At 46.9% G+C, this 144,179-nt stretch overlaps 4 protein-coding genes across 6 annotated transcripts; 3 read left to right on the forward strand and 1 right to left on the reverse strand.

Annotated features, from left to right (window-relative positions):
• Nucleotides 1-30,735: 30,735 nt before the first annotated feature.
• On the forward strand, nucleotides 30,736-55,450 carry CD8A (CD8 subunit alpha). 2 transcript variants are annotated; one of them, XR_014454300.1, is made up of 7 exons: nucleotides 30,736-30,824; nucleotides 31,960-32,307; nucleotides 40,245-40,340; nucleotides 42,066-42,191; nucleotides 48,903-48,943; nucleotides 53,158-53,191; nucleotides 55,214-55,450. XR_014454300.1 is itself a non-coding variant. In XM_083155922.1 (6 exons), exons 1-6 carry the CDS (start codon nucleotides 30,779-30,781, stop codon nucleotides 55,263-55,265), a joined length of 702 nt encoding a protein of 233 aa, XP_083012048.1. In that variant the 5' UTR covers nucleotides 30,736-30,778; the 3' UTR covers nucleotides 55,266-55,450. The 2 variants fall into 2 exon arrangements, 1 of the variants encoding a protein (XP_083012048.1); XM_083155922.1 differs by lacking the exon at nucleotides 48,903-48,943.
• Nucleotides 55,451-69,838: 14,388 nt separating this feature from the next.
• RMND5A (required for meiotic nuclear division 5 homolog A) lies at nucleotides 69,839-91,914 on the reverse strand. Of its 2 annotated transcripts, none has more exons than XM_083145458.1 (9): nucleotides 91,269-91,914; nucleotides 77,932-78,074; nucleotides 76,460-76,594; nucleotides 75,111-75,211; nucleotides 73,437-73,603; nucleotides 73,074-73,239; nucleotides 72,109-72,211; nucleotides 71,573-71,727; nucleotides 69,839-70,677 (listed from the first exon to the last, which is right to left on the reverse strand). In XM_083145458.1, the coding sequence occupies exons 1-9, from the start codon at nucleotides 91,408-91,410 to the stop codon at nucleotides 70,614-70,616; spliced, it is 1,176 nt and encodes a 391-aa protein (XP_083001584.1). In that variant the 5' UTR covers nucleotides 91,411-91,914; the 3' UTR covers nucleotides 69,839-70,613. The 2 variants fall into 2 exon arrangements, with proteins under 2 accessions (XP_083001584.1, XP_083001535.1); XM_083145409.1 differs by having other exon boundaries at nucleotides 77,932-78,077; nucleotides 91,269-91,911.
• A 5,564-nt stretch (nucleotides 91,915-97,478) lies between these two features.
• On the forward strand, nucleotides 97,479-108,376 carry RNF103 (ring finger protein 103). The gene is made up of 5 exons (XM_083145548.1): nucleotides 97,479-97,705; nucleotides 101,695-101,954; nucleotides 103,780-103,919; nucleotides 105,694-105,809; nucleotides 106,706-108,376. The coding sequence occupies exons 1-5, from the start codon at nucleotides 97,701-97,703 to the stop codon at nucleotides 108,264-108,266; spliced, it is 2,082 nt and encodes a 693-aa protein (XP_083001674.1). The 5' UTR covers nucleotides 97,479-97,700; the 3' UTR covers nucleotides 108,267-108,376.
• Nucleotides 108,377-118,506: 10,130 nt separating this feature from the next.
• CHMP3 (charged multivesicular body protein 3) lies at nucleotides 118,507-140,556 on the forward strand. Its single transcript, XM_083145628.1, has 6 exons — nucleotides 118,507-118,661; nucleotides 121,346-121,406; nucleotides 126,660-126,839; nucleotides 135,689-135,810; nucleotides 137,288-137,402; nucleotides 138,791-140,556. The coding sequence occupies exons 1-6, from the start codon at nucleotides 118,617-118,619 to the stop codon at nucleotides 138,934-138,936; spliced, it is 669 nt and encodes a 222-aa protein (XP_083001754.1). The 5' UTR covers nucleotides 118,507-118,616; the 3' UTR covers nucleotides 138,937-140,556.
• The last annotated feature ends 3,623 nt before the right edge of the window (nucleotides 140,557-144,179 follow it).

A 144,179-nucleotide genomic window follows, 5' to 3' on the forward strand; every position in this document is an offset into this window, starting at 1 on the left:
ACCCCCCCTACCATGATTCGCCGCAACCCCCGCCCCCGTAACCCCCCTCCCGCGATTTGCGGCAACCCACCCCGCGACCCCCCTCCCGCGATTCTCTGCAATCCCTCCCGTGATTCGCAGCATCCACCCCCCCACAACCCCCCCTCCTGCAATTCGCGGCACCCCCCGCGACCCCCCCTCCTGCAATTCGTGGCACCCTCCGCGACCCCCCCTCCCGCGATTCGCGGACACCTAGGTTGCAATACAGGGCATCTTTCATACAATTCTAACCATATTTCTCATATACAAACGTTCACAAATTAAGGGGGCGCAGCCCCTTACGACGGTGTGAAGAGCGCCCGTAGGGCGCGATGAATCACCTAGTACTGTATATATATATTGCTCTGCAATGCCTACATATACAGTTAAATGAATGATAATATTGATGATGATTTTATATTACAAAACACAAATATTATTGTAGATAGATAGCTGGAAAATTGACAAATATCAGATAGATAGATAGATAGATAGATAGATAGATAGATAGATAGATAGATAGATAGATAGATAGATAGATAGATAGATAGATAGATAGCAAAAATAAATTGACTGATTGCTTATTGATTTGAGACAGACATGACTTACATATGAGCTAGATAATTAGATAGAGATAAATAGATAGATAGATAGATAGATAGATAGATAGATAGATAGATAGATAGATAGATAGATAGATAGATAGATATTATATTGATAGATATGAAATAGAGAAATTGATTGACTGATTTGAGCTACATGAGTTACATATGGGCTAACTAACACAATCGATAGATAGATAGATAGATAGATAGATAGATAGATAGATAGATAGATAGATAGATAGATAGATAGATAGATAGATAGATAGATAGATAGATAGATAGAGTCATTAATTACTGCATAAAGCTACAATTTGAATTATCCTACAAAGTAAGTAATATACAGAATTAGTCATTAATAATATTAGCAGTGTGACATTATACAGCAGCATCAATATGTAAAACATTGACATGACTTGTAAAGAATAATTAGAAATAACAGGACACAACTTAAGTTTTAATTAAGTAAAAAAAATAATTAAATAATCACTTTCAGACACAAATACAGGATTTGCACCATTTCTACCAATTATTTACACAGTGCTAACATATTCCACAGTGCTCTGAGATCAGGTTTAAATAACCTTCATATTCCGCAGTGCTTTGCGATCAAGTCTGAATAACCCCCATATTCCACAGTGTTTGCGATCAGGTCTGAATTACCCCCATTTTCCGCAGTGCTTTGCAATAGGGAACACTCAGCAGTGCTCAGAATCGTATAATCTATAGAAACACAGGCATATGGTACTTGACGGCAAGGGCAACACTGCAGATTACATACATTAATGATCCATTTTAAATTGGGGCAACTTCCAGCAAAAGAAAAAGTTTTCTAGAACTTTTCAATCCCACGCAAAAACCTAAACAGACTGAAGCCATAACCAGCCACGTCTCTGCCATTCAGCTGCGCACCTGCCACCTGCGGGGGGATTGATGTGGGGACGGCTGTGTATGTAGGGTGTCAGCGTGCTGCATCAGTGGTCTGAGAGTTAGGGGGGCTGCAGCTGGCAGCTGTTACATGAAGACTTTTAGGAAGGTGTAAAGAGGTTAACTCTTCATTAGCACGTTGTTTAGACTGCTGAGAGAAACCTACAACAATGTAATAATATGTGTATATGTGTATATATACAGATCTGTTCATGTTCCCCATTGTTAGTGCATTTAATTCAACTTGTGTAAATTTGCTTTACTAGGTGTTTTATAGCTGACACACTCGGTGGAGCAGTACAAGATTTATAATTCTGAGCAATAGCGCTAACCAGATGGAGGAGACTTTGGTGCAGTTGGTCAGCTAAATAAATGTTGCAACAATTCTAATGATATGAAGTGAGCAGAGTTCCATCCCATGTGCTGATACAGATAAGATAGATAGATAGATAGATAGATAGATACAGTGGCGTAAGTTCATCCAAGCTGCCCGGAGGCAAGATAAGTATTGGTGCCCCCCCCCCCCCCAAATAGCTCATTCAGTAAGGTGTCTGTCTCCAGTAAGATCATGGGATCTAATACAGGGTGTGATACTTGCAAACATGATGTTAGAAGGAGGAGTCAGCCACATTAGCAATATCAACTGCTTTCAATTAACTGATTCAAACTTGATGGGGAGGAGAGGTGCCCCCTTGGTAACAGGAGCCCGGCAGCAGATGACTCCATTGCCTCCTAGAGTTCTGCCTCTGGATAGATAGATAGATAGATAGATAGATAGATAGATAGATAGATAGATAGATAGATAGATAGATAGATAGATAGATAGCAACATAGATTGACTGATTGCTTATTGATTTGAGATAGACATGATTACTTACATATGAGCTAACTAGATAGATGTGATATTGATAGATATGAAGATCGATTGATTGACTGATTGATTGATTGACTGATTTTTTGATTTGGTCAGATACTTTGCAATCTATGGCCTCTAGGGTTGGTATACAAAGTTAATATTGGGATATATGGACACTGGGGTGGGGGTGGGATGGATAAGGTATAAGATTGTGGTCTTCTATTATTTATAATACATGCCAGAGTGGGGTACACCTACTAATTTGGGAGGGTTCTTTTTATTAAATTTGTGTTAAATACATGGTTTTGACCTAATTATGTAATATAAATACCTGACAATAGCTAATACATAAAACATTTCATTTAAGTAGCAAAAGTTATCTGGTGTAATATACAGTATACTGCAGACAGCCGAGACGCACGCTCTGTCAAATGCGATGGATTATTAACACTTTACTAACAATTCCCGAGGCCCTCTCTCTCTAAAAACATATAATCAGTGTCACTATAAAATTAGAATATTACTAATTTACAAATAACACAAAACTCTCACAAAAGCACAGACAATAAAGAAATGAAAATAACGATTAAAGAGTTTAAAAAAAAAAATTTTTTTACCGTATTTGCCGGCGTATAAGACGACCCCCAAAATTTCCACTCAAAATATAGTTTGAGTGGAGTTTTTATATACTCGCCGTATAAGACTACCCCCTCTTCCGCACACCTTCCACACACCAAATAAAATGTAAAAGAACATCAGATTTGATTTCAACATGTTAATTTATATTATACCGGTATTAGTATTAGTGCCTTTACAGTACCTGTCATTGTCACCATTGTACGGTCGCAATGCCTGCGGCCTTCCCCTGCATCTCCCTGTGACCGGCACTAGTGCGCAAGTGCGCATGTGCGAGCCCTGCATAGACAAGGGGTGGGCCGGAGCGCCGCTGCTTCCCGCCGAGCAGAATGGGCCAGTCACGCCGAAAAGGCTGGCACCCATGTCTCTCTGCTGATGCTCGCCGCAGCCATGCTGATGACCAGCCACGGCCGCGCTGGATACCGTGCGATACTGGATGGTATGTAGAATGAGGTGGGTGGGCATCGGGAGGCCACTATGGGCAGCTATGTCTATCCCAACTGAAGTGCACCCGGCGTATAAGACGACCTTCCCACTTGGAGGCATGTTTTTCCAGGGGAAAAAAGTAGTCTTATACGCCAGCAAATACAGTTATTATGTTTTAGGAAAGTTTAAATGTCTTAAAATACTGAAAATATTTTTTTATTCATCTTAATTAGGGGGGGTTGATGCAATATTGGCAGAACTCGCAATATTTTTTGTAAGAAATATAAATTTGAAAGCTTGTTATGTTAGGGTTAGATGTTAATAATGTGTTAATAGAGATTTAGAAACACAGAGGAGCGGTAGCATTAAAACCTGAGTTATTTTGTTTCTAAATCTCTCTGCACGTGTTACATTTGCAGCCCCCCCTTTCCACCCTCCACCCCCCTGGTAGTGCACATGGTTTTGTCCATTTGAGAAGGAATTTTCCTTTTGTGAGTGAACCAGAATAATCCCCTCAGTGTATAGATCCGAACAATGGAAGTAGCAAAATATAAAGGAAAATCATGTGTTTGTCGATGAAAGGATATTTTAAAGCAGACTCAAACATAACAAATATAGACACTCAATGGCGCCCTCTAGTGGCTACAGACAAATAATATATACCGTATATATTTTTTGACTGCAATGTTTTATAGCTTACTGAAGCACAAATTAACCAGCAGGTGGCATCACATCTGATGGGATGCTGGGGAGAACTTGTTGCTATCTGTATGTGTTCTACGAAAGCGAGTTTGGTACCCATTAAAAAAAAGAAAGTGTTCCCCTATTTAGGATGTTCTCGTCATAGTCTACATCAAAACTCAATAAAACATAAGATATTCTGCACAGAAATAATTAGCTACCTGAAGGAGACGCTACAAAAACAATAACAGCCAAATGGTAAATAACATATGATCAAGGTCCTGTAATAGATCATAAAAACTACAGCTACACTTGTTCGCAATTTGAAGTACAGGATGTACAGGATCTGCTTACACTAGATCAGGGGTGTCCAAACTTTTTGCGACGAGGGCCAGATTTGGTGATGTGTAAATGTATGGGGGCCGACCATTCAGCCTGACATTCTTTGAATCATTAATCACATCAGAATGGTCCCCCAATCTGCCCCCATTAGCTCTATGTCCCCCAGCCTGCCCCTCCTTCACTGTTTGTTCCCCACTCTGCACCCATTCACTCTGTCCCCCAGCCTGCCCTCCTTCTCTAAATGTCCATCAGTGCCTCCATTCATTGTATGTCCCCAAGCCTGACCCTCCACTGTATGACTCCCATTCACTGTGACCCCCATTCACTATGTACCCCACTCTGCCGCCATTCACTGTATGTCCCCCAGTCTGCCCCTGCTCCCCCTTCTCTGAATGGCCATCACTGCCTCCATTCACTGTATGTCCCCCAGCCTGACCCTCCTTCACTGTTTGTCCCCCACTCTGCCCCCTCCATTCTCTGTATGTTTCCCAGCCCCTTGGGTGAGCCAGAAGAAGGAAAGGCAAAGCAGGCACTGCAAGGACAGGAGATGCTCTCCCCCGCTGCTGCCCTCTTACACTCTGCATGTTACGGGAGCAAGCTTCCCCCTTGCTGCCCCCCTCCCCACACACTGCTGTCACTGTGATTGTGGAGTAGGGTGATATACGATTGCTGCAGCAGGGGTAGAATGCCAAACACATCTCACTGTGGCAGCCGGCACCTCCTCACTGCAGCAGACAGCAAGGTAAAGGCGCGCTCGCCGGGGCCCCACCTTTAATGTCCTGTGCTATGCTTACCACATCTGCCTGCTTCCAGCTGGAGGCTGCGGGCCGCTTGAAATGACAGCACGGGCCGCATTTGGCCGCCAGGCCTGACTTTGGACATGCCTGCACTAGATCAAATTAAATATCATTCAAGGTTTCATAGTGAGTACATTGTCCTAGGTCATTGGTTCTCCAACTCGATCCCTTGAATGAATGGGCAAGTCTCCTGCAGCCAGGGGAAATGAGCTCAATCTGAGCTCACCTGGCAGGTGATGATGCATTATCATAACAGCACCCCCCAACAACCCCCCCCCCCATCCCCCTCACACACACACGCAAACACACACCCACTGTGCAATTCTAGTATCATTGGCTATGCACAGTGGGGGCGTGGCCACAATTATGCAATCACATGGCCACACCCCCTGCAAGACCACTTTTGCGGAGCCACACGCCGGCACCACCCCTACTATTAAGCCATGCCCCCATTCCACCTCCCACTGTCCTGCCATGGCTGCCCTCTTGGGAAGCTAGAAAGCCAACATCTATGGTTCAATAGAACAAATTACCAATGGTATGGAATTCGGGTGTTTGGAATTATCTCATTCTCTAGAAGCAGTTGCTAGGGGGAAGGAGATAGTCAAGCCCTTCTATAGGAGAAATACAATAATATGTGAAATTTACATAAGATGTTTATTTACATAAGAACAATGTAAATCAATCAATACTAAAAACAATATTTACATTGTTATGGCTGTTTTGGAATATATGGCGTGCAACCATTTAAATGTGGCCAGGTCTTTAAATGGATGATTGTAATGGTCCTTTTTGCATAAAGTTTCACCTGAAATGTGTAAATTGGAGATGATCTCACCACTGGAGGAATGCTGGTTTCCTGTAATCCACCGTCCAATGTCCTCACGATTGCACGGTGGTTTTTAGTGGCATGGTAAGAGAAAGACCGCTGGAGAAAGATCTGTGGACTGGATGCTGTGGCCCAATTGTCCTCTCTATGATGTGGTTGGAATCGGCAGATTTGGAAGTCCAAAGGTGGAATGTAGCATCAATAGGAAATAAGGACTGGCTGGTTGCTTTCCTGCACCAACGCGTTTCGCTGTCTGTATCCCAGCTTTTTCAAGGACCTTGAAAAAAGCTGGGCTGAAGACAGCGAAACACATCGGTGATCTTTTATTTTTAAAAAGTAATCATTTATAGGGAATGGCATTAACAACTGAGGTCAGCTGGGATTCCACACCTACGTAAACTCGCATAGACATTGCTATGGGAATATGGCTATTTTATGCCATGCTCAGGTGTCGAGGTGCCAGGCTTCCTTCAGGCAGATGTCGTTGTCATCAGGGCTTGATTAAGGGCCTAATGGGTCTGGAGTTGACCATGTTCAAGGGCCCAATATGAAAAGTGATGGAGGTGAGGCTAGAGCAATGTAGGCATGTGGAACCCATACACTATTCGCCCCAGTGTCTCCCTAAATATATAAAAGTACAGTAATTGTATAAATGTGTAAAGTAGGAATGCCATTGTAATACCTATGATTTATGGCCAATCATGTGGCCAGCTGGTGCCTGCCTGCTGATCGCCATGCTGTCATGGTGACGGGCCTTTTTGTATGTGGAGGCCTGGAGCTGCAGCTCTGTCCACCCCATTGTTATTCTGACTCTGAATGTCTTCAGCAATCCATCCAGTCACGTTTATTTCCAGTGCATATTACTGTACATGCCTTCAACAAATATTATAAATGCATGCAAACAGTTAAACACACACACACACACACACACACACACACATATATATATATATATATATATATATATATATATACACAGTTAAACATGTATATATATATATATATATATATATATATATATATATATATATATATATAGTCTCACTGTAAACTCAGAAGGAAGTTGTGAAAATAGGATTTTGGGTACCTACCGGTAAATCCTTTTCTCGTAGTCCATATGGGATACTGGGTTATACTATGGGGATAGAGATCCTCCGCAGGAGAGACAGGCACATTAAAGCTTTCAGTGTGGGTGCACTGGCTCCTCCCCTCTATCTCCCTCCACTAGTCAGTTAATGAAAAACTGTGCCGAAGGAGAGCTATGTGAGGAGGTATGTGAACAATAACGTGGTGAGATTCTCACAGCACACCCAAACCAAAATAATAAACATAAAATAACAAAAGAGGTGAATCATAACAACTTCTGAGTTCACCACAGTCCTTGAAGAAGGTCAATATATGACAACAAGGCAACAAGCCCTAACCGTGTTAGTAACAGTGTCGTTACAGCAGAAATCCGCACAGAGGCGGGCTCCCAGTATCCCATATGGACTACGAGAAAAGGATTTACCGGTAGGTACCCAAAATCCTATTTTCTCTACCGTCCAATGGGATACTGGGTTATACTATGGGGAGGTCCTAAAGCTACCAGAACGGGCGGGAACGTGCGGAGTTTGCTGTAGAACCGCTTGTCCGAACTGGGAATCCTCCCTGGCCAGAGTGTCAAATCTGTAAAACTTGACAAAGGTGTTACTCCCTGACCAAGTTGCGGCCCTGCACAGCTGCAGAGCCGAAACCCCTCGGGCAGCCGCCCAAGAAGTCCCAACATATCTGGTGGAATGGGCCTTCAACGCTGCAGGAAGGGACAACCCAGCCGATGCATAGGACTGTTGTATCGTGCATCGAATCCACCGGGCTATGGTCCTTGTAGATGCAGGAGAGCCCTTCTTTTGCGCATCATACAATACAAACAAACTATCCGACTTCCGGATTCTAGCCGTACGTTTAACATACGCCTTGAGGGTATGTACCACATCTAAAGAGAGAGGGATATCAGGATGTACCGCGCTGGAAGGAACCACAATAGGTTGGTTCAGGTGGAATGCGGACACAACCTTTGGCAGAAACTGCAGCCTGGTCCTGAGTTCTGCCCGATCCTCGTGGAATACCAGGTAAGGGCTTTTACAAGACAATGCCCCAAGCTCAGACACCCGCCTGGCTGAGGCTAAGGCCAGCAGGACAACAGTCTTCCAAGTAAGATGTTTCAACTCTGATTGTTCCAAAGGAACGAACCAAGAGGACTTAAGGAAGGTGAGGACCACATCCAAGTCCCAAGGCGTGGTGGGTGGTACAAAGGGAGGCTGAATCCTCAGCACCCCTTGCAGGAAGGTGTGGACCTCCGGCAACAGCGCCAGTTTCTTCTGAAAAAATACTGACAGAGCTGAGATCTGTACCTTCAAGGACCCCAACCGGAGGCCCAAGTCTGAACCGGCTTGAAGGAATCTTAACAGATTGGTAAGACGAAATACAGCTGGTGGCAAAGCATTTTTCTCACACCAGGCTATGTACTTCTTCCATATCACATGGTAGTGAGAAGCCGTGACTGGTTTCCTGGCACGCGTCATGGTTGTAATTACAGAGAGATGTAGTCCCTTGAGGCCTAATATCTGGCGCTCAACCTCCAGGCCGTTAAACGCAGCCGCAGTAAGTCCTGAAAGACAAACGGACCCTGGAGGAGAAGATCTTTTCTTAGAGGAAGACGCCACGGGTCTTCTACCTGCATGGCCTGAATGTCCCTGTACCAGGCCCTTCGAGGCCAGTCTGGAGCCACTAGAATGGCTTCTACTCTCTGGTGTTGAATCCTCTTTAGCACCCGTGCCAGCAACGGGAGCGGTGGGAACAGGTACACCAGCTGAAAATCCCACGTCCAAGTCAGGGCATCTACTGCTGTTGCCCCTGGATCCCTGGTCCGGGCACAGTACCTGTCCAGCTTTTGGTTCAACCGTGAGGCCATAAGGTCGATCTGAGGGAGCCTCCAAAGATCTACCAGGTCCTGGAACACCTGAGGGTGAAATCCCCACTCCCCGGGGTGGAGATCATGACGACTGAGGAAATCCGCCTCCCAGTTGTCAACTCCTAGTATAAAGATGGCCGACAGGGCTTTTACATGGCATTCCGCCCAGGAGAATATCCTGGTGGTTTCCCTCATACAGGGCATGCTCCTTGTCCCTCCTTGGCGGTTGATGTAGGCAACCATAGTTGCATTGTCCGACTGGACTTGTACCGCCCTGCAGCATAGGCTCCGCCTGTAATAGGGCATGGTGAACAGCCCTCAGTTCGAGGTTGTTTATATGCAGCATGGATTCCATCGGAGACCAACGGCCTTGCAGGCGGACTCCCTGTATCACGGCTCCCCAGCCTCTGAGACTGGCATCTGTGGTAATCAGAAGCCAGTCCTGTATCTGGAAGCAGTGACCCGCCAATAGATTTGGCGAATCTAGCCACCACTGCAGGGAAAGTTTGGTCTGCGCAGACAGGCAAATCCTCCTGTGCATTTGCCGGGGGGATCCTGACCATTTCGTGAGGATATCCAGTTGAAAAGTCCTGGAGTGGAACCTGGCATACTGGATGGCTTCGAATGAAGCAGCCATCTTGCCCAAGAGCCTCAGGCAGAGGTGCACCGAGACCCAAGGGTTTGATAGGACCTCTCTTACCAATTCCTGTAAAGCTGAAGCCTTTTCGGCCGGCAGGAACACCTTCTGCTCCATCGTGTCCAGAGTCATACCCAGGAACACCATTCTCCGGCTCGGGAGCAACGAGGATTTTGGTATGTTTAAAATCCACCCGTGGTCTCTCAACACCTGCGTATTCAGATTTAACGCGCTTCTCAGGGCCTCCTCTGATCCTGCCTTGATCAGCAGATCGTCCAGGTAGGGTATGACATTCACCGGCTGGAGCCTGAGAAGGACCATCATTTCTGCCATGAGCTTGGTAAAGACGCGCGGGGCAGTTGACAGCCCGAAGGGTAGCGCCTGAAACTGGTAATGGCTGTTTCCCACCGCAAATCTTAGAAAGACTTGATGGGGAGGCCAAATTGGGACGTGTAAATAGGTGTCCTTGACGTCTACAGAGGCCAGAAATTCCCCTTTTTCCAGGGAGGCAATCACTGACCTGAGCGACTCCATTTTGAATTTGAACACCTGCAGAAAGGGGTTCAGCGACTTCAGATTCAAAATGGGCCTTACTGAACCGTCCGGTTTGGGGACAAGGAACAGGTTTGAATAGTAACCTTGGCCTTGCTCCTGTATTGGTACAGGTAGGATCACTTTGGACAGGAGGAGCTTGTGAATTGCTCCCTGAAGGAGCAACTGATCCTCCACTGAGGCTGGGAGGGCTGACTTGAAGTAGCGTCGAGGAGGGGGCCTGGCAAACTCCAGCCTGTAACCTAGCGAAATAAGACTCCTGGCCCAGGAATCTAGGCACGAGGCGTCCCACACCTTGCTGAAGTGTAACAGCCTGGCCCCCACCTCGAGACAGTCTCGTGGTGGGTGCACCCCGTCATGCTGCCGGCTTGGAAGCGGCAGGGGCGGTGGAACGGTCCTGATGACCTGAGGGGTTTGGCTTTCTGAATTTCCCTCTAGTGCCTCTGCTAGCATTAGAGGCGCCTCTGGCCTTAGGGCGGAACTTGGACCCACGAAAGGACTGCTGGGAGGGACCAGTGAACGGGCGTTTTGCCGGAGTGGGTGCTGATGGGAGGAACGTGGATTTCCCTGCAGTAGCCTTAGAAATCCAGTCTACCAAAGAGCCTCTCCCCTGTGAAAGGTATGCTTTCCACACTCTTCTTGGAATCCACATCAGCCACCCACTGGCGCAACCAAAGAGCCCGCCTAGCCGACACGGCCATTGCAGAATTCCGCGCGTTTATAGCGCCCAATTCCTTCAGTGCCTCACAAAGCACCCGTGTCGTGTCCTGAATGTGACGCAGGTTTTCACCTATCTGAGCCACGGACATGTCCCCCAACAAACCCTCTTGGATCTGCGTGGACCAAGTATAAATGGCCTTAGCCATCCAGCAACTGGCCAATACCGGGCGTTGTGAAGCCCCACTGGCCGTGAACATAGACTTCAAGTCTCCTATCTGCACCATCCTTGAGGGTAGACACCCCAGGAACTGGTAACAGCACCTTCTTTGAAAGGCGGGAAACAGAGGAATCCACCGCTGGCGGTTCCTCCCACTTCTTCCTACCAACAGGATCAAAGGGATACGCATTTGTAAACCTCTTTGAAAGCTGGAACCTCTTTTCAGGGTTCTGCCAAGCACCTTTTAAAACACTTTCTAATTCACCCTGTTCTGGGAAATACATCGGCTGTTTTCTCTGGGTCATGAAAAAGGAATCTCCCTCAGAGGGTTCCTCCATAGGAAGCTCTAACACTTCCCTAATGGCCTTAATTAAAGCCTCAGAACCATGAACTAAAGACTGCTCCTGAACAGTATCCTGTTCATTTGCCCCCTCTCCCACTTCAAGGATGTCATCATCATCATCAGAGTCAGGGGCCACTGCAGTAGCAGGCTGCTTTGGAGGCTGAGCAGGGGGAGGGGTGAGAATATCAACCCCGGCAGACAACATGGCTAATTCCCTTTGCACCCTCTGCGTCTGCTGTGTATTTGCAGAGAGCTGGGAAGCAACAGAGTCCATCAGCGTCTTTATGCTGCTGGCCCAGGCAGGCTCTTGACTATCAGCCTGTGACCCATCCACAAGTTGTGGGGGCACCCCACTGACCTGAGTGGTTACACCACTGGGCTGTGGCAGCATACACGGCTCACAGGTAACCTGGAATAAACTTTGTGCTGCACACCATGCATGTTAACTTTTTCACCATGATGAAGCAACAGGACACCCCCAGCAGCGCACACACGCACACACAACACCCACACCTATGTACTGTAACTCTACACAGTATAAGTGTAATGCACCTCTGTATTAGAGACTATGGTGTGTGTACAAGTGGTTAACTAGCCAGTGGGGTAGACTCAGAGCAATATGAGGAGACCAGTACACCCTAAACCTTAACTCACGGATTTGAGTGAGCTGGTAACTCACAAAACACACAGTGATATGTCATACACAGTGTAAATAACACAGCTAAGCAACGCTGCTGCGCTGTTATAACTTGCTGTCTCTGCCGCTGCTGCAAAGGATCAAATCCACCACGCTGCTGAGGAGCTGTAATGGCGACCTCTGGATGCGTGAAGAAGCAGGAAGCAGAGACAGGGTGCGCCCAGCAGAGCCTGGTCCCGCTCTGAGCGAAGCCCCGCCCCCTTTACACGGAGCTGGCGCTTCCAGTATATTTAAACTGGCATAAGAAGCGCTTTTCACATAAAAATGCTTAAAAAACGCCCTGGGCATCCCTGGTGGTCCAGCGGCATCACCCTATGCCAGTGTGATGAGGGGGGGTCGCGCGGTCCCTGCGAGAGGGCCGCCGCTACTGCCGCCGCCATCTTGCCGCACGGAACGGTTTGGGGTGTCCCCTTGTGGGACCCCCAACCTTTACTCACCACAGACGTCTTCGGACCAGTCAGGGGGTGTGCGGCAGCTGGGGGGCCTGCTCGCTACAGCGCAATGCTGTGCGGTGACAGGCCCCACTCAGGACAGATTATCCTGCAGCAGGGTCAGCTCTGCACCTTAAGAGGTCGGGACTGACCCTACCCCTGACACCCTCGAAGTAGGACAGCTGCCTGGTCAAAGCAGCGCCCCAAAATAATAAACTAAATAAAATTTTAAGAAAAAGTCTGGAGCATCCAGAAAGCACTGCCTCTCCTTAGGCACATTTTTCTAAACTGACTAGTGGAGGGAGATAGAGGGGATGAGCCAGTGCACCCACACTGAAAGCTTTAATGTGCCTGTCTCTCCTGCGGAGGATCTCTATCCCCATAGTATAACCCAGTATCCCATTGGACGGTAGAGAAATAGTCATTGTAAAACAGCATTCATAATCATCATTATCAAGAGCAAACATAAACAGCAAACACACAACAATACCACACACACACACGTACCTCCCAACATTGCTGGCCAGTGAATCAGGACCCTTGGCCAAAAAACGGGGTGGAGCCTTGGAGAACATTCACAGCGTTTAATACCTCATTGATTACATGTTGCCCTGTTGCAGAGCAGTGGTGAGCAGTGGTGTGAGCACCCCCAACTGCCCCCCACCACGGGGCAGCAGGCAATCCTGGGGAAACAGTTGGGAGGTATCCAAACAGTCATGCAAAGATGGATAGATAGGTAAATAGAAATATATATTAGATGCTCTTGTAGGTGCTGGGTGGCATGTGAGTACTGGGGATCTGCTAGACCCCTTTTGGGAAATGCAGATACTTGTCTGCCTCCCGCTGCGCCTGCCCCCATTGAAAATGCCCCTCCCAAAATGGCCACCGCCTCACAGGGTACAGTTATTAGGGTGCTAGAGATATTTTGGGATGGACATATTTTATGGCAGCAGGTGCCACAGACTCATGGCGATGGCAGCGGCTGGAGGGTGGAATCCAACTAGCAGGACATGTGGCGCGGCGGCACCTTACAAAGACCAGGGGAGGCACCAGAATTATAGCCGTGCCACTGGATGGATGGATAAATAGAGAGATAGATGGATATATTTAATGATTTTCAAAAAATGCATGTTGTTTACTTGGTACTAGGCTATCATAATGAAACTTGGCCTCTAGTCACCACAACTTCCTTCCTAGGTACTGAAGATATGTATTAAAAATCCAGAAAGTTTACAGATTATTTTCCAGATAGTCTCATGAAATAGTGTCGTTTTGTGGCTCGTTAATTATCAGAAAGAGCAGTTTGGTTGCTCTAACTTAGGTCATCACCGCAACTGTAATTTTTCAAAATAAAAAGCTATACTGATCAATATGGAACGTTTGGGAATATAAAGCATACTTGCCTACCCTCCCAGAATGGCCAGGAGGCTCCTAACAATCTGGCCCCCCTCCTGCCCCCCCCCCCCCCCTGTAAAGGTGGGCAAGCCTCTTGCAGTTGCCACCGTGAAACTACACAAGTACCGATTTTTCCTCTGTGGGGGCGCATGCGAGCGGATATGTAAGCATGCATGTCTACTTGCAGCGTAGTGAGGGGATACGGGAGGCGGGGGGAGTGTGTGTTTGCCAGGGCGGCGGTAACCTGCACGCTGGGCAGGCAGTATATGCAGCCTAACAAGCAGGTCTGAATTGGCCCATAAGTGGGCGTGAATAAAAAAAGATCCAAAACACAAAAAGTCCCTGGTGCACATCTCTACTAATAAGTTACTATGAGGATCATCTCCGCTTTATCTTTTTCTTTTACGTACTGTAGCTAGGAAAACTTGATGCAGAACTCACCAGAATTTGCATTGTTTATAGTAATTTGGTTCCAGTTGCAGGAGGCCATTTTCATCATTTTAACAGGGTTGCGTTTTATCATACTTACCTACTTTCTATATCTCTTCTGCAGGTGAAGCCCAAAGAGAAGACTGTAAACTTCGGGGAGGGGGTCATGGACTTAGCTTGACATCATCAAGCTGTCTACCCCAGTCAAATACTGCGATTCGAGGGTCTATGAGGAGTGGGTGAGGGTAGAAGTACGCAGTGAGTCCCGCGAGGGGATGCGGTACGCGTCCTCCCGACCTTTTCATACCCCCACTATCCACATCGCCGTGGAGTTGACTGTATAAAGTGTGGCGAGCGCAGCGAGCCACCGAGCCCGAAATGTGGCTAGTGCAGTGAGCCCCATGAGGGGACGTGGAACACATGTGAAGTAATCCGCGTCCCCTCGCGGGGGCACGCTGCGCTTGCCACGCTTCGGGCTCGGTGGCTCGCTGCGCTTGCCACACTTTATGAAATCAACTCCACGCCGACGTGGATAGTGGGGTATGAAAAGGTCGGGAGGACGCGTATCGCGTCCCCTCATGCTTCAGGCTGACGTGGATAGTGGGGGTATCAAATGGAGGCATTTGCCAGTATGTAACATGGAGCACTGGCAAATGCCTCCTTTATTGTGCATGAGACGCACTTGCGTTCGCATCCTCTCTTTGTACAGGAGAGGCACGCGCTACCGAACCCACAACCCTTTCGGCAGGGTTGCTGTACCTTGCCGCAATAGCTACTCAGACACAGGAGCATCTCAGACAGATGGCGCGCTTCTCTGTCGGATCATGTGAGCACCAGCGCTGTGTGAGAGGCGCTCACTAGGATTGCCAGGGACGCCTGGAGTTCCTAGCAACAGTATGGTAGTTACTTGTGTAGTTTCACGGTGGAAGCCTAAGCTACGCTGATAACTACACAAATAAGGCAGCCGTTGGGCTACGCTAATAACTAAAGGCCCATACACACTTGACGATTTTCAGCTGAAAATCGCTCAAAACAGCAGTTTTGAGCGATTTTCGGCCGAAAATCGCCCAGTGTGTATACCCCGGAGATTGCCGACTAGCGATGATGCGCGCTCCCGCATCATCGCTAGGAAAGTGGTTCATCTGCTGGTTTTACCAGCAGATGTGGCGATGATGGATGGTTTTTCATCCATCATCGCCATGTGTGTACGCCTGCCGGGCTGAAAGATTAACCACTTTCAGCCCTGCGGACCGCCCCGCCCCGCCGCCCCGCCCCCCGCCCCCGCCTGTCATAATACTCACCCTGTCCAAGTGCTGCTGCGCCGGCTCCATGCATCCTGCTCCGAGTCCCTGCCTGTCTGCTTGTCCCGCCCTCCTGCTCACCACGGAGCACTTCTCCCTCACCCGGCAATACTCTCTGCTGGCCCCGCCCCCCCTGCTATGCTTAACACAGAGCACTGAGAGCAGGGGGCACTGCTGGCCACCAATGTTTTATGTTTAAAGCAGTAATATATACATTGCTGGCATATGCCAGCAATGTATATATTGCTAGCACCACTGGGCACCAATGTTACATTTTTAAGGCAGTAATATATACATTGCTGGCATATGCCAGCAATGTATATATTGCTAGCACCACTGGGCACCAATGTTACATTTTTAAGGCAGTAATATATACATTGCTGGCATATGCCAGCAATGTATATATTGCTGGCACCACTTGCCACCAATGTAATGTTACTTATAAGCCAGTAATATATACATTGCTGGCACAGGCCAGCAATGTATATATTATTGGCACCACTGGGCACCAGTGATTATTAATTTGCTTGCTGCCCACAAATAATTATGAATTAGACAGTAATATATACATTGCTGGCACATGCCAGCAATGTATATTTTAGTGGCATCACTGCCCACCAATGTTACTTACAAGCCAGTAATATATACATTGTTGACACAGGCCAGCAATGTATATATTATGGGCACCACTGCCCACCAGGGTTAAAGTGAGCAGGAACTGGGCGGAAGTGCGTTCCATCAGTTTCAGGTGGAATGGTTCCGCCCAGTGGCGTAACTATGCCTCCGCAGCCCCCGCCGTGGCGGGGAGGCGCAGAGTAACTATGGGTGCCGGGGGGGGGGGGGGGGCTGCGGGGCTTTAGTTACCTGCTGCGCTGCTGTCTACTCTGCCCGGCCGCATCTGCGGTCACTGTCCCGTCACTCGCTCCCAGTGCCGGCTCCTGCTGATAATAAAAACTGACACTTAGAAAATAGCTGCCCCCAAATTGCAGACAGTTTTGGCAGCCATTTTTCTAAGAGTCACTTTTCATTATCAGCAGGAGCCGGTGCCGGGAGAGACTGGACGGGACAGTGACCGCAGATGCAGCCGGGCACTCTGTCAGGTATGGGCAGGGGAGGGGAGGGGGGCGCCGAAAAAAGTGCGGTGGGGGGGGCGCAAATTATATAGTTACGCCACTGGTTCCGCCTCCGTCCGCATCGCTGGGGAAGGTGAATGGATTTCTCCCTACGTGCACGGTGGCAAATTAAATGGTAGTTGTGCACATCGGCGGGATTTTGCCCAGTCGGAGCAGAGTCAGGTAGCGTTTACCTGTTTGCTGGGCTCCGAATATACACAGACCAGCAATCAGTTCTGAATCAGGCCCCTAGAACAGAAATGCACTGAATAAAATGGCCCCTGCTCCCACCCTTGGAATACAAACACCGCCCATTATGTAAATAGCCTTTTATATGAAAGATTTTCAGCAAAGTCTTTCGCCTCCTGAAAATCTCTTGCTCTTTGGGGAAAATAGCTCAGTGTATACGCACTACTTTGGTGACAAATATATCTTTCAGAGATTTTGGCAAAGTCTTTTGAAAAGACTGTAGAAGACAGCTTGTCTGGCTGAAAGCAGCATAAACTCACCAGGCAATGGCCCTTATTCTGGTTGGTGCGGCCAGAGCCGCACACGGGGCTCCGGCCGCACAAACCAATCCCCGCCCACCCTACGGATCGCCACGGCCGTCCGTACACGGACGGCTGGCGATCCGCATAAAAATGGTGGAGGCGTACGCCTCCACCATGGTGGGAGCTGCCCCCTGCATTCGATGGTCGTCGACCATCGAAGGCAGGTCCGCACGCCCCGGCAGCTCCCGCAAGCTGAGACCACACGGACAATCGTCCGTGTGGTAGCTTGTATGGGGGCTGAAAGCTGACATCCGGCGACGTCAGCTTTCCGCCCCCATGAGTTGCGTCATGCCCTCATTACCATGCGTACGCCCCGCGTTTGCATGGGAACGCCCATGAAACGCGGGGCGTATACATAGGGAAATGAGGGCATGAAGCCCCTCACTCCCCTATACGCCCCCTTTGCGGCGTACTAACGTTATGTGCGGCGAATTCGCCTGCACATGCGCAGATTGACCTCTGCGCATGTGCAGACGGAAAACATCGGCGGTACGGCCGCACGCGGGCCGTACCGCTCGAAACAGAGTAAGGGCCTATGGCAGGAATCCTTAGCTTGCACACTGGAGTCGGGCTGGGGGGCTTGGCTTGCTTGATTGGCAGGTGGCTGATTTGCATGTAGATCATTGATAGGCTGGATTGAAGTCAGAGGCGTGGATTGATGGATAGATGATCCTGCTTCCAGAAAATTCTGCCTCTTTCTTCTGGAATCGTTGGATTGTTAAGAGCTAAGACTTTCAAAGAAATGTTAAAGCATTTAGCTTTTATCTATTCTCTTCTTGTTTTCTACTACTCCATTCTTATTTCTAAGTCTTTTTCTCTATTCCTTCTATCCTCTTCTTATCTCCTCATTTTCATTTTATTTTGTGTTGTGATGTATGTCTGCTGTTAGGCCCAAACGGTCAGGAGGGGCTCCCGCTAGATATGGGGCGCATGCTGAGGTGATTACTTCAAATGTTAGCCAGCCACTGACTAACTTCCTGTCTGCCGGCACACAGCACACACTGAGGGACAGAGACTCTGCTACTCCCTGAGTGTGCTGTGAGCCGTGCACTGTCTCCCTGTGCCTGCAATTCCACACTACTCATGAGCCCAGCCACTGACTAACTTCCTGTCTGCCGGCACACAGCACACACTGAGGGACAGCGACTCTGCAAGTCCCTGAGTGTGCTGTGAGCCGTGCACTGTCTCTCTGGGCCTTGTTTTGGTTCATTCTTTCTGGCGGGGTCCTTCTTGGATGGGCGGGGCCGTTTGCGCTGCGGGTGGGGCGGATGTGGCATGTGCGGAGAGAATTAGATTTTGGTGGGGTTTTACTTCAAAGTGAGATCTATATTGCAGTGTAAAAATAAAGAAGTCAGTATTTTCCCTGCACAGAAACAAAATTACTCGCCCGGGTCTGGTTCTCTCTGCGCGTGTTGCATCTGCCCCCCCTGCAGTGCACGTGGTTTTGCCCATCTGGGAAGGATTTTGTCGGGGGGAATGGGCCAAAATGAGGCCCTCTGTGCCTGCAATTCCACACTACTCATGAGCCCAGCCACTGACTAACTTCCTGTCTGCTGGCACACAGCACACAGGCCCTTATTCTAATCGGCACGGTACGGCCCGCGTGCGGCCGTACCGCCGATGTTTTGCCACTGCACATGCGCAGAGGCCATTCTGCGCATGTGCAGCCCCCTTCGCCGCAGACGGATTTCGTCCGCCGCAAAGGGGGCGTATAGGGGCGTGAGGGGCTTCATCCCCTCATTTCCCTATGTGTACGCCCCGCGTTTCATGGGCGTTCCCATGCAAACGCGGGGCGTATGCATGGTAATGAGGGCATGACGCCCTCATTACCATGACATGGGGGCGGAAAGCTGACGTCGCCGGATGTCAGCTTTCAGCCCCCATACAAGCTACCACACGGACGATTGTCCGTGTGGTCTCAGCTTGCGGGGCTGCCGCGGCGTGCGGCCCTGCCTTCGATGGTCGACGACCATCGAAGGCAGGGGGCAGCTCCCACCATGGTGGAGGCGTACGCCTCCACCATTTTGATGCGGATCGCCAGCCGTCCGTGTACGGACGGCAGTGGCGATCCGTCGGGTGGGCGGCCCTTGGTTTGTGCGGTCGGAGCCCCGTGTGCGGCTCTGACCGCACCAACCAGAATAAGGGCCACACTGAGGGACAGAGACTCTGCAAGTCCCTGAGTGTGCTGTGAGCCGTGCACTGTCTCCCTGTGCCTGCAATTCCATATGAGTCGTGACTCCAGAGCCGAGTCACTGTCTCAACACACTTTACTGAGCTGAGCCGTGCGGCTCAACTCATTCCAATGAATCGTCTTGCCCATGACTACCCGGCAAACAAATCATTTGGGGGGGTGCAGTGCCAATGAGCACTGGGGGCAATGCTGCGGCGGCTAATGTTAGAATAGGCCGCCGCAGGTAAACAGCTATTATAATAAGTGGTGCTGCAGGCGATGATCAGCCTGCGGCACCATCTTGTGTCAGGAAGGGTGCTTCAGGCTATAGTCAGCCAGTGACACCAGGCTGGTAAAAGATGTGCTGCTGGCAATAGTTAGCCTGCAGCGCCACTGGTGACACAGCAGATAGAATTACTGGGCCTTAATAGTTAATACAATGAGGTGGAGTGGCCAATCAAATGGTACTCCACTGGGGATTCGAAGTCCAGTGACAATAGCATAACAGGTGATATTTCACCCAGTGGTGGGCAACAGACCCAGCTTCATGTGTCGCGCAGTGGTCAGGTGATGGGTGCAGCACCAATATTGCGCAGCACGGAACAGCAAGATATCACACATAAAGCCAATTAGGCCTTTTATGCGTTGCATGGGTCCTGTCATTGGTAACGCAGAAAGCAGGCGCAGAGATTGGAGAAGGTTGGCTAGGGATGGGGCCCATTCGAATGTTTTGGCTACGGCTCGGGCCGGAGTTCGGACGGGCAGATCCTACGCTGAGGCAGTACGGGGGAATAGCCAAAATGAAAATTTTGTCACTTTGGATTCGTCGGCTTTTATTATTATTAGTATTATAATTTTATTTATAAGGCGCCACAAGGTTTCGCAGCGCCGTACAAAGGAACAATCACTTCACATGAACAATCGCGGGTCTTATAATAATGCAAAAAGCAGGCCCAGGGACAGTAGGAGATTGCTAGGGTCGGGGCCCAGTCTAATGTTGTGGTCACACCCCGGGCCAGGGTTTGGGCTGGTTGATCATACGCAGACGCAGTAAGGGGTAACGGTAATTTAGTTACCATTGATTTGTCAGCATTGACGTGGGTATGCGCTGCAGTGGTGTCAGCTGTGGCCCCCCTGGTAATCACTGCTCCAGGTGGGTTCAGTATCACCAACCACGGTGGCTACATTATCCAAATTATAGCCTGAGTCATTGCGCCGGCATTAAATGGGACAGATCCAGGTCATCCTGTGCATTCAGTAGAAGCGGCATCACATAGTATTCCAATTTGCCTGTGCATGTTACTAACCCTTTACCGTCAGGTCGGGGATCGTCGCAGAGCAATACGGAAAGAGCACCTGTAAGCCGTCAAGGAGGTGAAGGAGCCATTGGGGGCAACACTGGTTCGAGTTCGGGTGAGTCTTCTAACGATCCCGATTGGGCCGGTGATAGTGCTGATAGGTCAAATAATGACGGATCAGGGGGTTCGACGTCGTCAGCTTCAGGGAAACAGGCTAAGTCCTCCAAATTCAGGAAAAGAAGGGGCAGGTGTAGGGATTATGATTCCTCACTGGCGTCCACTTCATCGGAAGATATGTCATTTTCCGATGGGGGCGTGCGCCATTCAAAGCAGAAGGAGCAGTACGGCTGGTGTAATGGTTAGCATTACTGCCTCACAGAGCTGAGGTCATGGGTTCTATCCCCACCATGGCTCTAACCGTTCGGAGTTTGTATATTCTTCCCGTAAAGTGGCGTGAACTTATCGGTCACATAATTCGGGCTCCTCTAATGTATCGGTGGAATCCGATACAGATTTCGCAAACACCGACGTGAAGCGGGATTTGGGGCCTAGGGCTCGGGATAGGATTTGAAAAAGCCGTTATGTGGATATTTTGCTTTAACAAGCAAAGATAGGCAGGCTCTATTTGCGACTAGGAAGAAGGGCTCCTCCAATGAGGTGGCCTTTCGTACCTTCAACAACTGGATAAGGGGCATGCTTATTTTGCGGCCTGTTATCTGGAGAGCCATCCTGATGAATACGTGAATCTGGCGAGATACCAGTTTCTGATTCATAAACTATACACCACGTACATGGTTTCTGGCTGGCGTACCTATGACCAGGAGTTTAGAAGGAATCAACAGGGCTGAGAGGTGTTTGATTTCGGTAAAAAAAAAAAAAAAAGACGTAGAACTTTACGTCGAAGTTACTGAATCAGCTACACCCTTCTAGGCTTCCGTAGGGAAAGGTTGGTTCCGGCAGTACGGTAATAGGCCTAATAATAACAATAATAGGGGAGTTAATGGCAAGCCTGGCCATGGAAAATGTTTCGCGTTTAACAATGGCCAATGTAATCTGGGAAACCGGTGTCGTTTTCGGCACCTGTGCTTCAGAGGCGGGGGATCGCATGCAATCAAGGATTGCACGAAACCACCAACTGGGGGCGGGGGTGGGGCTCAGTCCACGGTAAAGCAAAGCCACGGTCCAGCGGCATCTGTCGTTGGATAGAGCCCCAACCACAATATTGTTGGTCAGGATGTTGCCATGGCTGGAACGTTACCCGGATAGAGAGACAGCAGATTTTCTGCAGTCTGGGTTTGCTGTAGGTTTTCAATTGCCTGTTTCTGGCCCTATTAACAAGGGGTCTAGGGGTAATTTACGTTCTGCCATGGGGCATCCTGTTGCAATAAAACAAAAGGTAGAGGCCAAAGTAGGTTGGGTCGCATGGCGGGCCCGATCGCCACACTGCCAGTGGAGGGACTGATTTTGTCCCCGTTGAGGTGGTACCTGAAAGTTCAGGGGAAGTTTAGGCTGATTCAACAACTCTCATGTCCTAGAGGGACGTCAGTTCATGATGCCATCGCTGTTGAGTTATGCACAGTTAATTACCTATTATTTGAAGACGCTCTGATGATTTTTCGGAGTTTAAGGAATAGTACCCTCATGTGCAGGATGGTTGTTGAATCAACTTTTAGGCTGCTGCCATTTAATAAGGCTGCCTTCACATGCATGGGATTTAAATTGGAGGGGGTTTTTATATAGTTAAATGTTTTCCCATGGGTTGCTCTATATCTTGTGCAAATTTTGAGCTTTCAGCACTTTCTCGCAATGGGGTTTGCGGGAAGTGACGACTTTCGTTTGGTAGGTCCTTCAGATTCTGAATTATGCTTACGGTTGTTAGAATCTGCTATTAAATTGTTTGGGGATTTCGGAGTTCCTGTAGCAGAGTAAAGAAAAACCGAAGGCCCTACTACGTGCCTGGTTTATCTAGGGATCGAAATTCATTCCGAGGCCGGTGTATGGAGACTCCCGTTGGATAAGGTGCATCGTCTACATGGCAAAATACTTTATGCAATGGCGCCGGCCAAGTTAACGTTTAGACAGGCCCAATCTTTATTGCATGTAGAGTGATACCCATGGGTAATAATCTATTGTCTTAAACTTCAGAGAGCAGCTGCGGGCTTACGTAGGCCGTATAATTTCCTTCGCATGTCTTCAGAAATAAAGAGAGTTTTGAAGGTGTAGGAAATGTTTCTGGCCAATTTTATTGGTATCTGCATATGGCAAGCACCAGCTGTTGCAAATGCCGCGTTGAAATTATACACGGATGCCGCGGGTTCCACGGGTGATGGAGCATTCTATGGTGAGCGTCAGTGCGCGGATGCCTGCCGGAGCAGTGGGTCCAAGGCGGTTTAATTAAAGAAGATGCTGTTGTTGGAGAGATTTCCAATAGGGGTAGCCGTGGAATTTCGGGCCGGAGAATTGAGTAACAGGGAGATTGTCTTTTGGTGCGACAACCGAGGAGTGGTGCACGCTATTAGTCGCCAAAAGGCAACATCCTTGCCGGTTTTGCTCATTTTAGCTCGGATAGTGATGCTAAGCTTGGCAAACAACATTACATTGTGAGCCAAGCACGCCGGGGAGCTTAATGAGGTAGCAGGTACACTGTCTCTTTTTGAATGAAAGGTTTTAGGCAGTTGTGCCTTTCACCCAGGAGTATGGTGAGCAGTGTCCATCTTTTTTATGGCAGGTGGCACTGTAGGGGAGAAGAGTTGGCCCTGCAGTCCTTAGCACCGGGGACATTCAGGGTGTATCTGGCCTCATGGGAGCGCTGGAATGAATTTGTCCTTGAACACGGGGGCGAAGGTGAGAGCACTGAAAAGCTTATTATTGCCTTGATTGGAACCTGTACTGGGAGGGAAAATCCCGAAGTTTGGTCGGGTGCTACTTGACTGGTATTTTCATTCTTTTCGCGTCTTGGGGGACAGGAGACATTCCAAAGTCTTTTGTCCTTCCTGGGATGCTGAAAGGGTGGGCCCGAACTCGTCCGGTTTTTCCGGACAGGAGATGGCCAATTGACGCCGGTCTATTGCGTCAAATCTGGCGTTCACCATGGGAATCCATGGGGCGTTTGGAGTGGGAGAACTGGCGTCCCCAACCAGGACGGCAGCATCTCCCATGATATTCTGTCACGTTGAATTGCGCCACGAAGGTATATGGTGCAGGATCCAGCGCTCCAAGACTGACATAATGAAAGCCCGTGCCTGGTTAATGCACATGGAGGGGTCGCCCCTTACCAAATTTCAGTTTGGTCGGTCTTCAGGCGCTGTATTTTGCATCTGGGTCTTTCTCTGGCCGACTTCGGGACACTCATTCCGTATCGGCGCCGCCTCGGCTGCTGCTGCGGCGGGTTGGTCCCAGGTCGACATACGAACACTTGGGAGATGGCGGTCTGGTGCGTTTAGGCGTTACATCGGGCCGACATCCTCCAGTGAGCCCATTTGAGGAGTAGCCGCTCGCTTTAAACGCGCTTTAGCGTTTGGGGGGCCTTGAGGAATTTTTGTGTTATCACCAGTCTTAAATTTGGCTTTTGCCAGCTGGTGAAAGATTTGTGTTTTTGCCTCAAGTCAAATCGGGCGACCCACCCCCTCTCCCCTCCCAAATTTGTTCATTATAAGTTTAGAATAGAATTTCAATAATTTAATGGGTTCAAAATTAGGTTCAAAATAGGTCACCCGAATCACCTTCCTATTAGTCATCTTCAATTTAATATAGAATGCTAAAATCACCATTAAGGGAATTCCCGGGAAAGTTTCCCCATTTTTATTTATTATACACTCTTACCTGGGGGGCAACGACCTCACGCATAATTCCAGTCTCAATATTCTTTTGGGATTAGGAATTTAATGCTGGATTGGCGTTCCGTAGATTCTTTTGGTCGAAGATTATCCCTAGGAGGATCTGGAGAGATGCTTTAGTCCAGGGGCCATTGAGCTTGTTCGGAGACGGATTAACTCCGTGGTCGGCAGGGCAATCATTGCGGAAGGTGGGATGGTCATCTGGCATGAGGCCATTTCCTTAAGGGACGAGACCCTGTATAGGTCTGATGGACTGCATCTCTCCTTGATGGGAATGGATTTGTTTCTTCAAGGATATGATGGACGTCCTGAGAAGTTTAGATGGTTAGCGTGAGAGGAGTTTTGAAGTGTGGTGGTGGCGGGTCAGTTTGTAGACAAACTGATATGGCGGAAAGAACGGTAGTTTAAATTCTAGCGGTATTTACATTTAGCTGGTGGTTGGTGTCGAGATGTGGGCATCACCGATCCAGGTGGGCCCACATCTGGTCCTTAACAATCATTTACTTCGGATAGGCAAAATTTTTGCGGACAGTTTGTGTGTCAGGGCAGGTGGCCCAATTTTTCTGGCTCGGGCAGAGTGGTGAGCTCTGCCTTAGTGATATATGCGAGGTCAGGGGCAGAGGCAGAAGGTCAACCCCTGGCCTTAAGGGCAGATGGCCCTTTGGGAAAAGTCTGCATATAAAGTTGTCTGTTGCCAAGGACGCTGGCAGTTGGCCGGTCCTAGGAAAAAGGGCAGGAGGCCCTTGGATCCGGAGTTTATTATTTTCATTACTTTTTTATTTTACCAGCTGATGTGTTTTATTGCCATGCCGTTCTTTGCCCGCCACCTTAGTTAGAGCAGGGACGTAAATTTCAGTTAGTTTCAAATAGGCCGCCCCTGCTCAAAATAAATAAGCCGTCCCCTTTAAGCCCAATTCAGTTGTACGCGTCATTATTTCATAGATAAGTGGTGTAAGTGTGGATGAATGCCTATGACTGTGTGGAGTTTATGAAAATCTTCAAGTGTGTATGGGCCTTTAGTTCCAAATGTAGCGTAAGCTGCCGCCGTGAAACTACACAAGTACCGAAAAATCTTTTGATGGTTACTCCCCATAGAATGATTTTTCCTCTGTTCGCTATAAAAATTGAGCCTGAACGTACTTATTATTTGAACAGAGATTGGCCAATTGGGGGCAGGTGGCTGACGTCATCCACCTGCCCTGAGCAGACAGGGGCATGCCTGCGTATGCTCGGGTCTTCCAAGAATTTCTATGGGCACGCTCACCGGTTTTGTGTACAGGCCCATGAAATGCTGTGTGCTACCCCCAAAACACCCACTGCCTGTCAATCAGGCAGCGAGCACCCCGACAAACGAAAAATTTGCCAAAGGCGCTCACTGCTCACATATGCATTATCGCATATGCACATGTGCAGACCCTCACCATCGGGGACGGAATTGGACCGGTGCGAACATCTGAGGGACCCTCAGATTTTAGGGTGTAAGACCCAAGGACTCTCAGCACAAGGACACCCTTCCTAATGAAACGGGCAGGACAGGAAGTGCGATAACACGATTCACAAAGATTTCCATGACCTTGCCCACGCAGCTCCTTAACTGACCAGGGATTCCCGGCATTGGGGTGCAAGGAGGTGGGGCCTGGTGTCAAGAAGAGCCCAGCCCCACATCACGATCAGCTGCATCTACCCAATGGGAACTCTCCAGAGGGTAAACGTGTCTGAGTTGGTGAGTTTAACTTAATAGGCACATGTATTTTGTATGTGCATAGGCGCCCTGACCCACGTCATATCAATATTCTAGAGATGTGCACCGGACGCTTTTTATGTTTTGTGTTTTGGTTTTGGATCTGGATTGGTTTTCCAAAAACACCCGTTTGTGTTTTGGTTTTGGATATGTATTTTTTTTATTAAATCATAACATAAAATCACAGAACTGGGGGGGAGTTGTTAATATGCTATTATTAACCTCAATAACATTCATTTCCACTCACTCCGTCTATTCTGAACACCTCACACCTCACAATATTGTTTTTAGGCCAAAAGGTTGCACAGAGGTAGATGGACGACTATGCTAAGTGACACAAGTGGGCGGCACACACACGTGGCCCATCTAGGAGTGGCACTGCAGCGGTAGACAGGATGCCATCTGACTAAATCGCATAGACATTAAGTACGGATTGCTCCGTGTATGCCCCATAGCTATGTCAATGTGCGGCCCTGTGTGTTTTACCATCTCCGGCTCAGATCTTGTCTATATGTAGTCAAGATCTAGCCAAATGTGTGCTGAGCGATCTGACTAGCCTAGATCCCTCAGAACACCAAGTCGCTATGTGTGTATGATCTTTTACAAGCTGATGGGCACTTTCTCTCTCCATAATTTGATCAATCTCATCCATAAACAGATATATACACCTCCTTACTGTCCAAATCTTGGTAGCCCAGGCCCAATTTTCCAGCCCAGTATCTCCCTGTGGGGGTGGGAGTTGGGAGGCCCTCTCTCGCGCATTGCTCTACATAGCATGGACACACCTTCCATTCATGGGTCCAGCAGGTCCCAAAGCATTGGAAACATTATATTGGAAACATTATTATAACATGAAGGCAACCCTACTTCAGCTGTGGGTCCCATAGCAACTGCCCCCCCCCCCCCCCCATGTACGCAACTGCATTCACAATTCACATCACAGCTCATTCGCAACTGTACAAGTATATACATAGGGTTTCCATATGGTCACACAGACTGCTACACTACCACCGTGTTTCTCTACATGCATGATCGTAGCCAACGCCAAATCCACGCCCTAAAAACGCCTGCGACATGTCTGCATTTTAGTTGCCACTCCCCTTTTCCACCCTCAGCACATGTGTAGTATATTCACTGTACATGCACAGTCTGCAATTAGGCCCTTAGTTCCTATGATCTCTTGTCTCCAATGCTTTTGCATCAGTCAGGTGTTGGAGTCAGGGGAAGCAGCAAATAAAGGTTTTACATCCACGTGGCTGGTACGTGCTTTTGTTCCTAGTAACGCTACTGAAGATGTGGTCTAGCTAGACTCGCTGCAAGACTTCACTCCGTCACTGATCCTGCACACGCCGTGTTAACAACCTTCTGCAGGGTGGATGTTATTTGTGGTTACACTCGGAGTTAAACATATGAAATGTAGACCACATACTGTGCTGGGTTACCAGAGACCCCTAACACAACGTGCCCTACTGCGCCTTCAGAGAGACAGTGCATAATATGTGACATCTGGCAGAGACAGCTGCCATAGACACACTCCAACTGGGAGTTCGGTCACTGGTTTTACATAATTCTTTATTTTTATTTGAAATAAAATATAGGCATTTAAAATGGTGGAAAATCGGCAGCTTAATGACCCCAAGCACTGCAACCTGGCACAGAATGCTCTATGCACAATCCTACCACCAGGGGCGCTTTATGAGAGGAGGGCTCCTATGTGTGTAGCCTCCACCGGCCGCGCGCTCTCCTCTCTGCTGTGCAGCACTGTAGATTCTGAGCAGTAGAGAAGCACAGATCAAATGTGCATGTGCGGATCTCTTGGGAGAAGGTGAGGCGGCCATTTTCTTGTAGATTTCTGCAGTTCTGCAGCAGTCATCGCCAGAGGGGTGAGTATTCAAAAAATCCACTGGCTCCCGCTTATCTTAATCTTCCAGTCAGAGCTGTGTGCAATTCAGCCCCGAATTATGTTCAGTAAAAAATGACAATTACAACTATGTGCAAAGTGGTAACCTGGACCTCTGGTTAGGCACCACCAACAGATGCATAAGGTATCCAGGCAGAAGGTAGACAGTAACCATGTCAACATAAAGACAGCACCTCAATGTTCACAATGTCGACATCGGAACTGTCACCATCTTAATAACAGACTGTGGGGCAGATTTATTAAGCTTGGAGAAGAGATAAACTGGAGATGAAGCGGAGAAAAGGTAAAAGGAGATAAAGCACCAGCCAATCAACTCCCAACTGTCGTTTTCAAACACAGCTGATTGGCTGGTGCTTTATCTCCTTTTACCTTTTCTCCGCTTTATCTCCAGTTTATCTCTTCTCCAAGCTTAATAAATCTGCCCCCATGGGAGTATTCAATTAGATGCCACATTTTTCAACAGCTGAAAAAATGTTGCTTTTCAGCGTTTTGTAGGTCGAATTTACACATGAATTACTGCAGTAAATGCCACGTTACTGTAGATCCAATTTGGGAGCATTTTTAACCACTTTCGGGTCTGTTTTCACTCCTGACGATTCACCCCCAAAAAAGGTGAAAAGGCCTGGTCGAAAATGTGCTATAAAAAATGCGAAAACATCCACAATTGAATACTCGGCAAAATGCACTACTTTCTCACATGGGATGTTGCTCTGGGCAACCAATCAGAATCTACTTGTTATTTATTTAGAATCTTCTAGAGGTTAATAAATAGTATCTGATTGGTTGCCCATAGCAACCATGTGAAATAGGGAGGGAGTGGTGTAGTAGAAGAGTAAACTGTGGTAGAGAGAGAGAGAATAGGTGGGAAATCATGTCTACATGGATGACATGTCGATATGAGGAACTGTTGACACGTGGGGAAGATGTAGGCAGCAGTGAAGTAAAAAGTGCACTATGACAACAATCAGCTTCTGTACTCTCTTCACCCTCCGGGATGCATGCACCCCTCAGTCCACCCTCCTCACTACCTCTTTGCCTATCACCTGTGCACCTGTGTCCTCTTGTCTCCCATCACCCACTCTGATCCTACCTGTATACCCACTTGTTGGTGGGTTCTGACTAACACCCCCTTTCCAGCCCTAACCCACCATGAATTATCAATATTTGCATTTCAAATCCATAGTGCCAATGCCATCCACCATATGCTTCACTTCCCACAATGCACTCTGTCCTGCTTTAGGTTGTATTGCTCTGTAAATAGTTGTCATGTGTTATCCAGGGTTGCCTACCCTCCCATAATGGCCGGGAGGGTCCCGGAAATCGGGTCCCCCTCCCGGCCCCCCGGAAAGGGTGGCAATCCTCCCGCATATCCCCCCCAGCTCCCGCGATGTGTCCCTCAGCGGGGGGGTCCACGGGTAAAATGCTGCGATCGCGGCATTTTAGCCCCGCCCCCCCGCCGTGCAACGTCTGAAATAGCGGCATGCACGGCGGGGGGCGGGGCTAAAATGACGCAACACTGTAGACACACCCCCCAACAGGGAAGCATCTGTGTGGGCACGCCCCCGAATCTCCTCTTCTTCACTCCGGGATATGGCCCCGTCCCCCTGCCTAACAGAGCTGGCTGCCCTCTCCCGAAGAGGGCAGCTCAAAAGTCAGCAGGTATGGTGTTATCTGAGCTATAACTCTATTGCTATTTCCTGCACGGTGCGGCGGCCATCTTGTTGCACCATATAAATAAATGATAATAATACTTGGAGGCAGTGCTATTTTTCAGCAGGAACCAGCAGGAACTCAGTTCCTGAACCTCTAATTAAATATGACCTCATCAGGAACTGAAAAATGTACTTTCCATAAGATAAGTTTTATATTAAAGTCACCTGTGAGTGCCTTTGTTTCTAAGTACAATATATACATCTATCTCTCTATTATATATATTTTTATTTTATTTAATTGATCCGCCCCCAGACCTGGAGTTCCTGGACCTATTTTTCCAGAAAACTAGTACTGCTTATAGGTCTGTACTATGTTATACTGGGAGGTTGCATACATGTAAGGTCAGATTAATTTGATGTGACTTCAGGTTCAAGTGGATGGTCCTGACCAATATTGGACTTGGCCAGTGCCTTGTGGGCAAAGTAACAGGGAAATGATTGGACTTGAACATTGCTCTGGGGTGGGTGGCAGCTGGTCAGTGCACTCAGCGGTTTCAGTATCACTAAAAAATAAAATAAAATGACTTTTGTTCTGCACACGGCGAATTATTACATACATTTATGTTATGTATTATGATACACAACTGTATCTCCTGTGGTGACCCTGACATCACTTCCTCCCTGGTGGGCACATCTCATGTGTGAGAATCACTTACTGTATTACACCACAGAGCTGGGACCACAGCAGTGTAACGGTTGTGTTACATTATGACACCGCTCGCCTCTCTTCTAACGCTCCTCTGCCTCTTCTCATGTAAGTTATATCTTATCACATATATTATATAGTTCCCCAATGCTGGGCACATTCTATAAATGTATAAATCCTATCCCCGATAAATATCATCGCTGCTTGTTAAGTTACACTTATTTAATTTTTTTGGGTTTAGGTTTTAAGAAACTATTGTACATTTTTTTATTTTTCCTGTGTTACAATCTCTGTCGCTTTCGCTGTTGTTTTTGTATCTAGATGCGGTAATAAAAATACATTAGGTTCAAAATTGAAACATGAGAGTTCTGTTGAAAATTTTGATGTTGCCCTTAGCAACCAGATTTGAACTATTATATTGTAAAAGGTGCTATGGACATTCAATCTCCAATAGACCACCCATATTAGTAAACTGACCCCATAGCTTTCATCTCCGCTATATAAATCTGCCACTTAGCAGCAAGAGAAGACAAACACAGTAGATCAATAGCAGCTGACGTCCCAGCAAGTGAATACAATATTGCACTTGAATCAAGAACCAAGTTTAATGCCCCTTACACACCATGCACCATGCACCATGCCCAAAGCTTTGTGAGTGAAGCGAGTGATGTGAGGGGATGTGGTGCATTAGAAACTGTGTCCATGTCGACTGTGTCGACATTCGGGTCAAAAAAGCCAGTGAAAACTGCAGTGTCAACCTTTTGACTGTCGACCTAGACACTGTCGACCTAATGATTGTGTCGACCTATTGACCTGTCGACCTAAACCCATGTCGACCTAGACCCATGGCGATCTAGAACCATGTCGACCTAACGCTGTCGACCTAATGACTGTCAACCAACGATCCCAACCCGTGTGGACACCCCTTGAGATTCACAAAGTATATGGTAGATCTGTCTTTGCAAGTTAGGGATGGGGACATTGGCTAAGAGGGTATGCTGGGACTTGCAGTTCCACAATAACTGATGAGACACAGTCCACTTTAACATTTGTTCCATAGTACTATATATATGGTCCAGATAACACATTTGCAATATAAAAGTTTACTTGTAGGAGGACAATATAGATTGAGACAGGCAACACACAATTACAAATGGTGTGCATGTGACACATAAAATAGATGTAAGGACACGTGTTTGCATGGGTTGATAGCATTTACCCCGATCTCTCAACTCCATTTCAGGTTCTCATCAGCTGAAGCTTAAAGGCCCAGTGTTGAAGACCGGGTTTTCCGGACCAGTGAAGTTGGAATGCGAACCTGATAGAGGAGATCTCATGGACTTTGGGGTGTTCTGGTTCTTTCAAAGGAAAGGCACAAAGAATCCAGAATCAATTGTGTTTCTCAGTAACACAAAGAAACCCGTATACAGTAATGATCAGCATAAAGGCTTCTTGGCAGAAAAAACATCATCTTCATACACGCTAACCATTACATCATTTGGCCAGACGTTCCAAGCAACTTACTACTGTATGATAAATAAAAACTCAGTACTTTACATAAGCCCAGGGTTCCTACTTGCCTATCCTGAAGGTAAGGTGCAACACGATTAAGTCTCAATGGTTTTACTTATCTCTTTAATAGGAAGTATAAGGAGTGGAAGGGGAAATAAGTTGGGTTTAGGCTACAGAGGGAAGATGTATCAAAGTTTGGAGAGAGATAAAGTTGAGAGCAAAAGCACCAACCTATCAGCTCCTCTCATTTTTGAAACACAGCCTGTAACATATATATATATATATATATATATATATATATATACACTCTCTCTCTCCCGGCACTCTGTTGCCCCTTACTTGGGGTGTCTTGCCCTGGTGCCCTCCGTGGTGGACTCTCCACTGCTATACCCTCCTTGTTGGCGGCGGCACTCAGGGACTCAAACCGTAGTTGCTTCAGTGAAACATGATTCACTGAAGCAACTCTGGTTTGAGTCCCTGAGTGCCGCCGCCAACAAGGAGGGTATATATATACACCTTTATGAGGAGAAGAACCACCACTGACCACTCACCGGACCAAATTACTCCTTTGTGTGCTACAAGATGTCATAGCAGAAAGTGAAAGCAATTTTTGCAGGGACACTGATCTGTTTCAAACTTGCTGTATAAGGAGAGAGGGAGCTGTGAAGACAGAGATTGGAGATAGGAGCTGATAGGGACTGGGGGTGCGATGGAGAGTTTGTGGCCTAAAAACTGTCACAGCTCAAAGTGAAAGTACATTGCAGAAGACGTCATTTTGACAGGCTTTTAACTAGTTGATTATGAGCATCATGAACCTTCCAAACCCTCAGTATATTCCAACTAGAAATGCCAATCCCGGGCCATTTTTCAATCCCGGAATTGGGCATTGAAAAATGCCCAATCCCGGGATTCCCGGGATTCCAAGATTGGCTTCTCTAATAATAAAAAATAAATGCTCCCCCATTACCTTTATGGCAGGGTGCGGGCGGGAGCAGCCAGGATCAATGCTGGCAGGCGGCTGGGCGCTGGGTAGCTGGGAGCCCGGTGCCTGGAATCTGGGAGCCGGATCGCCAACAGGGGAGCTGGAGGCATGCATTGCGGCTGTGGGTGGGCAGAGCAGCTGTGCGACTGTTCGGCCTGCGCAGGGTGACCTCTGACCGTCATGCTGCGCAGTGCTGTGGGCCGAGCATTAAGACCAGCCGGGCAGCGTCTGTGCGAGTGTTCAGATGCTGCCCGGCATTAGGCTGCGCATGCTAATCCTGAAATCCCGCGATTGTAAAATCCAATCCCGGGATTGAAATACCTGCATTTTTGGGGCCAAATCCCGGGATCCGGCCGATCCCGGGATTGGCCACCCTAATTCCAACATGTTTAATTTTTTTTACTTATCTATACCCAAATCCTTGGCTCAGGGGCACCATGGCGTGTGATACAGGTGACAGGATTATATAGAGATGGGTGGTGAATATGAATACACCAATATCTCATTGTCTGATGAACAGAGGCACAGCTACATAAATCACTCATTCATGTACGCATGTCAGATAGCTTGCTATATAAAGGACAGCTACACCAAAATGACATTATTTATTGCATTATACAAAAGAGGTGCTGATAATAGCCAGGGGCGGGCTGGGCCGGGGGGGCAGGGTGCCATGTGCCCCCCGGGCCGTTCAATCGATTTGTGTGCGGGCCACCTTGCTCATTAATAGCAGTACGTTCTGTGTATCAGTTCTCATGTAGTTTTCATATGTTAAACCTACGTACCCCATGCGCAGTTGCTTATTTGCCCAAGATACATCGGTTTGTCCTTCAGTGGACCCTAAAATAGTGGTCTATTCATCTAGAATATTCTAACCTGTGAAATATTCTGCCTTGTACCGGTGGTACCTTGGAAAAAGAATTTCAGGGGGATGGTGAGAGCGACACTTATGAGCGCGGTGTTACAGCAGCCGCGTCCTGCTCTGCCCATACCAGAGATACTTGTTCACGAAAAGATGTTGACGCATTTCAGGGCTTGGTCACATCTGAATGCTTATATCTCTAATTTCTCTTTGTCTGAGTTTATAACAGCTATATAATGGGGTTAAGGCGCAATAAGGGAGATTGCTAAAACTCTGCAGGGAGTCAGGGAGATTGCTGCTATTTCCCGAGTCTCCTGACATTTAGGGAGAGGAGGCAAGTACTGCATGAACAGTGCAAACTCCACGGTTGGGTTATGCCAGTCATTTGCAATAATAATGATCACATATGTTAGTGCATATGCGATTATTATTATCTATGCTGTAGATGGTGATGTGTGGCGGAGAGGGGCTGCAGATGTTACCTCATCTTGCCCTTAAGGTGCCGATTTTGGCCAATTTTGGCAGGCCGTGAAATTGGCCCAAATCACCTCAGTTTGATGTCCCCCTCTGGTCTGATGATCGGACCCGAGTGGGTGGTCCGACCACCCGACCTGGGACCTCCTTACCCCGCGGCTGGAGCTTGTAGCAGCATTTTGTCGGGTGGCAGGATGCGACTGCTGAATATTTTGAAATGACTGGCCGGACGTTGATTGGCTGAGAGTCCGGTCATTTCAAAATATTCAGCAGCTGCATCCCACCGCTACAAGCTCCAGCCTCCCAGCCAACGCTCGGACGAACCTCGCTGCCCGCCACTACAAGCTGTCCACCCCCTGCCACCACCACCAGCTGGCCAGACCCCATTGTCCACCCCCCGCCACCGCAGCAGCTCCCCGGGAGTACATGTAATAAATCACATGCGATTTATTGCATGTAAAAAATGGCACATCAAGTGCCAGATCGCATGTGAGCCTCCCTGGGAGCTGCTGTGGGGCTCTGGGCAAACTGGTCCAACTTGTCCTTAGGACAAATCGGCCCAGTGTATGGGGGCCTTTAGTCTACAATTATCCAGAATGACAAAATACAGAAAATTCCGAAATACAGATATTTTTTTTAGCGGGAGATAATGAAACCTTTGATTTCTTATGGTTCAATGTACACAGACTTTGTTTAATGCGCACAGTTATTAAACATATTGTGTGGGTGCCGGCGCATTCTCAGGTTGTCTCCTATATACCCACCATAATGCTTGGGACCAGAAGTATTTGGATTTCGGGTTTTGCCGTAGTTTGGAATATGTGCTGAACATAATAATATTAATATATCTTGGTGATGGGACCTGCGTCTAAACATGAAATGCATTATTGCCTGATATATACACCCTGCATACAGAGCCTGAAGGGTATACTAAATAATATTTGTAATAATTATGTGAGTGAAACCCATCTACATTAACCCTTTGACTGCCAGCGCTGCCGTTAAAAATGGCAGCGCCGGTCACAGCGACTGTTCTTTTTTTTGGGTGCGATATTTAACTAACCTCCAATCAATTGACTCGGCTGTATTTGTATTTATGAAAGAACAGTCGCTGCGGGCGACGCTGCCATTTTTTAGCGGATATTTTGAGGATAGCTCACAGCAACATTGGCACTCAAAGGGTTAAGAGATCAGTAAAACGAAGGCAGCATGTTTTTGCATTCTGGGTATGGAAGACTCAACCCGTCTGACCGCCTCCATCTATAATCAGGGCTAAAATCACTAAGCACAGCAATCGTGGAGTTTAAAACGTTTGCGTTCTCGCTAGGGTGGCCAATCCCGGGATTTGGCCCCCGAAACACCGGGATTTCAATCCCGGGATTGGAAACGGGATTTCGGGACTAGACTGCGCATGCGCAGTCTAATGCCGGGTAGCGTCTGAGCATCGCTCAGACACTGCCCGGCTTCCCATGTACGCGGCACTGCAGCCCTGCGCAGCGTGACGAGGTCATAGGTCACGCTGCGCAGGCCACACAGGCGCACAGACAGCCTTAACCGGCTTTACCTACATTGTCCTGGCCGCATCCTGCACGGCTCTCGGAAACCCCGCCCACCCACCTCCCGGAGAACTCGCTTACCCACCTCCCGGAGAACTCGCTTACCCATCCTGCCCGGCTCCCGATGACCCCGCCCACCCACCTAGCTCCCGGCAACGTCACCATGACCAGCCACCCATCAGACTCCTGGCCGCATCTGCCCTGCCCTGTGACTGTGAGTAAACATGCGGGCATTTTTTTTTTTTAGGGAAGCCAATCCCGGGATCCCGGGAATCCCGGGATTGAGCATTTTTCAATCCCGAATCCCGGGATTGAAAAAATGCCCCGGGATTGGCTTCCCTAGTTCTCGCTTGAAATAAAAGAAAGACATTTCGGTAACATCTAGAAATTAATTTGGCATAAAAAAAACCCACGGTGCTAATATGAGTTATCTGGAACTAGTTAACAGACCGTCAAAAATGACAGAATAATATAACAGTAATGTAAAGGATAGCGGATATACACGGCCAAGCGGAGCAACACTCGAATTGCTCCACTGTGGCGCAAAACACTTGAATTTAATCTTTATTACAGGTCACATGACTACTCTATGGTGGTGGGTCTTGGGAACCTGCTATGCAACCCCGTAATCTTAGAAGGGCCGCACAGTGGCCCTTATTCTGGTTCACTCGCAAAGGCAAATTTCTTCTCAAATGGACAAAACCATACGCACTGCAGGTGGGGCAGATGTTACTTGTGCAGAGAGAATTAGATTTGGGTGGGGTTTTACTTCAAAGTGAGATCTATATTGCAGTGTAAAAATAAAACAGTCATTATTTACCCTGCACAGAAACAAAATACCTCACCCAAATCTAATGCTCTCTGCACATGCTACAGCTGCCCCCCCCCCCCCCCCCCCCCCCTGCACAGCACATGGATTTGTCCATTTGAGAAGGAATTTGCCTTTGCGAGTGAATAGGAAAAAGGGCCAGCATGTCGATGCTACGCTTGCTGTGTCCGTTTGCCCACAAACCCCTTATTGTGGGTAAATCGTGCTTGATAGATAACTTACTGTAAGTGGATCAGTCACAGCTTGGCATGACATACTTTCTTCACAACAATTGCAAAGGTGTTAAACCTCACACAAAGTAGGACAGGTTCTATTTTCAGAAATGTACATTGTAGCTTTCATTTTAGGGAAAACACTATGGCCCTTATTCAGATCTGATCGCAGTACAAATTTGTTCTCAAAATGGGCAAAACCATGGCCCTTATTCTAGTTTACTCGGACGGATGCGTATTTTCGGATGCCACCGAGTGTTCTTGGCCCCGCCTACCGTATGGATCGCTCACACCGTCGGAATGCGGTAAGACGCTGAGCGAACGGACCGCGAGTGGATGTTTCATGTGAACACCTCTCCCATCTTTGGGAACCTCCCCCATCCTCCGATGGTCACCGACCATCGAATGATGGACCGATCGGTCAGATAGCTCTGAGTGCTCCAGACCACTCAGACATTTCTCCGTGTGAAAGCAGGGATATGGGTGGGCAGCTGGCATCCGGCTATGTCAGCTGTCCGCCCCCACACGTGCGTCACGGCCGGATTACCATGCGTATGCCCAGCGTTTTCATGGGAACACCCATGAAACGTGGGGCGTACACATATGGTAATGAGCCCAAACAGCCCTTTAGGCCCCTCTCCATCCCCTGCTCGAATGGGTCCGTACAATCCTTTTCTGTATGGAACTGACACCATATTCGGACGTGCGCAGAATTCGCACATGCTCAGAAACGCCTCTGTACATGCGCAAACACAATACATCGGCCGTCCGACCGAACACACAGCCATCCGACTCATTCAGAATAAGGGCCTATGTGCACTGCAGGTGGGGCAGATGTAACATGTGCAGAGAGAGTTAGATTTGTGCGAGGTATTTTGTTTCTGTGCAGGGAAAATACTGACTGCTTTATTTTTACACTGCGATTTAGATTTCAGTTTCAACACAACCCACCCAAATTTAACTCTCTCTGCACGTTACATCTGCCCCACCTGCAGTGCACATGGTTTTGCCCATTTTGAGAACAAATTTGTACTGCGATCAGATCTGAATAAGGGCCTATGGCTGACTTATTTCAGATTTCATTTATGTAATGAACAGCATTCCAAAGTACTAAATATTCTGCAATATAGAATTTCCAGCAGACCGAGGTAGTGGATCCTTTGCTTTCTGATAGTTCAATGTACAAAAACTTTATTTAATGCACAAAATTACTACAAATATTACATGGCATGACCTTGAGGTTGTGTGTGTGTGTGTGTGTGTGTGTGTGTGTGTGTGTGTGTGTGTGTTTTATTTAAGGTATATATGAAACATAAATGCATTCTGTGTTTAGACTTGGGGCCCATCCCCCAACATCATAGCCCACATGACGTATGTTAACACTGGGCAGCTGCACAGGGCCTCATGATTCACGGGGCCTTTGAAAAGGCAAACTGGGGAGTGGGTTCACCGCAATGCTTTGTATAATGATGTGGTTTGTCAGATAATTCCATACAATTTCCCTGTGATAACCTCCAAATCCTTTGATAGTGTAAAAGAAATTCCCTGAGATGCGTCTGTCCGTCTGTCTGAACGCGCTAATCTCGAAACTGCTGGATGGATTTTTGTGCAGTTTTCACCATTATGTGTAAGCTACTCAGCAAGATAAATATAACTGTGCACCTTACATATATAATACATGACAGGAACAGGCCACAGCACGCAAAGTAGTACTGTGCAACTTACATATATAATACATGACAGGAACAGGCCACAGCAAGATAAGTAGTACTGTGCAGCTTACATATATATAATATTTATTTATTTATTAACAGTTTCTTATATAGCGCAGCATATTCCGTTGCGCTTTACAATAGCAGACAGTGAAACAACAAAACAGGGTATTTACAGACAGTCAAAATGTAGGAGGGCCCTGCTCGCAAGCTTACAATCTATAGGGAAATAGGCATTGATACATAAGGATAGATACTGTATTCTTTATTGCATCGATTCCACCAGAACGCAAGGTTCTATGACTGGTTCTGGAATTTGATAAGCTTGCCTGAAGAGATGAGTCTTCAGGGAACGCTTATAGGTTTGGAGACTGGAGGAGAGTCTTATTGTGCTTGGGAGGGCATTCCACAGAGTGGGTGCAGCCCGAAGAAAGTCCTGCAGTCGGGAATGGGAGCGGGTAATGAGTGTGGATGAGAGACGCAGATCTTGGGAGGAGCGTAGAGGTCGTGTTGGATGATATTTTGAGATAAGAGAGGATATGTATGTTGGTGTAGTTTGGTTTATGGCTTTGTGTGTAAGTAAAATAATTTTGTATTGAATACGGTAGAATACAGGTAACCAATGAAGTGACTGACAGAGTAGCTTTGCAGATGATGAACGTCTGGCTAGGAAGATTAGCCTTGCAGCTGCATTCATAATGGACTGTAGTGGTGAGAGTCTGTATTGGGGAAGGCCAATAAGGAGACTATTGCAATAATCAATGCGTGAGATGATGAGAGCATGGATTAGAGTTTTTGCAGTGTCTTGTGTAAGGTAAGGGCGAATTTTAAATATGTTTTTTAGGTGCATGTGGCATGAATACATGACTGGGACAGGCCACAGCATGCGAAGTAGTACTGTGAATCTTACATATCTATTTCTGTTGCTAGTTTGAACTACTAGTAATACTCAAACACAATATGGAGAACCCTGCATGGAATGCTAAAGGACAAATTCCAGGGGAGAAACGCGTGGATTTCCATGAGTTGCGAAATGAGTCAAGGATTCAGTTAATCAGTTTAGCAAATGTCATATTTTCATAATCTTACAGAAAATCACTAAGGGTCAGATTTATTCATATTTGGAGTAAGATAGATTGGAGAGAGTCAAAGGACTAACCAATCAGCTTCTAGCTGCCATGTTACAGGCTGTGTTTAAAAATAACAGTTAGGAGCTGACTGGTTGGTACTTTCTCTCTCCAATGTTTGAAATCATCTGGGGGAGAAGTATGTAGCCCAGAACTTTCACTGCAAGTAAACAATGCAATTCTCCAACCTTTTGTGTTTATTTCAGTTTTGGTTTATACATTTATAATCACGTTAGTTGTGTGTTCTGTTCTTTTTTGCAAGTGACAATTCACAGACCAACTACAACAAAAGTGCCTGCAGCAAATATCACCACAAACAGCCCAGGAGACACTTGTGACTGCTCCTCAGGAAGACCAGGTATGTGCAGGAAGTCGAGTATCGCATACGGATTCAGTACGAAATCCCGGCAGTCAGAATCCCGGCCGTCGAAATACCGACACCGGAATCCCGACCGCCTAAATGCCGATAGGGGGGGCTCGCTGCACTCTCCACGCAGCGGGCCAGGTGCCTCGCTACGCTCAGCACGCTATCTTATTCTCCCTCTATGGGTGTCATGGACACCCATAGAGGGAGAAAGTGCCGGCATTGCAGCGGTCGGGATTCCGGTGTCGGTATTTCGACCGCCGGGATTCTGACCGCCGGGATTTTGACTCCATCCGTTGCAAACCAGTTAAGCGAGATCTGGCCAAACTCCATATGTACTACTATGTGGCTCATACACCCTAACTCACTGTACTAGGATTGTTGGTTGCTTGTAGATTTTTTATGGTGGTATAATCAGGGCCGATGTAAGTATACAGTTGTTGGATCAACACACCAAAGGTCGACATGCATCGTGTCGACCGCTAAAGGTCAAAGCAGCTTAGGTCGACATCCTTAAGGTTGGCATGGTTGGATGGTCGACACAAGAATTAGAGGTCGACAGTGTCTAGGTCGACAGTCGAAAGTCGACACTGGTTTTTCACTTTTTGTTTTAAGCCGACATGTGCCGACAGGCGGTTATTCATGCCCTAGAATTCACTAGGGCCTGGAGGGGGAATAGAATGGGGCCCGAAGCATGGCGAGCACAGATTCGGCGGTGTCCCCCCCTCAGATCCTGATGCCCTGGGCAGCTGCCTAATGGTAGAGCCGGCTCTGAGTATTACACTAACATAACGTGCCAGATATAGAGGGAACTCAAGATTTGCACTGTGACCGCAAGCATTAATATTCCCACAGCGCTGTATGAGATTTGGACAAGCCCATCTTGTGTAATGCAATTAAAAAGCCCACCTCCAGGGTACAAAGGGGTTAAATCTTATGTTATATAAACTGTGTGAAATATGGTTACTACATAGCAAGTTTTCCTTGTAAGATGATCTCACCTGAATAAAGGCACCCCCGAGGCCATCCCCGGCCAGGTTTGAAGCCCAGGGCTATCCCCAGCACCACTAAGTGGTGGGTGCCGGGTTGATAGTTTTTGTGTGTACAAATAAATAGCATTGGGTTCTGCGGTGGAATCATTTACCGATGGTCATTGTACTGACACCCGCTGACTGACAGTCAAAATATCAAAACAGTCAATATACCGGCATTCATTATACTGACATGTTTAACTGACCGACATGGTAAAAATACTGACATTTAACATGCCGGCAGGTCAACATGGCGACATGTGTTGCTATGGTTTTTTGGTGTCTATGTCTAAGTGTACCACATCCCCTCGCATTGCTCTCTGCACTCGTCATGCTTCAGTCACGGTGCCTCGTGTACTTGGAACGTATATTCCCACTCCAGACCCACTGGGATCTTAAAGTCTGTTTTTGGGCAAAACATGAAAACTCATGTTGAGATGTTGACCTGTCGGCATGTTGAATGTCAGTATTTTTACCATGTCGGTCAACATAACATGTCAGTATAACGAATGTCTGTATATTGACCACGTTGGTATTTTGACTGACGGTCAATGGGTGTCGGTATAATGACCGTTGGTCAAATGTCCGTCGGTAGATTGTAATGTGAAATAAATATAACAAGCCGCAGAGAAAAGCATGCAGGTGGTTAGTAATATACTATATGTCTAATTGTTGTTCTCTCTCTTAGACCAAGCGCAAAAGGAGAGGGATTTCTTTGGTTTCACTTGTGATCTGTACGTCTGGGGCCCTCTGTCAGGACTATGCGGCTTTCTTCTGGTCTGCCTGCTGGTCACTTCCATAATGCTCTGCTGCCGTAAGACATTACTTGTTATTTATATTGATCTATGATCCACCAGTGCAGGAGACATAGTGATTCCGCCGGTAGCAAGACCTTTGTCCAAGTACCCAATACACACACCTCCATAGTAATAGTCAATATTTGAATGTAGAGAAGGGGTGTTCAGCAAGGGCAGTTATTATCCTTAACCCATGGAAACTATGGAAGACACTATACCGCTAACCAAGCCGGATGGTATGTTCAGCATTTTGTAAATATATGACAGCCTAGACCGTAGATAGTAGGAATGTCCATCGTTGCTATTGCCATCGATGGCAATATTGCAACTGGTCATCGATAGTGCTAAACTATGCAATGGATGGCCATTAATATTTTTACCTATCGATGGTCATCCATTTTTGTTTGACTGATTGGCCTGTAGGCCAATCAAAACACAGGGGCGGGGCTTCGCGGGTGTCGGGGGCGGGGCTATGCTCTGTGTCCCGGCACATTGTAAAAGAAAAAAACAGCAAAAACATTGGTTTTGCTGTGCCATCGATGTAGGTAAACCATCTGGTTCTCACCCATCGATGGCAAAAGTATTTGACATCGGCCATAAACCATCGATGATTTAGAATCATTGATGGTCGATGGCCATCACTAGTAGATAGACATTTTGAAAACTTTATTTACATATCTTACCTACAGTATACATGCTGCGCAAATGTCTTTTGTTCATTGTATAGTTATTCAAGTGAGAGGATAACATTTAGGCCTTGTTATCAAGGAATATTTGCGGGATATCTCCTGAAAACACCAATTATACCGCAAATTTTAGTTATACCCTGGATGTATCTACAGGACACACCAGAGATATCTGCTGTGATCCCCCATTTTCAAGGGCGTAACTATCATAGGTGCAAGGGGTGCAGCTGCTATGGGGCCCAGAGCAGAAGGGGGCCCATCTTTACTGTCTAAGTAATATGTTTTACATACATTTATCACCATCAGTTGCTAAATAGGGGGCCCTTAAAAACTTTTGCTATGGGGCCTAGGAATATCTAGTTATGCCCCTGCCCATTTTCAATTGCAAAGTCATTCCCGAGAGAATTCTCTAGATGGCGTTAGCCATTGCAGCCTAGAAGCTATAGTCCTTACAAGGATCCTCCCCAGCACTTTCCTATTGCACATGCGTTGTAGAGGCCCCAGCTCCTGAAGATCGCGTTAGCAGTCAATCCACTTCTTACACCTTGATGGGAGGGGCTTCTGTCAGATCACCTCTACGTACGTGTATCTCCTATATATTTGGCTACATCTGTCACTCAAAGTGGGTGTCTGTGTCTATAACGCTCTGTTCCTGGACTTTCCTCTTAATGTGTGATTGCCTTCATCTGTGCTGAACACCTTTCTGAGAAATTAACCTGTTTAAAACAGGTGATGGCAATCATACATTAAGGGGAAGTCTAGAAACAGAGCATTGTGTCCCTCCTGGAGAGGGTCATGTTGGGAGGTATGTGACAGAGAACCAGCCCAGTGAGCCCACAGACAGTGCCAGACACCCACTGCCTTCCCATGTTGCCCAGCACTGCTACTCCACAGCCACCAGGTGAGCGCCCCCCTCCCGCGATTTGCGGCAAAACCTCCCCCCCCCCTCCCGCGATTTGCGGCAAAAATACCCGCTCCCCCGCGACCCCCCCTACCGCGATTCGCAGCAAAAACACCCCTGCGACCCCCCCTCCCGCGATTCGCTGCAAAAAGAACCCCCCCACGACCCCTCCCGCAATTCGCGGCATAACCACCACCCCGCGACCCCCCCTCCCGCGAATCGCTGTAAACCCTCCCCCCTGACCCCCCCCCCCCCCCGATTCGCGGAAAAAACACCCCCCCGCGACCTCCCTCCCGCGATTTGCGGCAAAAAGGACCCCCCCCGCGACCCCCCCTTGCACGATTGGCGGCACCCCCCCTGCGACCCCCCTCCCGCGATTCGCGGCACCCCCCCCCCCCCCCGCAATTCGCAGCAGCCCCAGGATTAAATGGCACATGCAAAACACTGACATGGCTATGGTCGACAATGAAAAAGGTTGACATGAGTTTTTGAAGATTTATTTTTAATTTTTTCATATTCATTGTCATGTGTCGACATGGACACCAATGAAGTGCCACACTTATGTCAACATTTACATGTGTTGACCTTTCTGTGTTGATTTTTTTCTTGTGGCGATTCGCGTCACACCCCCCGCAACCCCCCCTCCGGCGATTCCCGCGACACCCCCCCCCCTCCCGCAATTCGCGGCAACCCCCCACCGGAACCCCCATGAACCCCGCTCTCCCGCAACCCCCCCCCTCCCGCAAATCGCGGCACCCCCCGCGATTCGCGGCAGCCCCAGGATTAAATGGCACATGCAAAACACTGGCACGGCTATGGTCGACAATGAAAAAGGTTGACATGAGTTTTTGAAGATTTATTTCATTTTTTGAATGTTTTCATATTCATTGTCATGTGTCAACATGGACACCAATGAAGTGGCACAGTTATGTCAACATTTACATGTGTTGACCTTTCTGTGTTGAGTTTTTCTTGTGGCGATTCGCGTCACACCCCCCCCGCAAACCCCCCTCCCGCGATTCGCGGCACCCCCCGTGACCCCCCACCTCCCGCAATTCGCGGCAACCCCCCACCGGAACCCCTGTGAACCCCGCCCTCCCGCGATTCGTGGCACCCAACCCCGCGACCCCCCCCTCCCGCAATTCGCGGCACCCCCTGTGATTCGCGGCAGCTCCAGAATTAAATTGCACATGGAAAACACTGACATGGCTATGGTCGACAATGAAAAAGGTTGACATGAGTTTTTGCAGTTTTTTTTTTCATTTTTTGAATGTTTTCATATTCATTCTCATGTGTCGACATGGACACCAATGAAGTGCCACACTTATGTCAACATTTACATATGTTGACCTTTCTGTGTTGATTTTTTCTTGTGGCGATTCGCGTCACACCCCCCCACCCCCCCGCAACCCCCACTCCCGCGATTCACGGCACACACACACCCCCCCCCGCGATTCTCGGCACCCCACCCCGTGACCCCCCTCCCGTGATTCACGGCACATCCCCCGCGACCCCCCCTACCATGATTCGCCGCAACCCCCGCCCCCGTAACCCCCCTCCCGCGATTTGCGGCAACCCACCCCGCGACCCCCCTCCCGCGATTCTCTGCAATCCCTCCCCTCCCGCGATTCGCAGCATCCACCCCCCCACAACCCCCCCCCTCCTGCAATTCGCGGCACCCCCCCGCGACCCCCCCTCCTGCAATTCGCGGCACCCTCCGCGACCCCCCCCTCCCGCGATTCGCGGACACCTAAGTTGCAATACAGGGCATCTTTCATACAATTCTAACCATATTTCTCATATACAAACGTTCACAAATTAAGGGGGCGCAGCCCCTTACGACGGTGTGAAGAGCGCCCGTAGGGCGCGATGAATCACCTAGTTTATTAATACTTCTGTGAACTCTTTCAATTATTATCGCTGTGACAATTGGCAAAAATAATTATAATTATCTGGTCTAGAACCCAGTAAATTAATAATATGCTCCTTAGAGGGTTTGCATATTATTATTATTATTATTATTATTATTATTACACTGATAAATTCTATTTTTATTGGCACTCATATTAAAGAACGTCGGTGTACCTTTGTGTTGCCGATTCCAAATTTGAAATGGGTTTGCGTGATTCGTTTTTGAGACACAAGAAACAAGAATAACACAATAAACAATGCAAACACCTTAACCAGCAACTGTCACCTGATGTGTCCGATCACTTCTACACGGAGGGGGGAATATTCTAGAATAATCATGGAGTGAACGCTTAGAATATCTGCATATCTCTCCTAGAATATTCCTGTAGATTTCCATATGCACTATCCACTATTAAAAAAACTAATTTGAAAAAAAAAAAAAACTTTCATTTTTGAATTTGGCTACCACAATATTCCCTGAATTTTTTCAAATATCCTTGGCAACCAAACATATATTTTTATATTATTATTATAATTATTATTATTATTATTTAAAATTTACTAGTAAATATATAATATTGGTGGTAACAAAATTCTGTCCGATTAAATATTTTTTAATGTGATTTATATGCTTTAAAAGCAAGTTACTTTTTTTGAGCGCTATGCTTATACAGTATGTATAATTTAGGAACCAGGGTGGGGGATGTTACCAATATATTCATTATAACATATTTACATAATTATACTTTGAAATCAGTTGTCTGTTTTCACTGCTGCATTAATTATATTATTGTTATTGTATTATAATTGTCTTTAAAAATTAACAACATAGCGTGCACTTGAAGAATACAATTTTTTTGTTAACTTCTACAGCATTTCCTAGTATTTATTTATATATAATGTTCTCTTACTTAAAACAATTTAGGTTATACCCTAAATTTTCGAAGAAAAAGGGGTTTTCCATTCCGCACAGAGTGCTCTATTTTGTTCATCTCCATATGGGTTGTATCCTCATATTCTTTGTCTTTTTTTAATTTTTTTGTATTGTTACAAGATAGTGTGCTACCCTTCTCCTTTATAATAGTTCGCAATTAAGAGAGAAGAGAAAAAGTGGAGAAATTTTGGTGCACTCAGAAGATGACCATTGGAGACGTCCAACTGATATGACACAATTTCTTAAAACATAACTTTTATTTGCTTACTATAAAAAGAAGTGTACTAAAGTGTACACCTTCCTGAATAAGACATAATAAGAGTGTGCAAAAAAAGGGGGGATTAGAAAATGTGATTAAAAGATAAGGTGTGGAAACTTATAGCGGGTAGTTCACATGTATTTCTCTTGGAGATTATACCTCCTTTATATTGGATGGGATATTCTCCCAAATTGATGGTATTTCTTGGAGGTTTGTTTCTCCTTTTTGTCTTCAAGTTAATGAAGGATATTGCAGCTACTGGTGTCCCTTGTGTGTAACAGTTCTTTCCAGTGGCGTAAGTTCGTCCCAGTTGCCCGGAGACAAGATAAATATTGGTGCCCCCCCCCCCCCCAACACACACACCATCTTATATAAATATATGCATGCATGTATGTATGTTATGGATATTATGTTTAGAATAAAGAGTGTGACATCTATGGTCCTGCTGGGAGGAGGAGTCAGCCACAGAAGCCATATTAACGGCTTTCAATTAGCTAATTCAAACTGACAGGGGAGGAGAGGTGCCCCCTTGGGAGCAGGAGCCCGGTGGCAGTTGACTCGATTGCCTCCCAGAGTTCTGCCTCTGGTTCTTTCCAATACTATGTAACCTTCTCTTGCTCTTAGTATTTAATTCAATACATTAGTGTCAGAATTATTTATTTCTGGAACTTTGCCAGGTAATCATTCGTACACTGTCCCTCTGTATTGTTTAGAGGCTGTGTATAATACTTTACTGTTCAATAGATAATAAGTTACACCTTGGACTTGTGATTTTTATGGCTGCAATAGTTAACCCTTGTGGGGTAATATTTGGCTTGGAGCAATGTGGATTTATAATCTTTAATAGTGATTTAATCTATTTTTACATCATAGATTATATCCCATTCACTGTGCGTCTCATAGTGGAGTTTATAGAACAAGTGTTGTATGCTGCGGGCTCATAATTTTATACTGTAACATGAGTTTTTATTTGTACATATTTTGTTACAGTGCCATGTGTATTTTGTATTGTATATTTTGTATTGTTATCCTCAGTGTCAGCATTTAATTTTGCATTATGCTAATATTGGTGTCGCTCACCCCTAGTGGGGATGCGATTTGTTGGTCAGATATTTCTTGTGATCATACAATTGTCTCGCATTCGCCATAGTTCATAGTACTGGTGTGGCACTGGTTTTATTATATACAAATTGTAATAGGCACCTCTGTAACAAATTAACATGTATGTTCTAGTTCAGAATATAGTAAAATGTTTCATGTCTTGCTATATTTGTTATCACTACAGCTCCCGTGCGCTCGGCGTCTCCTGCCTCGTGCTGCTGGAGCGTATTTAATACTGACTCCACAGTCAGTTACAGTTTGTTCTTTATTTAAACGAGTCCCTGTTTCTAACACTGAAGCTCCAATGCACCCGGCGTTGCAGCCTCGTGCTGCTGGAGAGCGCTCAAGGCGTTCACAGGTTTGGGATATAGCTTTGCCACTATCTTTATCATTTGCCGCACATTGCTTCCTATCATTTGTTTATTTATAAATACATGCATACATTTTCTGACATTTGAAAGATTATATTTCTATATTGTTAAGGTTTCCAACACCAAGCTATGCGCATTTCACCGGCTATACTGGCTTTTTGCACACTCTTATTATGTCTTATTCAGGAAGGTGTACACTTTAGTACACTTCTTTTTATATTAAGCAAATAAAAGTTATGTTTTAAGAAATTGTGTCATATCAGTTGGACGTCTCCAATGGTCATCTTCCGAGTGCACCCAAATTTCTCCACTTTTTCTCTTCTCTCTTAATTGTATACCCTAAATTTGTATAAATTCTGTTACCTGATATTTTTTTCTCAGACCACCCCAGCAGATGTTACGCAAAATGGAGCATAGTGTGAAAAATGTAGAGATTTTATTACACTTAAAATAGGCATAACAAAAATAAATTATTTATTAAGTATAAACAATATATAAAGCTTGAATTTTTTTTGTAAGACGTATTAAGTTAACATTAATTTTAAGTGATTGTTTATTTTTTCAGAGAACCAATTCAAATTCTGATGAAACAGAATGAAACAAAAGGTACTAGTGTATTATCACGGCGCCCATCGCATCGCATCGCATGCCACTAATTAAGGTATGAGATGGCATGCGATGGGACCCGATTTGAGCCTTTCCCCGGGCGTGAGCATACGATTTTAATATCCCGTTGCATCGCATGCCATTATAATGGCATGCAATGCGACGCGATCATGCGCGATTTGGGCTTATTCCCATGTTAAATGCCCCCCCGACCCGATTTTTAATTGTATACCCACCCTGATGGGTAATGACTATGTTAAATGCCCCCCCCCCCATTGTTAACGCCACCCCACTTTCAATGCCAACCCGAAGCGTGGCGAGCCCGCAAGGGGCGGCGGTACGCATCCTCCGACCTTTTCATACCCCCACTATCCACGTCGGCAAGGAGTTGATTTTATATAGTGCGGCGAGCGCAGCGAGCCACCGAGCCCGAAGCGTGGCGAGCGGACGTGTAATATATTTGAAGTCATCCACGTCCCCTCACGGGGAACGCTGCGCTCGTCACGCTTCGGGCTCGGTGGCTCGCTGCGCTCGCCACACTATATAAAATCATCTCCACGCTGACGTGGATAGTGGGGGTATGAAAAGGTCGGAGGACGCGTACCGCCGCCCCTCGCGGGCTCGCTGCGCTCGCCACACTACAGGGTGGCGTTAACAATGGGGGGCCATTTAACATAGTCATTACCCATCAGGGTGGGTGTACAATTAAAAATCGGGTCTGGGGGGGCATTTAACATAGGAATCAGGCATCTGGGTGCCTGTACAATTAAAAATCGGGTCCAATCGCGTTGCATCGCATCGCATGCGATGCAAAGCAATTTTTTGGTTGTACAATGCCCTACGATGGAAAAGGGGGGCGCCGTGATAATACACAAGTACCAAAAAAAACCTTGCAACCAACAGATCAAAAACACTTTTTTTTTCAATTATAAATTGATCTATGTAGATCAGGGGTTCCCAAACATTTTTGAATCACAGAGCCCTAGATTATTAAAATTGTATTCATGGCATCCCCCAGGCCAATAGATTCTTGTTGAGAAATATTGAAAAAATTTGTCCACATATATTTTGATTGGAAGCCACAAACATAGAATTCATTGAATTGAATTAGTCCAGGACCACCAACACAGGGCAACCCTGGAATTGTCCAGAAGCACTACAGGGTGCTACAGAACACAGTTTGGGAACAACTGATGTAGATTGCTTTCGTTCCGGGAGTTTATAGCCCCTGATAGAGAGACAGCTACATTTCTAGTTTAGTATTCTGTCCTACACTGGGGGATGGAAAGATTATTGAACAGAGAACCTCTTGTTCCGCTGCCTGAAACTCCAGGTGTTATGTGCCCTTGGTGCTACCTAAACCAGGGGTGCCTGAACATGCACTGGTGATTGGCAGCACGGTGCACTAGTATGGCACTTAGCACTGGGCACTTCCACTTTCAGGTTGCATTTCACGTCACTTACCCCAACGTTTTAGCTAGGGCAGGGAAAATTTTTTACACCCCCCCCCCCCCCACCCAAACCTTCTGGCTGGGGTTTACTTATTTATTCCCACGTTTGTCATCACTATTTCATATTTTTTAATTGTTTTAGTAGTAGTACGTTTATTTGTAAGGCGCCACAAAGTGTCCGCAGCGCCGTACATAGCAAGTCCTGTTTTAGTCCTGTTTTTGGGCTGTAGGCATGACCCTTATGGGCTGCCCTGCTTGCCATGATTTCAGACTTTCTCCTCACGAGGAGAGCCAAGGTCCCGATCCCCGTGAGAACGCTTCGTCCAACTTTCCGAGCCATAAGGCGGAGGAAAGTCCACCAACCCTAACTCCTTTGTGGGTTGAGGGATGGTGTCTCTACAAGCTTCGGCAAGGAGGACCCATCGACCCTTTTTCCCCTAAGTAGGCCCTTTGGCTCTCAGGGGATAGGGGAGTAATGGCGCCCTTCTAATTTTGAAAAGGGTCCAAAGTCCTATGCCCCCAACACGTTTTGATTCACGCACCTCGGGCTTCACATTTGTGAGCAACATGTAAAAGCAGCCAGTATTTACCCTGCACAGAAAAAAATACAAATATTTTTGCTTCCCTCCATCGGACACACAAGCTGTTCACACTGGCTACGTCCCAGCACAGCTTTCTCTGCATTTGGCCATAGAAAGCTGAAGATAGCATCATTATTACAGGCAGCTGATCGCTGCTGCTGTAAGATATGGGGGAAGGTGGTAGTGGTGGCAGACCGGATCCCCGCCAAGACCCTCCATCAGACCCGGGCACGGGTAATTAGTACCCACCACCGGGGCCACTGTTGGCATGTAAGGAAATAATACACCATCTGAGTATACAAATACATTAAAATATAAGATCAAAGACTTCCGGGGTGCGCGAGATGCAAATTGTGTTACAGTCGCATATCTTAAATGTGGTGAATTATACATTAGTTCTTTATCTTGTGCAACATCTGCTGTTCACCGAGACCCCCCAGTCTACAGACATGAAAGAGAACATGTGAGATCCACAGCGTGATAAAATCTCCGGAAACAATAATGATCTTACAAGCCAGTAATGTAGCTTGGAAAGGGGCGAATTGAGCCGAGAGAAGAATCGTAGGCGATGAGAATAATGTGTTGATTTATTATTTCTTCTGCTGGAAATTATTGTTTGTTTTTAAATAAATGTTTTACACATTAAAAATATTTTAACGTAAAGACAGGGCACTAGTAAGAATGGAAGCTGCAGTATATGTTCTCGGAAAATATTTTGAAATAAGTTAGGAAAATAGTGATCAGACGTATCAACGTATAATTTGAGGGAAAAAGTGTTTTTGATTTGTTGATTGAAACATTAAAGGGGAATTTAATAATGGACAAAGGGTGTGATTATCTAAGGCTCTTTAAACGGAATCGGTACATCTGTCAGAATGAACTTAGGTCTACAGTCATTAGGTCGACCCCATTAGGTCGACTGGCTGGAAGGTCAACCTGATTTAAGGTCGACATGGGCCAAGGTCGACATGACTTAAGGTCGAATTTACATAAAGTTCGACATGAGGAAGGTCGACATGAGGAAGGTCGACATGGATTTTTAACTGTTTTTTATCCGAATGTCGACACAGTCGACATGGACACAGTTGGCAATGAGAATCGGACCCTCGCATCGCTCGCTTCGCTCGCGATGCATCGGGCACGGTGGCTCGCTTCGCTCGCCACAGCTTTAATAACCTCCTCCACGCCCTAGTGGATGGTAGGGCATGAAATACCGCCTGTCGGCACATGTCGGCTCAAAAAACAGTGAAAAACCCCATGTCGACCTTATGACCAGTCGACCTTCCTCATGTCGACCTTTATGCAAATTCGACCTTAAGTCATGTCGACCTTGGCCCATGTCGACCTTAAGTCAGGTCGACCTTCCTGCCAGTCGACCTAGTGGGGTCGACCTAATGACTGTAGACCTAAGTTCATTCTAATAGATGACCGCTTCCCCTTTAAACAGGGAAAATCGCTGCTGACCAAGTGCTGAAATGCTGCCCAGCCGAACGCCCGCTGCTGAATCCCCTTGGTACCATGCGAGGGGATGTGCTCGCTAGCAGGAGAAATCAATCGATGGTCACGACCATCGAATGATTTCTCCTGCCTTAGGAGGTCATTTGAAAACAGATTTTTATTTCCTTCAGTGTCCGCCAAAGAGGGGCGGGTGCTGACATCCTATGACATCAGCCTCCCTCCCCCAGCAGGCATTGGCCCGTCAGCAGTCCCATGGGTCCCCAACGCCCAGCAGTTTCATAAGACACCAATAAAATGCTGGGCGTACCCATGGGCGAGCCCCGTTTCCACCCCCGGTCCTCGCTCCCTGCAACGAACGGCCTGGTGGCTGTATAACTCGCCAAAGCCATTTGTTGCCAGGGACTGCCCATGTGCAAATACGCACTTACGCATGCGCATTGCCCCCAATATCGAAATGGAGTTGAATTCGGACCCTTGCGGGTGTTATTGAAGCAGGCCTGAAGTGGTTTACTTGCCCTTCACCTGTCTGGCACATGCCCGATTCGGCTAAAAGTGCTCACTACCCTATGGTTGCAGTCTCGTAATCTACTAGTACATAATGTTTGGAATGCAGGAGATGTGACATTATCAGCAATTAGCATTCTCCTCTGATGTCCTCAGTGAGGGATTATTACATTTCTATGAACATGAGCAGATCTGATTTTTTTAAATAAATATATTTTAGGAACAAGAAGAAGACGGTGTCGCTGTAAGCACAAGTGAGTACATATCCCATGTCGGAGGCACACGTCCACGCCGACACAATAACAGAGGATGGATATAGAATAATATAGGAAAACACCAAATTCCTAATGATTGATTCTGTTTTGTATATAACGAACAACAAATATATTGGCCGGTATTTAAAAGCATCGTTCCAGAACACATTAGTTACTCGGATTCAGTATGAAATCCCGGCGGTCGGGATCCCGGCGTTCAAAATCCCGATGCCGGAATCCCGACCGCCGAAATCCCGACAAGGGGGGGACGTGGATCGCCCCCCCTTGCGGGCTCACTGCGCTCGGCACGCTAATTTATTCTCCCTCCAGGGGTGTCGTGGACACCCACGGGGGGAGAAAGTGTCGGGATTTCGGCGGTCGGGATTCTGAACGCCGGGATCCCGACCGCCGGGATTTTAACTGCATCCCAGTTATTCAGCAGGTGAACCTGTAAGTACAGAGGATACTTTAAACAATTAGAAACAGCTAGTTACCAGCCCATCAAAATAACGGAACAACAAGTCGGTGACTTTGAGTGCCCAGAGCAACCCTGTAATAGTGCTCTAGAGCATTTTGTGAAACATTGTAGATCCCTATTCTACATTATGTCATATTGTAGGGCTGCCAGTACACATTATGTCACACAGTATCCCTAATTCACATTATGCCATACGGGAAACGGTCATCTATTAGACCACACTTAGGTCGACAGTCATTAGGTCGACCACGTTGGGTCGACATGGGCCAAGGTCGACAGGGTTATAGGTCGACATGGGTCAAGGTCGACATGTGTTTAGGTTGACATGGGCCAAGGTCGACGGTCATTAGGTTGACATGAGTTTTTCACTGTTTTTTGAGCCGACATGTGTGGACAGGCGGTATTTCATGCCCTACCATCTACTAGGGCGTGGTGGGAGAATAAAAAAGTGTGCCGAGCGCAGCGAGGCACCATGCCCGAAGCATTGCGAGTGAAGCGAGCGATGCGAGGGGCTACGGTTTACCTCCAACTGTGTCCATGTCGACTGTATCTACATTCGGGTCAAAAAACAGTGAAAAACTCATGTCGACCTAATGACTGTCGACCTAAACCCATGTCGACCTAAACACATGTCGACCTTGGCCCATGTCGACCTATAACCCTGTCGACCTTGGCCCATGTCGACTAAACATGGTCAACCTATTGACTGTCGACCTAAGTGTGGTCTAATAGATGATCCACACCCATGCCATACAGTGCCCCCAGTTCATACTGTGCCATGTTAGAGTGCCATACTGATCAAATTATGCCATGTTACAGCGGTCGTACCCCAAGAATTATTAAAATTGTGACCTCCTTCATAAATATGGAATTGCTTAGTCATTAGTAGCGCTGTTGGCAGAGGAAATGTCAACATCAGGATATCGACGATGCAATGTCGACACAGAAGCAATTTAACTTGAAGCATTTTCCCTGTGTCAGGATTGGAAGTTTAAACAAGATTGTAAAACATCATGTTTAAGGTTATTATACCGACATGGTTAAAATAGCATTACAATCCTGTCGGCATTGTGTCCTTGACATAAAACTGTTGACATTTTGATTGGCGCTAGCATTTCTGATGACAATATGTGTATATCCCTATAATTGTTGCCCATTATAATCAGCCCATTCCCCATTTCATATTTATTAATGCAGTTCTGGTTCTATAGACCTTTCATCTTTATTCTGCTTGGCTGTGGTACACCCTGGAGCATCAGGAGCGGGTTGGAGTTGGTACAAAATACATGGCCTCTCCTGGGGTCCCAGGGGTGGCAGATTACATGGGGTTGGTTTCCTACAGGCAAATATTCCCACACCCCTCATATGCTGCCGGGACTTGTGATTTCATCCGCCAGCCCTGGGTAGACTTGCTAAAGGTTTAACTGCTCCCATCCAACAAATTGTGTATGTAGGCAACGTGGTTACTCTCAACTGTGAGAGTCTAAAATCTGAGATGTTTTGGGATTTGCTGTTTATTCATTTAAGCTTTTCTTGTATTCTAGACCCTTGGAAGAGAACGGCGGTAAAGTAAACACTCCAAGAATACCTAGATAACGCAAACGGAGAGAGCGCTGATCTCTCCTGCCGGCACCTGCTTGTCCACTATGTGTCAGACCATGGCGAGCAGGGACTGAATAACTATGTATTATGTAATGGCTGTTCTTGCTGCCTCACCGAAATGTATTTAACGCAGTCCAAGTTGGCATAAAGGATGTATAGGGGGAAATTTACTAAAGGAAATTTGTAAAAAATAGGTGTATTTGTATCCAGAAATACACTTTTTTTTTACATTTACTATCCTGAAAATACGGCAATTCGTATTCGTATTGATAGCACATCAATACGAATACGAATTGCCGTATTTTCGGGATAGTAAATGTCAAAAATAAGTGTATTTCTGGATACAAATACACCAATTTTTTACAAATTTTCTTTAGTAAATTTCCCCCATAATATGCTTTGGAAAAGTAAACGGACTTGTTTTTCTCTGTTGGTTTGATACTTTGTTTGTGGTTAGGATCGTTATGTTTCAAAAATAAACCCGATTCCTCGCCCAAAAATGAATAAATAGTAGATATCAGACCACATATTATTAAGAGACTGGGGGGTGAATTTATGAAGCTTGGAGAAGTGTTATCTATCCCCATAAAGAACGTTATGAGCAAGGTGATAATGGTTCAGCCAATCAGCTCTTACCTGTCAATTTACATATTGTAGCTGATTGGCTGAACCATTATCACCTTACTCATAACGTTCTTTATGGGGATAGATAACACTTCTCCAAGCTTCATAAATTCACCCCTGAGGGCCTTGAAAAGTGATAAAATGGAGAGTGATAAACAGCCAGCCAATCAGCTCTGAACTGTAATTTTTCAAACCCAGCCTGTGACATGGCAGGTAGGAGCTGATTGGCTGGCTGTTGATCACTCTACATTTTATCACTTTTGAAGCTTAGAACATCTCGTACTCTATTATCTCAAAATACGTATTTTCCTTCATAAAAAGCTAGCAATGAATCAATATCATAATATTCATAATCAGATTTATGGACATAAATAAAAATAAATATCGCATCCCACTCATTGCACTACTCCTTTTGATGTTTTGCCACGCCGCCATTGCGAGGTTCTTTTCTCTCTCTCACTTATATAAAACTATCACTTTATTGTAATCTGACTTACCGCAAGTTTCTTATTGCTACTGTTTTGTTTCATGTTGGTCAATTTTATAAGATTCATTCAATAAATTGTGAAGAATCATCTACAATAATCAATATGCTACAGGAGTATATTAAATAGCGACTATTGTAAACGATCCTTCAAATTGGTTTGTTTCTGTTTTGTTTGGTCCGAGTCAACATAACGAGGACAATTTAACTTCCGGACGTTGACCACATCAGATCTGAACAATTTCTGGAACATTCCCATCCGGATCAAAGAGAGGTATCATAAGATTGCACTCTTTTATACATTTGCGCCTTGATGTTTGGGGTTTGTTTCAAATTTTGTGTTGGAATATGTTTGAAAATGTGGTTACATTTTAGAAAACAGACACAGTAATACCCCTTTCACACAGAAAATGAAATTCCCAGGTGGGAGCAGTTCCACCTGGGAATTTCATGAACTACACGGATCCTTGTTCTGTGTGAAGGGGTCAATCCGGATCTCAAACTCCGGGTCACCGACCCTGCAAATGACCCAGGTGGGAGACCCGAAGTTTAAGATCCGGATCGTCCCTTTTACATAGGCGAAAACCCTGTGTAAGAGAGCAAATCTCCGGGTCTAAATTTAAGACCCGGAGATTTGCTCCCCTGTATTAAGGGGGGCTGACAGCGGCAGCTGAATACCCCGGCGCTGTAATAAAAAAAGAAAGCCTAAACCCTTATTTTACACCCACAATAAGTCCACCACCCTCCTTGCTCCTATTCGTGGTGACTTAAGTTCTCCACAAAGTCACAGAACAGCCCCCTCCATTCTCACAATGGTAAGATACCATTGGCAGAGAACTAGGACAAACACTTTCCCAACACAAAGATCTTATTTGCAGAGTAAATTCAGCTAGAACTGGGTTTTACAAACTCTGGGCCAGATGTACTAAGCCAGTGGTTCCCTAATTGTGGGGCAGATTTATTAAGCTCAGCGAAGTGATAAACTGTCTGGTTTTTATCATCGGCCAACCTGTCATTTTTCAAACCAAGCCTGTAACTTCACAGGTAGGAGCTTATTGGCTGGTGAAAAAAACCAGACAGTTTATCACTTCACCAAGCTTAATAAATCTACCCCTGTGTGCCTAGGACACTGCATGGTGGTTGGTGGTTCAGGAGAAGTTCAAATTATTTATGGTCAATGTAACAGGCAAAACCAATGCTGGTAGCCACCAATCATACCATTTGTGGACAAACAAAAGCAAACAATGACCCTTACTATACAACAGATGCAAAGGATGACATAGAAACACAATTTACTTAATTGAATTTTTGTTTCTCAGTAAAACATGTTTGGCCTTAGAAGGTGCCTTTAAACAATTTTGGTGCTCTAGGGTGCTGTGATCCAAAAAAGTTTGGAAACCAACAATAAGCTTTGAAAAGTGGAGTGTGATAAAGTTTCAGCCAATCGGCTGCCATGTTACAGGCTGTGTTAGCAAAGTGTCAGGAGCTGGTTTATTGGAGCTTTCGCTCTACACTTTATTACTAGGATTCTTTCAGTATTATGGGCCAGATGTACTAACAGTTTTCAAGGTATCCTCAGGAATACTTAGTATTACCTGTAGATGTAATGTGTAACACACCTGTGATCTGGAAAACAAGGATGGAAACATCCAGTATCTCACACAGCCAAAGGCACAGAATTGATTGGTTTCCATGGATACAGTTCATACCCGCACCGACTAGAACACGATGACCTGTGCCATCATGGTTTTCTTCTAAACAATGTGTGTATTACATCGTTCCTTGGGTCGTGAACCTATATCATCACCTAGTGCGTATCCAGGTTAATAGCTCACAAATCACAATGGAATGAAGACGTGTGTATGGTTTAGGTCCGAGATGAGCTTCCAATAATTGGAGATTTCGGTTGATAAAGGTCTGGACAGCCTTCTGAGTGACAGGTATCAGTAGGCAAAGACCACAAAACCCAACAAGCGAACACTCAGAATACAGTTATACTAGATTATATTATATAGATTATCAGTTTCTCAGCACAACTATTGTATATTTGTACAATGCCACTGCCACCATGTGGCCAATTAGCATAGTGCACTGAAAAATAAAATGGTAATTCTGCTAGAATGTAGAATACCACACACCGTAAACCAGGGGTGGCCAACCAATCAGAGGCAAGTAAGAGCCGATACTATGCAAAAATGGGTGCGGTTTAGCTCCTGAAAGGCCACGCCCATTGCTAAATGGGTTGTGGCCTATATACATATGAAGTCCTCCAGAACAAATGTGGATATGATGGCGCTGAACTTGTGTGTCCCACGAAATATTTTCTCTTGATATGAAAAAATTTGAAATAAACAATGTATAAAGTAACACAATATTTAAAGTAAAAATAGTGTTTGGGAAAAAACAATCCCAGGAAAGAACAATCTCAGTAAAAAAGCATTTAATGTGGGTACAACTGATATGTGGGCAATTGGCCACATTTCAGTTGTACCCACATTAAATGCTTTTTTTACTGAGACCGGTCCTACCCCTTTTTTTCTGCATACATACCTCCATATTTGAGGTTAACAGCTTGATTCAATGAAGGGGACCTGTTCTCTAAAGAAACCGCTATGTACTTATTACATCCATACCCTCAGTGAGTACGGTACATAGCTATCTTGGCAATTAGATTGATTTGTTTGTATGTGATGATCTCTGGATAAGTCACTATGGGGGTTATTCTAGTCCATTCTTTCTGACAAAATCCTTCTTAGATGGACAAAACCATGTGCACTGCAGGTGGGGCAGATGTAACATGTGCGGAGAGAATTAGATTAGGTGGGGTTTTTCTTCAAAGTGAGATCTATATTGCAGTGTAAAATCATGCAGTCAGTATTTTCCCTGCACAGAAACAAAATAACTCACCCAAATCTAACTCTCTCTGCACATGTTACATCTGCCCCCCTGCAGTGCACATGGTTTTGTCCATCTAAGAAGGATTTTGTCAGAAAGAATGAACCAAAATAAGGCCCTATGTCTCAGTAAAGAAACACCGAGTTATTACCTGGTAATGGGTTTTCCTCTACTCCACCATGGCAGCCCTCACTCATGGGTTTCTCCCCTCTGGGTAGTGCATTGGAAAGGAAGAAAGACACCAGCCCCCATAAAAGGGCCCCTCCTCCTTCCTCCTGTGTCTTTGAATTCTCCAGCTTAAAAACATAACAGATTAGTACACAACACATTAACAACAACAAGTGAGGGTCGGGAATATATGCTGCCATGGTGGAGTAGAGGAAAACCCATTACCAGGTAATAACTCGGTGTTTCCTCTACCTCCCCCATGGCAGCCCTCACTCATGGGTCGTACCCAAGCAGTACATAAATTCAGGGGGGGTCATACTCACGTAAACAGAAACATAAGCCAGCTTGGCTATAACAACAAAAGAGATTCTTCTTTTTTTCTTTTCCACAAGACTGCCGCGCTAAGGATTCTTCTTCCAAACTTGGCATCTGACGACGACATTACATCAACCCTGTAATGCTTCATGAAGGTATGAACCGATGACCATCCTGCTGCTTTGCACAATTCCAAAACTGAGACGGATTCCTTCTCCGCCCAGGATGAGGCCACCGACCTTGTGGAGTGAGCTTTAAGCCCTTCTGGCGGTTCCTTCCGCCTTATTTGGTATGCCTTTAGGATGCATTCCCTGATCCATCTTGACAGAGTCTGTTTGGACGCCACTTGTCCTTTTTTGTTTCCCCCTGTTAGTATAAACAGATTTTTTGCTTGTCGAAATTCTGCTGTTCTTTGTTTATAGATAGTTAGGGCCCTGACGACATCCAACGTATGTAAACGCTCCTCCTTACTGTTAGATGGATTGGAACAGAAGGACGGGAGCACAATTTCCTGGTTTACATGGAATTCTGACGCTACTTTTGGGACAAACAGCGGGTTCGTCCTCAAAGTCACTTTATCTTCATAGAAGTTTAGGTAGGGCTCGTCTATCCACAACGCCTGTAATTCTGAGACTCTACGAGCTGTAGTTATTGCTACCAAAAATAGGACTTTCCATGATAATGATTTCAGTGATATCTCATGCATAGGTTCAAACGGATCTTCCATGAGTACTCCCAACACTAAATTTAAGTCCCAGGGTGGTAAAGGACTTTTAATTTTTAGTTTCAGCCTTTTTACCGCTTGCATAAATCTGCGTACGTCTCTGTTGTTCGCTACATCCCAGTCTAGCATGGAAGCAAGCGCCGATATTTGTACTTTCAAGGTACTCCCTGAGAGGCCCATCTGGAGACCCTGTTGTAAGAAGCCCAATATTGTGGCAACCACCTTTGGATCCTTATGCTCACTTCTTGACCAATACATATATCTCTTCCATATTCTATAATATGTCTTCACTGTGGAGCTTTTCCTGGCTTGAAGTAGTGTCCCAATGACCTCCTTATCAAATCCTTTTGCTACTAGTGTCCTGGGGCGAAATGTAATAGGGTGCGTTTTTTTAGACTAAAAAAAAATCGCACCAAATCGCACCTTTAAAAATCGCGTTTTTTGCCGCGAATTCGCATATGAGATGCGAATTAGCGGCAAAAAATGCGATTTGCCGCGATTTGCCGCGATTTTTAGTCATAGAGCTACAGTATGCGTCTCCATGGAGACGCATAGCTCAGCCAATCAGGACTGAGCTATGCGTCTCCATGGAGACGCATACTGTAGCTCAGCCAATCACGCTCTCAGCCTCTGTAGCACTGGGACAGAGCTACAGAAGCTACGGAGAAAGCCGGTGACAGGCAACGGAGAAAGCGGTTCTCCCCGCTGCCTGTCAGTGCGGGGGGAGCCGGCTGTAAAGCAGCCAGACCAGCGCTGGATCCAGGAATGGTAAGTAACGCTGGTGTAAAATTGAGGTGTGTGTGTGTAATAAACTTGTACTTCTCTGTGTGTGTGTTTTTTATAAACATTCTTTTTACAGGTGGACTACAAGTCCCAGCGGGCCCATTAATGCCCTGCATGCTGGGACTTGTGGTTCTCCAAGTCCCAGCATGCGGGGGAGGTCTGCTGGCACTTGTAGTTCGCCGGTAAAAAGCAATGTAATGATATGTATGATGGATTTAACCCTATCAGGCCGGCGTCCACTGGCCACGGACGCCGGTGACAGCCCCGGGCTTCAGCCCTGGACGGGTGAAGCCTGGGGGGGGGGGACCCCTTTATTGGGGGGGTCCCCACTCCTCCAGGTACCCCGTCCAAGGCTGACCAGCCACGGTGCTCATGTTTTGGCCGGGGGACCTTGTATAAAAAGTGTCCCCCGGCTGTGGCATGACACCGCGGGCTGTTGGAGCCCGGTGCTGGTTTCAAAATACGGGGGACCCCCAGATTTTTTGTCCCCCGTATTTTTGGAACCAGGACCGGTCCAAGAGTCCGGGGCTGGTTTCAGAAATACGGGGGACCCCTATGCTTTTTGTTCCCCCGTATTTTTGGAACCAGGTCCGGCTCAATGAGCCCGGGGCTGGTTATGCTTAGGAGGGGGGACCCCACGCCGTTTTTTTTTTTATAAAAACACTTTTACACATTTTTATTAACAGAACCATGCACAGATCTCAATGATCTGTGCATGGTTCTGTCAAATTCGCCTGTCAGAACCTGGTCTATTTTTTTTGCGATTTTTGGTAACATTGACCAAAAATCGCACCCTATTACATTTGCGAGTTGTATACTTTATAATGGGAAAACATCTGGATGCGAATTGAAATGTGACTAAAAATCGCACTTCTAAAAGTGCGATTTCGCGGTAAAAAGTGCGATTTTTTTACCGCGATTTTCAACCTATTAAATGTGCGATTTTCGGAAAATGTGCGATTTCGGCCGTTTTTGACCAAAAATCGCACATGTCTAAAAAATCGCACTCTATTACATTTCGCCCATAGTCTCAGTAACCAGGCCGTCAGGTTCCAGGACGGGGGTTGTGCCCTCGTTACTTGTCCCTGCGATAGCAGGTCCTGAATCGATGGTAACCTCCACGGTTCGTCTACTGCTAACCCGCACACTGTGCTGAACCACGCCCTCCTGGGCCAATGTGGTAGTACCGCTATGACCTCCACATTCTCTCTCTGGACTTTTTTCAGTAGCCTCGGGATTATGGGAATTGGCGGAAACACATAAGCCGTGTCCATGTTCCACACCGCCGTCAGGGCGTCCACTTGAGCTGCCTGAGGCTCCCGGAACCTTGAAAAGTAGACTGGCACTTTTCTGTTTTTTTCTGTCGCCATCAAGTCTACCTGCGGAACGCCCCACTTCCTTACTAACATGTCGAACACAGTACTGTTGAGGGACCATTCGCCTGGCAAACATTTTTCTCTGCTTAGCCGGTCTGCGATCACATTGTCCTTCCCTGCGAGGAATACCGCTGAAATATTTATTACACGAGCTTCCGCCCACTCGAATATCTTGGACGTTTGTTCCAACAGAGCTCTGCTCTTTGTGCCCCCCTGATGGTTTATATAAGACACCACCGCCTGATTGTCGGATCTTATAATCAATTCTTTGCCTCACACTTGGCCCTGGAAGTGAACACACGCCCGATATACTGCTTCCATCTCTCTTAGATTGTAGTGGGCTGATTGCCATTCTGTTGACCAGCGCCGTTGAGCCACTTGGCTGGCACACGTTGCTCCCCAGCCGTACTGGCTGACGTCTGTCGTGAGTAACACCTGTTCTCGTGTCGCAAAACTTTTCCCTGATGCCAGACGCTCTGTATCTGACCACCAGTCCAAATCTTTCCTCGCTGCATTTGACAGGGTTATCCGTTGGTTTAATCCCCTGCTGTTTTTGTCCCACTGCATTAAAAAGCATGTCTGAAGTTTTCTCATGTGGAAGCGAGACCATGGAATTGTTTCTAGAGCTGCTGACATGAGGCCTAAAGTTTCCATGCAGTCTCGAGACGAGACCACCGTCCTCTTCTTCATCCACTTTACTTTTTTTTAACAGTTTCTCTCTTCTGACTCTCTTCTGACTTCTGTCAGAGACACCTTCAGGTTTTGGGTATTTATGATCACACCTAGATATTGTATTTCTTGTGTTGGAACGAGACGACTCTTCTTCTCGTTTACCAGCCACCCATGAGCCTTTAGGCATTCTACTACCTCTGCCGTATGCTGTACTAGGAGAGCCTCTGATTCTGCCATGATCAGGATGTAGTCCAAGTAGGGGTATAATCTTATCCCCCTTCGCCTTAGCCATGCGATTAGGACCACTAGAACCTTTGTAAAAGTCCTGGGAGAGGTTGCCAGGCCAAAAGGGAGTGCGTTAAATTGATAGGTGACCCCTTGTACCCTGAACCTCAGAAATTTCCGATGCCCTTCGAAAATTGGGACATGTAGGTAGGCGTCCTTGAGGTCTATTGAAGACATGAAGTCGTTTTGATTGAGGTCCAAAATGACCGACTTTATTGACTCCATCCTGAATGACTTTATTCTTATGAATTTGTTTAGCCTGCGTAGATCCAGGATCGTTCGAAATCCCCCCGTGGCTTTCCTCACCACAAAAAACCGGGAAAACCATCCCTGAAATTCTTGTGACTTTGTCACTATGCTGACCACATTTTGATCCAGCATTTCTCTTAGACTGGACAATAACGCTCTCCTTTCTTCCATGTCCTCTGGAATAGGAGCCTGGACCAGGAGTTCCCCTGGCTTCCTCACAAAGTCTATTTTGTAGCCTGAACGGACTACCTCTAAAACCCACTCGTCTGAAGTGGATTTCTGCCAAGTGCTTTGAAACTTCAGCAGCCTGGCTCCCACTCCTTGTGGGTTGGCGTCATTGGGGGTCTTTTTTGGAAGAGAATCTGCTCTCCTTGTTCCCCTGGCCTCGAAAATTGGCCCTGGAAATCCAAGATCCTCTTCTGTAAGGTCTCCCAGGTCTATAGGCCCGAAATTCCCTAAACTCTTGCTGATACCTATTAAATCTTGGCGGGGGAGTCTTTTTGGCTACCTTATCTTGGGGTAACCATACGGATTTACCCCCAGAAATTTTGGAAACCAAGTCATCCAACTGTTTCCCAAAAAGATAGTCACCTTGAAAGGGCATGGAAAGCAGTCTATTTTTAGACTGTACGTCTGCCGCCCAAGGCTTTAGCCAGAGGGCTCTTCTAGTGGCTGCTGCCGTAGCTCCTGCTCTCGCTGCTAGGCGCACGGAATCTAATGATGCCTCGCACAAGAACTCCACAGCGAGCTGTACATCCTGTACCATCCTGATTAATTCGGATCTTTTGAGACCATCCAGCATGTCACTTTCCAGCTGCTGGCACCAACCTCGCAACACTCTGGAGGTAACGGCCATAGCCGCTGCTGGCTTCAAAGCAGTCCCTGCGACCAACTGCTGCTTTCTAAGACCCAGCTCAATTTTTCTCTCCATCGGGTCTTTAAATATATTGGCCTCCTCAAGGGGCAGGGTGGTATTTCTGGACAGCCTTGCCACCGCTGCGTCCACTTTTGGCGCTACCTCCCAAGAGGCAACCTGCTGTTTGTCAAACGGATACATTTTACTAACCCTGCTTGAAATCACCACCCGTTTGTCCGAGTGTTTCCATTCCTCCGAAATTACTTCTTTCAGAGTATTGGATAGCGGAAACACTTTACCCTTGCGTTTCTTATCCTTAAACAGCATTTCTTGGAGGCTCAAATCCTCCTGTGGATCATCAATATTTAAGGACTTGTAAATCAGATTTATCAATCATGTCAGGGTTTACTTCAGTCTCTAATTTATCCTGACTAGGCACCTCATCTGCCTGATCCAAATCAAACTCTGGCATGACCGCACTAGTTGATTGATGGACCGAGTCATCAGAGTCCTCACTGATGATGACATGCTTTCTTTTGGATGACCGTTTCTCCACATCCTCTTTGGCCACAAACTTTTCTGCTAATGCAGATGTTAACATTTCTACAAGGCTCGACATTTGTGCTGGCTGCAGTTGTTGGGGGGCCTTACAACCTTCACATAGGATGCCCACGTGTTTTTCAGGTAACACTTTTTCACAGGCTGCACACTTGTCTAAATGAGGTCTGTTATGCTTGGACCTGACCTCCTTATCCTTGCTGGTCTCTCATGTAGGCGTATATGCTAAGGTGGACACCCCTAAAACTATGGCTTACCCTGATTTCCTCACAGCACGCCCATCATCCTCCATGGCAGCAGTGCGCAATTACCTCTAAAGGAAGAAAAAGAGAAAAAATAAACTAAACACCTTCCCCCCACTAACTACCTAAGTCCCAGAAAAAAAGAGCCATGTAGTTACATGAAGAGAACAGAACATGCGCCCACCGGCGCCTTACCCCGTTGTCCTGAGACCTCAGATACCGCGGCGATACCGGCGCTGACTCCTGCATCTTGTTGAACACAGACGCCGGCTAAGTACGCTTCCGCTCGCGGCGGAAGCGCATCACTCGCCGGCGCCGCGCACTGCCACCGACGTCCGCTCTGTGCAGACGCACGCGGGCCAGGCAGTGACGCGGCAGACGCTATCCCGCGCCGCCATTGACGCCACTCCTGCGGACGCCACTGCTTGTAGCTGCCCCCGGGGGGGTCCGCATGCGGCCATTTGACTCGAATCCACCGGGTGCCCCAACTGGATATACCGTCCTCTGCAGGGGGCCGGAGCCGCCGCAGAGACATATTGCCTGAGCCGGGTAAGCCAGTGTCCACCTGCCATCATACCTGTACCTGCACTTACCCGGAAAGGAAAAAAAGACACAGGAGGAAGGAGGAGGGGCCCTTTTATGGGGGCTGGTGTCTTTCTTCCTTTCCAATGCACTACCCAGAGGGGAGAAACCCATGAGTGAGGGCTGCCATGGGGGAGGTAGAGGAAACCTTTATATGCTTTAAAGCTCCTGTTATTAGTGAGTACGGTATGCACCTGTAGAGTGTTCTTACCTATCGGTATATTATCCTATGTCATTTACACGGGTGAACCTATAAAGAAACCTTTATACACTTGTTTAACACCACTTTATTGTGAGTTTTGGTACGAGTCTTTCCTGGGATTGTTTTCCCCAAACACTAATTTTTACTTTAAATATTGTGTCACATTTTTTCATTTCACGAGAAAATATTTTGTGGGACACACAAGTTCAGCGCCATCATATCCACATTTGTTCTGGAGTATCTGCAAGAGGATTACATGGTGGTCCCCCATTTGGATTTGTGGCTGCAAGGACTGATAGCGCCTTGGCATGTTTCAACACTATTTATACATATGTAGTCCGTTTCATCCATCTGTCTGAAGCGCCATGTCTTTCTATCTTGGTGCGCCATTTGCTGAGAATGGGAGGAGTGTGCATGTGAGACAATCCCGCTTCCCCGTCTCGGCTAACCAAGACGCAAAGATATGGTGCACCAGCCGGATAGACCAAAAAGGGATAGTGAATTTGAAAAGTCAGCACTTAAGGTGACAATATGTGGATAAGGAACGATACACCTTATAATGAATACTTAAGCTTAAAGGGTACTGATTAACTGGTTTCACAGATTGTAGTACCAAATTGCAGAGTTCTCTGGTTCTCCCCTAATAATTAAACAGGGGAGACAGAATACAACAGAGCATAGTGCAGATCAATTGGATAAAAAAGATTTAATACAATAGTTGCACTTACAATAAAGTGACTTTGGTAAAGGCACAAGACAAGTGATCCTTTAGGGGCAAAACAGCAGGCAATGATGTTCTAAGTCCTTCGGTCCTGGGTTCCCGTTTCCGGAAACAGAGGATCCACACCGCAAAGCCCTCCCTGACGCTTCTGAAGAAGGACTTAGGGTACTTGTTTCCTAGCACGGCCACACCGATTTACATCGGGGTGGTCGTGTCGGAAAAAACGTGTCGATCGCATCGCATGCGATGGACCCGATTTTTTGATTGAATCAAATGTAATTGGATTCAATGTAAAATATTCCCTAGACCCCCAAATTTTACGACGTAAACCCCACCCCACGATAGACGCCAACCCGAAGCGTGGCGAGCGCAGCGCGCCCGCGAGGGGTGGCGGTGCGCGTCCTCCGACCTTTTCATTCCCCTACTATCCATGTCGGCGTGGAGTTGAGAATATATAGTGTGGCGAGCGCAGCGAGCCACCGAGCCTGAAGCGTGGTGAGCGCAGCGAGCCCCGCGAGGGGACGCGTATAACTTCACAGGTATACGCGTGCGCTCGCCACGCTTCGGGCTCGGTGGCTCGCTGCGCTCGCCACACTATATATTCTCAACTCCACGCCGACGTGGATAGTAGGGGAATGAAAAGGTCGGTGGACGCACACTGCCGCCCCTAGCGGGATCGCTGCGCTCGCCACGCTTCGGGTTGGCGTCTATCGTGGGGTGACGACGGGGACATCTATAATGTGAAATGGGTCATATTGGCCCATTTCACATTTTTTTCAACGTGAGATGGACTTAATCAAGTCCATCTCATCTTGTGCCATTATAATGGCACAAGACCGACGCGATCCTCACGATTTCAATGTTAAAAAATATTTTAACATTGAAGCCTATGGCAAAATCGGGGGCATCGCGTCGGGACCAATGTTAATGGTCCCGACCGACGCGATGCCCCCGATTTTGTACCTTTGCCGGCAAAATGGACCTGATTTCAAAGGAAATCGGGTCCATCGTGGGGATCGTGTACCTTAACTTAAAAGGTACACGATCCCCACGATTGTGGCCGTGCTAGGAAACAAGTACCGGACTTAGTTCCGAAACGCGTCTTGCATCTTGGAGGGCTTTGCGGTGTGGATCCCAAGGACTGTTTTGCCCCTAAAGGATCACTTGTCTCGTGCCTTTACCAAAGTCACTTTATTGTAAGTGCAATTATTGTATTAAAATCTTTTTTATCCAATTGATCTGCACTATGCTCTGTTGTATTCTGTCTCCCCTGTTTTATTATTAGGGGAGAACCAGAGAACTGTGCAATTTGGTACTACACTCTGTGAAACCAGTTAATCAGTACCCTTTGAGCTTAAGTATTCATTATAAGGTGTATCGTTCCTTATCCACATATTGTCACCTTGAGCGCTGACTTTTCAAATTCACTATCCCTTTTTGTTCACATTGTCTATTTGTCAGTAGTTACAGATGTTCCCTACTGAGTGAATTTGTGTCTAGCTGCACGAGGTACTTTACTGCGCACCGTTTGGTTGATACTCTCTTGTATTCTGTAGCCGGATAGACCAGCAAGTAGTTATAACGTTTTACAGATTATACCGTTAAGACAAACACAAGCAAAACACTTAGCTAATATAGAAGAAAGACACCTGTGCAGGACGCCAGCACCACCCATCCTACACTGCCCTCTGCCAGTGATGTGATGGTCTTTGCTTGTGATGGTCTTTGATAATGGTATTAAATTATTAAACGTTAGAACGACTTGCTGGTGTGGTCTGCAATATCTGTCCAATGAGTGTGGCCCTGCATACCCTGGTACGGCCGCTGTCTACTAGTTTTTTGGAGGGCAGAGAGGCACACACCCACACAGAGCAGTGGTCCGTCACTCCACCAATTGCACTCACCAGCAGTGCCTTCACTAGCCCCCAGACCCCCCCCCCCCCCCCCCATGCAAACAGTGCTGTGCACTCTGCAGCCCCCCAGAACACCAGGCCTAACATTCTACAGGCTTTTTATCCCCCATAAACGCTTTTTGGCACTGTACTCCGTACCATAGAGGCCTATGTAGCAACACGCATCAGCCATAGTAACCATGTGACTATACATGAAAGGTGAAAGCAGTGACCTGTAAAATAAGTGACCTGTTACACCACACCTGTAATGTCATGACATATCAAATCTGTGCCCTGGTTTAAGTAGTTTATGAAGAGGAAATATGAAAGTAGCAGGGATAGGGTATTTTCAGTTATCTATTAATCATGAACTCCACTACCATATTTTATGGGCATAGACTAATTTTGCACATGATCTAATTTCTCGGCATATTTGCTATTGGAACAGCGCCCCCCACTGACCATTAGGGAAAAAACAAAATAAGTGTTTTAAATCTAGTAATACCATATTTCATCCTACATTAGAGAGGCTACAAAGCACAGTTCTTAAAATAGACATTACGTCTTGCTCATTACTCGCCTGTAGGGTAGTCAATCCCGGGATCGGTGGGATCCCGGGATTTGGCCCCCAAAACACCGGGATTTCAATCCCGGGATTAGACTGCGCTCAGACGCTGCCCGACTTCCCCTGTACCCGGAAGTGCTGCCCTGCGCAGCGTGATGAGGTCATAAGTCACACTGTGCAGGCCGCACAGACAGCATAACACGTGCTCTGGACGTGCTGGCTGGCTCCTGGAGAACTCTCTCTCCCACCCAGCTTCCTGCTCCTGTCCTTGACATGCTTTCTGGCTCCCGGAGACCCCACCTACCCACCCTTTTTCCCTACTCGCCTGGTCTGTCGCCTGCATGCAAGCTATGTAATTAAACCAAAACAAAGTATTTCCATTTTATTTTTTTTATTGAATATTCTGATCACACAAATGTTTCTTATTTAATAAAAGCACAATATAACTCCCCATTATATCCTAGCAGCAAACAGCTCCTCACTCTTCTTTAAATTATAGACACGGGGTCTGTTTATTTACAGGTCTCTTGTATTGCGGAAAGCAGGGGGGAGAGGGGCGCAATCTTTCAAAGGAAACTCGTGAGATATTACAGCAATTTCTCTTAGCAAAAAAATACATGTTAAACTTTCTATCGACTATGGTCTTTACCAGACATCTCTGTAGATTTGTTTTGTTATATACACCATACAAGGGAATAGAACTCACAACATTGCTCAGTATTAACATGAAGCAATCGGATGATGAGGGTAGAATATTAATAATAGGATGAGGAGGGGAGTGGAGGGGGGGGGGGGGGGGGGGTTGGGATGCGACAATAAAAAGTTCACATCATCTCTTGCTTTGTAAGTACAAAAACCTGCATTGTTTGACCAGTGCTGGTGCGCGGTCAGACACACAGAATAAGTTACTGGAAAGTCCTTGGGACGCACAACTTCAACCCTGGCGACGTACATATATTTTATGGTCAGGATTATACGTGTTGATAGTGTCTCTATGGCGCTGGCTTTACCAAGCTCAGCTTAGTCTTCTGTACTCAATGGGAAAAGAAAAACAAGAATGAAACTAAGAACAGGAAACTCTTCCCGGCTATCTTCAGATGCGCTAAAAACCCAACGAGCCTCCGAACGTCACTCAACCAGCCAACGTCTTCAGAAGAAGATCTGCTTGGCATCTCCCGGACTCTGCTCCATAGGACAATACGGGCATTTTAACCTGCGGAAAGGTTCAAGGAAACATTGTAAGTATATACACTGGAGTTACACGCATTCATGGCTGGATGTAATAGTCAGTTGGAGGTACGGGTTCCTGGCCGAGCTTGGACATAGACTTAAAGAGCCAATCATGTTCAAGGCACAGTTTTGCCTTGAAAATGATTGTAGCTTTAAAAAAAAAAACAGTCGAGATCCGCTAGCATCCGGTACCTCCAGCAAACTTATACTGTTACATCCTGCTGTGAGGGACTCTTCGAGGGGAGATTTAATAACCAAAGATGTGCAGACGACACATTCCCTTGCAGTGCAAAATACATGGGGTGCGGGGGAAACAGGAGGTTTGGCCACAAAACACCTTGCTTGGTTCCAGCTCCCAGAAGGAACTTTGCAACTACAAATTCAATTGGACCCTCACGCTGAGATTTAGGGGGGTATTCAATCTCCCGCCGCTATTGCCGACAGCACTGAACAGGGATCTCGGCAGAACAGGCACGACTTTAGAAGCAGTGGTGAGAATGGCCGCAGCTAGATGATCCACGGGCGTATCTCGTGTCCACGGCCCCCTTTTCGGGGGTTTCACGCCGAGCCGCCTGAGAAAGGGACAGGGTCAAGGCTGTCGGGCTAGCCCGACAGTCGTGACTCTTGATTGAATACCCCCCTTAATATTCCCAAATACAACATCCTCCTATAAAATTCTAGTAAATTGAAACTTTTCTTAGAACGTCATCTCCGGTCTTCTTTACATAAACTTCTCAGCAGAGAGACCATAGAGAGAAGGATGAACGGATGTGTGCAGGAGACATCAATAGCTACAACAGGGTGACACTTTGTGACCCGATTCATACGGCGTAGGATGCCAGTAAACATTCATAGAGCGATAGGACCCAGATACTTACTTGCTACCGTTAAACATTTTATTTAGCGCATCTCTGGATATTATATGCCCACACACCAACTTCATGGGAGGGTTATTGTCTGTGGTCTGCTGGCGAAGGATCGGGCAGGCGAATATTGAATGGTACCAGCATTTCTTACCAAGGTCCACTTCAATCTGAGGAGGGGAAAAAAAACAAAAAACATTTTACATTTCAAAATCCATGCAGTTCCTCTTTCCTGCCCATTGTGTCACTGTGTTGTGGTGCTTCTAGCACAGTCTGCTCTGTATCTCAGTGCAGAGAAAGAAACCAATCTGTGATAGAAACACACACGAGCATGGACAGAGATACAGTACATACGCTGCGAGTTTGTCCTTTAACTTCTGTTCGTCTTGCAAATCATCATGCCAAGACTTATTTATAGATGGATAAAGGGCTGCAGGTTCCCATTGAACTACTCAGTGACACAGAAACACACGGCATAGACAATACCGGTGCTCTTACTTCATAGAACAGGACTATGACAAATGTGGTTGCATGGGACACACTGTACTCACCGGTAACTCATCCTTCTGATTCCATACCCCGGTACACTGCCGCTGCTCAATTACTGCTTTAATGTTAATTAGGGCTGGAAGAGCCACACAGCCGGCGGAAAAGCTAGACCGGACCAAAACACACAAGCATTAGAAGGTTACAGACCAGTGATGGTCAACATGGGGCACTTCAGCTGTTGTGAAACTACATATCCCAGCATGCCCTGCTACAGGGTTCCTTTTAAAGAATTCTATAACTGTGGCAAAGCATGCTGGGATGTGTAGTTTTACAACAGCTGGAGTGACACAAATCAGCCATCACTGTTCTATACATTACAATAAAGTGGCTTTATTTTTAGGCTGCAGACTGATCGTGTGTGATAATCTGGAGTGTTCTTGCCCTATACACCCCCGAAGATCACCCCTGACCATCTGTACTACCACTCCTGCGGTCACATCTGGTGATGCCACTTATACCATACAGACTTCGTTACACTGAACCTTTAGGGGTGTATTCAATGTGGCCAGCGAGGGTGTTAAACGGCGCGGATCGCCGAAAACAAGCGATCCTCGCCGTTTAACCCCTCGCTGTCAGAGGATGGCGAGGATTCCCCCAAACAGCGATGCTTGCGGCTAATACAGGGAGCCTGCTGCATTTAGCTGTGAGCCTCGCTGTTTTATCGGCCGCACACACTGTTTCCCCCTCGCTCCAAAAACCTAGCACTGTGGAAACGGCGTGTGCAGGGGGTCAGTTGAATACGGGGGTCAGTTGAATACGGACCCTGTGAGCTGTGACAGCGAGCAGGCAGCACTGCTCGCTTTCACAGCTCGCAGAAATCATTGAATGCACCTCTTAGTGATATGGAACTACATAAGCTGGCACTTGTAGTTCCCCAACATCTGTCTAATTGCAATGTGTATTATAGAATAGCTACCACAATATACAGTAAATCATCTGGCTCCAGTGAGAATAAGAGGACACTCACCTAACACTGAGAGGAGACTCCACAGAGAGACCGAGCAGAGCGCAGGCGTCCCGGGTGAAGATGTCACAGATGTCCGCCCACTGGTTAGCATCTAGTAGATGAACGTAGGGGGAGTTTTCTATACCCTGCCGCAGGTACACAAGACTTCCCATGAGTACCTGAATATCTAGCGAACCAGAGAAGCACATGATTAATGCTCAGCCTCAGGTACTCCGCCCATCCCAGTATGCAGCTAGGAAGTGTACTCTCCTCCGGTAACAGGGGAGGAAGAAGAAGAATACCCCAGAACACCAGATTATACCATTGCCCAATACGGAATACCACAGACGTCAGAGAATGGGAGTGTATGCGAGGAATAATCACCTTTCTGATGATTTAAAGCAAAAGGCTGGAAGTTTTTGGCATACTGCAGCGCCTCGCCCTGGTTGGGTGATCCGCCCATCAGTAAGCTGATGAAGTACAACCTGTGCAGCTTGAACTCCAATGAGCTGTTCTGAGCCATCAGCATTTCCCTGTTCGACACGGCCCATCTGAAGGGGGAGGAAGAAAAAATCTAAAATAAACCTTATAAAAATTTTTTTACCAAAAATGACGGCCATTATGTACACATAACGGGGCACCGGCCTGTGGGCTGCAGCGATATTTATGGACATGCAATCTGTTCATTTGCTAGGGAGAGGTGAAACTAGGAGGGCAGCCATTTTGACCAGAAGCAATAGTAATGATACGTAGCATTTTTATTCACTAGGGAAGAGTGAGACAGCTGGAGCATCAGCGAGGTCAGAGGTCACTAAGGTCTAGAAGAAGGATAGACTAGATCCCCAAAACACCGGTTCAGATCCAAAATTTGCTGCCACCACGCAGTGTGTGTTTGTGTTGATGACTATGGTGCGCATTAGGACATCATTTTATTCTTTTTGCACACTGAGCTTCTATGAGGACATCAGTCTTACTGAGATAATACAGATTTCCTCAAAAACCCTCCATTAGTGGCTGTCATTGCAAAATAAGGAAATAAAAGGGAGTACCCCTTTTCAGACATAGGCCCTTATTCTGGTTGGTGCGGATATTCCCGCTTGCGTACGGGCCGCCGATGTTTATCTTCTGCGCATGTGCAGAGGTCACTCTGCGCATGTGCAGGCGATTTCGCCGCAAGGATTCTCTATACGCCGCACAGGGGGCGTAGAGGGGCGTGAGGGGCTACTTATCCTCATTACCCTATGCATACGCCCTGCCTTTCATGGGCGTTCCCATGCAAACGCGGGGCGTATGCATGGTAATGAGGCCGTGACGCGTGGGTACGGGGCGGGCATCTGACATCGCCGGATGTCAGCTGCCCGCCCCCATACAAGATTTCACACGGACAAGTGTCCGTGTGGTCTTGTGTTGCGGGACCTGGTGGAGCGTGCGGCCCTGCATTCGATGTTCGGCGACCATCGAATGCAGGGGCTGCTCCCACCATGGAGGAGGCGTATCCCCGTCCAATTTCATGCGGATCACCACATATCCGCGTACGGACGGCCGTGGCGATCCGTATGGAAGGCGGGGATTCGCCTGCACGGTCGGAGCCGCATATGCGGCTCCGGCCGCACCAACCAGAATAAGGGCCATAATTATCACCCTTCACGCCAGGCATTTGGTATTCAGTTAGTGCTTAACGATGTCATCAAGCGCTACTGTCCTCAGCCAATCAATTCCTTTTAGGCATGTCCCTGTTCATCAGGAGCCATGTTGCACCTTTCAGACCTAAGCTGGGTCATTTATCCAGAGAAAAACCCTCATAGTAAAATCGGGTGAGGGAACCGGACCTGGGTTGATGCGTGTTCACGAGCAAAAACCCAGGCCTGAAAGGGGTATAGCTATGAGCACTTTATAAAGGAGAGTTTCCTGAGGTACATCAGCAAAGACTATGAATAATGCAATGCCCTGGTTAATATTCCCGATTCCCTAGAAATAGGGAAACCAGAGAAAGGTTTGTCTGCCCCTCTGCCCATTTTTAGGCTTATCTTTGTAAGAAGAGGATGGCAGGATACTCACTCTAAGGCTGGTCGGAGAACTCGCACTTTTAATGCCTCTAATATTCGGTTAAGTTCCACAAATGGTTCTTTTTGGCTTGTGTCTATGGAGAGACCCGCTTCCTGTGGTACAGAAACACATTCATACAAATCACATGACAGATCCAAGCGAGTGCTTCGGCTTATGGTACAGTAAACACTCAGGAAACAAGAGCGCAGTGTCAGTCACAGTATCCGGAGGCTGTACTACAGACTCCTGCTGCTGCCGCCGAGTGGACTTCAGTCTGTGCGTTTGTAAATAAATCGGTAACAGATAGTAAATACATTCAACAAGAAGCACTGGGTGCCAACTAGGTGCAAATGTGCCTGTTATATGGGATAGGAATGCCACCTACTCCCTGGGCCAATACAGGCATTGCTAAACATCTGTCATTTTACACTAGGCAAACAATGCTGCAGGTTATTCGTTGCAGGGGAGAAGCCTACAGAGAGCAGTCTGAATGGAAGGTTTATAGTAGACACAAAACCACCTACTACATAGGGACCTACACTCAAAATCGCTCTACTCTTTCCATCTAATATAGAGTATACAATGTTTCTTATATTCACTGGTGCAATAGGCTCAATGTTAGCGCTCTGAGAACCTTCACTCTATAGTGAATAATACATTGTGGGGCAGATGTATTAAGCCTGGTGAAGAGATAAACTGTGGAGATAAAATACCAGCCAATCAGCTGTTTGAAATATGACAGTTGGGAGGTGATTGGCTGGTGAGTTATCTCCAGTTTATCTCTTCGCCAGGCTTAATATATCTGCCCCATTATGTGCAAGGTGATAATGCTCCAGCCAATCAGCTCCTAATGGTCAATTTACATATTGGAGCTGATTGGGTGGAGCATGATCACCTTGCACATAACATTATTTATGGGGATAGATACCACTTCTCCAAGAGTCATACATTTACTCCTGTGTGTATCCTGGAAGCATTAAGGGATGGACAAATAAGGACTTTGTTACAGATTGTATATACCTCTAATAAATCAGATTGCCTATGTACACAGTCTACCTCATCGTCGAAGCCCATTTTTATGTTAATCTCCCCATAAACCGTCTCTCCACGCAAAGCAATACATACCAAAGGCCATCAGTGTGGCACGGGCAAAACCAGCAGTTACACAAACTCCTAAAAAGGGATACAGTGCAAACATAGTCCCCATGGACTGTGACCAAAGAGCATGCGTTCTGTAGAATCCAATGTCCCCTGTGTGTAATGTAGGGTTCTAGAGAAGTCACTGACCGTGGAGGAGTCAGATGCAGAGGGAACAGACCCTGAAGGGAAGGACAGGTAGGTAGCAACCTACTGATGTGTACCTGGCACAGTTCCTCGGCCACATCCAGCATTCCTTGCCTGAAGAAGTGCTCCACCATCACCTCGTTGAGCATGCGCTGGCTGTCCGCCTGCCAGCAGCCATCGATCCCCACACTGCTGATGTCCGCATCGAAGTTCTAAACATAAACAAGCAGATGTAAAACAAAGATGGACGCTCACAATGCAACTGATTTCAGGGCAGAGGGGCTTATTCAATACAAGACAATTATGTGCACTTACGCATAACAAAAGCAAACAAGTACCAGCTGTCGTCAGTCTTACAGAAATAACCAAGAGCGGGAATAACCTCAGACTTGTCCCTTATGGGGGCCAGTGTATATGGTCACAGATCATAGACACTGTACAGCAGGCATGTCCAAACTATGGCCCTCCAGCTGTTTGGAAACTACAAGTCCCATCATGCCTTGACACAGTTTGCTATTAGGGAATGCTAAAACTATGGCAAGGCATGCTGGGATGTGTAGTTTCACAACAGCTGGAGGGCCACAGTTTGGACATGCCTGCTATACACAGTGATTGCTCATCATAACAGGCCTCTAAGGGACTCGCAGTTCTGCAGATTATGACCAGCCTCCTAATGGTGTCTTACAAGCTTTTTGCCTCTTTTCAGACTTGGGTAAAAAAGAACACCACACCAACATTTATTGAAAAATTAAACTTTCAGTCCCTCAGAAGCCAAAGCAGTGCCAATGTCACCCACCGCCCAAGTCAGGCAATACCTCCTCCATCTCCCACGCTGACAGGTGGTAAGAGTGTCATGGGCACAGGCCAAAGTGCATTCTCCACAATTTATTGGCAGATGCTTACTGATAAACAATCCCCATCAGAGTCCTAACTTTCCGACATGCAGAACGTCTGTCTCTAGTGGGGACATTTCCAAATAAGAGACTATCTAGCGTGGGGTGGCCAAACCTGTCCTCAAGATCTACCAACAGTGCATGTTTTTCAGGCAACATGTGGATCTATAGTAGGAATGACTGCAGCAGGTTTGAAATGTGACAGTTAGTAATGACTACAGCTGTGCACCAGCTAGGGAGTCTGGGAAATGTGACAGTTAGTAATGACTACAGCTGTGCACCAGCTACGGAGTCTAGGAAATGTGACAGTAATGACTGCAGCTGTGCACCAGCTAGGTGACCTGGGAGATGTGACAGTTAGTAATGACTGCAGCTGTGCACCAGCAAGGTGATTTGGAAAACGTGGACCGTTGGTAGATCTCGAGGACCAGTTTGGCCAGCCCTGATTTAGCACAACTGTTACAGAGGAGTGAGGTTAGAAGCAAGAGTAACCAACCCGGTCATTAACTCTACACCACCATCTCCCTTATAGGCACGTACAGTGCACCGAAGTTCTAAGATTACCGATCACACAGTACGTAAAGCCTGTGGTTACTGCTGCAAACCATCCCAGTCATGTTCTGTATACAGAGAGATAAACCGTGGCTCACATATACCTTATCTATGGCCTTCCCCACCCTGGACACGCTGCTGTGGATGTCTTTGTGGTCAGAGGCCAGCTTCTGTACAGTGTCCTTTATCCGCTTACAGCACTGCGTGAGGACCAGGGATAACGTCCCGGATAACTGTCCATCTTGATCTACTGAGAAAAAAAAAAAAAGTCCATGTTATTCCAAAACTGCAGCAATACCACAGCACTCATTACACATTATGTAATAGGACCAAACACACGCGTTCAGTGCACATCCAGTGACAGGCTAGCATGGCATTTAGGATTGACTACATTTAAAAGCCTTGCACAACTGCACACTCTCTTCTATGACCCAGCCATCACATGGTTATCTTGGTGTTGGCCCACTTTTGACTTCAATGACCTGTGATATCAAATTGAAATGTCCCCATTCCCAGCAGGCCTGATGGAAACCTTTATTTCTCCATAGGTTCAGGGCTGTTCATCAGTGAGACTTCCATTGTGTACACATGTATATTGATTTAAAGGGAACAGCAAGTAGAAGAGAGCAGACACTCTACATACTATAGTTGGTGCATTATACTTCTCCCTCTGTCTGCTTATCTATGCATGCCACTACCATGTGTGTAAGCAATGTACTGAAAACCGGGCAGTACCACAATAACATGGCCGGGATGTGATAATTACAGGGTGTGCGTGATTGGACCATTACCGTAGGCATCCATTTATGTTAATCCCAGAAGACGCGAATGTATTGTAATAGGATAAGCCCCCATGAATAGATGGGTCATCATTAGAAACAGACACTGCAGAATCTGGTCCTAGGTTGGAGACTACAAATTACAACCTGCATGGAGGAATGCTGCAAAGCTTTCATTACAGTGCTGTGGTGCCCTCCGGCATCCAATAGTAGAGGAGAGGCAGGAGCTGAGGGGCGAGAGTGTGCAGCAGCTGCATCCCATAACCTGACCTACATGTCATCCCAGGACAGGACAAAAAGGTCATCAACTCTTAGGATAGGCCAAGCACCAAAAGCCATCTAATGGGCTGTTACAGTACAAAACCCTTCAGTACTGTAACAGCCCATTAGCCCAAAACCCTTCTGTCCCCACCTTTCTGTTGCCCCAGAGAGCACTAGAGTGGGTATGTGTGTCTCTAGACACATGCTGGGTAAGAGTGTCAGGCACTGCTTTGGAACGATTACCATTCACCCCAGTGAAATGTGACTTTGTAAGACTCACACACAAAGCTTCAGTGTAGTTCCTTGCTGTAAGATGGGTACCACAGAGGCTAAATTGCAATGTAACATTCCAGGTTATCTAGAGGTTTAGATAGATATATTATTGCAGTGTTTGACCGCAAAAAGCACACAAGGGCTGATACACTACGCCAGACCTGACCAACCTGCGGCTGTGAAACTACACATCCCAGCAAGCCCCTTCTGAGTTTTAGCATTACTTAATAGCAAAAATGTAGCAGGGCATGCTGGGACTTGTAGTTTCACTAGACAGCTGGAAAACCACATTTTGGCCAGGCCTGCGAGGCACAGATTCAAAGAGCCTGAACTGCGGCAGTTATTCAGTGGTGCCTGCAGACGCAGTTTATGTGGCCAGTCTAACCAGGGAACACACAGCGGTCTGGACAGGACTTGGCATTCCTTGAAATGACAAACATGGCTGCTAACAAGAGTTCCCACCACCCTGCTGATACATACAGACTCTACAACAAAACAGCTACTACCTTGTAGCAGAATTCCCCCTACAGAGCACAATATACAGAAACATGTCCGCAGATTACCTCAATACATAGTGACAAAGGGCCTGATTCAGACCTGATCGCCGGGCTGCTAATCGTCGGAGCCCATCGATCAGCCCATCGACCTGAGGGCCCCCACGCCCCTGTGCAAGGCTGCAAATATGTTCACGGGGGGAAACCATTTACACTCACTCACCATTGAATGGATTCCCCCTGTTCGCAGCGCCAAGTCTAGACTTACTTGGCAATGCGATAGCCGTGGGAAGATAGAGGCCGCTCCCTCCCCACAGTCGGGCGCGCCTGCAGTTTTAGGCGGCACTCACAGAAAATGCCCGGGGTGAAGACTGCAAACTCCCCCCCCCCCCCCTGGCTGTCAATCAACTTGCAAACTGCCAGCGATGGCTTAGCTCACAAGGGGACCCCGCACATGCGTACCATGTGCATTCATTCAACAATCAGCAGGGCTGCAAATCAGTAGGCTCTGAATCGGCCCCAATGTGGGAAAGAGGGTCCGGCTTACGTTCTATAGGAATCGATGTCTTATACAATAGCGATTCATAGGAGTACCCGAGAGGCGACAGTAACCCCCATACCTCGTGGTAAATAGTTAAAGTGCCATATACAGCCTTTGCATTTAAGCTAATGGACCACAACCTCTAAAAACAATAGGAGTAGAGAACAGTAAAGAGTGGAAAACATAAGGAACAGTGGGGCAGATGTATCATAGCAGCGCTTATCGCGCCGCTATGATACTTCCTGCTTCGCCTCAATATCTCCTGTCCCCCAGCCGGCCGCACTGGGCATGCGCGGGATCTCGCTATTCACGCGAGATCCCCAGCGCAGCCCACAGCTGACAGCAGGGACAGCGCTGTCCCTGCTGTTTAGATAGGGCTTCGCCAGCATCAGCCTGATGCTGGCGAAGCCAAACACGGCTTCGTGCGGAACGGTCAGCGATGCTGACCGTTCATACATTCGGCCTGCTATCATTTTGATAGCAGCGCCGATATGGACAGGGGCGCATAGCGCCCCTGTCCATTACCGCATTCCCGGCTCCTTCATACATGGGGGAGAAGCGGTATCAGTGCACATAACGTGCGCTGATACCCCTTCTCCCCCATGACGACACATCATACATCTGCCCCATTGGGAGGAGATGACCACTTGCGGCTATAGAAGCTGCACACATGCAAAATTGCCCGCTTACTTTAAAGCAAGAAATAAGGGGTATCCAAATACCCCAAATAGCTTTGAAGAAACATCGGGAGCGGAGAACAGACTGTTTCCACAATTTTTCCCGATGTATGCAATTTGGTTGGCAGTAAACAAATTTGAAAAAAAAAAATATCTATCTATCTATCTATCTATCTATCTATCTATCTAGATAGATAGATAGATAGATAGATAGATAGATAGATAGACCCATTGAACACACAGATGTACTCGCTCGGCACTGCTTTTGGTGATTTGGTGCCGCCTGCTTGAGGCACGTTCAACAAAATCCCTGATAAACCGTGGATCCCACCAGGGATTAAATTACCGCGGGTAATAATATGACCAGGGATAAGATACATTGGATAATTGGATACCTCCCTAAAAAAGGTCAACATTGTGCGAACTCAAATAATGTGAAGGGAATAATGGATATAGGGCCTTATTCTAGTTAACTCTGACAAAATCCTTCTTCGATGGACAAAACATGTGCACTGCAGGGGGGCAGTTGTAAAATGTGCAGAGAGAATTAGATTTGGGTGAGTTATTTTGTTTCTGTGCAGGGTAAATACTGACTGCTTTATTTTTACACTGCAATATAGATCTCAGTTTGAAGTAAAACCCCAGCCAAATCTAATTCTCTCTGCACAAGTTACATCTGCTCCCCTGCAGTGCACATGGTTTTGTCCATCTAAGAAGGATTTTGTCAGAAAGAGTGAACTAGAATAAGGGCCATAAGCTCAGATGTAAAAGGCCATAAACCATTTCCTAAAACATTATGAAATCATATACATAGGGCTCATATACATACAGCTATCTGTCTAGATCACTTAGAAATGAAGTACGCATTGCTCTGTGTGTATGCCCCCTCAGCAACGGGGATGTGTGGTGCCGTGCTTCACCATCACCTGACTAGATTTATATTGCACGCAGTATAAATCTAGTCAGATCGCCAGTGTTTTCATGGTGAGAACACTGGTCTGCACAGATCACTAGTGCATTGCATGTGTGCCAGCAATGTGTGCCGAGCGATCTGTGCTAACCTTTATCGCTTAAGCCCCGTACACACTGGGTGACTTTCATGTTTTCTCGTTTGATCGGTTTTCAGCATGAAAGCCGCCCAGTGTGTATGGGGCAGAGATGAGCGGTGAGCGCTGATGCGCATTGTTGACAGATGTATCATCCTTTGTGATTCTATAAAGATGACTAAACAAGAGATATTTACGAAGAGGCAGCATTTCAGTGGCATTGACCTCAAAATTGAAAGTGGGGCAAAAGCCGCAGCTTCATAAAAATGTACCCCTAAGATTTGTTTGACCTCAAAGGATAAAAACGACTGAGGAAGCCTCAGAACCCACATGATCCATCATCCAGTGATAAAAAAGGGATTTTTGTAAGAACTTACCGTTCGAATCCCTTTCTCTGATATGGTCCTGGTGACACAGCTCAACACTGGGATGTAGGAGGGTCCGAAGGAGCCAGGCACCTATCCTAAAGTTTTAGAGGGTAGGCTCCTCCCCTACTGCATCCCTGGACTCTTCAGTTCATCTTTCAAAGCCACTGGAATACATTAACTCAGTACAAACGCCTGCACATATTATATGCACATTTTATAACAGAAAACTGTTAACTTTTAACCATTTTAACATGAACATCATGAAACTTCTGGCATACTTACTGAGCGTAAGGGAGGGATCGCTGTGTCACCAGGACCATATCAGAGAAAGGGATTCGAACGGTAAGTTCTTACAAAAATCCCTTTTTCTCTTTCAATGGTCCTGGTGACACAGCTCAACACTGGGACGTTCCAGAGCCGGTCCTTTGGGAGGGTACGCTCAGGTCTGCAGCTCTCAGCACTGCTCGCCCGAATGATGCGTCCTCCGACGCGAACTCATGGAATCTATAGAATTTGGCAAATGTGTGAACAGATGACCAAGTGGCAGCTCTGCAAACCTGCTCAGCTGTGGCCCCATGTCGAACCGCCCAAGAGGTGGCAACTGACCTGGTGGTATGCGCATTTATTTTGGCCGGTACTGGTCTACCCACTTTGGTGTATGCAAAGGCTATCACAGACCGCAACCACCTAGCAATAGTCTGCTTAGATGCAGGCCAACCAATCTTGTGTACGTCATACAATACCAACAATGTGTCAGTCTTCCTGACACTCTTCACTCTGTCCACATATATGCGTAAGGCACGCACAACATCCAAAGTTCTCAACTTGTCCCTTTTCTTAGAACCCTCTGGGGGTTGAAACACAGGTAGAACTATCTCCTGATTTAAATGGAAGGTAGATACCACCTTCGGTAAAAACTGAGGCACTGTTCTTAAAACAGCCCTGTCATCATGAAAAATTAAGAAAGGAGATTTACATGACAAAGCTCCCAATTCTGAAACTCTTTTAGCAGATGCTACTGCTAACAAAAACACTAGCTTCCACGTAAGAAACTTAAAGTCAGCCGACCTTAAAGGTTCAAAAGGTGCCTTTTGAAGGCATTCCAAAACCAGTGATAGATCCCAAGGTGCTACTGGTTGCTTGTATGGAGGTTTCAACCTGGATACTCCTTGTAAAAAGGTTTGAATTTCCGGCAAAATGGCTATCTTTTTCTGGAAATAGATGGACAAGGCCGAAATCTGCACCTTCAGTGACTGAAGGCTTAGGCCCGATGAAAAACCATCTTGTAAGAATTCCATCATTCTTGATAGCTTAAAATGAGATGTATGAGCCTTTCTTCTCTCACACCATCGAATGTAAGTCTTCCAGACTCTATAATAATTTGCCGAAGATACAGCTTTTCTGGCTTTTATCATAGTCTGTACTACTGCCTCAGAAAACCCTTTTCTTTTCAAAATGGTGGTTTCAATAGCCAGGCCGTCAAAATCAATCGATCTGAATCCAGGTGATTGAAAGGGCCTTGTCTTAGAAGGTCTGGTCTCAGAGGTAGACGCCATGAGTCCACAGACAACCTCTGAAGCCTCGAGTACCAGGATCTCCTTGGCCAATCTGGGGCCACTAAGATCACTGGAACCTTCTGCCCCTGTATTTTCTTCAGAAGTCTCGGTAACATTGGTACTGGTGGGAATGCATAAAGGAGATCTCCCTGCCAGTGAATAGTCATGGCATCCACTGCCTCCGCTAGTGGATCCCTTGTTCTGGCATAGAACCTGGGCACTTGACGGTTGATCCTGGATGCCATCAGGTCCACATCCGGAGTTCCCCACATCGAAGTGATTTGGTGAAACACCTGAGGGTGTAAGCTCCATTCCCCTTCCTTGAGCTCCTCCCTGCTCAGGAAGTCGGCTTCTATATTCTCTATTCCTGGGATGAATATAGCCGATACCGCTGGAACATTCTGTTCCGCCCATAGGAAGATTCTGGATACCTCCCACATGGCCAATCTGCTGCGTGTACCTCCCTGGTGATTCAGATACGCCACAGCTGTGGCATTGTCGGTCTGAATCCTCAAAGGGAGGTTCTGTAACCTGTCTCCCGCCAAGGAAATGACTTTCCAGACAGCTCTCAGCTCCAAGATGTTGATTGGTAACGCTGATTCCTCTGCCGTCCACAGGCCCTGAAGCCTGAGATCCAGGACTATTGCCCCCCAGCCCCTGAGACTGGCGTCGGTAGTTACTATCAACCAGTCCCAGGTCTGTAATGACCGACCCCACTGAAGGGAATCTACTTCTGTCCACCATTTCAAAGATTCTCGGGTGTCCGAAGACAGCACTATCATCTCGGATTTCATGGTCAAAGTGTTTCCTGACCAAGCTGACAAAATGTTCCATTGGAACCTCCGAGAGTGGAACCTGGCAAATTGAAGCGTCTCGAATGACGCCACCATCTTCCCCAGGAGCTTGAGGCACCTCCATACTGAAATGCTCTGAGCCCTGAGAATCTCCTGGACTAGGGTGACCAGATCCCTGGCCTTTACCTCCGGGAGGAATACCCGATGAAGATGGGTGTCCAGTATGACTCCCAAGAATTGGAGCCTTTGTGACGGTACCAACTGAGATTTTTGCAAATTTAAAATCCAGCCGTGAGCCTGCAAAAAACTGATGGCCTCTGCCAAGTGACTCTGCAGCATGGCTGCTGACTCTGCTTTGAACAGGAGATCGTCCAAATAGGGTATTACTGTGATTCCCCTGAGCCTCAGCACCGCCGCCATTACTGACATTATCTTTGTGAATACCCTTGGCGCGGTTGCTAGCCCAAAGGGTAACGCCCGGAATTGTAAATGCAGGTCTCCTATGGCAAACCTCAACAAGGTCTGATGTTCCGGGTGTATAGGAACGTGCAAATATGCGTCCTGGACATCCATGGACGCCAAAAATTCTCCCTGGTCCAGACTCAGGAGTACTGACCGTAGAGACTCCATTTTGAAATGGTCTACCCATAAATGAACATTTAGAGACTTCAAATTTAGTATTGGTCTGAAAGACCCGTCTGGTTTGGGCACCAGGAACAGCGTGGAGTAAAAGCCTTTCTTCCCCTCTGTCTTGGGGACTAGTGTCACCACCCCTTTTTCCAAAAGGGAGTGCGCTGCTCTCACAAGAGCTGTACGCAGCCGTGCCTCCTTTGGTAAGGATGTGGGAATGAACCTCTTCGGAGGTGGCCCTCTGAAAGGGATTTTGTAACCCTGTGTTATGATGTCTAGCACCCAGGCATCCTGGTCTAGAGAAGCCCAAGCGTCCCTGAAGAGCGTGAGACGCCCGCCCACTTTTGTCACTGTCGGGCAAAGCCCCTGACAGTCATGCAGAGGGTTTATCCTCTCCTTTATTGGCAGGCTTCTTGTGAAAAGAGCCAAATTTTGACTTTTGTGTCTTGCCTCTAGAGGGCTGAAACCTTCCCCTGAAAGACTGTCCTCGAAAGGACGCACCACCTCTAGGGGAGGGCCGAAAGGACGGCTTAAAAGCAGAAAATCTGGACGTCTGCTTTGCTGAGGAGGCCGGCAGGAATGTACTTTTGCCGCCTGTGGCCTGTTTTATAATCTCCTCTAATTCGGTACCAAAGAGTACCTTTCCTTTGAAGGCTAATGTTTCCAGAGCCTTCTTGGACTCATTGTCTGCTTCCCAGGCTTTTAGCCAAAGCACTCTCCTGGCATTAATGGAGACTGTGGACACTCTGGTTGCCATTTTAATAGCTTCCTCCTCTGCTTCAACTGCATATTCTGCTGCTGCCTTAATCTTTTCTGCCAGCAGTAATGCACCCGGGTCAGCCTGCAGCATGGTGCATAATTCACCAGCCCACTCTATCATGGCCTTAGAAACCCAGGCTGAAGCAATAAGGGGTCGTAAGGTAAACCCCACCCCTTCAAAGATAGCCTTGAGGTTTCCCTCCAGCTTTTTATCCACAGAATCTTTAAAAGCTGCACCGCCCTGTACTGGTAATACAGTAGCCTTGGACAAACGTGCCACTGAAGCGTCCACAACTGGGACCTTTTCCCAGAGCTCCGCATGAGACTCTGGCATGGGGTACAGACTAAGGAATCGCTTAGGCATCTGAAGCCTCTTATCAGGAGTTTTCCAAGCCCCTTCTAACAATTCCTGTAACCCCTCATCTGAAGGAAAAGTAACAGCCTCCTTCCGCTGTCGCTTAAAAACACCTTTAACAGGAGTCTTATCCTCCACAGTCAGCTTTAAAGCCTGCTTCACAGCTATAATGAGATCCTCTATACCAGCAGCAGAGTTCTCTTCCAAATCATCACCCTGATCCCAGGGGATGTCAGTATACTCTCCTTCCTCTTCATCTACCACAGTAGTTAAGGCATAAGACCTTCTAGGGGTCCCTGCCACATCATCCATTTTGTCCAGCATTTCACTGAACCTGTTAATCCCTTTTGCAGTATCCTGCATCACCTGGATAAGTGCAGGATCTGCCTGGGTAAGAGGCAAGGAGCCAGACGACTGCTGAGATGATGGCATAGGTCTCTGTGATTCTACCAGCCCATCACTCTGCCTGTCCAAAAGCTGCACCAAAGCGTTTACTGACCTGCCTAGGGCCCTGGCCCACGCAGGTTCCATATGCTCTGCCCTATGGGGATCACTGCCCATGGGTCTCACATCAGCGCAAGTAATACATAAGCCCCCCTTGGCCATCTGCTCAGGGACAAATTTTTGTGTGCAAACATTGCACGCGCTCAGTGCATTAAGGGCTCCCTCCCCCAAAACCACAGCCTGATGCTCAGACATGACGCAAGTGATAAATGTATATCTATCAGTATACACAGTGCAAACAATGTACAAGCGTTTATACAGAGGCAATGCACCCAATCACTTATCTGTCTGTTGGTTTCAACTGCGGGGAAGCGATGCCCAGGAAATCCAAGTCACTCTGCCAGGATCAGTAAGCCAGCTCAGCTCCGCTGCAAGCGTTCTGAAAGGCGCCAAAGTCAGAGTGAAGGAAGAGACCACAGGTCCCTGCTGCTGCGGGGTCCGTGACCTTTTGGCGCCAACCACCCCCAGCAAGCCGCTCCTTAGGTAGGATTTCCTAGTTCCAGTGTCTCCCCCTCAAATGGGGATCACTTGGAACATGCCTGTCACAACGCTGCTGTCCTCTCATCTAGGAGCTCAGCGTGTAAGCTCCGCATAAAATGGCCGCCGCCATCACGGAGCGCCTGTCCCCCATGATCCCCACCTAAGCGTGGAGCCGGTTTCAGGGTACTCCGGAGCCCAGGCAGCCTTTTAGAAAAGGCTATAAGCGCTGCACAGGGGGACCAGACAGTGTCTCCCCTGTGCACAGTGAGCTGACAGGACGCGCTTCTGTCAGCTCCTGCTGCGCAAGCAGTGTGAGGATTCACTCTGAGAATCCTCACACTGTGCCTACCTAGCTAGGGTAAAAGTTAATAAAATAATAAAAATCCCCTAACTACTCTAATTCTTCGGCTGCTCCTGCAGCCCTTTAGAATAGCACCCACTCCAGTGGGCACCTAACACGAACTGAAGAGTCCAGGGATGCAGTAGGGGAGGAGCCTACCCTCTAAAACTTTAGGATAGGTGCCTGGCTCCTTCGGACCCTCCTACATCCCAGTGTTGAGCTGTGTCACCAGGACCATTGAAAGAGAAATCGCACACTGTAACGCGGCCATATTTGTTATGCCGCCACGCAAGCTATTGTTCTGTTATGGGACGCAATGGTAACTATGCTGAACTACTGCCAAACTCAACACAAAACCTCAAATTGAAGGGAGAATGAACAATACTTACTAGGATAAGTTCATATATTTCCACAGGGCTGCTTTTTGTTCTATACTTTATATTTCAAGTACATTTAACCGTCTAAGAAGCGATGTAGTACAGTTTACAATTGTGTATGCAGAAAACATTGCAGCTTACTGTGTCCAACATATCAAATCTTTCTTCAGACATACAGCTCATTCAAGAAAGTGAAAGTAACCATTATCCTTTATTTACAGTATATGGCACCATGTGACCTGCAGCACCCAATTACAGACTACAGAAATAGAAGATGGGCTAAACAAGAATACAGCAAGTAACAGTTCAAAACAAAGTAGGACAAGTATAGGGTTATATAATGCTGAAAATGGAAGGGTTTGTGGTCTAGTAAATTGTGCGCTTTCAGCAGCCTATGGGAGACAATCTCTAAAGCATCCCCTCCCCGATATCGGTCATACTGCTCTCCCAGCATCCCCCCTCGCTGATATCTATCATACTGCTCTCCCAGCATCCCCCCCCCCCTCCCCGATATCGGTCATACTGCTCTCCCAGCATCCCCCCTCGCTGATATCCATCATACTGCTCTCCGAGCATCCCCCCCCTGCCGGATATCTGTCATACTGCTCTCCCAGCATTCCCCCCATATCTGTCATATTGCTCTCCCAGCAACCCCCCCTCCCTGATAGCTGTCATATTGCTCTCCGAGCAAACACCCCACCCTTTCTTTTCTGTCATATTGCTCTCCCAGCATCCCCCCCCCCCTCCCTGATAGCTGTCATATTGCTCTCCCAGCATCCCCCCTCCCCGATATCTGTCAAACTACTCTCCCAGCATCCCCCCCATATCTGTCATATTGCTCTCCCAGCATCCCCCCCATATCTGTCATATTGCTCTCCCAGCATCCCCCCCCATATCTGTCAGATTGCTCTCCCAGCATCCCCCCCCCCCCATATCTGTCATATTGCTCTCCCAGCATCCCCCCCATATCTGTCATATTGCTCTCCCAGCATTCCCCCCCCCCCATATCTGTCACATTGCTCTCCCAGCACCCCCCCCCCATATCTGTCATATTGCTCTCACAGCATCCCCCTCCCCCCCCCCATATCTGTCATATTGCTCTCCCAGCAAACCCCCCACCCTTTCTTTTCTGTCATATTGCTCTCCCAGCATCCCCCCCATATCTGTCATACTGCTCTCCCAGCATCCCCCCCTCCCCGATATCTGTCATATTGCTCTCCGAGCATCCCCCCCATATCTGACATATTGCTCTCCCAGCAACCCCCCCTCCCTGATAGCTGTCATACTGCTCTCCCAGCATCCCCCCTCCCCGATATCTGTCATATTGCTCTCCGAGCATCCCCCCCCATATCTGTCATATTGCTCTCCCAGCAACCCCACCCTCCCTGATAGCTGTCATACTGCTCTCCCAGCATCCCCCCCCCCCTCCCTGATCTCTGTCATATTGCTCTCCGAGCATCCCCCCCATATCTGTCATATTGCTCTCCCAGCATCCCCCCCTCCCCGATATCTGTTATATTGTTCTCCGAGCATCCCCCCCATATCTGACATATTGCTCTCCCAGCAACCCCCCCTCCCTGATAGCTGTCATACTGCTCTCCCAGCATCCCCCCTCCCCGATATCTGTCATATTGCTCTCCGAGCATCCCCCCCCATATCTGTCATATTGCTCTCCCAGCAACCCCCCCCTCCCTGATAGCTGTCATACTGCTCTCCCAGCATCCCCCCCCTCCCCGATATCTGTCATATTGCTCTCCGAGCATCCCCCCCATATCTGTCATATTGCTCTCCCAGCATCCCCTCCTCCCCGATATCTGTCATATTGCTCTCCGAGCATCCCCCCCCATATCTGTCATATTGCTCTCCCAGCAACCCCCCCTCCCTGATAGCTGTCATATTGCTCTCCCAGCATCCCCCTCCCCCAACCCATATCTGTCATATTGCTCTCCCAGCAACCCCCCCTCCCCGATATCTGTCAAACTACTCTCCCAGCATCCCCCCCATATCTGTCATATTGCTCTCCCAGCATCCCCCCCATATCTGTCATATTGCTCTCCCAGCATCCCCCCCATATCTGTCATATTGCTCTCCCAGCATCCCCCCCCCCCATATCTGTCATATTGCTCTCCCAGCATCCCCCCCCCCCATATCTGTCATATTGCTCTCCCAGCATCCCCCCCCCCATATCTGTCATATTGCTCTCCCAGCATCCCCCCCATATATGTCATATTGCTCTCCCAGCACCCCCCCCCCCCATATCTGTCACATTGCTCTCCCAGCACCCCCCCCCCCCATATCTGTTATATTGCTCTCACAGCATCCCCCTCCCCCCCCCATATCTGTCATATCGCTCTCCCAGCAAACCCCCCACCCTTTTTTTTTCTGTCATATTGCTCTCCCAGCATCCCCCCCATATCTGTCATACTGCTCTCCCAGCATCCCCCCCTCCCCGATATCTGTCATATTGCTCTCCGAGCATCCCCCCCATATCTGTCATATTGCTCTCCCAGCAACCCCCCCTCCCTGATAGCTGTCATACTGCTCTCCCAGCATCCCCCCTCCCCGATATCTGTCATATTGCTCTCCCAGCAACCCCCCCCCCCTCCCTGATAGCTGTCATACTGCTCTCCCAGCATCCCCCCCCCTCCCCGATATCTGTCATATTGCTCTCCGAGCATCCCTCCCATATCTGTCATATTGCTCTCCCAGCATCCCCCCCTCCCCGATATCTGTCATATTGCTCTCCGAGCATCCCCCCCCCCCCATATCTGTCATATTGCTCTCCCAGCAACTCCCCCTCCCTGATAGCTGTCATATTGCTCTCCCAGCATCCCCCTCCCCCAACCCATATCTGTCATATTGCTCTCCCAGCATCCCCCCACCCATATCTGTCATATTGCTCTCCGAGCATCCCCCCCATATCTGTCATATTGCTCTCCCAGCATCCCCCCCTCCCCGATATCTGTCATATTGCTCTCCGAGCATCCCCCTCCCCCCACCCATATCTGTCATATTGCTCTCCCAGCATCCCCCTCCCCCAACCCATATCTGTCATATTGCTCTCCCAGCATCCCCCCCTACCTGGCAGCTGTCATATTGCTCTCCGAGCATCCCCTCCCCCCATATCTGTCCAATTGCTGCTCTCCCCCCTCCAATCAATCAGTCCTCCTGCTCCCCTCTCCATATCCCGTTACTCCCGGTGCTTACCGGCCGCCTGCAGGATCTCTCTCCTCAGCCCCCCCGTGTATTCGATCAGCTCCTCCAGGCTCCGCTCGCAGTGCTGCCCGTACCCCCCGAACTTCTGCAGCACCTTCTCCAGCTCCCGCTCCACCGTCACACACTGCTCCATGTCCGCGGGCTGGGAGGAGGGAGCGGGGCCCGGGGTAGCGGGGCGGGGGGGCCCCGGGGCCTCCTCTTCCTCAGACAGCAGCAGGAGCAGCTCCTCGGCCCGGGCCGGTCCGGCCCCCGCCAATGCGGCCTGTGCGGGACTGGGGCGGCTTCTCCGCCGGTAACCGGTCTCTCCGCTCCTGCCTCCTCTGTGCTGTCACCGGGCGCCGCCGGCACCGACACAGCCGCCGCTTGTTTATGTTATTATCCAAGCAGTGATCGGCCGTACCGGGGCCGCACCACTCTGCGGGCAGGGGGGGGCCGGATACGGTGACCCCCCCCTACTGTCACACGCAATCCGCACACAGGACCCGCTGCTCGGTCAGCCGCCTCCGGTGTGTGATCAGCTTCGCGCGGAGCGCTCTGCTCGGGACCGGTCACCGCTTCTCTGTCGACAACAACAACACGGTTCGTCACGGGCTCCCCCCTGCGTGAGGACGCGTAATGGAATGTTCCAGGTGATGACGCAGCGGACGCTCTCCTCCGGCTCCCCAGCAATCATTGCGGCCTTCTTCATTGGCGATTTTTTTTTTTAACATCCGGGTCCTGGTTGTTGTTGCTGGGCGTGGCCTAAAAAGCTGCCCTGGTTGCGTCACTGGCCTATGTATGTTACTAGGACACCTGTCATCCTTATAGGAGACATTTTGTTGGAGCTCTCTTCTCTCCCTCCTTCACTTGTCTCCATCTCTCACAGGATGCACACACAGACACAGTGCTGGAAATTATGGGTTATGGGCTCTGGTGTAAAAATATGTCAGGTGTAAAAAATATGCAAATGCAACATGGCAGTGAGTTGCAGAAAGAAGCAGAAGGTGATAGGGAGAGGCAGAGGGGTCAATCCTAATAGATCTAGATCAGAGGTTCTCAAACTATTTAGCTCTGGGACCCCATCAGACAATAAAAATAATTACAGGACCCCAGCAATTTACCACAGAATGGTCTCCACACATGTGAGGTCAGCAGCAGACAGCATTGTGGAGGCACAACATGATGCATACCTCCCAACAGTCCCGATTTTATCGGGACAGTCCCGATTGTCAGGGCCTGTCCCGATGTCCCACCCACGGGCGGCAGTGTCCCGCGGTGTGGGGGGGCTGTTGGGAGTCCCCCCTGTCAGCTGCTAAGCAGCGGGGAATAAACGCTGTGCGCATGCGCACCACAGCGTCTATTCCCGCAGCCAGGGGGCTGGGGGCATGGCTAGAGGCTCACAGAGCCTCTGGGTCATGCCCCCATAGCGGCAAAATGGGGGCGTGGCCTCGCGGAAGAGCCGCGAGTATAGGCCACGCCCCAAATTAGGCCACGTCTCCCGAAAATTTCGACGCGCCTGCGGCGCGCAGGAGCATCGTCCCACCTGCTGGGAGGTATGTGATGGGAGGAGTCTAAAATAACAGACAATTCAACAGACTCCTTGATTCACTGACTGAGATTAGAAATGTCGGTACTTGTTTCCTAGCACGGCCACAATCGGTATCGGTCGCGGCTCTTATTTAGTGCACTGTAAGGGCCGCGATCAACCCCGACGGACGAGATGCTCTTGATTTCCGAAATCGCGGGTATTGTGTACCATGCTTCAATTACCGCGGCACGACCGACGCGATAATTGAAGAACTGACCGAAATCGGCAGGATTTCACCAGCCTGATGGTCAGCAACATGGAGTAGCGACCCCATGCTGAGAAGGCCGGGACCCACTTTGGGGTCAGGACCCACAGTTTGAGAACCGCTGATCTAGATAAATCTTTTTTTACGCAAGTTCGGCCCAGGGTGCGAGATCCGCTTAATTTGGGTACCCTGCTAGCGTTTACATGGCACCTGAGCAAAACCTCGCACTATTCGGAGCTAATAGGATCGAGCCCAGAGTGTGACCGGGAAAAACAGTGGGTGACAGGAAGAGGGATACAGGGACAGCAATGGGGTGTCGGAGGACTCACCAGCAGTCAGGATACCGACAGTCATTACCCCGACGTCGGAATCCTGAATGCTAAAAGCCCGATACACGGGCGGCGGGTATTCTCCCTCGTGAGGGTCCACGACCCCCATAGAGGAAGAATAAAATAGTGCCTGCAGCGAGCATTCAAGGGGCTTCGTTGTGCTCCCCCCGATGTCTGGATTCTGACGTCGGCCTAATGACTGTCGGAATCCCAACAGTCAAGGTGTTATACTATACCCACAGCAATTGGCCCCAGTGCATTGCGCCAATGGTAGTTCTGCCTCTGCACAGACACCAAAATGTACAGTGTCAGTAGTTCAGATTGATGTTTTTTGCCCAAAACACCCAGTGTGTATGGACCTTAAGTATGAGAAGCAGCTTCATTCCAACTCTGCTGATATAAAAAAGCATTAGTACACACAGGGAAACCCGACCTCCCTGCTGAGCAACAGGCTTAAGCAGGATCGCTCAGCACACATTACGGGACACCCACGATGCTGTGTGCTGAACGATTGTGCTGAGGGGGCTTTGCCTATTTTTATAGGCAAAGATCCATGTTCTAGAACAGGGATGGGGAACCTTTGGCCCTCCAGCTGTTGTTGAACTACATATCCCAGCATGCCCTGCAACAGTTTTAGTATGGCCAACTAGTAAAACTGTAACAGGGCATGCTGGTATGTGTAGTTCAACAACAGCCGGAGGGCCGAAGGTTCCCCATCCCTGATCTCTCAGGAAAGCCAGTGCAAGCATTGGCTTTCCCTGTGGGTAATAGTGATGCACAGAACCACGAATCGCCATCGCTGCAGGGCATACACATCGATCAGCATTCCATTTCTAAACAATCTAGTGTGTATGCCCCTTAACAGTGCATGTTTTTGTGATATCCAGGCATAAACACAGAGGGTTACATCAAAATGAGATACTAATTAAGTCATCTGTTTATAAGAATGTTGGACTGTCATAGTGTGTACACACCGTACTTTTTGCCTTCCGATGTTGACGATATAGTCAACCTCGGATTGGAATCGGATGCAGATCGCAAGGGTTTTAACCCTTGCGATCCCGATCCGATTCGCGTTCACGTATCGCAAGGCAGAAAGTCTTGTCTGCCTTGACTATATAGTGCAGATTTGCACTATATTGTCAGACTTGTATGCAAATCGGAAGTGCCTTAAGATACTATCCACTATCTGATCTGATCGGATCGTGGATAGTATCTTAAGGCACATCTGACCATGTTTACACACCATTAGTGTGCCTTGAGGACCGAGGCTGGGAATGTCTGCATTACTGCCTTACAGCACTGAGTTTAGGGGTTCTATTCAGACCATGGACTCTGGGCCTTATTCAGATCTGATTGCAGTACAAATTTGTTCGGAAAATGGGAAAAACCATGTGCACTGCAGGTGGAGCATATGTAACATGTACCGTCAAACCGGACCTCATCAAAATTCTGGGTGTCTGGTTCGGTGATGAAGGATCCCTGCCCGGAAGTGCTGGGATGAGAAACTTGCTACAGTGAGACAGAAAATTGGACTGTGGAGCCTCAGAGACCTTTCCATCGAAGGGAAAGCCCTTGTGCTGCGGAACGAGATCCTTCCCGTCCTGCAGTACACAGCCCAGGCCTGGCCACCGCCAACTGCGGTCTGTAAGGCCATTACCCGGGCCACTTTCCACTTCATCTGGGGCTCCAAAATGGACAGAGTGAAGCGGAGCATTATGTACAAGGATCCCCTCAAAGGTGGCAAAGGCATTCCAGACATTCCAACTATGCTGAGAGCCTTCTTTGTATGTACTTGCATCCGCAGAACTTTGATTGACAATTGTGCCGGCTCTGCGGGGAACTCCATGTCCCGCTTCTTCCTCCTACCATTGTGGAGGACCCTTAAATGGGACAAGTGGGACAGCTCCATCCCTTACAACTGGACCACTCCGTGGTTTTACCTGGACGTGTCCAAGTTTGTGAGGGAACACCAACTGGAGGGATTAAAACCCGACTTGTGGAAGCCAAAAACTGTCCACAAGCTCATCAGAGCCAAAGACACTATGGAATCGATCCCAGGGCTCCCAGCGGCAACTGTTAAGTTTGTCTGGGAGTACGTGGCATCCAAGAGACTGAGTAATAGACATAAAGACTTGTCATGGATGGCCATCCAGGGGGGTTTGCCTCACCGGTCATTCATGCACTCCCGAAACTTGTGTAGGTACAGACATTGTCCCTGGTGCCTCGTTCGCGAGGAAACACCTATGCACCTCTTCTGGGACTGCACCTATGCACAGTTGCTGCTGGATGCCCTAGAGACTGAGTTTAAGGACTGTGTGCCCAGGAGCCACCTATCGTACCATTCGGTGCTTTATGGACTGTTCCCCGGCACACACACTGTTGGGGCGACCCAGGAAGCCTGGCGCCTTATAAACTGTTTTAAGGACGCTGTGTGGTTTGCCAGGAATCGCCTCATTTTGAGGAGGGAGAGGATGTCCGTGCAGGACTGCCGCAGGCTGATCCACAGCCTGCTCAGAGACTACTCCATCCGGGATAGCCCTGAGGAAGAAGAGGACTAACCCCCCCCTTCTCCTGGCCCTTTCCCCATTGAACTGAGTGATAAGAACTGTGACGTGGCCCCACTCCCCCATTTCACGATGTCTGTTGTTTTTTATTGATGTCCTGTCTATTTATTGCCCTCCCCTTATATGTGTCTGTCTGGTCAATAAAGCTTCGGGCAACGTGACTCCCCCTCCCTCATCCCCCTCCCCTCCACCCATATTCTTATCCATAGTCAATGATTGTTTAAGGTTAGAATGCATAGTGCATAGCATGTCTTATAGTATTTGATTTCTTATACTGTACTTCATGAAATGTACTATACAGTTTTGCATGTGTGCTGTGTTTTGGCTGTGCTGCGACACAGTATATATGTCTAAATGTCACCGTCTGTTTTTTGCTTTCTTTATGTACAATAAAGATTTGCCTTTTCAATCAAAAAAATATGTAACATGTAGAGAAAGAGTTAGATTTGTGTGAGTTATTTTGTTTCTGTGCAGGGTAAATACTGGCTGCGTTATTTTTACACTGCAATTTAGATTTGTTTCAGCACACCCCACCCAAATGTAACTCTCTTTGCACAGGTTACATCTGCCCCACCTGCAGTGCACATGGTTTTGCCCATTTTCCAAACAAATTTGTTCTGAGCTCAGATCTGAATAAGGCCCTCTGTGTGGAGATTATACGTTCCGCCCATGCTTGAGTGTTTCCTCCACTCCAATCCTCCAATCATTTACTGGCAGATGAACTGGCTCCCCAACATATATTATCCCTTGTGTGTAATTGTGTTCTTATTTACCGTCACGTTTTATGTTTTAGCCATACAACCAGAGCTGTACTAACTAATCCAGGTGCCAAAGGGCAGCAATGGTGCCACCTCCTCAGCTTATGTGCCTGAGTGGTGACACTTCCTCTAGGCACAGCCCTGTTGGGTCTACGGTTGTTGGGTTGACAAAATATATGTGGACATATATTGAGTCCGCCACTAAAGGTCGACACAGGAATTTGGTCGACATGCTCAATGTTGACACGGTTGAAAGGTCAACACAAGCATTAGGTCGACAGTGTATAGGTAGACAGTCAAAAGGTCAACATGGGTTTTCCACTTGTTCTTTCAGCTGACATGTGCTGACAGGCGGTATTTCATGCCCTAGGACACAGTGCACCGATATGGTGTCCATGTTGACATTCAGCAGTCGACATGGACACACAATGTATGTCAACCTTTGTGTGGTCGACCCAATGACCCATTGCTGCATACAGTATATTAGGACCAAGTGCAAGTAGCAACAATATTTAGCATGGCTGCAAAGAACTCACCCCCAGGCTTCATACCTGGCGTTACTATGACACCTACAGCATGCATGTGAGTAGTAACATCTGTGCAGGTGTAGCTATACCCTCAGCACACTGACAAGGGCTGTGATACACACACATTGTGAGTGTGACTGTTCTCCACGCCATCCTATTATCTAATTTATTCTCTAGTCTAGGTCTCGTCCAGTCTCCTGTCTTTTCTGCCTACCGCCTGCCTTCTCTACCGCCCCCTCCCGGCTTCTCTAGCCAGCCTCTCCCGCGCTCTATGATCACTCCCCGCCCCCTCACAGGCCGCCAGGGTCAGGGGTTGCTGTGACGTCACGGGTTGTGTTGTTGCTCAGCTGATCGCAGACAGCCCGGCGGTCCCATCATCGCCCGTGTCAGCAACAGGAGCACCGGCAGCGTGGGATGGAGCGGGATCCCCGTCCGCGCAGCACCTGATCCGCCGTCCTCTCCAGCCGCCGATGTGGTGAGCGCTGGGTCCTAGTGGGGTCATCTCAGCTTGCCCTACACCCCTACACTGCCCCCCCCCCCCTTGTGACTTTGTAGGTGGGGGTACACTGTCCTCTACCCCACCTATTACCTGCATGAAGGGATGGGGAGGGGTGTTTTCTCTTAGCTTGTGCTCGGAATGCTCCTATGTGCAGATTTATAATGTGTATGTTTGTGTATATATACATGGTGAACTATTTTATTTATTTATATATATATATATATATATATATATATATATATATATATTATATCACCATGATTGATTGCATGTTGCTGTGTGGCAGTTGCATGCACTGTGTCATTGCCACCTGTAGGACTTGCAGCTATGGGAATGCTGGGAGCTTGGAGTTCCTGCATAACCCGGAGAACTGTTTCTAAGTGGTGTGTAATAATCCCTTGGCCGTCTCTCCCTCTCCTTCTTGTATGATTTAGCAGCGCTCCTTGCAGTGACGGGTGACAGGTGTCACAGGCAGCCCCCCAGGACTGGACACCCCCCCCCCCCGGACCGGACGCTACAAGCTCCAAAATGCAGAGTTTGATGTCTGGTCCGGGGGTTTTTTGTCCTGGTCCGGTTTTTACCCATACCCTGGGTTTTCCGATAAGAGATCCCTGTAGATGTGCAACGCAGCCCTCAAGACACCCTACCGGTCTGGGTTTTAAAGATAACCGTGCTTGGGCACAGATGACATCATTATTACATCAATCGATTTGATTTAACCACCTGTGCTCAGCCATGGCTATCCTTAAAACATGTTAGGATGCCTTGCGGACTCCTTTTGGGAACCTCTGCCCTATAGAGTTACCATTTCATGATCCTTACAGCAATATTGGGACCAGGCGTTCTGGTGTAGGTCCATATAAGTTTAGATATAGAAATTAGGTTGGGGGGTCCTCTCTCCTTCACTCATGAGTCGGTGCTGAAAATGCTATTTCATGTACCTGCTATTAATTTCCTGGCATATTTAGTTATTACCAGTTATTTATATAGCACACACACATATTCCCCAGCGCTTTAATAGTTGAACATTCACATCCGTTCCTGCCCCATTGGAGTTTACTATCTATGGGGTAGATTTATTAATCTCGATGAAGTGATAACGTGTCTGTTGTTTTTTTTTATCACCGGCTAATCAGCTCCAAACTGTAAAGTTACAAGCTTGGTTTGAAAAATGACAGGTAGGAGCTGATTGGCTGGTGATAAAAAACAATCAGCTCCTACCTGTCATTTTTAAAATTAAGTTTTTAACTTCACAGTTTGGAGCTGATTGGCCGGTGATAAAAAAAAAAAACAGACACGTTATCACTTCACCGAGCTTAATAAATCTGCCCCTATATGCCCTACCACTTGTACACGCACATTGTAGAGTTAATTTGGTACTTGTTTCCTAGCACGGCCACAACGATTTCTATTGTGGTGGTCGTGTCGGAAAAAATCGTGTCGGTCGCGTCGGGTGCATACCAAAACGCACACGACGCGACCGACGCGATGTACCCGATTTCTCCATAGGCTTTAATGTTAAACATTGAAGCCTATGGAGAAATCGGGTCCATCGTGTCCATAGGCTTCAATGTTAAATTATTTTAACATTGAAACTGAGTCCATTTAACATAGTAAAAAATGGGTAAAGGGCCAATATGGGTCATTTCTCATTGGGTATGGCCCCGTCAAGTGTGTAAAAAATAATGTTCCCCCATTGTGGCCGCCACCCCCACGATTGACGCGAACCCGAAGCGTGGCGAGCGCGCGTCTTACGACCTTTTCATTCCCCTACTATCCACGTCGGCATGGAGTTGAGAATAGATTAGTGTGGCGAGCCACCGAGCCCGAAGCGTGGCGAGCGCAGCGAGCCCCGTGAGGGGACGCGGACAGCTGTGAAGCCCGCGAGGGGACGCGGATACCTGTGAAGGTATCCGCGTCCCCTCGCGGGGCTCGCTGCGCACGCCACGCTTCGGGCTCGCTGCGCTCGCCACACTAATCTATTCTCAACTCCACGCCGACGTGGATAGTAGGGGAATGAAAAGGTCGGAGGACGCGCACCGCCGCGTCAATAGTGACTGGGCCATACCCAATGAGAAATGGCCCATATTGGGCCTTTTCCCATTTTTTCCTATGTTAAATTCAATGTTAAAATATTTTAACATTGAAGCCTATGGACAAATCGGGTCCATCGCATAGGCTTCAATGTTAAATATTTTAACATTGAAGCCTATGGAGAAATCGGGGGCATCGCGTCGGACGCGCATAGGCTTCAATGTTAAAATATTTTAACATTGAAGCCTATGGGGAAATCGTGGGCATCGCGTCGTGTGCCTTCTTAAGGCACACGACCGACGCGATGTACCACAGTAGTGTTTTTTCAAGGGAAATCGCGGGCATCGTGTGCCTTAAAGTTAAGGCACACGATGCCGGCGATTGTGGCCGTGCTAGGAAATAAGTACCGTTAATTTTATTAGAAGCCAATTAACCTACCAGTATAATATGTGTACAATGTCATAATGTGTGTTGGAAGCAAAAAAAAAAAAAAAGAGGAGTCAACCACTGTTGGGGGTGCAGATACTGTTTATTTTGTATTCAGAGTAAATGCTGGCTGCATTTGCATGTAGCCCACACATTTGAATCTCTCTGCACATGATACATCTACCCCACCTGCAGTGCAGCATGGTTCCAGGCATAAAATTACACTTTTTTGTGCTTTGGCCCTGTTAATCTTCCCCGGAGCATCCACACGGAATACCAGCTGTCCTGAGGACACCCGCTGGTGAGAACATTTCATCGTTAAATGTAACTTCAGAGCGCCGTTCATACTTCCTAATTGTGACATTCATGGTCCATGCACCTCGGTGTCACAGCGCTGACCTCACCCGCTCACATCCTCACCTGCTCTCTCCACAACAGGTCCACAAGCACAGAGATTTAGATGGGGACCCCCACTCGCTGATTGGTTGTGTCCTCGTGGATGTTGACTTAAGCTGGGTACACATATGTACAATCGTCGGGCCGTTCTTCCGTTCTGCGGACGAACGGCCGTTCGATTGTATATATGTGTACGCAGTCCCGATCCCTTCGTTGCGATCGATAAACGGCCAAAAACGCTCTTGGCCGTCCACGGTCGGTCGGTCGAAGGTTCTTTGCTGCTTAATATTCTTACGACAGGACGGCTCCATATCGAAAGAAAAGTGACATGTGTACGCACGTTCGATCGATATGCAGCCCGTTCCTGCGATCATTCCTCCCAAAAGCAGCACGCCCATGTGGGTGTTGACTAGCTGCGTTATCCCTCCATCAGCGCAGCATGTAAACAACAGGAAGTCTTCTCCCCCGTACTTTCCGTGCCATGCTGTTAAAGAATATTCGTTGTGTGTGCATTCCTTTTGAAATAAATAATCGTTGTGTGTGCATTCCTGACAGATATAGTTATATAGTATATAGCCAGATCGGGAGAGTGTGTACGGTGGTACAATCTTTTTCTTGCGATTGTTTGGACGGGAGTACATCGGACGTCGCAAGTAAAATTGTACATATGTGTAGGCGCAGATCGGTCGTATGTTTTGGACGGTCGAACGTGTATTCGGTCGATCGAACGGTCGCAAGAAAAATGAAATTGTACATATGGGTACCCAGCTTAAGTCCCACAGACCAAAGCCCTCGCTCTCAGTTCAGTGTATGATGCTTATTTAAAGGCATTAAATGTCTGGTTTATTAAAGTCCACTCCTATTTTTTGCATGTCTCCAATATAACTCATGGAAAGAGCAACAAGCTGCTTATTACATTCATGACCTGTGAATCAATACCTTAAGTACTTTGTTATCTGTCTGCTCTGCAGCCTCCAGAAAGGAAGTAGAGTTTATTAGATAGCAATCCCTACAGATGGTTACTGGTCCTGCTCTTGTCTTGTACGGTCTGAGGTCATACCCTGCGCCTGGTTTGTACGGTTGGAGGTCATACCCCTCTCTTTCCACAGGGCAGGGCAGAAGAACTCCTCCAAGACTGGCAAGATGTGGCTGAAGCTGTTTCTACTGCTCCTGTATTTCCTGATCCTCTTTGTCCTGGCAAGGTTTTTTGAGACAATAGTGTGGTATGAGACGGGCATCTTTGCAAGCCAGCTGGTCGACCCGGTGACTCTAAGCTTCCATCAGCTAAAGACTATCCTAGAATGCCGCGGACTGGGGTATTCGGGACTACCGGAGAAGAGAGATGTCCGGGAACTGGTGGAAAAATCTGGTGCGTGGATATATTGTTGTTGGCCTTTATGTAAACTGTTATGATGGGTCACATGTTCTCAAACTCGGTTCTCAGGACCCCAAACAGTGCATGTTTCACAGAATCAAGTGAAATAATTGGCTCCACCTGTGGATCTTTTAAAATGTCAGTTAGTAATGAATGCACCTGTCAGTTGACCTGGAAAACGTGAACTGTGTGGGCCGAGTTTGAGAACTACCGTAATAGGTGAACCATAGACGTAGGTGCACAAGCGGATAACGATCAACATTGGGTAGTTTTTTAAGGTATGCGGTCTTCTTTGTACAGTTTTCTTTTCTTCGTTTGTGCTGCACATACGTTTTGTACTAGATCTCATCTCAGCAAAACCTAAGCAATGCAATCTAGTCCAAATTGTATACAATAATTGTACCGTGTATGGACACCTTAAGAGTGGTACCAGAGATACATTGGGATATAGTATTGAACCGTATTTTTTTTTTAAAAAGCCTGTTTAGTAACGCCTCTAGTTATTGAATCATTTTAAAATAGTCAATGCTGGGACAAAGTTCTGCGGGTGGCGTCTGTTGTGAGTGTGGGGATAGGACGCGGTGTGTGGGGTTGGCGAGGACTTGGTGAGTGCAGCGACCGGATCTGTAGTGAGTGCAGGGCAGGACGTCGTGGTTGGCATGTGTAGAGATGTTTTACCTGTATGGAGGCAGGGCTCAGAGTGGCGCCTATAGTGTGTTAGTGAATGGAGGCGGGGCTCTGTGTATCACCTGTAGTGTTAGTGAATAGAGGCGTTGCTCGGTGTGACGACTGTAGTGTGTTAGTGAATGGAGGCCGGGCTCGGTGTGGGGCCTATAATGTTTTAGTGAATGGAGGCCGGGCTCGGTGTGGCACCTATAGTGTTAGTGAATGGAGGCGGGGCTCTGTGTATCACCTGTAGTGTTAGTGGCGGCTATAGTGTGTTAGTGAATGGAGGCCGGGCTCGGTGTGGCACCTATAGTGTGTTAGTGAATGGAGGCGGGGCTCTGTGTATCACCTGTAGTGTTAGTGAATAGAGGCGTTGCTCGGTGTGACGACTGTAGTGTGTTAGTGAATGGAGGCCGGGCTCGGTGTGGCGCCTATAATGTTTTAGTGAATGGAGGCCGTGCTTGGTGTGGCACCAATAGTGTGTTAGTGAATGGAGGCATTGCTATGTGTGGCGCCTATAGTGTGTTATTGAATGGAGGCCGGGCTCGGTGTGGCGCCTATAGTGTGTTATTGAATGGAGGCCGGGCTCGGTGTGGCGCCTATAGTGTGTTGGTGAATGGAGGCCGGGCTCGGTGTGGCACCTATAGTGTTAGTGAATGGAGGCGTTGCTCGGTGTGGCGCCTATAGTGTGTTAGTGAATGGAGGCCGGGCTGGGTGTGGCACCTATAGTGTGTTAGTGAATGGAGGCTGGGCTGGGTGTGGCACCTATAGTGTGTTAGTGAATGGAGGCTGGGCTGGGTGTGGCACATATAGTGTGTTAGTGAATGGAGGCTGGGCTGGGTGTGGCACATATAGTGTGTTAGTGAATGGAGGCTGGGCTGGGTGTGGCACATATAGTGTGTTAGTGAATGGAGGCCGGGCTGGGTGTGGCACATATAGTGTGTTAGTGAATGGAGGCTGGGCTGGGTGTGGCACCTATAGTGTGTTAGTGAATGGAGGCTGGGCTGGGTGTGGCACCTATAGTGTGTTAGTGAATGGGGGCGTTGCTCGGTGTGGCGCCTGTAGTGTGTTAGTGAATGGAGGCGTTGCTCGGTGTGTACTTCTAAGTGTGACTCTTGCTCCTGTAACATTATTTTCTGTATATGATTAACAGGGGATCTTATGGAAGGAGAGTTGTACTCTGCCTTAAAAGAAGAGGAGGCCTTGGAAGCCGGATCCAGCACTAATTTCAGTGGAGAAATGCACTTCTATGAGCTGGTGGAAGACACAAAAGATGGCATCTGGCTGGTGCAGGTATCTTGCATTATGTATATTGTTATTGGCCATCATGTCACTGCCCATGTTACATACAGCCATGTCCACACTGACAAAGCACTCCTCTCCTGATCTACATGGTGCTGCTAGGGGAAACTTCTCTTTCTACTATATAACTTTCAGTCTGTGGCCTTCTGCTGTCTCCATTCCTCTCCTCATGTCGCTGCCCCTGTCACATGCAGCCCTGTTCTCACTGACATACATGGCCCACAATTGTGACGCACATTCTCTAAAATATTTGTAATGCTTTGAAAAATAAGATGAGCTCCTGTCCCTGGTCAGACACCCCCTTACTAATATACACTGAGAAGGTTCCAGGGTCCTAGATCCACCTTGGGAGTGTCCGATATTGCACTGAGCAGGCTGGCTGTAGGTAGCCATGATCCTGGCATTACCAGCTTTGTATCAGCCCAGCAAACACAGCTGGGGTTAATAGTTGGAGGGATCGCCTTGTAAACAGTACAGAAATGATTACAATTGTTCATCTAGAACCTGTCTGACTACATTGTACAGTCACTGCACAATCTGTCCGGTGTAGGCTTCTGCTACAGAGCTCACGTTTGCTGCTAGGTAAAGGGTAACAAGGATGTACAATACACACAACTACAGCACATCGTTCCATGGCTGTAACTTTAAACACAATAGATATTTACTTGGGACGTGGCATTGTATACATACACAGGGAGTGCTGCCTGTAACTTCTGTACCGCTTCATATATGGTTAATTGTGTGACCATGCTCAGAACAGGACACGTACTGTGTATATGGTATGATAACTTTCCTTGTGTATAGGTATCGCTGTGTCTCTTGGGGGCCGGGCAGCGCTGCTGTGCACTATATTAGCCAAAGCCGGTCAGCTGCTGAAGCTGAACTCATCGCTAGCTCAGCTCACCACAGTGGTGTTGCCTGGTGCCAAGGAGGAGGAGACGGTGGCAATCCTGAACCCATGACCTTATTGCTGTGAGGCAGTAATGCTAACCATTACACCGTTCGTACTGCCCATGGGATCTTTTATCCAGAAACCTGATATCCAGAGAGTTTTGGATAAAAGAAAATGTACAACATTAGTAAATAGGTCACTGTGAGGAGCACTGCTAGACTGGGTAATAAGGGCTGCAGTATCACATCATGGTCACTGGGAGGAGCACTTATCTATGCAGGGTATAGAGGAGGCACGCACAAACACACCATTATGATCATGGATGATGAGGTAAATACCTGTGAGGAGTACACTATACAGAGTAATGAGGAATGCAGTCTCTTGAACATTTATTGTCTCCTTATGCGGTCACTGTGAGGAGCACTTTATACACAGTAATTAGGAATGCAGTCTCATGAACAACATTATAGTCACTGAATGTGGTCACTGTGAGGAGCACATCTACATAGGGTTTTGATGAGACTACACAACATCACGATCACCAAGTGTCTCCTTATGCGGACACTGTGATGAGCACTTCTATGCAGTGTATCCCAGAGGCATCTGCTAATGTAGACATTATAAGAGAGCTGCTAATTAAAGTGGGGAATAACAAGAGCAGTGCTGGGAAAATACTCATAGTAATACGTTATATTTGAGGCTAGATTCTCAAGATTGCAGAAATAAATTCAGTATGTGGAAAATATAATTCCACCCTTGAATGACTCTGGCCTGCAGCCTAAAAGGCAGGATTTGGCACTGTTGGGTACATGCATGTACGTTGGCGTTTTACATAAAGCTTCTGGTTCATTATGCTCCTCCCCCTTATTACAGGTGATTGCAAATGATCGGAGCCCTCTCGTGAGCAGAGTCCACTGGGAGAAGATGGTGAAAAAAGTCACCAAATTCGGAATCCGTACAGGAACTTTTAACTGCTCGAGCGATCCCAGGTGAGTGATCTCCGTTCCAGCACTGGAACATCTGGCATGATATGATGTCATGTGAAGCCCATACTATTTATGGACCACGTGACGTGACACCTTTTTAGTTGACTTTACATATACAAAGTCTGCTTCATCTGGTCACCTGCTGTGTGTTTATACTAAGCCGTGATTTTCCCCCTGCTATTTATTATTATTGTTATATAGCGCTTTACAGAGAATATTTGAACATTCACATCAGTCCCTGCCCCAGTGGAGCTTACAGTCTATATTCACTACCACATGTACACGCGCACACAGACATTAGGGTAAAATTGTTGGGGACAAATAACCTACCGGTATATTATTGGATTGTGGGCGGAAATCGGAATACTCGGAGGAAGCCCACTCAAGCACGGGGAGAATATACAAACTCCTCACAGTTAGCATCATGGTGGGAATTTGACCTCAGTGCTGTGTAGTAATTCTCACCATTACACAGTTCGTGCTGCTATGCGTTGTCACCTCCTATAGCTTTAGCACACCATATGTAGGCCTTTTATTGACTGTGCTAGCTTAGGATAAACAAGTTCTTTAATAAATCAATTCAATTACATATGTGCCCGTATACATCTAGCCTGAATACGCCCTATGTCATGTGAGACTCTGGTAGGGGTAAATTTAATCTTGGCCGCTATTTCCAACGGGGGAAATAGCTGCCGCTGCCTATTCAGTGGTGCCGTTTCCGCCCGCATTGAAGGCGGATTACGACAAAACAGATCCAACTTAAAAACAAGTTGAATCTGTCTTGTCGGAAATGGCGCATTTTGTTTAATTATTATTATTTTTTTTTTTTTAAATCTATATAACCGAGTCTTGCATTTAAATTTTCTTCTCCTGTCTGTAATTTTTTTTATCCACCACAGATACTGCAGGAAGAGAGGCTGGATGAGATCGACGCTCATTATGTCAGTGCCTCAAACCAGCACGTCAAAGGGGAAAGTCATGCTTAAAGAGTACAGTGGCCGTAAAATTGAGACGGAGCATATTTTCAAGTGGATAACCGCTCACGCCGCGTCACGCATCAAGACTGTTTACAACTCCGAGCATTTGACGCAGGAATGGAACAAAAGCGACCAGTACAAGGTCAAGCTATACCTGTTTGCAAACCTTGACCAACCTCCGGCCTTCTTCTCCGCCCTGAGCGTAAAGTTCACAGGCAGAGTAGAATTCATCTTCGTCAGTGTCGGAAACTGGGACAACACAAGTTACATGGCAGAAATCGGCATAAGCAGAACACCGTCCTACGTTTTGCAAACACCAGAGGGAATCTACAAGTATGGAAATAATACTGGAGAGCATGTTTCCCTCCATGCCATGGACTCCTTCCTGCGAACTTTGCAGCCGGAAGTCAATGACTTGTTTGTGCTCAGCCTGGTTCTGGTCAATCTCATGGCCTGGATGGACCTGTTCATTACACAAGGAGCCACCATAAAGAGATTTGTGGTTCTAATCAGCACTTTAGGGACATACAATTCCTTGCTAATTATTTCCTGGTTACCAGTTTTGGGCTTTCTGCAGCTACCTTACCTGGATAGCTTTTATGAGTACAGCCTGAAGCTTCTACGGTACTCGAACACCACCACTTTGGCATCTTGGGTAAGAGCGGACTGGATGTTCTATTCTTCCCACCCTGCCCTTTTTCTAGGCACTTATCTTGGCCACGGCTTGCTCATCGATTACTTTGAGAAGAAGAGACGTCGTAACAACAACGTGGATGAGGCAAACGCCAATAACCTGGAGTGGCTTTCCAGCCTCTGGGATTGGTACACCAGCTACCTCTTCCACCCGATTGCTTCTTTTCAACTTCCCAACAACTCAGACTGGGATGAAGACCAAGAGCTCTTCCTCGAGCGCTTAGCATTCCCTGATTTATGGCTTCACCCTCTCATCCCTCCAGATTACATCAAAAATCTACCAACCTGGCAATTCCAGTGCCATAGCCACCATGCAGAAGAAGACCTCTCTGAGAGCTCACTAGAAAGTGAGAGTGATTCTGAGACCGAGCAACGTGATGGTGTAACTTGTAGTAGTCGTCCGCTTAATTATACTGGTTGTTGCACAGTCAAACCTTCATCAGAGTGCACCGGCCAAACTTGTTCTTGTGTTGACTCTGAAAGCCAAGGTAGCGCATGTGGAAAAGAAAATGGATCCTATGGTTCCTCTTGCACGATGGACAGCCTGGAACCAAACTGGTCCTCGTGGCCGGAGAACATGTTGCAATGTACGGAATGTGTGGTGTGTCTAGAGAATTTTGAAAATGGCTCTCTGCTCATGGGCCTACCATGTGGTCACGTGTTCCACCAAAACTGCATTGTAATGTGGTTGGTGGGTGGAAGACACTGCTGCCCAGTTTGCCGCTGGGCATCCTACAAAAAGAAACATTCTACTCATCAGTCGCCTTTGTCTAGCCCAGCCCCTTCTTAGCGCTTGCCCTCTACCTGACCGCTTCCTGGCCCGTATCTGCTTGTACCTGTTAGAAAGTTTTGTGGGATTTATTTTTTTCCTTTCTCCGTACAGTAAACGAATGCACATTATATTAGAATCCATAATTCATTTTGTTGCCTTGTGTGTTTAAGTGTAAATGCATATGTAAGCAAAAAAAAAATGATTTCTCAAAGTATATTCAACTTCCATGTATTACATTTTTTTTTTTTTTACTTTTTTTTTTTTTTTTTTTTTAATAATTTTATCTTCTAGTTTCTAAAGACCTTGCTCAGTGTTTCAAAAGTTTGTGACGGTACGTCCTGAAAGTTTAACCAATGGTTTAAGTGTTATTTTAGCTGCAGAGGAGCATAAAATGCTAAATTTATGTTTAAAAAAAAATATATATATATTATTTCATAGTTTATTGAATACAGGATAAAAGATGCTGGAAGCCCTAACATCAGATCAGATTTGCTTGAAAGACCTGTTGCTAGGAGGTTTTCAGCTTCCGGTGCACCAATTTTCTTTATTTTTAAAAGTCTGCAATATTTCTAACAAGTCCGATCACATCCATTTCCTTTATTGTGCTTTTTTTCCATCCATTTCAAATGTTTCTATATAGTTTTATGAATATTATTACTCTAAGCAGATCTACATTTATAAGATAAACCAATATATCTGTCCTATCTGTCTTGTCAATTCACTACTAACTGGTGTCATTACCGAATCATAAATACGTTTACCAAAAAAAGTGCCAGAAATAGGAATTAACGGTCCTTCTATAGTATCCACTCAGACCGGAGTGAAATATATACAACTAACTTTATTGACACAAGGAAATAATGAACATTTCCAGCTGTTTATGGTCTCCTAATCCTATATTTATTAATGGTTTGTTCTATTTTGTTTGTCAACTTTTATTGTGTGAAAAGTAGATTCCATAACCTAATTCAAAGCAACTACATAATTTCATGGAAATATAGACTATATGATTCTCAACTTTTTTTTTTTTTTTTTTTTTTTTTTATTCAAATATTAGTCAAGGGCTGAATATCATTCTAATGAGAATAATGGGCTTAACTTTCTATACTTGAACGCAAAATCCACTGAAAGTGAAAAATGTAAATTTGGATAAAATTTCAGTGACCTTTTTAAAAGTAAAAAAATATTAAAAGCTTTATTGACGCTAGTCCGTGAACTCGCCCGTAAGTAAAGTTGTATTTTGGGTTGATAAAGAATTAAAGGTGCCCTTGATGCTGGACTGGGGACATATTAAAGCAGACCAGCATGTCCTGCTACAGGAATGGTAATACTGTGGCAGGGGATGCTGGAACAGCTGGAGTGCCCAAGGTTGGCCAGGCTTGTTACAGATAATTGCGGACTCAAACTCCCAGAAGTCTATGCACTGTACCTGGTGTCCGATTTTCAGGCTATATGACAAGAACTTTAGCTTTGTACTTGTCTCTGGCGCTATTCCGCTCTCTCCTGTATGCTACTGCTGTGCTCCTGGTGGGTGGCACTGCCAGGCAGAGCTGCAACATGTACTGAATGGAAGACAGATTGCTATAGAACAGGATTGTCAAATATCCATCGCTCTGTCAGCAGGGCAAAACCATGGCACTGGTTATAATAATGCCCCTGTTTATCACTGTAGGGAACAACTACTAAACTTGGTTAAAATGCACCTTACATTCTTAACGATGATGATTGAATCAAACAATTCCTGTCACCAGTTAAGACGTGACACTTCCAAACAGTAGAGGCATCGATTAGAGAGATCCCTTCCAAACACCCAGTACGGTCCTTCAGAGTCCATGAATGGCCTTTGGTGTATGGTGCCGAAAGGGGTCGTGGTGTAACCGGACAGAGCGTGGCTAAGCTTTTTAAACACACACACACCCACCCCCCGCTTCCAGGGGCTGCAACATCATCTCCAATACTGTGACAGGCGCTGACAAGTAATATAGTGGAGAGGGATAAAGAACCAGCCAATCGGCTCCTGTCATTTCTGAAATCTAACACGTTACCATGGTGGTTGGGGGCTGATTAGCTGGTAATATATCACTCTCCACATTATCACTTGTTACGGCTTAATGCATTTGGCCCATTGTTCACAAAGTGGCAGCTGTGTTGTGTATATATGTGACAGGCATACTGAAGTTGTACCCGTCCACTGCATACAGCATACTGGTACAGACTATTCAATATCCTGATGCCCCTGGTTTCTAGTGAATTGATAGTGAGCTGCGTCCTCCTGAATATTGGTTTAGCCCAGAAAATGGCTACTTTCACTGTGTGTGACAGAATGTACACTATACCAGGCGGTGATGAGAACTAACTGGTCCAGATTTTCATTTGACTAAAACTTAAGTTTAATTTTTCAATACAGCCATTTACAGAAATGTGGATTGTAGGAGTGGGTGTAGTCCTCTCATTCTTGTGACATAATTCAGTCTTTTTTTTCTTTATAAATGTTAAGGGGACTAAAAAATATATCTATAAATTAAAATTACTTTGGAAAAGAGATGCACATGAGATATCTGTATCATCTAATACTTTGATTAAAAATGGAATTGACCAAAATAGTTGTAGGTGTTTTTATTTTTTTTATTTTTTTAATGCAAAAATGTATCTACAAATCACTAATATATTTTTATGTATGTATGTATCGCATACACCGGATGGGAATGAAGTCTGTTTTTTTATTAGAAAAAGGCACACAGGATTGATAGCTTAGCAATTCTCAGGTTACAGCATGGCAGGTTTTCCAGCAGGCAACACATAGGCTTCACAATGCAAGTACACTCCAGAAATACTTAGCGTAATTCCCTAGCCTATTGCCCAGCCGCTAAAGGGCATTGGGAAACCTAACCCTCTGTTCAGAAAAAAAACTATAACCTGAAACCACAAGTGATGTTAATTGGCAGACAGTGATTCAAAATAGATCTTGGGAAAACCCAGACTGGATCTAATCAGTCCTACTGCTGCTTCTCTATTGTTAGGAAGAGCACTACCAGCCCTCCGTCGAGGACCCCTTGCTGTCCTGATTGTCTCCTGCGAACTAGGCTTCACCAATAACAGCCCCGGTGCCGCCTAGTCTTATGGAATACAAGGCTGCCACAGGAGGCAGGGTACCGCAAGAGAAACTGGGTAAGGTACATGCACCTTCAGTACCGAGTAATAAATACAACAGTGCTGAAAGATGATGTCGGAGAATAGAAATACTAAATGTAACAATACACCACATTGAATCGTAGCTATTAATATCAAAAGATAGAAAATGCAACAATGCAATAAGATGGTACCAAGGTAATCAGACAATAATAAATGCAACAATGCAAGAAGATGACACCAGAAAAGTAAACCAAAGCTAATCACTCCTGACTTATCTGAAAGATGGAATGAAGCAGACCAGTTCAGGAGGGAGCACCACAGATTGACAGGCAGGCTGGAAAGCAGTGGCTGGGGCCAGGAACACGCTGACTGAGGCACAAACAAAGCTGGCACACAAGATGCTGGATGTAAGATGCTGGGACCGGGAACACTCTGGAGCAGGAACCCAGACAAACAGAACTATAACCAGCATCTGTTCCCAGCAGACGCCCGCCTTGTATTCAAAAGTGCTGCCCTGCGGCGTGTGACGTCAGCCGCCGCCCCATGCATCTCACGGCTGCTGTGTGGGACAGAAATTCAGGATGTTGCCTAGCAACGAAACCAATACTTCTGCCCTGTCTGCCTGGCTGCTGCAGGAAGAAGATGGCTGCCGCCCACAGTGTACCAGAGCCTCTGGTGCAGTCACTGACAGCAGCATTGCCAGAGGGCAGACCTAAGTGGCGGAGCAGACAAAGCGTCTAACATCTATAGCTTGATCCTGTTGTTCCACATTACTTTCAAGTGGAACAATGCAGCCTCTGCCACACTCTACCCCCCCTCCCCTTATCTTTAACCACCCTGGTGAAGCTAAGAATTTTTCAGGTGAGTTATCTGATTCGCCCACCTCCTAATTATATCATCCTCGTACGATATGACTCTCCTCATTATCACTTGTTAAGGCTTAATACATTTGACCCATGGTTCACAAAGTAGCAGCTGTGTATATATAGGTGACAGGCCTGCTGAAGTTGTACCCGTCCACTGCATACAGCACGCCGGTATTCAGACTATTCAATAACCTACCTGATGCCCCTGGTCTCTAGTGAATTGATAGTGAGCTGTATCCTGAATATTGGTTTAGTCCAGAAAATGGCTACTTTAACTGTGTGTGACAGAATGTAAACTATACCAGGCAGTGATCATCACTTATGGCTACCTAGTTGCCATGGGTTACAGTATAATAGATTATTTTTTTTATATATAGCCTTTACTGGTCTAACTGTATCATCCACCCGGTTCCACAGCCCTCCACCAATTTCCAGAGGTTACCCACCTCGCCCTCTTCCTCCTCCCAAAATTTCACTATAGGGTTGCTTGTAGGATTGGAATCTACAAACCTACTCGATAGGGCATTCACATTGAGGTGCTGTTACACTTGAACTGTTCACTTAAGTTCTTGATAAAGGTGGCAACACCAAAACGTTGAACGAGATACCTGGGGTGAAATGTAATAGGATGAGAGATTTGGTAAGAAATCTCCATTTTTTTTTTTTTTTTTTTAAAGCGGCAATCCTTTACACTGCAAAACCAGTTCCCAAGTGACAAAAAGCGTAGGAGCATGGCCTAGCATTCCAATCTGACCGAACAACAAGTGAGGAGACTCCTGCCGGGTCTGTGCCAGTTGTACCTGAATTGTCCGTGGATTATATTGACATACGCAGTGATTTTATACTGCCAGCATTGGTACTTGATCCAAGCTTGCTTTTTTATCATGGAGTGAAAGTCTTTATATGTACTTTGTGTTTTGTACTGCGGTGTGGTAATGCTGCATATTGTGGTAGGTGACCTTACCTGTTGGAGTGTCTACTTTGAATAAAATCTGATTTTACTAAAGAGACTGCACTAGGAGAGTGCACCTTCTCTTCTTTCTATAGAATATATATTTATTTTTAAATATTACAGTTGTACTCATAAGTTTATATACTCTAGCAGAATTTGTGATTTTCTGGCCATTTGTCAGAGAATATGAATGATAACTCACAAACTTTTCTTTCACTCATGGTTAGTGGTTGGGTGAAGCCATTTATTGCATAGCTACCTACCCTCCTGCATTCTGCAGGAGACTCCCTGAAATAGCAGCAATCTCCCTCTCTCCCTCATTAGTCTAGCAATCTCCCTCATTTCACCTAGCCCACATTACACTGTTACATTTTTGGGGAAAACAGGAATAAGAGAGAGATACATTTACATTGAATCATCAGCACCATTTCCCAGCACTTTACCAAGTATAGTAGCTCTTACTAACTGCTTTGGGGCTCATCTACATTTGGATGTAAGTCATATTATTACATTCCTCTCAGATGTATCAGTGCACACCCACACTTCTAGGTGCCACATTCACAATCTCTTTTCACAATCTCTCCAAATATGGAACTAGACACGCCCTTTGGGTGGAGCATGACACGCCCCTTCAATGGGGCACTCTGCAAAATTCTACTACCAACTGTAATCTCCCTGAAACTAGTTTTCAAAAGTAGGCAAGTATGATTTATTGCCATACAACTGTGTGTCACTAACCTGGGTGTTTGTTCTTCCATTCTCCAGTTTCTACAAGGTATTTCAGTGTATTCTGCCTGGATGCATTCAGCCTGCACCTAGGCTGCAATCACTTCGTGTGTGTGTGTGTAACTATGGTCAGCTCTCATTAATTACACACCTGAGAGACTTCTGTAGCCCAGGTTCTGACAGCTGTAACCCCTTAGTCCCCTGCTAGCAGTAGTTTAGCATTTCTCCATTTGAACTCTCATGGAATTCCTCTAAGTAATTATTACAGCCTTGGTGCAGCCCTTGATAAACCTCTGCAAATCAGCACTTAGTATCTAGATCTGAAAGCCATTATTCCGAGTGTTTTACGGCCTACTAGGCCTCTCCCCAATTCAAGCCTGCCTGGAGTACTGACCTCACAGGGTCTGAACATCTGACCATGAATCATCCAATCCTGTCTCAGCCTGGGTCTCTCAGAATCACCTGTGTCCAGTCATCATTCACATAGGTATACATAGAGAGACTTGGGACTCCAAGGTGTTCAGTTCCTCTAGTCACACAGCTAAGTGTGAGCTTAGCATCTGACCTTCTAGGTGTATATACTGGCTACCCTAGCTCCTGCTTTGGTTATGCAGCTGTTCCAAAGCCACTATCCGGTATCCAGCTCCAGTGTCCACTGGTGCATTCCGGTCCAGTGTCTGCCGACGCAGCCTAGCCTCAGAGTCTACCGGTGCAGTCTGGTTCCAGGGTCCGCCGGTGCAGACCAGCTTCACTATACAGTCTACAGCAGTTGCTTCCAGTATCCACCAGTACAGTCTGGTACAGCCATATCTGGTATTCAGTCATATCTTGTATCCTGTGTCAGTCGTATCCTGCATCCAGTCTACGTCAGTCGCACCCAGAACTTAGTCTGCTCCTTTTGTATTCAGTATCCAGCTCCGGTTGATAGCATCAACACAGTCTTCTCCACAGCGACCTGATAACCTGATCACCTCAAACATTCAGCTTTACTTTTCCACCCTGCTAACAAAGCCCTGGTGATCCAGCGGTCAGGATATGGCTCTCTCTGCCAAAGCCCGGGTTCGATTCCCGGTCAGGGATTGCTCTCTGTCTTCACCTGTTCCACCCTCTCGCACAGACTTCACACATATGCCAGTTTCACAAAACTCATAGTCATGACACTGTGTTTACTCTCTTTAAATCATAATGACAACAGAAACTACCCAAATTACCCTGATCAAAAGTTTACATACCCTGGAGATTTTGGCCTGATAACATGTACACAAGTTTACACAAACAGGTTTGAATGGCTACTAAAGGTAACTACTCACCTGTGATCTGTTTGTTTTTAATCAGTGTGTGTGTAGAAAAGGTCTGTGAGTTTCTGGTCTCCTAAAATACCCTTGCATCTTTCATCCAGTGCTGCACTGACGTGTCTGGATTCGGAGTCATGGGCAAAGGATCTGGGGGAACAAGTAATTGAACTGTATAAAACAGGAAAGGGATATAAAAAGATATCCAAGCAATTGAGAATGCCAATCAGCAGTGTTCAAACTCTAATTAAGAAGTGGAAAATGAGGGATTCTGTGTAAACCAAAGCACGGTCAGGTAGACCAGTGGTTCCCAACCCTGGTCCTCAAGTACCCCCAACAGTACATGTTTTGCAGGTCTCCACACAGAATCACAATTGCTATAATTAGCTCCACCTGTGGATCTTTTCAAATGTGCCTGAATAATGAGTGCACCTGCAGGGAGACCTGGAAAACATGCACTGTTGGGGGTACTTGAGGACCAGGGTTAGGAATCACTGAGGTAGACCAACAAAAATTTCAGCCACAACTGGCAGGAAAAATTTTCGGGATGCAAAGAAAAATCCACAAATAACTTCAGCTGAAGTACAGGACTCTGAAAAAAAGTGGTGTGGTTGTTTCAAGATGCACAATATGGAGGCATTTGAAGAAAAATGGGCTGCATGGTCGAGTTGCCAGAAGAAAGCCATTACTACGCAAATGCCACAAAGCTTCCCACTTACAATACTCCAAACAGCACAGAGACAAGCCTCAAAACTTCTGGAACAAAGTCATTTGGAGTGATGAGACCAAAATTTTACTTTTTGGCCACAACCATAAACGTTACATTTGGAGAGGAGTCAACAAGGCCTATGATGAAAGGTACACCATTCCTACTGTGAAACACGGAGGTGGATCGCTGATGTTTTGGGGATGTGTGAGCTACAAAGGCACTGGAAACTTGGTCAAAATTGATGGCAAGATGAATGCAGCATGTTATCAGAAAATACTGCAGGAAAATTTCACTCATCAGCCCGGAAGCTGCGCATGGGACATACTTGGACATTCCAACATGACAATGATCCAAAACACAAGGTCAAGTTGACCTGTCATTGGCTACAGCAGTGAAGGTTCTGGAGTGGCCATTCTAAATGAATCATCAGCTAAATCATAACAGAATATGCTGCTATATAGAACTAATTTGGTTGTCAAATTCATACCTATATTCCACGTTTCCCGCGTGTGTGTGTGTGCGTGCGTGCGTGCGTGCCAATTTAGAGCTATTTTTAGGAGAAGAGGAGGCAGCTAAATCTTTCCTTCACTACCCCAGGACAATGTGGGAAGGCATTCAAGGTGATTCCTGCACAAGGTGTTACCATTTATTAATTGTATGCTTTCCGTGACATTACAGGCTGATCCTCTTGCATGCATTTATTATTTATTTGCAGTTTCTTATATAGCGCAGCATATTCAGTTTAGGTTTACAATTGGAAACAGGGAGAAAACAATCTGGGTAGTAACAAACCGACATAGAGGTAGGGGGGCTTTGCTCACAATCTCTAGGATTTGTTCTACTTGCTTTTAGGACAATTGTATCAAGCTTCAAAAAAAGTGATAAAGTAGAGAGTGATAAACAAGCAACCAATCAGCCAGTACCTGTTATTGCTCAAACCCAGCCTGTTGCATGGCAGTGAGGATCTGATTAGCTGGCTGTTTATGACTCACGACCATCGATGATTATAAATCATCGATGGTTTATGGCTGATGTTCAATAGTTTTGCTATCAATGGGGGAGAACCAGATGGTTTCCCACCATCAATGTCAAGCTTAAACGAATAGTTTAGGTTTTGCTTTTTCACCAAGGTGCCGGGACACGGAGCATAGCTCCACCCCCCGGCACCCATGAAACCCAGCCCCCGCATTTTGATTGGCCCACAGACCAATCAATCAAAGAAAATGGATGACCATCGATATGTAAAAACATTGATAGTCATCCATTGTATATTTCTACACTATCGACGGCCATCCCTATCACTCAACACTTTTTCACTTTTTGAAGCTTGATACATCTGGCCCCTCCTCAAAGTCATGGGGGGAGATGGGGGGGGGGGGGGACAGGAGGGGTCCTAAAGTTCATCATTATATTGACAAACTCAATCCCGGCAAACTTGGCATTCCTAACTGGAATTAACAATCAAACATTCAAGCATTTGGACGTGAGGTTAGCCCCTGCAGTAAACTATACACACAGCCAGATGTGCTGATCTTAGTGGCGTAGCTTTGTTTGGGGCGCCCCCCGCCTTTAATGGGGGGGCGCCCCCCGTGCCCCCTCCCCCCATTGCCGCATGCTTGACTGTCCGCGCGTCACGGCTCCCCTTCTGGCTTCAATTAATTCTATGCAGACGGACCACGATAAAATGGCTGCCCCATACCGCAGACAGTTTCAGAGAACAGTCTGCTTTATGGGGCGGCTATTTTATCGTGGTCCGTCTCCATAGTATTGATTGAAGCCAGGAGGGGACCTGGGACGCGCGGACAGGTAAGCCTGCGGGGGATGGGGGGCGGGGGGGATTACTATAGCACCGCAGCCCCCCCCGGCGCCCCCATATGCACAGCGACCCCCCCCCCCCGCGCGACTGTGGGGGCTGCGGTGCTATAGTTACGCCACTGGCTGATCTATCTATCACAATAGATCTATCGATCTATTATGAGTTACATTGTTCACAGACATAGTGGGGGTACATACATACCCGTTTATAGGCTTGTGATATACCAGCCAGTATACCACCTAATCAATGTATACCTAGTTTAAGACTCACAGCTGGACCTCCGCCCTTCTCCTGGCAACATAAGACTCACAGCTAGAGCACCACCCTTACCCTGGCAACATAAGACTCACAGCTGGAGCACCACCCTTCCCCTGGCAACATAAGACTCATAGCTGGAGCCCCGCCCTTCTCCTGGCAACATAAGACTGACAGAGAGCCACCATTCTCCTGGCAAAATAATACAGCTGGAGCCTTGCCTTTCTCCTGGCTGTGTAATAATGTTCACAGCTGGAGCCCTGTCCTTCACCTGGCAACTTTAGACTCACAGGTGGAGCCTCAGCCTTCTACTGGCTGCTTAAAACCAACAGCTGAACTTCTCATGGAAACATAAAATAAACACACTAAAATAGTATTCCAACCTTCTAGCAGCATAGGAATCCTAAGACCCGCCCTTCTTCTGGCAACGTAAGCGCCACAGCTGCAGCCCCGCCCTTCTCCTGGCAGCGAGCTCAGATTAACAACAGTGAGTGCGGAAGTACAGTGACCAATGGGAAGCTCCGTCTGGAAGCCGGAAGTAGCTGAGACGGGAAGTGCCAGTGGTGGTTCAGGGAAAAGAGTACACAGGGACAGGGTCTGTGTGTGTCGGCCAGGTAGACATGGGGCTGTTCGGGAAAACGAATGAGAGGCCGCCCAAGGAGCTGGTGAGTGAGGCTGGAAGTGGCCTGGGATTTCCCCACACTCCTTGTACTGTAACATCGCTATACACAGTGTAACTCTGCTCTATGACATGTCACTATGCACAGTATACAGCTATATCACTCTGCCCTGTCACTATACACAGTATCTATCTATCCTGTGATTGACATGTCACCATACATAGTATGTATGTATGTATGTATGTGTGTGTGTATATATATATATATATGTCCTATTGGGAGAAAAGCGGCATATTATTATTATTATTATTATTATTATTATTATTATTATTATTTCACTCTGTCTATGAAGTATCAGTATATAGTGCATATGTATTTATATTCACAGTCTGTCTGTTGTACGACCCTAACAGCTCATGTATTACAGATCTTTTGGCAGCTGCACACATGTCATTGATTAACCTTAAATTAATCAGACACATGTAAAGGTACCCATACACGGTCCGTTCGTCGGATCCGTTCGGCACTGAATTATTACACATCGCATGCCTTGTGCATGCCTTGAGCATGCAATGCGATGCGATGTGATGAAAAGCTAGTACAAAAAGTATGTGCAGCACATACTTTTTGTACCGTACGATGAGATGCGCGGGAGCGCGTATCTCATAGTACAGCATGGACAGTGCAGAACGGACCGTCTATGGGCTCCTTTAGTTTCAGCTTGACTCAATGAACCTGGGGTGAGGTGGAAGGCCCAGTTTCTGAGTGTGTAACACTGACCACAGGAGATGCTACATTGGATGCTGAGCTCAAGAGCGGCTAGTATGTGCCCTCACTGTTTCAGCCATCACAGTGGTCATCATCCTCATGACGGTCTTCCAGCAGATGTGAGGGACGGCTGAATGGTGATCTGGTAAATCTCGGAGAAGCATGTTAGGAGTAGACACACCAAGGCGTTACTGCTAGATGCTATGTTGCCTCCTTGGTGCTGCCTGCTTGATATTCTTTCAGATCATATTGACTCTTCCTCAAATCCAGGCTCTCTTCATCCCCCCTATAGCTCCCTGAGACATTGCCCTAGTCCTGGCAGCTTTTACAGCACTTTTCCATGAAGATAGGGGATTGACCATGGTCATTTTGGTGGGTTATCTTTGAGACAAGCAGCATTGACCATGTAAGGGCGCGTTTCACCGTATTGGTGGGTGGGGCAGTGTGGCTTTGGATCTCTGCTGGGCAGCTGTGTGTTGTGACAGCCACCTGATTGCAGAGCTTCTATTCTGTGGTTCTGATACTTCAGCAGCCAAAGATGTCGGGTTAGATAAAAAGGAAGCCAATGATCAGCATGTTCATAGCCGTACCGATTTCAGCAGCTGTGACCCATTTAAATGTGCATGTGACTGGTGCGGTATGCTGTTGTGTCATGTGACAGATAAATTGCTGAAACAGATGCAGGAAACCACAGACTGAGAGTTAGATAGTGTAAAGATCAGAGTCTCCTACAGCACAGAGTAATCTCTGAGTAACTCCTTTCGGTACTTGTTTCCTAGCACGGCCACAATCGCGGGCATCGTGTGTCATTTTTAGTGGTATACGACGCGACCGACGCGATGCCCCCGATTTTCCCATTGAAAATAGTCAAAATCGCGTCGGTCGCGTCGTATGCGGCTAAAAAAGCCTTAAATGGTCCAGACGTGATGCCCACGATTTCCCCATAGGAAACAATGTTAAATGGCTCAATGTACCCGCGATGCCCCCGATTTCTCATAGGGAACAATGTTAAATACCTCAATTTCACCAAATCATCATAGGGAACAATGGTAAATGGGCCAGAAAGTCCCAAAAACACCCCAGAACAGTGAAATGTCCCCCCAAAAGTACTTTACGCCACCCCACGATCAACACGAACCCGAACCGTGGCGAGCGCAGCGGTACGCGTCCTCCGACCTTTTCATACCCCCACTATCCACGTCGGCGTGGAGTTGAGAATAGAATAGTGTGGCGAGCCCGAAGCGTGGCGAGCGCACGCGGATACCTTCACAGGTAAACGCGTCCCTTCGCGGGCTTCACAGGTATCCGCGTCCCCTCGCGGGGCTCGCCACGCTTCGGGCTCGGTGGCTCGCTGCGCTCGCCACACTATTCTATTCTCAACTCCACACCGACGTGGATAGTGGGTGTATGAAAAGGTCGGAGGACGCGTACCGCCGCTCGCTGCGCTCGCCACGCTTCGGGTTCGCGTTGATCGTGGGGTGGCGTAAAATACTTTTGGGGGGACATTTTACTGTTCAGGGGTGTTTTGGGGGGTTTATGGCCCATTTAACATTGTTCCCTATGATGATTTGGGTAAATTGACCCATTTAACATTGTTTCCTATGGGAAATCAGGGGCATCGCGGCTAAATTGAGGCATTTAACATTGTTCCCTATGAGGAAATTGCGGGCATCGCGTCCCGACCATCGCACCCGATTTTTTTAGTGCTTGCGATGGCCCCGATTTTTCCTCACGATGCCCACGATCATGATCGTTGTGGCCGTGCTAGGAAACAAGTACCCTCCTTTCTTCTCCTCCACAACAGTCCTGTGCGGTTTAGGTGTCTCCCAGCTAGCGGTATAATTGCAATTTACAGCAAGTCTCACAGCTCGCACCTTTCTGTCACACTCATGACCATAGCCTTTTACATTGCAATGTGATTGGCTGGATGCAGTCTACCAATCTGATTCTCTCTTTGCCAGGTGAATGAATGGTCCCTTAAAATCCGGAAAGAAATGCGTGTGATCGACAGACAAATAAGAGGTGAGACGGCCTAACCGCAAGCTCTCTTCTGCGTTTATAAGATTTTTTTATTTTTTATTTTTTTTTAATATAAATTATCCAAACTGTGCCATTATAATGTGTGTGTCAGTGATAGGCTTGTTGTTAGCGGTGATGACAGAGATTTCAGGAATGTCAGTGTACTTGTGTGTCGCAGTGTAGTGCGTTTACATAGGATCACATTTTGCATAATTTGCGATGTGCGCCTATGTTTTGTTCCCTGGAGTCACCAGGGTAATTCAGTATCTGCTGCTGTTTAGTGCTTCGATCCTTGTAATACTGATGCATTTCTGCTGCGTTGTGTAATATCTAAAGAAAACGCTCATGAGTATGAAATGTTTCTATGTCATTGAACTAGTGTCTAATGTAGTCTATATTCTAGCATCCTGCATCATCCAAAATTCCTATTCCCTGCCTGGGGTGTAGCACTCTGCTGTGATGCTTCTAGCACAGCGTGGTCTGTATGTCAGCACTAATATGCAGACTGGACATGTGCTATAAGCACCACAGCAGAGAGCGACACGCCAGGCAGGGAAGAGGAACTGCACAGTTTTTGAAAGAAGCAGGATGCTAGAATGTAAGTAAATTGTGCTTAAGCTCAGTTGTGCTTCTGCTTGTCCGCTTGCTTTATTATTGGCAGCCATTAGCGCTGGTTTTGCCTATAATGCTGACCATAAGTAAATTGATTTGATCCCGGTCGACCGACCAGAGTCACCCCTGCGAGAGCAGTACTTACCTCGCGGTTTCCATCATCAACAAGCCCCACCCCTCTGCTGTCTGCCCCAGACCTTGTTCTCCTCCTGCCACCATTTGCTTACCAATCACACACAAATTGTGGCAGAATCTTCATGATTTACTATCATTTGAAAAAGTCTGAGGAAACCACTCATAGCAATAAGTGCAATCCATTTGCTTGCAGGAGTATTAACCCTTTTGTTTGTCAAAATAGCTGTGAAAATTGCCAAGCAAACCTATTTATTCATCATAATGACCTATAATATTTACCTTATATTAGGAAATATAATCTTTTTCTTACATTACATTTTTTTTTTTTTTTTTTATTTCTATAACAAACATGAGCGACGCTGTCTTTTTTTTTTTAGGCGGATATTTTGCAAATCTCTCGGAAATGTTGGCACCCTAAGGGTTAATCTGCTGTAGTGCTTTGTGATCAGATTGACTGGAACAGGTCTTGTGACTTGAAGTCTAGGCCCGGCTCCCATTCGTACACTATAAATAGCATTATTGCTCACCTCAGCTGCTAGAAACTGGTTTTATCAGCACTTACGGCATTGAGGTAACAGAAATGTCCCTCCCGAGCCACCGTTCTCGCCCAAGAACCTCTCCTATTAGGAAATCCGTACGTCACTAGTTGTAGCTGTGTGACATAGATACACTAAGATATTGATGAGTTCAAAGTCGGTGGCTTTCTTCATTCTTGTTCTATGTAACCCAAGCCCCGCAGATTGTATGGAGCAGGATGATTGCATTACCTCCCCCTTACGTTGCACAATGTATTACTTAGACCAGTGATGGCTAACCTTGACGCTCCAGCTGTTGTTGAACTACACATCCCAGCATGCCCTACGTAATTTTTAGCATGCCCAAATAGCAAAACTGTATCAGAGCATGCTGGGATGTGTAGTTCAACAACAGCTGGAGTGTCAGGGTTAGCCATCGCTGACTTGGGTAGCGCGTGCCCAAGGTTTTATTTGTAGAATGCCAAGGTGTTCTACACTCCAATAATTAATTAACAGGCGCTTATAGGCCAAAAAAGCATACGACGAGTCCAGGAACCAATTTACCTGTCAGCGCTGTATGTATCGGGACGGAAGGAGGGAACCCGCGCTTCGTGATGATCATGCCACTGTAAGTCATGATGGAACACGGGGGCACAAGGTGGCAATGACACATTGCTTATCACTGTGCTGCCAGTATGCACTTATTTATATATAACACACTCCAGCGACTTTTATCCTTTCTTTCTTTTCCAACCACTCTTCCCTGAGCTGACAAAACCATAGGGGTGATTCAGACATGCAGGCTCAGATCTGAATTCGCTCCCATGGCCGATGGTGGGGATTTGCGCATGCGCACACCCCCCCCCCCCCCCCCCCCCCCCCGGATCGAACGCATTCGGCGAGTTTCACAATCGCAGGGGAGTTTGCTCACTGACGGTCAGGCAGGGGGGTGGACGCGGAGCGTACCCTTGCGAACGTAGACATGGTCATGCGTGCTTTGGGTGGGCAGATGATGTCACATGACGTCCGCGCCCCCATTTCAGCTATCTCCGTCCAGATTAAAAATATCGATTTTTATTCACGAACGGAGGAAAATAATCTTTCGATGGTGAGCGATCATTGAAGGATGTCTTTCCTCCGTGCCGCTGCCGCATGTGAGCGGATGTGTAAGCATATACATGCTGGTGCGGGAATTCACTCGGGGAAGGGGGGGGGGAGGAGTAGTGTTCGGCAGGTCTGCGTTTACCTGCTTGCTAGATCTGAATCAGGCCCCATATCTGGAGTCTCAACTGCTCCTGGAAGCTCCTCCTGCTATAACTCCTCTCCTATAGGCTGGGACAGCTTGTGTGCACAGGAGTCCTCAATGCTGACGGCTGTGCCTTCCAGTCCGCTATAGTGATACAGCTCCACCAAAGGATGTGTTCATTCGCCGTTCGGCAGGGGGATGTGTTTCGGCAGTCTCCTGGTCTTCAGGGAGATTTCTAATAGACCATTCAGACTACACAAGGGCCCTTATTCTAGATGACTCGGACGGATGCGTATTAACCCCGCCTACCGTATGGAAAGCTCACACCGTCCGAACGCGGTAAGACGCAGAGCGAAGGGACCGAGAGTGGATGTTTCGTGTGAACACCTCCCCCATTTGTGGGAACCGCCCCATCCTCCAATGGTCGCCGATGACGGGCCGAGCGGTCAGACAGTTCTGAGTGCTCGAGACCACTTGGACATGTTTCCGTGCGAAAGCAGGGATATGGGCGGGCAGCTGACATCCGGCTTTGTCAGCTGTCCGCCCCCCACACGTGCGTCACGGCCGCATTACCATACGTGCGCCCAGCGGTTTCATGGGAACGCCCTTGAAACGCGGGGTGTACGCATATGGTAATTAGCCCAAACAGCCCTTCACGCCCCTCTCCACCCCCTGATCGGACAGTTCTGACCGATCATTTTCTGCATGGAACTCACTCTGTGTTCGGGCGTGCGACTCATTCGCACATGCGCAGATACGCCTCTGCACATTCGCAAATACCAAACATCGGCCCTCCGACCACACACGGAGCTGTCCGACGCAATCAGAATAAGGGCCATTGTCCAAATAACACTTGGCAACAGCCAAAAAGGATCCTATGTAAAAACAACCAATTCTTACCGATTGCAAAGCGCTAAACACGAATATGATGTTTAAAATTGTTTATTAGTTCAAGTTTTGAAGATCCTTAGCAATTAACTAAATCTTAGATCGATGCTGTTGTCACGCATTTAGGCAAAAGTTCTCCAAGGCTCAGTGAAGCGAAAATCAAGGAAGGGACCACAAATACAAAATCTCTTCAAGGAGAAGACAGCTTGGAACGATTATCATCTGGTAGCACAAAACCTTTTGAAGGCAGCAAACTACGTTGAACTGGTTGAAAATCTGATTTCCTCATATCGGGCACTTGGGTGCAATATGTCTTTTGAAGATGCATTTTCTTCATTCTCAGAATTTCCCAGCTCACTGCGGCGCCGTTAGTGATGAACATGGTGACCGTTTTCACCAGGATATTTCTGAGATGGAAAAGAGATACCAGGGGAAATGGAATGCTCCAATGGTAGCAGACTATTGTTGGACACTTGTCAGGGATGCCCCAGAAATAGTGTAAAAGCGACTTGCAAAACGAAAGCGGCATTAAAAGCAATGATTTGTATTACTGTCGATGTTGTGTATGTATATTAAGCTATTTGTTTTGGAAAACAACAAATGTGAATAACTATAAAAGGCAACAAATCTTTTAATTTCATTGACTTTTTTTGTTTTCAGCACCCTAAATTCTATTAATAAACCTATCTAATTTTGGTACTTGTTTCCTAGCACGGCGCCCCCGATTTTGATCGAAGTGCATCTTATCGCATGGCATGCAATATAGCGGCATGCGATGTGATTTTTAATTGTACAAGCACCCTGATGGGTGCTTACAATGTTAATTGCACCCCCATTGTCAACGCCAACCCGAAGCGTGGCGAGCGCAGCGGTACGCGTCCTCCGACCTTTTCATGCCCCCACTATCCACGAGGAGTTGATTTTAGATAGTGTGACGAGCGCAGCGAACCACTGAGCCCGAAGCCTGGCGAGCGCACACGGATTACTTTACATGTATTCCGCGTCCACTCGCGGGTTTCGCTGCGCTCGCCACGCTTTGGGCTCGCTGCGCTTGCCACACTCTCTAAAATCACCTCGACGTGGATAGTGGGGGTATGAAAAGGTCAGAGGAAGTGTACCGCCGCCCCTCGCCATGCTTCGGGTTGGCGTTGATAGTGGAGGTGGCGTTGACAATGGGGGTGCATTTAACATTGTAAGCACCCATCAGGGTGCTTGTACAATTAAAAATCGCATCGATGCTATGCGATATTTCATTGTACAAGCACTCCTGTTAATTTAAAGGGAAGATCACATCGCACACCACTAAATATGGTATGCGATGGGCGCCATGCTTGCAAACAAGTACCCTTATTTTTAGGATCCCAATTTTTTTTATTTTTTTTTTTGCTGTCCACTGTAATCAATGCCTTCATACACACACAGAGCTTATTCCCACTGTGAGATAACTTCTGCTCTTTGGCCCTTATTCTGGTTCACTTGCAAAGGCAAATTTCTTCTCAAATGGACGAAAACCATGTGCACTGCAGGGGGGGGGGGGCATATATAACATGTGCAGAGAGAATTAGATTTATACATATACAGATTTATTTGTATATGAAAACCCAGAAGTTAGGGTGTCATAGGGACACGGGGCAGTCCGCAGGGATATAACGGCAGCCTTCCCCCACCCCCGCTCTTAATTGAATTACAGTTACCTGTAAGTACATGAGCTCACACAATGTGCCTTTATTGCTGCAGGATTGCATATTTGTTTTTGGCTGCTATCTGTATACGTGTGTGTGTGTGTGTGTGTGTGTGTGTGTGTGTATATATATATATATATTACTACTGAGGCTCGTTACGTGACTGTTTTTGCTCTAGATATCCAGAGAGCGCAGGAAAAGGTCAAGCTCTCTATAAAGGACTCTGCAAAGAAAGGTAACCGGGATGCGTGTGTGATCTTGGCCAAGGAGGTCGTTCAGTCTAAGCGAGCGGTAAACAAACTCTACGCCTCGAAGGCTCAGATGAACTCAGTGCTTATGAGCATGAAGAACCAGCTAGGTAAGGCGCCACAGACACGGCTGTATTGCAGGTGTTATTATTACCTGCGGGTGATTTCAAAAGTCTTGGCTAGCACACTGCAATGGATCCTGCCTGACTTGTTGGTGCTTGATCAGTTGGGCTTTGTTCATGAGCGGCCGTGGGTAAAGCGAAACGGACGTCTATAGCCACAAAAGTAGCCTCTACCCGTAATGTCGGAACCACACATATATTGCTTATTCAAGATACACGTAAGGCATTTGACATTGTGGCTTAGCCCCAAGTGCTGGAGTGTAGGGCTTCTGATGGCAATTTTGTTAAACCCCTTTTATTTGATGCCTGCATAGTGTTCCCGCTAGGCTGTTTTAGCGGGACGCTGCGCCCTGCCCGTTTTTTAAAGGGCAAAATGCGCCCTGCCCCTCTAGCAGCGCCCCGGTAAAACAGCCTGGTGCCTGCCCGACTCCTTGCACAGGGAAGCCCAGCGCCGCCTTAGACGGCGATGCCCGGCGCTTCCCCGGCATCAAGGCACCTTCCCCCTGTGGTGACAGGATCTTCAGCGCGGCCGGGCCCGCCCACTTTAGTGATGCCGCCGGGCCCGCCCACTTTAGTGATGCCGCCGGGCGGGCACGCCCACTTTAGTGACGCCGGCGGTCCGGGACCGCCCACAAGTGTGCCGTCGGCTGCCCCGGCCCTGCCCGGCACAATTTCTAGAGGGAACACTACTACATTATCACTATTAGTTAAGGGTAAACAAGGGGAACCCTTGACGATGCAACACAGCACTAGACAGGGATGTCTGCTCCTTACACCTCTTTTTAATTTATCCGTTGACCCATTATTTAGGATATTTCTGCATTACAAGTGAGGTGGAGATAAAACTCATGGCATTTGAAGATGGTGTTCTGCTGTATAGGGGTCATCCTAAAGATTCTCTTGAAAAGATTCTATTGCGTGATTTTTGGTAGAGGGACAGGATTTTAGGTGAATTTGGTGAAGTGGAGAGCGACACCCCAGGCAGGGAAGAGGAACGGCATGGGTTTTGGAAGATGCAGGGTGCTAGATGGAACGCTACATATTTATACATTACATTCTGCTAAAATCTCCTATGGATCGTTTCATTACTCGGACGGGTATGAAGCAGTGGCTAACCACTTACTTGTGGGTTTTTACTAGACATGTGCTGGCACGGTTTTACTCGGTTTTCAAATCCAGATTGTATTGGCTATCCAAAGCATGTGACAGCCGATAGCCAATACGATTCCATTTTGTTTTTACTGAATTTTTTTTAGTTTGGGGGAGAGGATTACTCCAGGCAACCATAGGGTGCAAGTTTCCTTCCATCAGTGCATTTTGCAGTCATGGATCCTTCCTAATACACCCTCATTAAGGGTGAGATGTACGAAGATTGAAAAGTGATTAAATGGAGAGTGATAAACCACCAACCAATCAGCTACTACCTGTCATTTTTCAAACACAGCCTGTGACATGACAGGTAGGAGCTGATTGGTTGGTGGTTTATCACTCTCTATTTTATAACTTTTCAAGCTTAGTACATCTGGCCCTAACTCTTTTTAAAAGAAAATTGTACAATGTATTTCAAAGGGATTGGCTGGAGATGACTTTAGATAATACATATTTTTCCGAGAATCAAATTTTTTTTTAGTCTGCCTGCGGATTTCCAAATAAGGATTACAAAGTCCCTATACAACACTTAATGGTATAAGACTATATTGTTATTGGGGCGTTTTCCTATATACTTCATATTTTCTGGTTTACTGCGGCTCCTTAGGACTCCAGTCTCCTCATGTCCCTGATAAAGTGGATATTTGGTTTATTGTTTGATGTTACATGCTAATTTGATTCTGCCATGTGTTAATGTGACCTGCTATATAGAAGCTGATTGTATCCCTGGTTTTGATAAACTGCTGTGGTTGTGATGTTTTTCAATTCATCGTCCATAATCAATGCACATTAGATGATGTGAAGTGGTGCCTTTTTAATAAAAAAGTTAAATAAAAATACAGTTCTTTCGCTAAAGGTGCTCATAGTGACCAGATTTGTCACTCTTACAATCTACCAGAATCCCTTGTGCAGCCAAGCGGACTTATTGTTGACAATGGGGTTTAGCTTACAGGGTGCAATAAAACTCCCCACTCCTAGTAGTCATGTGTGATGTCAGATGGCCCTCAGCTGATTCTGGCTTCCTATGTGTACCTTAGAAATGGGGGGTTATGGGGCTGACTGTGCTGCAAGGCGCTACTATGCTCTTTGGACTCATGTTTTCAAGCCTTACTCACATCTACCAGTTCCACCCATCACTTTGCCACAACATTTTTTTTATGCGACCATAATGATCACTGCAACACCCTTGCGTTGACCAGGCATGATATAAGTTTTTAGAAAATGTTGATGTATATGTAAAAGATCTACGTCTCTCCTCCACACGCATTATTTCATTTACATTCACAACTGCAGGGCTGCACCCACTCTGTGGAATTTCCTCCCACGCACAAGAAGACTCCCCTCTAGTCGGCCAAGAAGGCCCCCCCTCTAGTCGGCCAAGAAGGCCCCCCCTCTAGTCGGCCAAGAAGGCCCCCCCTCTAGTCGGCCAAGAAGGCCCCCCCTCTAGTCGGCCAAGAAGGCCCCCCCTCTAGTCTCCAAACCTTCAAGTGTTCCCTGAAAACTCACCTCTTCAGGCTTATCAAATTCCAGAACCGCCCACATGACCTTCATAAACCTCTCCTATCCAATCACATCCCCACTGTACAGGCCACACCTATCCTCACATATTTTCCCATTCATCACCGTCCCATTCTCCTGACCCCAGGCCAACGTTTGCCTGGTGACCAGATCATACAGCCCACCAAGAACCTTTGCAATCTGGTTGACTATTATGGTAACACCCACCCTTATGTATCAATGCCTATTTCCCTATAGACTGTAAGTTTGTGGGCAGGGCCTTCCCACCTCTGTCTGTCTGTTATTACCCAGTTTGTTTTGGCACTGTTGTTTACAAGTGTATGGTGCAATGGAATTTTCTGCGCTATAGAAGAAACTGTTAATAAATAAAAATTGCTCTGGTATCTGAACAACTTTGCACAGTGCATAAAACATAATAACATACTAAAATACACTAAATCATTATCCTTGTGCACAGTCACGGTGCCCCCAATGGCGGCTGTTACCATCTGGGGCCGCTTGCTACAGGTGGGTGTGGCTACTGCAGCGTTTTTGCTGATGACTGTAGCGGGTTCCTGTTGGCCCATTACTGTGGATTAGGACTGTAGCATGGATATATATCACAGTGATAGAGCAGGATCTAAAACAACATTTACATTTATTGCTCAGTAACTCTGAAAGCTTCTACATGCAACCGTTTGAAGGTAGCGAATGTATAAACGCAGATTTCCTCTACCTCCCCATGGCAGCATACTTCTGGGTTTCCGCCCCCTTGGGTAGATATCTGAAAGGAACAAAAAAAGACACTGCCCCCCTATATAAGGGACCGCCCTCCTAGGCTCTGTGTCTTTTTTTCCTTTCATGGGTAGATGGATGGCTTACCCTGCGGAGATCAGGAGGGCTGGTTCCTCTGCCCAGTGCAGCTGTGAACTTAGCGTATCGTGTCTGGGACCCCCGCCATCAAGTGTGGTCTGGGACGTCCGTCTGCTGTAGCTCCCTGCCGCCCAGTGCGTCCAAGGGAGAAGGTGCCCGGCGAGGTGTGCGGCGTCTGAAGCCGCAGGCTGAAGCCGGTAAGCGCGGCGTGTACATGGGGCGCGTCATCAGACGGCGCCCGGAAGCGGAGGTGGCGTCTGACGTCACGGGGATACACGCACGCCGGGCATGGAGTTAAAACTAGTCTGCAAACAGTGGAGGTTGCTGCAGACGTGTTCTGAGACCAGCAGACGAGGTAAGGCCCTGTGGAAGCAGCAGCGCTGCTAGGGCAATGGCTGTTCTTACGGAAATGATACTAAGTGTATGAATTTTTCTATTAGAGTACAGCGTATTGTGAAAGTGTCATTATGGAAGAGGACAGGAAGCAGCCTGCGGATGCAGGGTAAGCCAGGAATTATTGGAGCATTAGTGGAACATACTTCTTGTTGTTGTTGGAGCATACAGTTAGTGACTTGGCGTTTACTTATACAGGGCAGGACCCAGTAAAGAAAAAACGGAAGGGAAAGCCAAGTATAAAAAATTGCATACAGCAAAGTGTGTATTATGCAAAAGAATTTTACCTGAGAAATGTTCAGGTTCTACATGCAACAAGTGTGAGGGGACACAACAGATGGGATTACCCCAAATGACGGAGCTGGTCTCACTGTTAAAAACAGCATTAGCTGACACGTTTATGGCAAAAAAGGAAAGTACTAAGGCTTCTACAAAAAGGAGAAGAGTAGTACTCTCTGATTCAGATGACCCAGAGGAAGGGCCTGCAGCTAGACCAGAGGAGGAAGCAGAAGAGGGGGAAGTGTTTCAAGAGAAAGAAGAAATTGACTTCAACCCAGATCTGTTAGAAAGTCTGTTGTGTCTCATTAATAAATCCCTGAATATTGAGGATACACAGGAAGAAGGAAAACTTCAAGATTTACTGTTCAAAGATAAAAAGAAAAAGGGGAAGCAGTTTCCTTTATCAATACCTCTGAAAGAGATAGTGGAGGAAGAATGGCTTCACCCCGATAAAAAAGTACCTGTACCCATAAGAGTACAAAAAATGTACCCGTTTAACCCTGAAGAGGTTAAAACATGGGAGGAGCCACCAAAGGTGGACGCAGCGATTGCTCGCATATCAAGAAAGACAACACTGCCGTTAGAGGACGCTAACGTATTTAAGGATTCGATGGAACGCAAAATAGAAATGAACCTGAGGAAGCAGCACGTGACGTCTGGTGCAGCAATCAAAGCGTCATCAGCCATGGCTATTACGTCTAGGGTCCTAAGGTCATGGGTTCAGGACCTGGAGTCGGATATGCTAGATGGAATTAAAAGGACGGAACTGATGAAAATGGTACAGAACATTCAGATGGCGGTAGAGTTCCTGTGCGATGCCTCCCTAGATGGGGTACGGCTGGCAGCAAGATCCAGTGCAAACAACATAGTGACAAGGAGAGCGCTCTGGCTGAAGCCATGGGCGGCGGATAATCAATCAAAAAATAGATTACTATCTATTCCCTTCCAGGGCAAATACCTATTCGGACAGCAACTGGACGAAATAATTACAAAAATATCGGGTGGTAAGTCCGTATGGCTACCCCAAGATAAGGCGGTAAGAAGAGGACAGTTTAACAAAAACTTCAGGTACTCTACAACAGATTATAAAGAAGCCAAAACATATAGACCAGGTCGTAGTTTCAGGAGGCCCTGGTTTGGGAATAGAAGTACTTTTCGTGGCCAAAGAGGCAGAGAAGGCCGCTTTGCCTTTCGTCAGACACAATGACGCCAGACAGAGGGTTGGCGGCAGACTGATACATTACAAACAAGTCTGGTGCCAATCAACCCAGGACAGGTGGGTATTAGAAGTCGTGTCTTCAGGCTACAAAATAGAGTTTACCAAACTGCCGGGAGACTGGCTGGAAGAGTCACCTGTCCCAAGCAACTGGGAAGAAAGATCAGCATTATTAAGCAGACTACAGGTCATGATAGACCAAGGTGTGGTAAAAAGAGTACCAAAACATCAAGAAAACCAGGGATGGCACTCAAGGTTTTTTGTGGTGAAGAAGGCATCAGGGGGTTTTAGGACAATACTAGACCTGAGAAGGTTGAACACTTTTGTCCACACAAGAAAATTCAAAATGGAATCGATCAGAAGCATTCTTCCGGACATAGAGAAAGGAGCCTATCTAACAACGATAGACTTAAAGGATGCTTACCTGCATATTCCGATATTTTTAGGGCACCAAAAATACCTGAGATTCAGACTAAAAGGAAGAACTTATCAGTTCATGTCTCTACCATTCGGCCTATCAACATCACCAAGAACCTTCACAAAGGTATTAGTGGTGCTGGTAGCCAACTTGAGAATTCAGGGGGTGTCGATATGGCCATACCTGGACGATCTCCTTATTATGGCAAGATCAGAGGTTCTGTCAGCTCAGCACACAAAACTGGTGCTAGACTATCTAAAAAAGCACGGCTGGTTGATAAATTATCAAAAAAGCCACCTCGAACCCGCACAAAAAGTGATATACTTAGGAATGGTTTTAGATACACAATCTATGCGTGTGAAGCTGACAGAAGACAGACGTCAGAAGCTGATCAAGGAAGTAAGAAAAATGTTAAAAGAAAACATAAGTCATACAGAGGAGTGTATGCGAGTGCTAGGCCTTATGTCGTCAGCAATAGAGGCTATACCATGGGCAAGGTTCCACATGCGGGCATTACAAGGATGCTTCCTAGAACAATGGAATGGAGAAGAAAAAGACAAGAGGCAAAAAATCTTTCTATCAAAAGAGGCAAAAGCAAACCTCAGATGGTGGAACAACATGGAGAGACTAAGTCAAGGGAAGTCGTTTGCAACTCAGACACAGATTATAGTAACCACGGACGCCAGCAAGCAAGGCTGGGGGGCCGTGTGCGAACAACGGATGGCACAGGGAGAATGGAATATAGAAGCAAGCCGGAGCCATTCCAATATAAGAGAGATGATGGCTGTACTGATGGCATGCAAAAAATTTCAGAAGTTACTAATCAACAAGGAGGTTGTGATAAGATCGGACAATCAGTCTGTTGTGACATACCTGAACAAACAGGGGGGAACGAGGAGCAAAGCCCTGATGATGGAGGCAGCGAAGGTACTACAATGGGCAGAGAGTCATGTGGTAGACCTCAAGGCTGTATTCATTGCAGGGAAGGAAAATCGGCTAGCCGACACCTTAAGCAGGAGCAGGATAGCCCCAGGAGAATGGGAGCTGTCACCAAAGGTGTTCGAGGCAATTGTGAAGAGATGGGGCCTACCACAAGTAGATCTTATGGCGACAGAGAAGAATGCGAAGGTGCCTTGTTACATTTCCAGGCACTGGGAACCAGGATCATGGAAGGTAGATGCCCTGACGGAAAGGTGGGAGATGAAACTAGCATATGTCTTCCCACCATTTCCGGTTATTCACAGGCTAATCAGCAAGATAAGCAGAGAAAAATCCAGGGTGATCGCGATTCTACCATACTGGCCGAGGAGAGCGTGGTTTGCAAAACTAACTCAAATGGCGATAGACGAACCATGGATACTGCCAGATTACAAGGACCTAATACAGCAGGGCCGGTATTATCAAAGGCAGCCAGAAAACTGGAGGCTAACGGCCTGGTTGTTGAAACCAGGACATTGAGAAGAAAGGGTTTTTCGGAAAAAGTGGTGAATACACTTTTAAAAGCGAGAAAATATTCAACATCCAGTGTATATTACAGGACATGGAGGAAATATATATACTTCTGCAGAGCAGGGGGCAAAGATGAGAGAAGAATAAATACAATTCTGGAGTTCCTACAAACAGGATTGGAAAAGAACCTATCAGCGAGCTCTCTGAGAGTACAGATATCGGCACTAAGTGCTATCCTGGATCTGAAAATTGCAGACAACAGATATATTCAAAGATTCGTGCAGGCAATAAAAAGGATCAGGCCAGTGTTCCATAACCCGCTGGCACCCTGGGACCTTAACATGGTCCTGAATGTGCTGACGGAGGCACCCTTTGAGCCGTTAGAAGAGGTGCCCTTGAAGATGCTCACCATCAAGGTAGTCTTCCTTGTCGCAATTACTTCGGCTAGGAGAGTCTCGGAGTTGCAGGCGCTATGGGCGGAGGAGCCGTTCCTCAACTTCTTCGAAGATAAAGCAGTATTAAGGACAAACCCGCATTTTTTACCAAAAGTTGTTTCAAAGTTTCATATGAATCAGGAAATAATATTACCGTCCTTCTGTAAGAACCCAGCAAACTCCAAAGAGGCAAGGCTGCATAATTTGGATGTAAGTAGAGCATTAAAAATATACCTAAAAAGATCAGAGGCCTGGAGGAAGTCAAAGAGACTGTTTGTGCTTACAGAAGGGATAAAAAAGGGTCTAGGAGCAACAAAAATGACGATATCCAGATGGATAAGGGCATGTATATGTGAAGCCTACAAGATTAGGAAATTAGATCCTCCAGTGGGGCTAAAAGCTCATTCTACGAGAGCGCTAGCAGCATCGTGGGCAGAAAAAGGGGCGGCGTCACTGGAAGAAGTGTGTAAGGCAGCATGCTGGTCCTCGTCACACACGTTCACCAAGCACTATAGGGTGGACGTGGCGGCTACTGAAGATACAAAACTAGGAAGAAGAATTCTTAGTGCAGTAATTTAAAAAAAAAAAAAAAAAAGGAGGAGTAGAAGAGAAGTAGTACTCATAAGAAAGACTTGGAGCACACTGTAGATACGGTGAAAGAAACCAGTATCCTTTTTCCTTTTTACATTATATTACTATGCCCTCCCAGTGAAGAAAACTGCTAGGGTAGACCCAGAAGTATGCTGCCATGGGGAGGTAGAGGAAAGTACAGATTATTACCTGTTAATAGGCTTTCCTCTACTCCACCATGGCAGCCGTTTTCCCAGCCCTGAACTAAAGGGTTGAGTGTGTTATTTAATATGAATAATTATATGAGTTAAGCTTGTAAAATGAAAGACACAGAGCCTAGGAGGGCGGTCCCTTATATAGGGGGGCAGTGTCTTTTTTTGTTCCTTTCAGATATCTACCCAAGGGGGCGGAAACCCAGAAGTATGCTGCCATGGTGGAGTAGAGGAAAGCCTATTAACAGGTAATAATCTGTACTTTTTATAGAGTGAGAAATGACCGCATCTATCCATTGGTTCATTCAGGAACTACTTTCTGTAATACTCTTCATGTGTACTTACAGCTGTGCTCCGAGTCTCCGGCTCCTTACAGAAGAGCACTGAGGTCATGAAAGCAATGCAGAACCTAGTGAAAATCCCAGAGATTCAAGCAACCATGAGGGAGCTGTCCAAAGAAATGATGAAGGTGAGAGCGGAGTCCTAGAGCCTCACAAACATACAGCGTAGTCTGTGCTTCATCCTTCTACAAGATACTGTTACATATGGTCCATGTACAGTAGTAGCACTGCGCCATCTGGTGTCCAACATAGCTGGGAGTAATAGCACCGCGCCGTCAGGTGTCCAAAATAGCTGGGAGTGATAGCACAGCGCCATCTGGTGTCCAAAATAGCTGGGAGTGATAGCACAGCGCCATCTGGTGTCCAAAATAGCTGGGAGTGGTAGCACTGCATCATCCGGTGTCCAAAATAGCTGGGAGTAATAGCATAGCGCCACCTGGTGTCCAAAATAGCTGGGAGTGATAGCACAGCGCCATCTGGTGTCCAAAATAGCTGGGAGTGGTAGCACTGCGTCATCCGGTGTCCAAAATAGCTGGGAGTAATAGCATAGTGCCACCTGTTGTCCAAAATAGCTGGGAGTGATAGCACAGTGCCATCTGGTGTCCAACATAGCTGGGAGTGGTAGCACTGCGCCATCTGGTGTCCAACATAGCTGGGAGTGGTAGCACTGCGCTATCTGGTGTCCAACATAGCTGGGAGCGATAGCACAGCGCCATCTGGTGTCCAAAATGGTACTTATGTACTAACTGGGCTGCCGATTTTGAAATCGGGTCCATCGCATGCGATGCGATGGACCCGATTTTTCCATAGGATTCAATGTTAAAATGGACTGAGTCCATTTTAACATGGAATTCAATGGGAAAAGGGGTCCTTTTCATACCCCTACTATCCAAGTGGGCATGGAGTTGGATATAAACCTGTGGCGAGCGTAGCGAGCCACCGAGCCCGAAGCGTGGTGAGCGGACACAGAATACCGTCCCCTCGCGGGGCTCGCTTCGCTCTCCACGCTTTGGGCTCGGTGGCTCGCTGCGCTCGCCACAGGTTTATATCCAACTCCATGCCCACTTGGATAGTAGGGGTATGAAAAGGACCCCTTTTTCCCATTGAATTCCATGTTAAAATGGACTCAGTCCATTTTAACATTGAATCCTATGGAAAAATCGGGTCATCGCATCGCATCGCATCTGATTGTATGCCTTAAGTTAAGGCATACAATCAAAAAATCGGCAGCCCAGATAATACATAAGTACCTCCAAAATACCTGGGAGCAATAGCACAGCGCCATCTGGTGTCCAAAATAGCTGCGCTTATAATGATATAAAAGCTTAACAAAAGGGGGGGGGGGGGCAAAGGGATGCTTGGCCAGGCTGTGATGCCAGCCTAGACATGCCACTTCAGAAACGACATGTGTTTTATAATGAAGTCACTGAGTAGTATGCCACATTAAGCATTTACTCCTCGGCATGTAGTTTAGTGGCAGCGAGCCCGCCCTGCAGTGATCTCCCCTTCGCAGGCTGGAACCAGCATCTGTATAATGTAACAAGGAGACTCCATGTATAAGCAGCAGACCGGAAGTGTAATGTGCTGCTCTGGTCATTCCTACAGGCTGGCATCATCGAGGAGATGCTGGAGGACGTCTTTGAGGGAATGGAGGACCAGGACGAAATGGAAGAACAAGCCGATCTGGAGATAGATAGGATCCTATTTGAAATCACAGCAGGTAATCAGTCTCTCCTGCACCCGTTCTTATCACCAGTTACAATCCATGTAGCCTATCGCATGCACACACTAGGTTTATTTTTATTAGAAACCAATCAAATTACCAGTATTTCTTTTGAGGGAAGGGGGAGGGGGTGGGGGGACGGGACTGGAGCAATAGGAATTAGTAGCCATGCACTGTATTTGCTTATGCCAGACCCTTTTTAATTTTGACCCAAAAAAATAAAAATATTTAAAACTCCACAGCTCCATGTTTATGGGTCGCTGCATCCCACCTTGAGAGAACAGGCATAGTCTTTAAATGGCCTTCACCCTATCCCGTCCCTCCTCTTCCTCTCCCCAACACCAGCGGCTCCTGTTGTTGTTGCCTGCATTATGTGCCAGGTCTTGCCTACATCACATAGGCTGCAAGGTCATTTCAGCAGGGCCTTCTTATTAGTATTACTGTCTCATCATGATACAGAGCTGTGGGGATCCTTGTATTAGATTTAACATAAAACAGTTTCCGTATTGTCCAATAAATGGGTTCCCCCTGGTGTGTGTCTGGGTCTGTACGAGGGTTCTCCCTGTTGTGTGCCTGGTTGGGTCTGTACGAGGGTTCCCCCTGGTGTGTGTCTGGTTGGGTCTGTACGAGGGTTCCCCCTGGTGTGTACCTGGTTGGGTCTGTACGAGGGTTCCCCCTGGTGTGTGCCTGGTTGGGTCTGTACGAGGGTTCCCCCTGGTGTGTGCCTGGTTGGGTCTGTACGAGGGTTCCCCCTGGTGTGTGCCTGGTTGGGTCTGTACGAGGGTTCCCCCTGGTGTGTGCCTGGTTGGGTCTGTACGAGGGTTCCCCCTGGTGAGGCCTGGTTGGGTCTGTACGAGGGTTCCCCCTGTTGTGTGCCTGGTTGGGTCTGTACGAGGGTTCCCCCTGTTGTGTGCCTGGTTGGGTCTGTACGAGGGTTCCCCCTGTTGTGTGCCTGGTTGGGTCTGTATGAGGGTTCCCCGTGGTGTGTGCCTCATTTGGTCTGTATGAGGGTTCGTAGGTTGGGTTCGTATGAGGGTTCCCCTGATGTGTGTGTGTGTGTGTGTGTGTGTGTGTCTGGTTGGGTCTGTATGAATTTGCAGTTCTCCGTGCCTGTTTGCACCTGACGTCTGCGCAGATGCCAAACTTCGCTCCCCCGTGCGCACAGTGCTATTCAGAATCAGGCCCATAATGTAAAATAAAAGGAAAGAGGAATTCACTGATCTGGTCCCGGGTAAGATATTCTCATTACCCTATATAGCAGAGCTCCTCTCGGTGTCTGGCTGCCTATGTCATCACCTGCTTATATGTAATGTAATGAATATAAAGTGTAGGTTTATGGCCTGTCCCTTACTAAAAGGTATGAATTACATTGGCTTGTGTTTCAGGTGCCTTGGGTAAAGCACCCAACAAAGTCACTGATGCCTTACCGGAACCGGAGCCGATGGGCGCCACAGCTGGGGCCGTGTCTGACGAAGAAGAGGAGGAGGACTTGGAAGCCATGCAGTCACGCCTGGCCGCTCTGCGGAGCTAATAGCACTTTTATTTAGAGACTACTTTTCTTTTACATGAAACCTTCTTCTGTGAAAGTATTTTGGATTCTATATCTATATATCTTTGGCTTATTAAAGGTGGCATAACCCCCCTGTACCGATTTTATCCCCTGGTTCCCGCTACGTGGGCAACTACAGACATTCTCAGCGACCGCCACTACTGGATGGATGCTACTGACCACGATAACGAACAGTGTGGCTTCTGCTGGGGGAGATTTGTGGATTAGCCAGACAGTGGGTTTGCATCTGTCATATAAAGTATATTGCACTATATATACTGCCATTACCCACATCCCAGTTCTTACGTTCCTGGCTCTTCTCTGCTGCTGCTGATTCCATGCATCCTGTATTTAATGGCTGTCGGGTACATAGATCCTTACAGGTCACCAATCAGTACAAAGTCTGCCTAACATGACCTGATAAACGTACAGTTATTTTTATACAGTCACCAGAGTTTGGTTAAAATGTTTTTTTGCAGGTCAGGCACACAAACATCCAACTTTCATTGGCAGAAAACTGAAGCTATTATAGAGGTCTATCCCACCCTCAAATACTTGGGGTTAGATGCACGAAGCTTCAAAAAGTGATAAAATGGAGAGCGATGAACAACCAACCAATCAGCTCCTGCCTCATTTTTTTCAAACAGTCTGTGACATGGCAGTAAGGAGCTGATTGGCTGGCTGGCTATCGCTCTCCATTTTATCACTTTTGAAGCTTGGTGCATCAGGTCAATTGATTATTTTGCACCTGATCACGTCACAGTCATGTTTTATTTTGTAGTAACAAAAACGAACAGCGCAGTAACTTTTATGAAATTAAAATAACTTTTATTTTATTTTTTCTTTAAATGGTCTGTATCCCTTTTTAATGCACATAAACCACTGCACTGACCCTGCCGGAGCACCGTGTCATGCACAGCTGCTGGTGGAGGGTTCCCCGCAAACACTACAACCTCCGTAGGACACTTTACCCATGATCCCAGAGCTGGTCCAAGCCGCAGCATTGCCTAGTATAAACCTCTGTATAGTAAATCCTTAAGATGGCGTTGGGAGAATGTAAAATATTGCTTTCTTCAGGGTTTTGTCCAATGTACTGGGATTCTGAAACTGCTTTAAAGTAGAGATGTGATCCGGGTTTATCCAGATCTCAAAAGAGAATGTTATTGGCTATCAGCTGTCACATATTTTGGCTCCAAAACATGTGACAGCTGGATAGCCAATAAGATCGACTTTTAAGATCCGGATCTGCATATATTCTGATAACACTGATTGACTGGTGTGACAGCCAATGATTCACTAACCGGGCTTTACCAAGTGTGAGCAGTAGTAAATGAACCAAAGAAGGGTGCACAGGTTGGGCACACACCATTAGGGGAGATATAAAGGGGGCAGCTATTCCAGAAGGGAGGTTGTAACCAAACTGGAAAAATACAAAGGTTCTTGTATATGTAGGGAACAGGTTGTCGTGGTGATTCTGATGAGAGTATAACGGCAAAGCCTGATGTGGGAGAATGTACATAACGTGTGCACATGATGGTATTTTTCTATGAGATGGAGAATGTGTGGCACTGTATCTTTATTAAAGGCTGTTTTTACACTGTCTCTTGGTATTCTGTTTCCTGTGTCCATCTGGTGAGATCTTGTCTAGAGCAGTGGTTCCCAACCCTGGTCCTCAAGTACCCCCAACAGTGCACATTTTCCAGGTCACCAGTAGGTGCACTCATTATTCAGGCACATTTTAAAAGATCCTCAGGTGGAGCTAATTATAGCACTTGTGATTCTGTGTGGAAACCTGGAAAACTTGCACTGTTGGGGGTACTTGAGGACCAGGGTTGGGAACCACTGGTGTAGAGGAAACATATATTCAGTACTAGGTATTGCTGCATTGCCTAGGGACAATAGAATTCTGTGCTCAGGACTCAAGAGGTAAATCAGCAGCAATCAGTTGCGATCGTTAGTCACAGACACATTTTAACAGGTCTACAGGTGGTGCAAATTATTTCAGTTGTGATTTGGGCCTATGGATTCCAATACCAGGGCATTTTTTTTCAATCCTGGGATTGAAAAATGCTCAATCACAAAATACCCGGGATTATGTTGGTCAATGTAGTGACTCCTCCCTCTCCCCCAAACATGGCGCCCCACAGTGTCACCAAGTGCAGAGATTGTGAGGTGCATAATCGGAGTGGAAGATGGGCAGTGCGTGGGAGTGGAGCAGCAGTCGGCTGCGCAGCGTGACCTCCGACATCATTTCATGCTGCAAACTGCCGCAGAGCCGCACCTCCAGTGTCAGGAGCAGCCCACCAGCATCTGAGCATGTGCTTAAATGCTGCCCAGAATTAGATTTGCACAGGCATGGATTCAAATCCCAGGATTTGTCATACTATTTGGGCCCCTGAGAACTGAGACTCAATGGCAGTGATTCCCAAACTTGGTCCTCAGGGGCCACCAACAGTGTTTTTTTTCAGTCTCTAATACCGCTTCCACATTGCACATGCCAGCTTACACCCAGTATTGGGACACTGGTCATCCCCAGCATTTGCGCTAACATCGATCTGGCTTATTACCAGGTTGCTGACATCATCTGGGGGGCGGAGAAGGGCGGTGGGGCAGGGGAGGAGGTGGCACTAACCCTACCTAGCAACCCGGGTAAAATCCTTTTTTTTTTTTTTTCCTGGGTCGGATGTCGAGGTTGCTGGACCCGGGATATTTCAAAAGTCTCTTTCAAACCGCACATGTTACATCTGCCTCACCTGCAGTGCGCATGGTTTTGCCCATTTCTCTTTCATCTATCCTGGTGACGCAGCTCAACCTTGGGATGTAGGAGGGGTCAGAAGGAGCCAGGCACCTATGCTAAACTAATAGTCAACCCCTGGAAACCAGAGGTTGATTGGGCGCTAATATACCAATAATAAAAGTACATATTAAATATATTACTGAGCAGCAGTTCTCAAAATTGTACTTGTGTCTGTACAAATAAAACTGTGTTTAATCCAAGGCCTGGGTTTTTTTGTGCCTAGCCTGGATTTCACACAGGAAAGATACTGTTTCCCAAAGGGAATGGAAAACTGCGCTAATAAATATTGTTTCCTTTCTTACACCATGAGTGAATATACATGCTCAAACAATGGAGACTGTTTTAATTATAAATGCAAAAAACTGGAGGGCTGTTTGAAGGTGTGGGTTATACTCTTAAGGTGCCCACAGACGCGTCGATCCCGGCGTGCGTTCTGTGCTTAACTATCACACATCGCATCGTATGCCTTGTGCATGCGATAAAAAGCTAGTACAAAAAGTATGTGCTGCACATACTTTTTGTACTGTGCGATGAGGTGCTGCGGGAGCGCACACCCCATCGCATAGCATCGCACCGCCGGGATCGGTGCGTGTGTGGGCACCATTAGACTTGTTATTGCCTCTGCATGGGTGTCCAAAGCCATGACAGCGTGGACAAATACTTTGTTCTTGTTTGCAACCGGACACAGAGGCCTTGGCTTTAGCTGAAAACCTAAAAGCAGTCGCAAAATATACATGCAAAGCTGTTGAAGAAGCGGTTAAAATGCTGTCTAGTATTTCAGCTGTTTCTGTGTGTGGTAGAAGAGTTTTGTGGCTCAAAGCTTCGGAGGCTGACAATGAATCCAAAAAATCCCTGGAAGCTTTGGCTTTTAAGGGAGAATTATTATTCGGCTCAGAGTTGGAAGCCATTATCAAACAAGCCACAGGGGTAAGAGCACCTTTCGTTCTTCCTTTCGGCCCTCATTTAGAGGAGGTGCGTCCTCCAGGGGTCATTCCAGTAGGGGACATTTTGCTGCTGCAAAGTCCCGCTTTGGAGCCTTTTCAAAGAGTTGTATATAGTTGTAGGCAGGGCTATTTTTCAGCAGGCTCCAGCAGGAACTGAGGCCCTTATTCTAGTTCACTCTTTCTAACAAAATATTTCTTAGATGGACAAAACCATGTGCACTGCAGGTGAGGCAGGTGTTACTTGTGCAGAGATAATTAGATTTGGGTGGGGTTTTACATCTGCCTCACCTGCAGTGCACATGGTTTTGTCCATCTAAGAAATATTTTGTCAGAAAAAGTGAACTAGAATAAGGGCCACAGTTCCTGCTGGAGCCTGCTGAAAAATAGCCCTGGTTGTAGGGAAGGGAAGGTGGGGTAGTGAGAGTAGAACTGCAATGATTGGTGGTAAATAACCACTCTTGTACATATAAGGTTTGTGGTTGATAGGTAGGTCTGTGATAACTGACACTAACCTTATGTTAAGGTATATAAGTCCTGTACACTATCGAGGAAGCTTGCTTCTGAGTGCCTGTTTGATGGACTGTCAGTGGTGCATCCCGGAGTATAAATATAGTATTTATAGGTTTCCAAGGGAGGAAGAGAGAAAAAAGATAACTCAGACCAATGTGTGCAAAATCTGCAGTAATTAAAATTTGTATTTTTTATTTGATATGCTTTAAAATAATGGTGCGGGAATACCTGGTCCTTTAAGAATAAAATAAGAGCGCTTTGAAAATATAATGGAAATATTAAGAGGCTAGTATTGCCTTATACTAGCGCTTGATCATGGGACACACCTCCCGTGATCAAGCGCTAGTGAAATGTACGTCGGGACCTCCCCCGGGACACGTGGTGCACCACGTGACCGGGCATCTCAGGCAAGGACAGACGCCAGCACCTGAACCCAACAGTAAGGTAACCGCTGGTCTTGCCCAGCGGATACAGTTATATCTATCAGCAACTTTGTATTTCGTCTGCCAGCAACTCCTTTATGTCTCATGCTGTTATACATTGATGCTAATGTTAAATTGATACTCAGCTACTTCAGCAGAGCTCATACAAACGCAGCCTTAGGAATTCTGTTTGCTGGCAGCTCGATCTATATACACACAAGGGTATAACTATTTAACTTTGAACTAATACCAAGTGCGCTCCTGTCCCCTGACTATTTCAGGTACTTGTCTCAATTAGGTTTTATATAACATACGTGACCTATGATTATTTCCCACCACCACTGCTATCTTGATTCTGGTATCAATTGGGATTTATGAGGGTCACACCCTGACAAGCTGTCCGCTACTATAAGGCAATACTAGCCTCTTAATATTTCCATTATATTTTCAAAGCGCTCTTATTTTATTCTTAAAGGACCAGGTATTCCCTCACCATTATTTTAAAGCATATCAAATAAAAAAAATTAATTACTGCAGATTTTGCATACATTG

This window comes from Crinia signifera, chromosome 1 (assembly GCF_055691185.1).
Source record: "Crinia signifera chromosome 1, ASM5569118v1, whole genome shotgun sequence".
In the NCBI taxonomy this organism is placed as follows: domain Eukaryota; kingdom Metazoa; phylum Chordata; class Amphibia; order Anura; family Myobatrachidae; genus Crinia; species Crinia signifera.

What these genes read in the sequence shown, in the direction of transcription:
- CD8A (XM_083155922.1), top strand. Translation starts at nt 30,779, where the DNA reads ATGACACCGCTCGCCTCTCTTCTAACGCTCCTCTGCCTCTTCTCAT. An exon ending in CTGCTCCTCAGGAAGACCAG is followed by an intron (nt 40,341 to 42,065) that starts GTATGTGCAGGA and finishes TCTCTCTCTTAG; the next exon opens with ACCAAGCGCAAAAGGAGAGG. An exon ending in CGGTGTCGCTGTAAGCACAA is followed by an intron (nt 53,192 to 55,213) that starts GTGAGTACATAT and finishes CTTGTATTCTAG; the next exon opens with ACCCTTGGAAGAGAACGGCG.
- RMND5A (XM_083145409.1), bottom strand. Translation starts at nt 91,410, where the DNA reads ATGGAGCAGTGTGTGACGGTGGAGCGGGAGCTGGAGAAGGTGCTGCAG. An exon ending in TGGGGAAGGCCATAGATAAG is followed by an intron (nt 76,595 to 77,931) that starts GTATATGTGAGC and finishes GTTTATGTTTAG; the next exon opens with AACTTCGATGCGGACATCAG. An exon ending in ATCAGAAGGATGAGTTACCG is followed by an intron (nt 71,728 to 72,108) that starts GTGAGTACAGTG and finishes TCCCCTCCTCAG; the next exon opens with ATTGAAGTGGACCTTGGTAA.
- RNF103 (XM_083145548.1), top strand. An exon ending in GGAACTGGTGGAAAAATCTG is followed by an intron (nt 101,955 to 103,779) that starts GTGCGTGGATAT and finishes TATGATTAACAG; the next exon opens with GGGATCTTATGGAAGGAGAG. An exon ending in ATGGCATCTGGCTGGTGCAG is followed by an intron (nt 103,920 to 105,693) that starts GTATCTTGCATT and finishes CCCTTATTACAG; the next exon opens with GTGATTGCAAATGATCGGAG.
- CHMP3 (XM_083145628.1), top strand. Translation starts at nt 118,617, where the DNA reads ATGGGGCTGTTCGGGAAAACGAATGAGAGGCCGCCCAAGGAGCTG. An exon ending in GATCGACAGACAAATAAGAG is followed by an intron (nt 121,407 to 126,659) that starts GTGAGACGGCCT and finishes TTTTTGCTCTAG; the next exon opens with ATATCCAGAGAGCGCAGGAA. An exon ending in CCTATTTGAAATCACAGCAG is followed by an intron (nt 137,403 to 138,790) that starts GTAATCAGTCTC and finishes CTTGTGTTTCAG; the next exon opens with GTGCCTTGGGTAAAGCACCC.